The following is a 144,179-nucleotide window of genomic DNA, read 5'->3' as shown; positions in this document are numbered from 1 at the left end:
CACAACACGCACAACCTTGAGGCGGATGGGCTACAACAGCAGAAGACTCCACCGGGTACCACTCATCTCCACTACAAATAGGAAAAAGAGGCTACAATTTGCAAGAGCTCACCAAAATTGAACAGTTGAAGACTGGAAAAATGTTGCCTGGTCTGATGAGTCTCGATTTCTGTTGAGACATTCAGATGTTAGAGTCAGAATTTGGCGTAAACAGAATGAGAACATGGAACCATCATGCCTTGTTACCACTGTGCAGGCTGGTGGTGGTGGTGTAATGGTGTGGAGGATGTTTTCCTGGCACACTTTAGGCCCCTTAGTGCCAATTGGGCATCGTTTAAATGCCACGGCCTACCTGAGCATTGTTTCTGACCATGTCCATCCCTTTATGGCCACCATGTACCCATCCTCTGATGGCTACTTCCACCATGTCACAAAGCTCTAATCATTTCAAATTGGTTTCTTGAACATGACAATGAGTTCACTGTACTAAAATGGCCTCCACAGTCACCAGATCTCAACCCAATAGAGCATCTTTGGGATGTGGTGGAACGGGAGATTCGCATCATGGATGTGCAGCCGACAAATCTGCGGCAACTGTGTGATGCCATCATGTCAATATGGACCAAACTCCCTGAGGAATGCTTCCAGCACCTTGTTGAATCTATGCCACGAAGAATTGAGGCAGTTCTGAAGGCAAAAGGGGGTCCAACCCGTTACTAGCATGGGGTACCTAATAAAGTGGCCGGTGAGTGTATATTATATATATTGGAAGCTCTATATTATTTATTTTATAATAGTAGAACCTGCCTTTTTACCCTTACGAAAAAAAAAAATCTTGAATTTTCTCTCTCTTTTAGGGAGTTTCTGGCTGCTCTCCACAGCAGTCACCGATCTTGCGCGTCTCATTGGGTGTGTGCTTGTTCTGAAGGTCATCCAGACCGTTCTGTTGTTCCATTCCAGGGAACACATTAAGCACTGGAAGGAGTCTCTGCCAGCTCCTGTAGTCACAGACATGTTAACTTCGCTTGCGAAGGGCATTTGTGTTTCATTTCCTCTCGCCCTCTCCCTGGCATCAGCGATCGACGCAGCCTCCCGCTGAGAGGAAATTAAAATCGCGATTTATTGAAATTGTTTCTTTATATAGGAACAGTAATAAAGAATACACTCAAGTGTAAATCAATTTTAAACTTCTTTTTGGCAGTTTATACATGATTAACGAGCCATAACTGTTGTAATAGAAAACAAAATTTCAATGCAAACCAATGCGATTTAAATCATAGCGGTCCACTCTTGAGTTAATACTCTGACAAAGACATCCCTTTAACAACTTTAATCAAAATTAACATGTTGATCAAACATGACTGAGTAAATCTCAAATCTAGAAAGGGCTTGTCGCTGTAAATGATGCGAGGACTTGCAATGAAAGAGTCTTCAGCGGCATACTGTGTGCTCAGCTTCATGGACTCGAATGTGAAGTGTAATATGTCACAAAGCAATCTCACGCTGAATGGCTTGATCCGGACAGTATTTAATGGAGGTCGATTTCCCAGACTGCTTGCCGTTCTACACTCTAGTGGGCCACAATCACCTAACAGCTGTCAATAAATTACAGCAGCCAATACAGTGAGTTGGTCATTAATCTAAAGTGGCCGATATTTCATTCAGTCAATGTTTTGCTTGTGTGTTTCTGTGTTTCGTGCCATAAAGTTTGTTATTGCCTCTCTGTGCATTATCAGACTTTTCAGTGCAATATAGAACATTTCGGTAGACAGATTTTTTTTTTTTTTTTTTAAGCTGAACTGAATAAAGTGTTTTACTTTGTTCTATTCGGTTTAGGTAGCTTTCTTAGCAAAGCTGTTATGAACTGAGCCATAGTTGAAGGCCATTGGTCCTTTGTCCTTGTTCATATATTAGAACAGCACTGTAATGGTCGTCCATTGATTTACAGTCTCTCTGGGTTTATGAAACATATGTCAGAACAATCAGTATAACTGACTCCTGTCAATAAAAACTGATAGACGGAGAGGGGTGACATATGTTCTTTATAGGGGGCACTTGAAGGCATTATAAACCCTACATGAATTCGCACCTCCTGTTTACAGCTCTGAGCTTTGCTTGGTTTTCACACTGCCACTGCTTGCATTCACACACTCACACACACCTGGAACATGTTTGGTTTGCAAATCTGGAGGAATGGTTTTCTTTTAAATGGTTCGTAAATAAAAAAGAGATAAAAATTTGACCCCCCCCCCCCCCAAAAAAAAAAGTATTAGCTTTTAGCATGTAAAAGCAGTTCGGCTTCCTTCAGTTGAAGTCGTTTGTTGTTGTTGTTGTTGTTGAAGACGTCTGTCAACTTGTCTGATTGTTGTAGTGAAGTGGAAATGGTTTCGTCGGCTCTAATGTGTTGCGGCAAACATCTCTGAGCCAGAGTGTGTCGAGTGTAAGTTTTGAAGCTGAGAGTATGTGGCGAAGCGTCTGGGTTATAAGGTCAGCGTTCAGGATGAGTTATAAGAGCTGAAGTCGGGACCTCACCTCGTTAGTGTGATGTGAAGTCGAGATGTCACGACGTGACAGTCCACACCAAACATGGCCCAGCATTCTGCTGTGTCACGGCCTCTCGGATATAAATACTCATGTTTCCATCAGCCCACTTCACTCTTTCTCTTTATTTGCTCAGTGGTTGCTCTTTCCTATCTCTGGAGATTGAATAGACTTCTTTATAAAGTAGTTAAGTGTCAACTTAATTTTCATGTGTTTCTCCTAAACAGAAATAAAAATATAGAGCTATAAAAAGAAAATATACTGTATATGAACTCAAATATTTTGGTCTTGAATGAATGTGACAATAATAATATGTACCATATTTGAAATTTGCACACACATTTAAAAAAGATTATATATATAAAAAATGAATGAATGAATATGGTTAGATAGCATAGCTCGTGTTTTAATCTCAGAAGAATTTAATAAGAAATATTATATCGAACATTTGACCTCCATTATGTGTGTGTGTGTGTGTATATATATATACACTCACCTAAAGGATTATTAGGAACACCATACTAATACTGTGTTTGACCCCCTTTCGCCTTCAGAACTGCCTTAATTCTACGTGGCATTTATTCAACAAGGTGCTGAAAGCATTCTTTAGAAATGTTGGCCCATATTGATAGGATAGCATCTTGCAGTTGATGGAGATTTGTGGGATGCACATCCAGGGCACGAAGCTCCCGTTCCACCACATCCCAAAGATGCTCTATTGGGTTGAGATCTGGTGACTGTGGGGGCCATTTTAGTACAGTGAACTCATTGTCATGTTCAAGAAACCAATTTGAAATGATTCGAGCTTTGTGACATGGTGCATTTTCCTGCTGGAAGTAGCCATCAGAGGATGGGTACATGGTGGCCATAAAGGGATGGACATGGTCAGAAACAATGCTCAGGTAGGCCGTGGCATTTAAACAATGCCCAATTGGCACTAAGGGGCCTAAAGTGTGCCAAGAAAACATCCCCCACACCATTACACCACCACCACCAGCCTGCACAGTGGTAACAAGGCATGATGGATCCATGTTCTCATTCTGTTTACGCCAAATTCTGACTCTACCATCTGAATGTCTCAACAGAAATCGAGACTCATCAGTCCAGGCAACATTTTTCCAGTCTTCAACTGTCCAATTTTGGTGAGCTCTTGCAAATTGTAGCCTCTTTTTCCTATTTGTAGTGGAGATGAGTGGTACCCGGTGGGGTCTTCTGCTGTTGTAGCCCATCCGCCTCAAGGTTGTGCGTGTTGTGGCTTCACAAATGCTTTGCTGCATACCTCGGTTGTAACGAGTGGTTATTTCAGTCAAAGTTGCTCTTCTATCAGCTTGAATCAGTCGGACCATTTTCCTCTGACCTCCAGCATCAACAAGGCATTTTCGCCCACAGGACTGCCGCATACTGGATGTTTTTCCCTTTTCACACCATTCTTTGTAGACCCTAGAAATGGTTGTGCGTGAAAATCCCAGTAACTGATCAGATTGTGAAATACTCAGACCGGCCCGTCTGGCACCAAAAACCATGCCACGCTCAAAATTGCTTAAATCACCTTTCTTTCCCATTCTGACATTCAGTTTGGAGTTCAGGAGATTGTCTTGACCAGGACCACACCCCTAAATGCATTGAAGCAACTGCCATGTGATTGGTTGATTAGATAATTGCATTAATGAGAAATTGAACAGGTGTTCCTAATAATCCTTTAGGTGAGTGTATATATATATATGATGGAGGTCGAATGTTCGATATAATGATTTATTACATTCTTCTAAGATTAAAACACAAGCTATGCTATTTACATTCATATAGGTTTGTACTCTATTTTTATTTTCTATTCTTATTTTTTTATTCTTAAGCAAACTCTTCACTAGATCTCACTGCTGAGAGATATTACTTCTATCCTATGCAACTCTGTTTCAAGTCTCTTTTGTATGCAAGTCTTTCTCATTCTCACCTTTACCCATGTTCTTTCTTTCACCTTGTTTTTCGCTCTCTCCAACTCGTTTTCTCTTTCTTCTCATAAAAGAACACAAAATGTTTATGAATCCTGTTTTGACCTCTCTTTATTCATTTCTTAATTGCACCGACCAAGCTTGTTTTATAAAACCACACACCCTTAAAAATCACCATCCAGTCTCTGTCCAGCCAATTTATCCCTCTTTCTCTCTCCACACACACATCTGGTTCAAATTTCTAAACCTTCTATTATTTTCTACCTCCTCAGCAGCTCACAATGGCCTTTTATAAAAATGTCAACCCATTCTACTGTACTACCATTGATTAAATGTTTGCTTTAACGTAATGTGCTTCCAGAGATATCCACTCATCTGGCCGTACAATAATTCAAATCGTGTTTGACGTTGTTTTGATTGGTGTTTATTAGCGATACGTCCTCTCCGGGCCTCTGTGCGATGGTGAGTTGAGGAATGGCAAGTTAATATGCTTTTAAAATTTGCAAGCTTGTTGTCCATAATCATCAATCATATTGAATTTTGTTGTCTTAAAGTTGCATTACTAGGATAAAAGTGATAGATGATTCCTTTGGAAAGCCATATACCTCAGAACACCCTATTGGATCCGATAGCGACTAGGAATTTGTGTGATTGGTTGACATTTCATCCTTTTAAAAGCCAATAAATGCCTCACAGCACATACTATTCTGTTTCATTCTGACAGTAAGTGAGTTTAGTGTTTCTTCAATGGTTTAGACATGCATTGGGGTAAAAAATAATGCATCAATTCATGATAGAAGTGCTCTCCACAAGTAGCTCAGTCATTTCTCTGTGTTTACAGTCAATAAGCTCCGGGTGCTATTTCAACCCACAGGGCCAAAGGGCTCTGACCCCATTTTTCAATATCTCTAAGGTATGGAAGGATATTCTTTCTGTCTGTTTTTCCTCTTGTCTTGCCCGCTCGTTCCCAATCGCACACTCTTTTCGGCGTTCTCGCGCTCAGAGATCAATTAGCGAATCGAACTGGTTGCTGACCCTCCAGCTTTCCTGCCATTGGCTCGGAACATTCCAGAATTGCATGAGGCGTTGAGTAATAAGTCAGCAGCTTCTGAGGTCAGGGGTCAGAGGTCGCCCAACCTAAAGGATCCCCAGGGCTATTTAAGGGGTGATGACTTTGCCCGTTTAAAGGGTCACCTGTAAATGTCACCTGTAAGATGTGAAGGAACTGGAATACTTGAAGGATTAGATCCCAAAATGAAAATTTTGTCATTAGTTACTCACGCTCATGTCGTTCCAAACTCGTATGAGTTTCTTTGATGGAAGACAAAAGGAGAAATGTTTAATAATTGTACGTACACATTGCTTTTTTGGGATTTTCTTTCTTCTTTTTTTTTGCACTGATAGTCTTCCACTTCAGCGTTAAGCAAAGGCTCAAGAACCAAATGAGTCTGATTCATGAATGAATCATTCACTGTTTTTATGAACTGGATTAGCTGATTCATTGAAAAGATCTGACTCAAAACAATGACTTGTTTGTGAATCAGACATTGCTATACCTTGCTCGTGAGTCATGACCTCTCATGAACATGGTACGGTAAACAAGGATGGATTTCAAGATTTTCAGTAAAAATCAACTTAAATTTAGGGATGTTTTAAAAGTTTATTTTAAAAGTTGCATTAATATCGAAAAAAGTGATAGATGATTCATTATGCATGATTCCATTAGCAAACCACCTGATTACGACTTGAATTTGCATATATTTTTGTATTTCTGTTTTGAAGATTAAAGATAGAAGTAAGGGCTGAGAGTTTAAACATGTTTTTTGAGGGGAAAACTGTTCGTAAGCATATGTGGCTCTATATATTCCTCCCCGCCTCTGCGCTCTATCTTTCACCCTCCTAATGGAGTAAACTTTGAGAGTGGACTAGTGGTTTATTTAAGTAAAGCGCATATATAACTTTCACAAAGCCAAACCCACAAACCCACATCGATCACCCCCCCACTGCACTGTCTCCATATTTACCACAGTCATTTAAAATCGCTTTTTGAGGTATTTAATTGTTAAAATGTACTCGCCACCCAGGTAGTGTCTATAGATGTCATATACATTCCCTGTTTTCAAAGCAGAGGGGCAGTCGAGCTGTCAGCGGTGAACTCTCTGACCCTAATAACAGATCTGTCAGCTGCCTCTCTGTTCTTTAATGCAGCTCTGGGCTGGCATGAATTGCTCTGGCTGCATCGCTGCTGCTGCAACGCTGCTTTGTTGTGTGTGTGTGTCTCTGTGTGTTGTAGTCTGCCCGACTGCTGCAGCGTTCTATATTCAGCCACTGCATTGCTGCATCAGCCTGTTTACTGCAACAGCAGCGTCTCTGTATGTTTGTGTGTGCACTTTTCTCTGCCTCATATCATGCACCACATTTATTTGTGCATTCTGAGTCTGTCTGTATGATTAAATATTCAGCCCTGGATAGTTTGCAGTGTAACTTTGTTTTCTTCTCTGTAGACACTACTAGACAGTTTTGTTTATTTTCACTTTAATGCTTCACACATCTGATGTAAGTGTAGTGGAACTTGTCTATGGTTTTGAGCTACATTGCAACAATGTCACAGATGCACAAGTTTCTTCACAATAAGGTTGGCTAATATTATTCAATACAATACGTATCATGAACTAGCAATGAACATTTGCTTTTTTAACAAAATATTTATTAAACTTAATTAGGTTAATGTCCATTTTAAAAATTCCAAGGTGTATAAATGAATATTAATGTAGTATTGGCAAACTTGAAAAATAACAGATCAATGTTGTTAAAACATTGTTCATTGTTAGATTGATAATATTATGAATTAACTAATGCTGATTATTATTATTTGAAATGTATTGCATATAACTGAATCTTCGCTTTTAACTGAAGGGCAGATGTTGTACTGATGCCGAACTTAAATAATTATAAAACATTTGGGGGTTAAATTCCATGTAAATATATTATTGTGATATAACTACTGAAATTTTGGTCACGTCGCCCACCTGATGTGATAGTATACTGCAGATGGACATTGCTTATGTCTTAACATACATGCGAAATACAGTTACACAGTTGTTGTTTTTCCCTTTGCTTCCCCTTACTCTATAATTATTGGGAAACCACTGCCAGGACATAATACAGTTTTATTGAGTCTAAGCCCACACATGCTGGCCTGACTGCAGGTGCGTGAGTGAGTGATGGCAGCAGTTCATTAAGGGGACGGCCAGAAGTGGAGAAAGACCCTCAGGAGACACATACCGAATGTTATGATGGATGGTTGTATCAGTCACAACGGACCACTCACTTTTACTGTCAGAGGCTCCTGTTTTAATAGACCCGCTGCAACATATGATATTAGGGAGACAGAAAGGTAGAAGGGTGTAGGGTGAATTATTCATGAAGAAAAACTCTCAAATCGAACAGCCCCCAAATCTTGTAGAGATCATAATGACTCATAAAACGTGGAGAAAAGATCGAGACGAATTAAAAGAGACCGAGGCAGAGAGACAAGAGCTTGCAGAGTCAATATAAGTGTTGAGAGGCAGTCAAGCGTTGTTGTTGACACAAGATGACATTTCCTAATGAGCTGGTGGGACTGGCTCTAGAGGTACTTTGAGTGCTAAAATCACAGCCTCCTGTAAACACACACACATACACAGAGTTTCCATACAGTGACATTTTGTCCCTAACAGACACTTGAAGAGTCAGTAGAGCAGCACAAATGAGTGTTTTACTGAAGAAAATGCAAGAAGAAATGCCATGAGTGGAGATGTTTAGAATCTTAGTTTACAGATAGTTTGTTTCTCTATTGTTTATATAAAAATGTAGATGCAATGTAAAGTATTTGCTCTGACTCTTGTTTTAAATATTTTTTTTCTGTTATTATGCTTGTTGTTGTTGTCTGTTGACGTTGCACAAGCAGAATGTGGTAGTTGGTCGGTTTTGTATTTGTCCCGCCCCTCCTCCACTGTGATTGGACGGCTGGGTAAAAAGTGACAGTGGTGAGCTGAAATAGACTCTCAATGCCTCGTCACGCTGTTGGCATTTTAAAAACGCTGCGCTTTCATTGAAAACAATTGGAAAAATACGCTAGCCTCTGGGAAAAGAAAATGCTTTGGTGGACACACGGCCTTATTCTCATCAAGGCTTTAGTTATTTGATATTTGAAAAACAGTAACATAGTGAAATATTACAATAAAAAAAAAATCTATTTTAAAATATTTTAAGATGTAATTTATTCCTGTGATGACATTTCTTATTACTATCAATGTTGAAAACGGTTGCGGTGCTTAATATTTTTGTGGAAACCATGATACATTTTTTTTAGGATTCTTTAATGAATAGCAGGTTCAAAAGAACAGCATTTATTTTAAATATACATTTTTACAGCATTAAAAATGTCTTTGTCACCTTTGATAAATTGAATGCACTCTTGCTGAATAATTACTGGCCCCAGTTTTCGAATGGTAGTGCATTTTTCTTTTTCCAATGTTGGTTAGCATAAAAATCAGTAGAGATAAAACTGAAAAGGCAATTTGAATCTTTTCAGTGTGCATTTAATGCATTTTAAGGTGTGTGAACACCCTGTGGCTCGGGTTCCTACTTCAGTGCAAGTCTATTTTTCCCTTGTTCTATCATCTGCCTGGCAGAAACCATAATTTGTCTGATCACTTTCAGAATCAGAAGTGGTGGGATATAGGCTACTGTTTTCAAGCTATGAGCAGTACTAATGATGAATATGAATACGAATGAACGACAGGATTGACGGTTTTAAAATGCCGTCGATGTATAAATATTTATGCGTGTGCTCTTAAAGCGTGCTTGTGCATGTGTATACGCCAGTGATCGATAGACTGAAATGCCGCTAGCATGGCCGGGTAATGTGACAGGAAAAGAGGATTTATTCAAGTTCAGAGAACACAGGCCTGCTGCTCCATGAAGAAAAGGTCACAGTCTCATTAAAACGGCCTATATGTGCAAAACGATGTCCAATCCCACCCGTGCTTTCACACACAGATAAATGACAGTGTCAGTTGTTGGAAAACATGTCAGTGCGGGATGGATGAGCTTTTCGCAAAGCATCCATCGATCGTGCTCTTGTCTTATTGAGTGATGCGCATCTGATAGACGTCTCTGTTTGGCAATGTCGCGCTATTGATTAGTAAGCGATTCTGTGTTAAAACATGTATCACTGTATCGATCAGCTCAGGCCGGGGTCAAAGCAAGCCTCTTGGATACGAATGACCAATGGTAAATGTCAAGCAAGGTCAGATATACTCGCCAAAAGCGTATTTGTGAGTGTGTGTGCGGCACTTGACGCCGAAATCTGCATTCTCAGAGTTATTTCCCTCTCATTAGGAGTCGTGGTCTTGTTTGTACTCTATTCCCACAGTAAATAAACTCAATATGCTGGATTCTTGTCATCCCAGGCTTGGATTCGGTCCAGGGGGGGAAAGCGCTTGCGCTCATTCAAAAGTTCCATTCACTGCCATTAAAATGGAACTGTACCGAACCGCTGAATCCATCAAAAAGCGATGTTATTGTCTCCATAAGCACATAAACTGTCAAAGATGTGGTGAGCCTCGCATATCCCAAATAAACATTCTTGACGTCTCTGGAGCGGGATCTCACCCTGCTGCTCTGAAACAACAAATAAGAGCCAACGGAGAAACAACCAGAGAGAGAATGAATTCAGGGAGAGAGATCCAGACATGCAGAGCGAAAGCAGACGGGAGAATGTTACAGGAAATAGTTTTACGGGGGGCTGGTGGGGTGGAGAGAAGGTAGACAAAGTAGAAACAAGTGATATTTTAAAGCGATATACTACTAAAGTCATTCATTTCCTATATCCATTATGTGGGAGATCCAATCAGGAAGTGCATTTCCCTAAAGAGGGTCTGGGTCATGGGTTAATAATCTAATCTCCTTAAGGGTTATTGTTTCATTGTTTATCAAGATTTTATCGCGTTTGCTTAGGTCAGTACCTGATGGCCTCTGGCACGGGAGATCTGACAATCTGCTGTTATGAATTATGATCAGATACGTCTTCATAGATTTCATGGTGTTACTTACAGCATTTTATTGTTAACTAAAACTAAAGCTATTAATAAGGATTTTTGGTAATTGAAATACAGCTAAAAAATTAAATATAATAAAATGGAATGAAATAATAAAAAAAACTAATAATACTAATAACACTGATTTGATTATACCGCACGTCTGTTTTCGGGCTCAAAAAGTGTCTTGCGGCTATTGAAAATATTATGACAGTCATCATAAATCAACTGACCGCATCCTCGTGGGCTTTCAAGAAAACCCTGGCAGCTTTAAAGTCAGACTGCAGTGGAAGTCAAAGGGCTTGAGTGTTTCTCCCCGATGCGGTCTGACCTCGGAGAGAGTTCATGTTGTATTTAAGTCAAATTAATGTCCAGAGGTGTGACCTCTGCACCTGTGGACTGGAAGAGTATGGGCGTTGGAAGTGTATCTTTCTGTCTCCGTCTGTTTCTCTCTCTCTCTCTCTCTCTTCTCTCTCTCTCTCTCTCTCTCTCTCTCTCTCTCTCTCTCTCTCTCTCTCTCTCTCTCTCTCACACACACACACACACACACAACACACACACCTGCGGCGAGACTAGTAGAGGATGGCGGCGGATCACATGTCTATCTGGCTGTGTGGCAGTCAATTAAAATGAGGAGCAATTTCCTGAGCTCCAATTAGCAGAAAATTGGTCCTGTCTGTTTTCAGCTTCTCCCGCGAGCCCGGTTCAGAGAACGATGTGTGCGTACTGTGCCAGAGGAGTGTGAAGATAGGGAGAGAGAGAGAGAGAGAGAGAGAGAGAGAGAGAGAGAGAGAGAGAGAGAGAGAGAGAGAGAGAGAGAGAGAGAGAGAGAGAGAGAGAGAGAGAGAGAGAGAGAGAGAGAGAGAGGAGAGAGAGAGAGAGAGAGAGAGAGAGAGAGAGAGAGAGAGAGAGGAGAGAGAGAGAGAGAGAGAGAGAGAGAGAGAGAGAGAGAAGCAAAAACAGGGAAAATTGTGGCCAAAATTACAGCAGAAACAGTTTAGATGCAGCATTTAAAGATAGAGATGTGGGATAACCAGCTCAATGCTACAAAAATTATAATAAGAGGACATACACTAATCCTGTCCTCGTTATTGCAGTTGGAACAAATATATATATATATACAGTATATATATATATATATATATATATATATATTTAATCTATTAGTTCTTTAGTGGTTCAATCTGAATTAATTTGAGACATTGAGAAAGAAGACAAATGAAATGCTAAAAGACATTGAGGAAAAAAGCTATTGGGGAAATTGGATAGATATACCAGATAAACTGCAGCATTGGGTAATGAGCTGCATGTGCAGTTTTGTCTCGTATCAATTCGAACTGGAACGAATGGCTCATCAATGACATTGGCATGTCGGCTAATACAGGCTTCAGGGTTTAGGTCAATGTCGGGCTGGTTTTTATCGACGTGTGATCCTGGCTTTTAATGGAACCTGTGAAGCATTAAGTTCAGTCATGCAGAGGTCAAATGCATGAGGGACTCTGTGAGATTGAACGGACAATCTTCTTGCAGTCTTCACAGTCAGCACAAAAACGAAGTTCTTATATTGTCAAGTTGTCATGTCATGGTAAAATACTTCATATTATTTGATCAAAACTGCTAGAAAGCCCATTGGGTCCTTTATTGTATTGTCCACTCATCGGGCCCTTGAATTTAAGCGCTGACCCTGTGCGTTCTCGACAAACCGTGCCGTTATTGATCCGGTTCAAAGGCATCTGTTGTCAACAACACGCATTAGTTTGTGTTGTTAGGTTAGTCTGGCTGTGAATGGGGGGTTAATGCTATCAGACAGCCTGACTCTGTCAATAAAGCATCAGTGCTGTGACTGACAGCATGCTGTGATTGATTGAACTGGATACAGTCACGACTGTCATCACTCTATTATCTTCTCCATCACACACCCTGATAAGCAGCAACCTGTCCGCATGCAGCTCCTGTTTGTCTTTATCCTCCCCTCTCTTCCTGGCTCGGTTTCAGAAACGTACCTGTATTCTTTTTTGCCTTTATTTTTGTTCCCTTCCTCTTCTCCCCCCCTCCTCCATCACAATCTGTCCCTCTTATATGTTGATAAGCTTCGGCTTGTCCAAACGTTGGCTCTTTCAACTCTGTCTTTGGCTGCCATTGGCGCTGTGTGTTGTGATATGCCCCAGGCACAGCAAACATGACACTTTGACCCTCGTTCTCTTGCCCGTGTCCATTAAGGGACTTTGTGTTCAACTGGTGACCCCTGTTCAAACAGTGCCAAAGGGTTTGAGGGAGAATGTATTTTCAGTATGGCTGCTCTTCTCTTACTGAAATGTGGAATAATTGGCTGCTGGGAGCTTACACACTTAGAGTGCTTAGACATGGTTTGCAAACCTTTAAAGCCTCAGTATACTTGAAGCGAAAACGAAGAATGAACGTAATTTCGAACAAAATCAGGGCAAAATGAAGTTTGTTTCAGGAGTTTAAGGGGCCTTTCACACCTACCTTTTTTGGTCCGGACTTTCTGGCTTTTCAGTTTGGTCCGAATCAAAATTACAGGTGTGAAACCTCCCCTGGACCACGGTCCGGACCAAACAGATGAAATTTGGTCCGACGAAAAGAGGTAGTCTTGGTCCGGATCAAACTGAACAAAGGTTTGGTTCGTTTCTAGTGTGAAAGCATTTCTGTATGTTTCGGACTTTCAGACCTTTTACAGGAAGTCCCGGTGGTTCCCGCATAGCTGAAAAAACAGAAGGTGGGAAAATGAGCCGTGGCACATGGGGAGAGGACGACACGAGGTTTTTAATTGAAGTATGGTCTGATGACATAATGAGAAGTCAACTCGATAAAATGTTCGCACGACGAGGACGTTCATTTGGCGAATTTGAACTAGCCTTGTGTACAGTTGGTGCTGCAGGTAATTATGCCATAAAAATAACAATATAGTTGCAACGATATGCGTCTGTTCATTCATGTTGTCAAAGTTACCCGCCGAATTGACAACACGTTGACGTCAGACGCACATACATTTACAAACCAATCAATGTTAAGATGCAGCCCACATAGATGATGACGCACGTATGTAACGTAAAGTTCTTTAGTGCACTCGGCGCTCGCATAATAGCAGTGTGAAACCAAACCAAAACTTTCTGAAAGTATAAAATGTATCAAAACGTGAACTTTGGTTTCGGTCCTTGGTGCGGACTTTCAGGTGTGAAAACGCCCTAAAAGAGCTTGCTGAAATGTCAGCTGGTAAACACCTTTGAAGTACCATTGGTCCGCAGCGATTACATAATTGGTAGTTGTGCACTGAGGCTCCGCCTTTTTTGACATAGTAATCTTCTCCAGTTCAGTTCAGTCCATCGAGGTCAGACTTCCGTGAGGAAAAACATAAACACACTGGAGATCCGCTTTAGAAATTACAGTAAAGCTGCTGCTTTAAAGCAATCTATTGTATAAAGTGCTATATAAACAAATGTGACGTGACGTGACTTGACTGAAGTGCCAAACACGATATTTTACACCTTAACTCTACCTTGCCGTACCATAAAAGGTCAAATTATCTAATATTTTAAGAGACTTCATCGGTGTCTGCTGGGGTCCTCTCTATGATATCACTTCCTTTTTTATATTTTTTTGTTTTTCAAATATTAAATACAAATTTATACAAATATCAGTGTATAGCAAATAGCAAGAAGGTCCCCGGTTCAAGCCCCGGCTGAGCCAGGAGTTTGCATGTTCTCCCTGTGTCAGCGTGGGTTTGCTCCGGGTACTCCGGTTTCCCCCACATTCCAAAGACATGCAGTTTAGGTGAATTGGACAGTCAAAAATTTCCTGTGTGTGTGTGTGTGTGTTTGAGCCCTGTGATGGACTGGCCATCTGTCTAGGGTTCTTTCCCCTGCCTCTGGCCTAAGAAACTGGGATATGCTCCAGCCCTATGAATTAAAAAGGTGGTATAAGGAATAGAGAGAGAGAGAGAGAGAGAGTAGCTGCAGTATTATGTTTTGTATAATATATTTTAGTAGTTCATTTAGTTTATATTATAACTTAGTATTTAATGTAATAATAATAAAATGGCAAACTACTTAAGGATTTTATTATTATTATTATTATTATTAATGAGGCTTTTTCATTATAATATCAGGACAGTTGTATCACCTCTTTTGGACTTTATGCCCTCCAAACAGTATCAAAATGATTTTTAATACATGAATGGACTTCTTTTGTTTTTAATTTAAGTCAATATATGTAAAAATTGCATTTTTATGTAATTGTGAATATTTATAAGTAGGACAAAAATAGACTCAAAGGAAGTATTGACTTTAGTGGACTCAAACTTTTTGGATGCAACTGTATGTCTTGGCATTTGGTACTCTGGAATATCATCTATCAGTTTAGTACATGACCATATTAATAGTGTCCGTCTTTTTTGGTGACTTGGCGCCAACTTTATCCTCTGTGATGTATGGGAATGTCAATTGATCATCCAGTTGACATTCACACAGCCAGCCGTTGTTAACCTGGGGCTTGAGCCCTTGGGAAAGATGATTTTTAGGGGACACACAGTATTAGGCCGAAGAGTTGGAGAGTTGTTGAGGGAGCCGTGGCCCCCAAGACCCCCATGTGTGTCTGAGTGTGATGTATGACTCGCCGTCTGCAAGACTACAGAGAAACTTCAAAGAACAATAGAGTGTTTATGTGAGCGCTGCCTGATTTAGTATTTATTAATGTCAGACTCTCTACGTTTCCCCCCGACCACACAGGTTTCATCCACTCACACACTCAAGAACACACTCACATGCTTCAGCTCTTAGATTATTACCGAGGTGGGTTGCACTGGACTTCAGGCCAGACCACATTCCTGAAGTCATTTCCAATGTAAAAAGGTTAATTGATTAAATTACTCCCTACTGACTCCTTAGGAATTTAATTTGACGCTAAACAGAGCGGCATTATTGGCTAATTAGGAAATAGGTGCCAAGGGATTTAGACGTGCTGCTCGGAATTACTGTGAACTTAAAGGATTAGTTCATCCAAAAATAAAAATTCCATTATCATTTACTCACCCTCATGTGATCCCCAGAGTTAACTAAAACTTAAACTAAAATTAAAAATAAAAACACATTAGAAATGTTTATACATATTTTAATAGTATATAAATAATACTAAAATAACACTGGTGATCCCGAAGCCATATGAATCTTTATTTCGTGAAACATAAAAGGAGAACTTGCTAAGTATGTTCACACTGCTCTTTTTTCATGCAATGAAAGTGGATGGGGGGGGGGGGGGGGGGTAAACAGTACAAACAGTAAACAATAAACCATAATATAGATTTGTCTGAGGCACATATTTTATTTTATTTTATTAATTATTTTTTTATTGAAAATCAAGCTTGACAGTTTTGGTCGCTATTTCCTTTTATCGAAAATAGCAGCTTGGACATTATTTTAATATAAATGTTTTTGTTCCACAGAACATGTTTGGAAAGAAATTGGGGTAAGTAAATGATGACATTTCTTTTTTGGGGTGAATTATCCCTTTAAAGCCACCTTTCATGCATAAAGCAAGGAAAGTCTCAGCTGAGATAACATCAGAATCTCTGGAAGACTTCATATTTAGTCTGCTGTGCAGAAGAAGAAAAAAATCATTTGGGGAAGTAAATCGCCACCAAGTGTGTAATTCCTTGGATAACAGTTTGAGATTCAAATAAGCATGTTAACAAGTTGGATACAGTATTAAGGAGCACAAAAAGGCTTTAAGATGTGGTGTGAATTAGGGGTGTTTGCAGAGTTGGGGCTACCTCTCCGTGGGTGATCTCTCCACAGCCAGGGTCCGCACCTCGGAGGTTAACAGCTACACATCATTAGCTGTACCGCACTGGAACACTGCTATTACTGCCGTGGCGCAGTGTGCTTTTCTTCGGCAACCTCTGGCTCTCGGAACAGTAGCGCACAGAGAGAGAGTCAGTGGGAAAGAGACAGTTTGTTGACGGAAAATGAGAAGATTTAGGGGGAAGAATGTGGGCAAACGGGACAGAATAACAAAAAGTTCAAGAGGCAATGTAATGTGTTTTGTAGTCGAAGAAAAAAAAAGGACTGAAGTGGGTTGAGCAAGGAAAAGAAGTGAGAGTTGATGGGGAGAAAAAAGCATCAAGTGGCTTAGGCTGAAATAGTGGAAGGTGCCAGGAAAGAAAGAATGAGATTTAAGGGAGCAGAGAAGTGGAAAATCTGATGATACACCTGGAAGCTCTCAGACAGTCATTCAGCTGGAGGTCACAGAGACGGATTACACATTACACTGACTCAGATTACATAGTACACTGATTTCAAATACTGCATCCAGTGAGGTTTAGGTTTCATTTGAACATGGACAGGTTCTGTTGCTTCATATTGTCGGTCCGTCCCTGTTTAGCATGCCGGCACGGTCAAAGGGCTGTTGGTACACTCAGGCACGTTTTGTAAAGTAGGCCGGGACTGAAATAATCAAACACATTACCTTGATAGAGTGTTGCCTGAGTATATGACAGTTTTACACACATTATGGCCAGAGGGAAGAGGGTTAGCGCAGTCAAACACATTACAGTGATTGAAAGGGAGGGGGTGCGAGTGACATTTCTAAACACATTATGGCGGAAAGGAGATGGTGTGCTTAAACACTCAACGGTGATGGAGAGGAGGAGGAGAGGAAGGTCAAGTGAGACTCTGTTTTAACTCAGACTAGTTTAGCGAGCTAGCGTCGTGCCTCTTGAATCTTCAGCGCTGACTGAGTTTTGACACAGCCTTACCTTGTGCAAACAAACAAGTTATGCGCAGTTGATCGCTGTCTCCTTCAACTCTACAGTGTTCTTGTTCTTCCTGTTGGGGGATGTGCGAAAGTGCAAAGTCTTTGTGCGAATTTGGAAATAGCAGATTAGAGGGTGCTTGCTGAATTTGTTTTGAAAAATCATCATCAATTTTTGTAATATTTTGGATAAAACATTGAAATGTTATTGGATAAAATATGAAATAGACTTTTTAAGGATGGAAATCATATTGGTTTTCCTTCATCACAGTATGAGAAAAACAGAAATATTCCTGGTGGTTCTTTTTTTTCTTTTTCCCCCCCAAAATGTTTTAAACAGAGCATGTTTAACTAGATATATTATTGGAAAATGTCTTCAATGTCATTTTCCATCCCGTTGGATGGAAATATTAAGAACCACAACAGGTTTCAACATTGATAATAATAAGAAATGTTTCTTGAGCACCAAATCATCATATTGGAATGATTTCTGAAGGATCATGTGACTCTGAAGACTGGAGTAATGATGTTGAAAATTCAGCTTTGACTGCACTGAAATAAATTACATTTTAACATATATTAATAGAAAACAGCTTTTTTTTTATTGTAAAAATGTTTCATAGTGTTTGTGATTTGCAGCCATGATGAGCATAAGATACTGAAAACATTTAAAAATTCTTACCGACCCCAACATTTTGAACAGGATTGTATATGAATGTGTGTATGTATTATATACCAATTGCTGTTTATTTCCTTTCTTTTTCTTGCTATTGTGTAAATTAGTTATAGTTATAATTATTTATAATTAATAAAATTGACCTTGACCAAAGTATATTTCTGCAAGTCTGACATACCTTTTCAAGGCTTGATATTGCAACCATTTTAGTCATATATGCTCCCAAAATGTAATCTGTGCGACCTCAAAATATATTTGGTAGCATTTGTGTGAGTGCAAATAATTGTTGTGGTGCGACCTGTTTTCATTTCTCTACAAGGCGTTCGCTAATTACTGCACAGTATGTGCCTGCTGTGAGCTGACAGTGAGCTGTCCACCGTTACATAACCAATTAAACTTCATCTTTACATTCTTAACTTTAATGCAGATTTTAGATTGGTTAACATTAGCCGTCAATCACTCCTTTTCACTGCGCTCCGTTGTCACATGACTGGGAGCTAACTAGCGCACAAAATGGAAAGAGCTGAAGATGAAAAGCACACTGAGAGGTTTCTTCTTTTGTAAGCTGCCTAAAGTTGCAGATAATGTGGATCCACCAGTGGAAAAGAAGGCTTAGTGTTTTTCAGAGAGAGTGGCTGATAGACTTCGAGTGGCTCCAATATGAAAATGGCTCAATGCACTGCGTTCACTGTAAAGCCTGTGGTACAGAGGTTGCAGGTAACACTGCGTTCGCCACTGAATCCACACATTTTAAGCGCGAGAGCTGTATTAAAAATGGAGAGGGTGCCAAACAAAAATGCCATTACAAGTGTGTGGCAAAGAATTCAGGATCAGGTTTGATTGTTGAAGCTTTTAATCGTATGGATGCTGCAGGCCGTTCCGCTCAATTGGCAGAGCTGAACGTGAAATTTAACACCGCCTACACCATATTTAATATATGTTAAATCTTGTACAAATCTTGTAGACCTATATATATGGGTGCTCCTAAATTTTGGGGGGCTCCTAAAAAGTTGGGAGCACCAGTGCTACTGCTAACAAGTAAAAAAGCTAATTTCGAGCCATGCCTTTTTGTAGAATACTTAAATGAATTTAAATTGCAACCATATTCACTTTTTTAAAAGTTACCGAGTTCATATGGTGCTCCATAATAGGTATGACCCTAAGGCATGCAACAACAAAAAAAGTCTGAGACAATTTAGCAGAGTGCCTGCCATTCACAATAATAGCAGGAAGAGTAGGAATTGACCCTTTCTTCTTTTGTGGCACTACTTGAGTGGATCTTTTTCTTTCCTATTAGTCAGGTTGACTTTAGATGGTTAATTAAGTCCTCAGCTTGACAGGTTGTCAGACTTGTCCAAGCCTCTTATTGGAGGCTTAGCGCCGCAGGGCTGCAGTGACGAAGCTCTGCAAACCCAGACGGATTGGGTGCAGCTGGGACTGGATTAGCCGACGGGTCGGGGGCCTGGAGCTGGAGGGCCCTGGAGTGTTTTGCCTGCGCAGCTTGAGTTAATCTCTCACCCTCTGGGCCACCTCCCAACAAGACCCCTCCTGACTTAATCGAACATGTGGCCAGACCCTGAACATTCTGGATTATTGCGTGTGTAAGTTTATTTGCTTCTGTGACTCGTCAAGCATGCAAAAATAAAATCTCTGATTGTTATTAATGCAATGTGTTGCTACATGCATCAACTCATTCTCCATAACCACAAGTTTGTTGATACTGTAGATATTTTCGTTCAAATGAGTCATATCCCTTGATCTCATGTATGTCAGGTTGTCATGAAGAGATATTGACTCAGGGTGGTCTCCTTAAACGGAGCATTAGACAGGCAGGTGTGTGTATTCTGGAAGAGTATTGCATGAATTATGTTTTTTATGAGTCGATTGGCATTATTTGTGATCGCACGCTGACAGGAATGTATAGATGAAGGGCAAGTCTGCTCGTTGCACTGCTGACTGTATGACATATTTCCCTGACAAATGTTGTTTTAGGGTAAATCTTGCATGTATGTCGCAAAGCCTCGATAATCATAAAGGAATTAGCCAAAAAGGTGCAACGTTTACAAAAACGCTTTCTTTGGGTGGCTAAACCCTATTTAAGGGATTACAGTTGCAAGCCAACAAATGCAAAGGTCTGTCTGCGTTTTTCCAAATCTGACTGTTCAAGTTGTAACTTGAGAGACACATCAGGTTTTCTTTTTTTCTCTTTTTTACGAAAGATGTATGAGGGGAAAATGTTGTGTCATGCAGTTGAATTTATTTGTGAGTAACTGTTAAAGTATATTCCAAAATGTTGCCTTGTTCTCCGAGGCCTCATACATTTGCTTTAATGTGAGTATAAAGGAATTACATAAGATTTTACAAGTTTTAGATGACGTAACCACAATAGCTGGGAGTCAAATGACATTTTTCAAATGGCAGGTTCCCATAACTCTAAAGAGCCTCCCCGTCCAACACTAACAATGCTAACAGGGATTCTCTGATCTGGGTACGATAGAAGAGCAGGGTTCATTCAAAAGCTACCGAAACAACAGAGTCAGGGGCTAATCTCGCCAAAACCATCACTGGGCCAACAGATAATCGAAACAAAAAAATCAGAGACCGAGCATGATGGGCGCGCAAACTCACAAAGACAAACACAGAGCTGCTGAAGTGACAGATGGAGCTGTGAATGCCTGTTTGGTTTCGTTGCCCTAGGACACTGCTGAATCTCAGCTTGTTGTGTTGTGAGTGAAAAGAGGTGTGTTTTACCACATTGTCGAGTACAATGACAGGTAATGGATGAAAAGTTGGCCCGGATGCGGCTTTGCAAGTGACAGAGATGACCTGATGAATGCAGCACGCTCTTTGAAAGGGGCTGGTATGATATTTAGACTAAGTGATGAGACATAAGTTATGCATTCCTGCAGGTACAGTAAATGTTGCCAGTGCTAACTGAAAAGGTTATTGATGTGGCTTTCCCGCCACCTGCCCCCATGTCTAACTTTACAATCCGCACAGGAGTCACATTAAAGCGATGCTCACCCTAAAAGCCACATTTTATCCTGCATAACCATCTTTTTGTTTTTGGTAGATAGAATCATTATTGTTTACTAAAACCATTAAAAAAAAATGCATTACTTTAAATAAAACAAGCGTTAGTTGCCAAGGAAACATTTCTCATTTTCATTTAGTTTAAGTTGAAGTATTAAGAAAATAACTTCAATTAAAATCTAAAACTTCATAAAACTATGCAGACATATAAAAAAAAAACGTAAAACTTACAAAAACATCAAAAATCTAATTCAAAACATTCATTAACAAAACTCTAATAGTATATCAAAGATACTAAATTAACACTGGCTAGGGCTGAAAAAAATATATATATAACATATATATATATACTGAACATATAAAACATGCATCAGATGTTTTCCAAACGGGATGACGCTAAATGATCAATTATATTTAATAATTTGCTTAGATGCGCCAATACTGAACAAACAGCGCTATTTACCTACACACACATATACATTTTAATTCATTGGAAGCTTTTTTGAGAAAACATTTGTGTGTAGTTTGTGTGAAGTTGTTAAATCAGAGTTTTGAATTGATTAATTCAAATGGAGTTTGTGAGTAAGAAATTAATTGATTTTACCAACTCTAGTATTTTTGCTACTGAAGTAGTTTTAATTCAACAAATCACCCATCCCTACTACTAGTAGCTATATGTTCACACACACACACACACACACACACACACACAGCTGTTTTCAGTGACTTTATAAAAGAGCCTAGGCAGTATGCATGTGTGTGTATGTGGATCTGATGAGGTATAATTCACGGTCATTAGCTGATCCTTTAGCTCGTTTCCCACCAGCAGGACAAGGGGTTGTTTTCAAAGTGGAGCACGTCAGTTTTTTGAAGTGTCTCGCTGATGGGAGCGAGAGGATGATATTGTCTGGAAAGGAATGAATGAGACTGATCTTCTGCCAGGGAATTTCTACTGCGGATACATCCAGAAGAGCCATGGCCAACCGATAACTATTTCCAAAATATGTTGAACAGCACATTCTATGCAGAAGCGTTTATGAGATTGTCAGTTTTTGGTTATGCTTACGATTGTTATAAATGTGAGTTTTATGTATTTGATTAACTGTCCATCATCATGACAATAGTATACTTGTCGTATCAGCATGTATATTATTATCTCAAAGAGATGTCAGCTCCCAGCCAAGTCTTTATGTCTTGAGCCAAAAGTTATTGTCATGAACGCCAATGCCAACAGTTGAATAGCCCATTAGTGTTTCCCTAAAGCAACCACAGAATGCACACTAGACGTCTCTGATGGATGGCATGTCATAATGGAATGAGGACTGAAAGAAGGCTTATTTATGTACAAAGCCTGCAGACCCAGTGAAATGCATACCAAGGACAGAAAACATCTCATTGCAATTATGAATCTCAGTTAACTGAAGAATTCCCACAGCGTAAATCAATGCTGGCCTCATTCTAATCACTTGACCCTTTCTGCTGCGTGGAAGTGCCCAAAACATGCTTATTATTTGACAATAAAATATAATGTTTCAATTGTGGTAATAAATTGTAATATAAAAATTTTGTTTGTTCACATAATTTCATCAAAGTTCAATGAATGTCTGTCAAATTAAACTGAGAAAAAAAGAAAAAAAAAGATAATTTGAGCAACATGGATTGATCCATGGATGGTTTGCAACATTGAGGACTGAATTTAGAATGCCTTTTTACTGACAATTTGCTGACAGTGTGCACATTAAAGAACATGGAAGTAGGAAGTAGTAGGGATAGGAATAGTAGGGGAAAAAATACTATGGAAGTCAATGGCTACCGTCAACTAACTGGTTACCAACGTTCTTTAAAATATCTTCTTTTGTGTTCAACAGAAGAATGAAACTCATACAGGTTTGGAACAACTTGAGGGTGAGAAAATGATGACAAAGGTTTCATTTTCGGGGGAACTATCTCTTTAAGACATGCTTTTTTGGGCGTTAAATAATGGCACAAATACCAGTAAATTGACTAGCACAAAACTTAGTAAATCACCTTGCGCGATTCAAATACTCTCCCATAAATATTGCGTCTGAAGGGGAAACTCCTACAGATGCATATAGGATAAGGTCAGCCGCAAAAATAACTGTCTACGCTTTTTTAGCAAACATTTTTCACTGTGTGTCTTTAGTAAATCCTAACTAGTTTTTTAATGCCAAAAGAGGGTTTCGAAAGATGCTTGTAAAACTGGCCCTTGATTTTTCAGAATGCATTAGCTGTATTCAATTTCTTTGAATTGCGATTCAGTAAAATCCACTTCCTGTCATTCCAATTCAGAATCTAAGTGAACGTCATTTGGAGCCAGTTCAATTCAAATTCACACTCGTTCTTCAACCCAACCCTGATATGAACACAAAAGTGTTTTCCACGCGCTCCCATTGCTCAAATCTAGCAAGTGACTGATTTACTGGCTGGGGAAACACTATTTATTTTTTCTGAAATAAATTAGATATGCTGCTGGAATACATTTTCTATCTATGGCAGTCCCATAAAAAGAACCTGTCTTTGAAGTAAATGGCCACACCGAATTTTTTTAATGAAAGTTAAGCTCAAGTCACTTTTTTGAGGAGATCTGCATTGTATCTTGTGGGCCTGTCATTTGTGTTTGATGTACAATTACGTTGTGAAGCTTGGTTTTTTGAGAGCTCGATTGTTTTGGGGGGTGAGGAATGAAAGCAGGACAGTGGCGGTGTGGAGGAGCGTGTGCCAGCGTTTCATTTGCATGCGGAAATATCCCTTCATTATCCTAAATGGCAACCGAACAATTTGTCTTGCCCTCCATTATTTCCTGAATAGCTCTTGACTTGCCTTATTCAGTAATGTGTACGTAGCCCAATTGCGGGCAGCATTTAACAAAAGCATGTGTGCTTTCCAAAAGCGTGTCCCGCATTGCATATAAAGATTTCCTCTGGGTAACATGGAAATGTGTCCATTAGTCTGTTCCAACACAGGTGAAAACTATCACAGACTGTCAATCCTAGAAGAACATTTTAAAGCGGTAACTCTCACAAATTTTCTGTTATCATTTACTCCCCCCTCATGTCATTTCAAACCTGTATGACTTAATTTCTTCTGTGGAACACAAAAGAAGATATTGCGAATATTTTTTTAACAGTTTTTGTCCATATACAATTAAAGACAATTTGGTTCAAAACAACCCCATTGACTTTTATTGCATGGACACTTAAATATCAAAATCAGGTGAGACAATGACAAAAATATGTTCTAAAAACGTTTTGCTAATGTTCCCATTACGTTATGAATACTATTTTTTAACTTAAAAAATTTGTTTTAAAATTCTAGGTTATGCAAACATTAAGGGAACATTCCAATTGAATAATTTTGCAAACATTAAGGGAGCGTTACTATTGAATGTCCTCTGGACATTCTGAAACTATTTAGAAAACGTTTCTGAAAAAAAAAAAAAAAAATTCCATGGACGACGTTCAATTGTTCATAACTTTGAAAGAACCTTGCCATAATGTTAGATAAGTTCTGAGAACGTTCCTTGTTGGCTGGTAAAGGTGGGCTCACTGGGCTGCTAATCTGAACCTGTCCCAGAAGTCGTGTTGTGCGTCTTTGTCGTGAAAAACATGTTTTTCGCTCTTTGACACTCACAGCTGGATTTCATCACTAGCAGCAAACACTGTGACTCATCGCAACGCCACATTGCATTAACTGTGCTTTCACAGGAAACATTCAATGTCCAAGAGAAGCACCTAGGTTGAAGAGCATCCGGTTATTTGTGCAATCATCCACCCTCATGCTTCTGTCACAAAGGCCTTTTCCCCCGTTGGCACTGTCATGTTAATGTGTGATGTAAGAGTTTCAAGTTCATAGACAGTCACATAAGGTTACCAAGTCACAGACTGACTCATTATATTTTTTCTTAAACACACAAACGGTGCATAATAAAGCAAATCGAATTAAGCGCTACACCAAAAACACCCCATATAAATGGATTTTACCGCAGATCATCAGGTTTCAGCCGAAAGAGGATTACAGTTGCTGTTCTCTCTCTCTTTCTCTCTTTTACCCTGATATATTTTGGCAGTACTTCAGCTCCATATTAAATATGACTCCTCAGCTTGGCTGTAACGTGAGTGCTGGTGGTTAGCTTTTATTTGTTTCACAAGCGTGTAAATGTTTAATAGAGATGCAGGCTGGACTGCAATCTCATTGTGATAGTTTTCCCAAGCTGAAGAGCCCTGTGCCTGACAACGAGGATATCCAAGATCAGAGATTCAGGACATGCGGGACAGATTTATATACAGTAAGGCCCCCCCCCCCCCCCCAAAAAAAAGGATATGGGTTTTATTATTTTATTTATTTTTTATTTATTTTTAATGATGAGTATATAGTATTAGTATATGTACTGTAGGCCAAAAGGGCCGGCTTTAAAATTTTGGGATTGGGTATAGCATCAGTTTCAATGATATTTGTGTCAAAATGTATTTTCAGTCCAGGGATCAGCAGAATGGAACAGAGCACTGCAGTTTTGAGTCAACTATGAAAGTTTTAAAACTTTAATTGTTTTTAATTTGACACAACTTAAAAATGCTGTGTCCATGGTGCGAGGCACTGAAAATAGTAATGAGATGCGACGCAGTGGCCAAAGATCTCCATCTGGCTCTAACTTTCTGAACGGTTCGCTTAGAGTATGTTTGTTTGTATGTCTTTGGTTGATTTTTAAACTTTTGTGAACTTCGTGAAGCCCACTTACCATTTCCAAACAAGCGTGTCCTAATACAGTAATTGACTCCTGTAGCTGAAACTCTCCATTTGATTTGGTTACATTTTAATTCCTGCAGCCATGCAAAGAAGCTAATGCTCTTTCTGTGTCCTTCTTAACCCCAATTCACCTTGACTGGGGGTTGCAGGGGGGATTTTCTGCCGGCTTAAGCCTTCTGATTGGGTTAGACAAATGGAATAATGAGCGCTTTTCTGTTGTCTCAGCCGATCTGGAGTTAAGCTCTGCGGACCGAGCCATTCACTGACGCCACACAACATTTACATATACATGAGATTTAAAAAGACCTTTTGCCTCCTGGATTAGTTCAGCTTCCTCACAAACTTGACTAGGCCTTTCCACATCACTAGTGCTTTTTAGAAGCACTCCAACGGACAATAAACTCCTGTGATCCGGAGCGGAGACCTGCACATCCATTGAAAGCTGATTCAATATCTACCCTGGAACTAGTGTTGTTTGTTCTGATCTGAATAATTCAGTTTAATGGTGATTCTTTTTAGGTACTGAGTCTATTAAAGCAAGTAATAGGGCTATAAACTTTTCACTTGTACCAAAAACTTCATATGTTTTTTGGTAGGTACTATATCATGTGTATGTGTGTTCAGTAAGTGAGTCAGATGTTGATTCAGTAACCACTCTAAAGTATTCGTTTCAGTGAAAGATTCGTTAGACATCTTTTCAAACTATTATGCATTAAAACAATTGTTTGTTCAGACTATATTTGTTGCTCTGATTTTGTTTGACTAAAAATAACCATAAGAATAATTTGTTTAGGAATCAGACTCTTGGTTGTACAGTATGTTTTTGATTCACTAAAAAGGGACTGGTTCGTAAGAGTAATTCATTCAGGAATCAGACTACACTTTTTATGCTGTGTTTTTGATTCACTAGAAAGAACCGGTTCATAAGAGTCATTCTTTTGGGAATCAAACTGCACTGAATGCACTGTATGTTATGATTTACTAAAAACATCTGATTCATATGAGTCATTTGTTCAAGAATCAGTCTACACTGTTTGTTTGCACTGTATGTTTTTGATTCACTAAAAAGAACTGGTTCATAAGAGTCATTCGTTCAGGAATCAGACTTTGCATTGTATGTTTATGAGTCACTAAAATAACTGGTTCAGAAGAATCATTAATTGAACAATCAGACTTCGCTGGTTGCACTATATGTTTTTGATGCACTAAAAGCATTCAGTATCATGGTGTATAAACTAAAGTACCATGGTATTACCATCTGATACCATCACTCTATCATGGTACAACCACAGTAGCCTACTTTATTGTATTTTTTCAAACTACCTTTTCTCTTTTTTTAGCATGAGTATTTTACTTGGTTAACTGACAAATCACAAAATCTACAGTGAATGAGATCCAGGTGCACAAAGTCTTTCCATTTGCACTCATTTTAACTTGAGATTGTCCCACGCCAAACTACACGGTGATATATCTCCACCTCATCCTGCTGTCTGCCACTCACATTACATCACCTGTAAGACAAGTCCAGACACTGTCAGACTTTATGAATCAGATGAAAGTTTTTTTTCCCTCTTTCTTCCTCTGTTCTGCTTTGTAAATCACTTCTGAAATTCGAAGACCCCGTTGATGCACCGCTGGAACGGATGCATCTGTGGCGAAGACGCTGCGGGATGCTTCCTCCACTGTGATAGACGGGAACAAATTACTGATAAAAAAATATGTATAGTCAGCCCGGTTTCTCAACCCTGACGCTCTTTTATGTTTGTATGAGGGTGCCATTTCACTCATACATCATAATGTGGTTCGTCACTGTTTATTTAAATTCTGTTTACAAACAAAAAGATTTAATATCAAAAGCTTTCATGGGGGGGGAGGGTGTCAAGGCGGGGGCATGTGGAGGGTGGAACGGTAGATTATGAAACTTCTGTCGCTTGCATGGCAAGAACTGTGACCTCTTTTGTGAAATGAAGGCCGACCTCTGACCCTTGCACCTCCGATGAAGCAGAGGAAAGACCCTTATCCGAAATGGAAGTGGACAGGAGGTACTAAATGAGCCAAACACACCCTCAAGTTCTGAGGAAAACTGACAAATTCAGTGCAGCATCTGTGTGCTCCGTCATGAAGTTCACAGTGCTGTACTGAAACAAGTAGAAAAGGTTTTTAATATATTCCAAGTATAAAAGCGATTGTTTGCCTTTTTGCCTCTATTATAAAAAATGTTAAAAAGTCAGAGTTAACCCACAACGTCATCAGCGTTCACTCTCTCTCATCACCTCCTGTCTCCTCTGCCGGTGTAACACCTCTCTATTACATCGAGTAATAGAGTACATGTTCCAGGGGGCTTTGCTGTCCCAGCAGGAATCTCTGGTAAAGTGATTACGTTCTCAGCTCCCTTTCTTTTTGGAGTGTGATAAAGCCCTAGGGTTACTTGCATACTCTCTAGAGAGAGAGAGAGAGAGAGAGAGAGAGAGAGGGGCTTGTTTTTGGCCCTGTCTGCTTTGGCATTTCCACTTTATAGCTGTCATTGCATCTATCTATCTATCTATCTATCTATCTATCTATCTATCTATCTATCTATCTATCTATCTATCTATCTATCTATCTATCTATCTATCTATCTATCTATCTATCTATCTATCTATCTATCTATCTATCTATCTATCTCTATCTATCTATCTCTATCTATCTCTATCTATCTCTATCTATCTCTATCTATCTCTATCTATCTCTATCTATCTCTATCTATCTCTATCTATCTCTATCTATCTCTATCTATCTCTATCTATCTCTATCTATCTCTATCTATCTCTATCTATCTCTATCTATCTCTATCTCTCTCTATCTCTCTCTATCTCTCTCTATCTCTCTCTATCTCTCTATCTCTATCTATCTCTATCTATCCTACTATTTTCAGTGCCTATCTTGTTCGCTATGCAGAATTCCATTCTACAGGCTTGTTGTTCATGAGCAGATGTGATTTGTTTGTTTTTTTGTTTTTTTACTGCTCTCTCTCGTTCTCTCTCTGCTTCTCTCTCTTTCACTGGGCCATGTGTTGATTGAGCAGACCAAGGCGTCTGATCTGTCATCACTGCGAGTGGAGGATGTGGGTAGAGTGGAGACTGACATCTTATGCCACGCAAACATTACACCTCTCCTCTCTTTCTTTTTCCATCCATCCCTCCTCTCCTCCACTCACTCACCTAACCCAAAACTCCTTCAGGAGGGTAAGTGCGTGTGGTTTAGTAATATCTGCTGACTTGGTGTACATGGTTTGGAGAGACGTCACTGCTGTGTGTTACTCAGACAGGAAGTGTGACCTTTCAAACAGGAAGTTCCTTCCGGCAGAGTGGAACCTTGAACGTGGCCGGCAGTTATCGTAATAGTCATGACAATGACCTCTAAAGAACAAAATCCAGGAAGGGAACGGCTAGTTGAATGAGAGAGTGAAGGTAAAGAAGTGTTCACATACTTAAAACGAATACATTTTAACCAAAAAAAAACCATGACTATTTATATATAGACTTTATAAATATAATATCAAACTTTTAAATCTTGAATCTGTACATATCTAATATTTTATATAATTTTATTTCAGATTTAATATTTAACCTTTTATGCAGTGTGTGTGTGTGTAAATAGAATGTATTTATTTATATTGCAATCTCAATTAATCATTTTGATTAATCAATAAAAAATAAAAAAACCTTGTGTGGTATTTTGATGATCCTAGTTGATAATGTTGATCCTTCTCAAGTAAATTAACTGTGTTTCTAAGATTTTGGGATATTTTATTTGGAAAATCAGACAAAAAATGAATTTGTAGTCACCAACCATTGCTCATATCATCCTTAAAGGGTTACTAAACACTAAACCAACTTTTTTAAATTAATGATCTGTAAGACTGGGGCTTTATTAGTGCCGTTCATTGATTCGAGTAACTTTTTTGACATTTGGGTATAAAGTGTTTTAATTCTACAATATATGGTGTAAAAACGTCCGAGTGCTGCCCTACATCCTATTGGATGTTTGCGGTAGTTCGTGACGGTAGCGGTGAGAGCTGACGTAAGCAGGTTCCAGCTCACCACGCCCTTGGTACGAGCTACCACGTCCATGGCAGTATAAAAACCATCTTGTTTCGTCAAAACCACTGTAGCGAGTCAGGAGTTGGAATTGCGAGTATTGAAAACGATCAGGATAGAGTATCCGTTCATCCCCTCTTTCTCCGCTGGGCTCCGCCCACTTTTCCAGCATTTTTTTAAATATTGCCAGTGGGTGGAGTCAGGCTCTGACCAGGGGTTTAGTTACCCTTTAAAGGAATAGTTCACTTTAAAATGAAAATTAGCCCATGATTTACTCACTCTCAAGCCGTCCTAGGTGTATATGACTTTCTTCTCTCAGACGAATACAATCAGGGTTATATTAAAAAATATTGAAGCTCAAAAACATGCATCCATCCATCGTAAAAAAAAACTCCAAACGGCTTCTGTGGGTTAATAAAGGCATTCTGAAGCAAAACGATGAGTTTGTGTAAGAGATCTTTTCATATCTAACACGTTACAAAGTAAAATTTTAGCTTCCGGGCCAAACGGCCATACGCAGTCTACTTTTGAGCTTCAATCTGTTGGTTGCAATCCACTGCCATTATATAACTTGGAAGAGCCAGGATATTTTTTAATATAACTCCGATTGTATTCATCTGAGAGAAGAAAGTCATATACACCTTTGATGGCTTGAGGGTGAGTAAATCATGGGCTAATTTTCATTTGAAAGTGAACTACTCCTTTAAGAGGAACAAAAGAGTGGATGCAGGGAGACACCTACGTGTCATTGATTTTTGCATGCACATACTGTACACTCCAGCAATGTGAACATTTGCCTAAAGGCCTAGTCGTAAGTGACAGACAGATAATTATTTACATTTGTTATTTATACAGTAGATTGCACAAATCATTCCACACCAACAGGTGTCAAAGACCCATTGCATTTGCACCAATGATTACAGGAACACTTTACAAACGTATATATCCCAACACAAATGCCATATTTATCAAAGCCTCTCTGACTGACAGGATCCATTCCCTGTGTTTCGAGGAGGCCGCTCCTCTGTGGATCTCATGTTTCGGAGGCTATATTTACCACTTTGCTACTGACAGGCTTCTGGAAACTAGTTGTCAATGAGCTATCTCGTTTTAGTGCACTGCGAGTCACAATTCATTAAGACATCATTAGTCAAAGCGCCCTGACAAATCCCCTTCACATAGCTGTGTACGAGAGAGCGACGACCAGAGGAAAACCTCCACATGCCAGCGGATCCACCTGGGAGGATGCGGTCTCTGCTGTGGGTTGATGGAGACCAGGCTGCAGGTGTTTTTTTAGCCTTCTGATATAAGGAGGTATGGAGGTTGTAGGGTCTGTCCATCATCCCCACAAGTCTATGTGGTGTAAACACCTAAAGAGCATGTTTGATATAGTAAAGGCGATGAGATATTGGCATCATGAAAGCAGGAAACAGTCACACACCGACATGTTTAAGGCATTGAGAGATCTGTGTTTTTTTTTGTTTTGTTTTTTGCACATTTGCAAGGTTGTTAAATACCTTCACACACTCAGCTGGTGTTTGTGAGGCACTTTTGTCTTTAGCACTCAGGGGTGAAAAATCACACATTAACACTTCTGTCTATCGGAGGCTTTGTTGCAACAAGCAGAAAGTGAGTGAGAGAAGAATGCAGGTTAGTCTAGCTAGACTGGCTCGATGTTTCACTTTCTGATTTGTGGTCAGGATTATCAGTACGTCTGATTTACTTGCCTCACATTTTAGTAGAAAGGCTGAAGTTGGTTTGTGGACACCAAAGAGGAACACATTTCTCACAGTGGTAAAAAGAGAAACACCTTAAAATAGCAGAGGGTTTATTTATTCATTCATTTCTCAATTTTGAAATCTAGATATTTCTTTTAATTTTCATTTTTTAATACTCTATTCTATTAATATTGCAGAACAGACAGAAATATTGTGGAGGCTAGGAATGTGATGAAATATGAAGGTCTGTCAGAAAGCCAAAAAGGAGAGAGCAGCTGGGAAGACAATGCATTGAAGGTGCAGCGTATAAGCAATGCAGAAAAGAAGGACACAGACAGAGCAAGCAAACCTTTGCAGAAGAGTCTTTCGCATACCTCTCCTTTCAGCTCCGCTCCCTCGTTCAACCCCCTCCTCCCCCTTCAGCTGCTCCCCCTCCCTCTCCTCTCCTCCCCTCCTGCGCTCTGGTGGATGGTGTACTTCTCTCTCTCCCTCTCCTTCTCATTCAGGCTGAGCAGTGGACACAAGCAGAAGCAGTCTGTGAGAGTGTGTGTGAGAGTGTGTGTGCGCGAAGCCAGAGCGGAGAGAGGGTCTGCCGGATCCTCTACTGAAACTCTACCTCTCTCACAAACACAGAATCCCACTCTGCGGTCCTCCCCACCAGTGTCCGAGAACGCATCCCAGAGGAGTACACCTTTACCCCCACGACCGGTGAAACGCCCCCCACATGGAGCCATGTGAACCCCCGTCTCCTGTCTCGCTTGGGATCTGATTTCGGATTGCCTCCTTGGGGAGAAGCTCCAGGCGCTGGATCTTTTGAAGTAAGGAGGGACTCGGAAGATCTCGGCTATCCCAGAGGGAAGCCCTTTGCTCTGGGCACTGTGGGCTGCAAGCCCCCCTGGGCTGGAGGCCAGCGCTCCAGCACCATGGATTACCTAGTTGGGATTTTTCTGCTGTTGTGTGGGGTGGCTTTACCTGGAAGAGTTGCACCCCAGCACACCAAAGACAATGTGCCCAGACTCAAGCTCTCTTACAAGGGTAAGTTTTGCAACCAGACCCATCACCATTTCGTAATGCACACAAGCTTTATTCTTATACCCATCTTATACTTATGTGTACTCTCAAACTTGACTCTTTTTGTCATTATATGTCATTATTTATATATATATATTTGACTTTTTTCACTGTCACTGTTGTCTAATTCCTTTTTCTAGATTCTCTCTCACTTTATTGCATATGATATATTCAAATTTTGCACTGACAGATTGTTTCCATGTGGTGTTTCTGCATGTATTGGCTCTTCTACATAATTTTTTCCAGTGCACTATATAGCTCTAAACTCTGCACTGGTACCCTGTCTTATGGCTTGTGAACTCTGAATGAGGTATCGTGGGTAATGACTCTGCAGTTGCGGCCAGAAATCTAATTTATCTTGCCTCCAAATTGATTTTACAGCTATCCTTTAAAGAAATATTGTGGGTTCAGTACAAGTTAAACTCAGTCGACAGTATGTAGATTAGCACTAAAACATTATTTTGACCTACTCCTTGTTTTCTTTAAAGGAAAAAAAATAATAAAAATAAACCAAGGTTACACTTAAGCACTTACAATGTACTGTAAGTGTATGAGGCCAATTTTTGGAGGATTTTAAAGCAATAATGTAACGCTTCTAATTTTATAAAAGCACTAACATTAATTCTCCTGTATTATTTGAATTGTAAAGCTGTTAAAGTCATTTTGACAGTCATTTTAGGATTTATTGCATTCTATCGTCATGGCAACAAAGTTGTAAAATTAGATGCAACTACACAGAAAAAACTACTAAGTGTTTTTTTTTTCTCACTCAAATCATGTTAACGTGCATTGTTTATGTTTAGTGGTTATACTATTAAAACTGTTTTTGTTTTATTGCTTATAAAGCAATAAAACGGCCCCGTTTCTATTGTAAGTTGCTCATTGTAACCCAGATTTTTGGCTTTTTAAAAGAAAAGGAGGAACAAGTGGAACATTATTTGGTGTTAATAAGCATATGCCACAAATGTGTCACAAATGCGTTTACTAGCTTTGTCCTGATCTTCATTCTTATATTGGCATGTGGACACACTCCAGCAAGCATGCATACTCATACTCGCACACATTGTATATTTTGAAGCATGATTCTCTCTTACTGTACTCTATGTGTTGCATTTGAAGGCTCTGGTGATGCTGGCCGCTATGTGTGAATGGTGGTAACAGCAAACATGTTATTCTCCGGGCTGTGCTATTTTATAGGAGACAGCGGAGAGATCCAGACTATAGCAGCCTCTTTGTAACCCAGAGCTTTCATCTCTCACGGAAATAAGCGGCAACATTTTTGGCATATTTTGGGCTGTTTCCCTTTTTAATGTAAGCTTAGCGGGTCTGCTGTGGTTCTTTGTTCAGGAACATGACCAAAAGTATACGCATCAATGTGTGGCGGTGATCTCTCTCCCTCATTTGGTAAATATAGCCTTCTGTTCTGTCAGTGAATCTGTGTGTCGATTGTAAGGTCTGTGTGTGGCATGGGTTTACCCCACCAGGGTCCGTTTAATGCCCTCTCTTTTTTTTGTTTTTTTATAGAGACGGAGAATGAAAAAGACGATTTATTTTTGTCTGAGAATGTGTTGTTTAGAAAGAGAGAGCATGCAGAATGAAGAGAGAGAGAGGGTTTAAGAAACCAATTGTTGCTCTGACCATCAGCATCTGCTGTTTAACTTTAAGAGGAAAGGAGACTTTAATGTAAAAAAGATGCAAGTCCACCTGTGATCAATCACATGCTTCTTTGAGTTAATACTGTTGTGCTTGGATGGTCCAAAGCATTGTGGGAAAACAGTCTCACATTGCGTCACCACAATGCTTTCCAAACTTATGCCACCTGTCCACTTTATGGCTATGTTTACTCTGATTCATGTTAGAGTTTTTCATATGTCGTAATGGATTTGAATTTAGTTTGATTGACATATGCATTCAAAAAAACATAGAGGCTGCACAGCTAAGACATTATCATACACAAAATAAATTCGGAATGTCAAAATGGTCCCCATTGAATATTTTTACCACTGAATTCTGTTACGCTGCATCCTAACCAGACATTTCCAATGATTGCGAAAATTCTGCGTGACAATAGATGATAATTGATTTTTAATGAACACTTGTGGAACAGGATTTTGAACCAACTGATATTTCTATATGGGCAGGGCAGCTACCCAGTGCGACGCTACAGAAATCTGTGACTAATGTCCTGTCGCTTGTCGTTAGCTAAGGACAAAACAATAACTTTTATCGCTTGTCACTTTATCGCTTTATGCCTGGTTAGGAGACCGTGCGAGGTATTTCATTCTGGTGTGTTAACAATTTCTGTTTTTGGTTTTTGAGTAAATCTTGAGTAAAAATAAAAGGGTAACACTTTACAATAGTTGTATTAACTAACATGAACTAAGCATGAGTAATACATTTATTAATTTTTGTTAACGTTAGGTACAAATATAGATGTTCATTTTATGTTCATGTTACATCACTGCGCATTAACTAATGTTAACAAAAACTTTGGATTTTAATAATGTATTAGGAAATGTTGAAATTAACATTAATAAATGCTTTTGTGTGTGTGTGTGTGTGTGTGTGTTAGAAAGAAAATGTGTCGTCTGTGTTTCTGGCCAGAAAGATGTGTGAGAATGGAGGCAGGCTTAGATAATTAGACACCTGGCCATGGTGATAGAGCTGTGTGTGTGTGTGTGTGTGTAACAGAGAGACATAGTCCACAGGTGCTTGATGGCTCTTTTGATGCTCTGCAGTATGACAGATCGCTGTTCACACCCACACAGTGTCTGAGTGTTAAAACGAGAGAGAGGAAGAGAGGAAAGGATGGAGGAAGAGTGGCAAAGAGGGAGCGGGAAGGGAAGAGAGCGGCTGTTTTAATGAAGGCGGTGGGCAGACAGTAGTTGGCCAGGAGAGGATAGTCGTTAAGTGAAGTGTCATTCATTCTCACTCCCCCTGTGAATGCAGCATAGTAATTAAGCCAAATAAACGCGCAGACATGCTCTCCAGAGACGCACACTTGAACGAGCGCCGAGAAGGGGGGACGACATCGCTTTCTCACACACACAGATTTATCATGAGGCCAGTCGGATGATCACAGACAGAGAGATCCATCTTAGTTGTTAAATGATGGCCGAGTGATAGATTTTCCTCTTCGTTTCCCCTCCCTGTAATTATACCAGCGCTATGCCTTCTCTCTATTCCCCTCGTATGTTTTAAACTACCGTTGGTGAAAATTGCTCTTGTCAGGGCTATCAGCGGCCCCGTTCATCTGTCAGTGCTTGAGGAGGCTTGTGGGATAGGCCTTCACATGCTTGTCAGATGCTGTCGGGTTGCCTTTCGGATCTCAAACTTGTGGTTACGAGGTTGTGAATTCACACTATAGGATTAGCGGTGGGTTACAGGGCCCATGTGTGCCCATAACCCTGCATAAATACCATCTGAGATGCCAGATTAGGGTGGAGGTGGTCGGTGCATATGAAGACACTGCCCCCTGCAGGTGGCAACATGTGGACTCTCGCCTCTGATAGGGGGTCCCTTAATGAAAAAGGCCATCTCGCCGTCACACTCTGATAAAATGGTGCATCGGGACTTTAAAGTGCTTGTGAAACAACCTGATAATTACTCACTACCGCGTAATTACCAGGCTTCCCATTTCATTGCCATGCCCCATGGCCTCCTGGGATTGATTGGGATGGGCGACACTGGGACGACGAGAGACTGCGAGTCGTCGGAATTCAGCCTAAATCTTCCGAAATAGACACTCGCGCCCGACCGCACTGGACGCAGACTGGAGGCATCCTATAATAGCGGGCTGTTCGCTGGCTGCCGGGTGAAGTGCAAGCTGGCGTCGAGCCAGGATTTTGGGTTGGATGGGAATGATTATATGGAGAGGCTGGGAATGATGCTGGTTTCTCTTTCTCTCACGGCCTCATCTGCATCCGTCTCTTGCCTGTCTCTTTTAACCCTCTTCACCAGAAGGAGATCTCTCTCTTTTTCTCTCTCTCATTTTCACACGATGAAGCTTCTTTTAAACTGGAGTTTGTCAAGCTACTTAAGTTACAGTTAAACAATATAATTTTTTATTATATTATATTATGAACTGTATATAAATAGTTCCATTTACATTAAATACCATTTAAAAACAAACCATGAAAATCAAGATATCATGGCCATGAATTAAGAATTAGTTCCCACAATATATTATTTCCCTCATTTTAGTTAAATAGTGGTCACATTGTTCTAATTTGTTGCCTTGTTTTAGTTTCATTAAATGTAGTTAAATTTAGTGGCCATGAAATAACTACATGGAAATCAGAGAATGAATTAGTAGCCATGTGATTACAATTTAATGTCAATGTTCACAAAAATTAGGTACTAACAAATGAACGATATGTATTCCACGTCATGTGCGGACCTCCGCAATGAACAGCTGCATTTAACTTTTTATTCTTTTCTAACTTAAGTATTTCTAATTTATCTATTAACACTACCACACATCTATTTTTTAAACAATAGTTATAAATATTAGAATATTAATTTGTGAATTTGTGATTTTTTTTAAGTGAAACGTCCGAATGAACTGATTCACTAAAATTAACAGGACTTCCCAATATAAGAGAGAGACACATTTGAGCCAAACACATTTGATTATTACCTCAATTGTAAAAGTGAAAAAAAAAAACATTGCTATATCAATTTTGTTGTGCTCCACTGCTTGTTGGAAAAAGTAGCTTGTTACTGGAAAAGCTGCTATCTTTCTCTGATTCTGTTTTTCTTTTATAGTTCATGTCCTTCCTCTCATTCATTCTCTTGCTTTATTTGGCTCTTTCCTTCTGTCCCGACTGCTGTAAGGAACTTGAAGGTCACCTGAAGTCTTTCTACTGAATGAATTATTTACTCTGTGGCAGTAGAAGGGCTTCGTCCTTATTGACCTTTTTACGCATCACATCCTGTTGTGTTTAGTCTTCTGTTGGCCCTATTAGATGTTAGACTCCTTTAATGACTCTCAGCACCCACTTGGCTGAAGGATTTGCACATTTAGCTTCCTCTTCATAACACAGATGTATTAATAAGGAGTGTGTTTGAATATTCAGATGCAGTGTGTGTGATATGTTGTGTATTCGATTACTAACTATACTGAGTGTAGTGTGTTGGAAAGTGGTGCACCTGTTATTGAATTTCAATGATGTCTCCTTAGAGAAGCATTTCCAGACCAGTCAAATTGTGTGTGTGTGTGTGTGTGTGTGTGTGTGTGTGTGTGTGTGTGTGTGTGTGTGTGTGTGTGTGTGTGTGTGTGTGTGTGTGTGTTGCTTGTCAATGATCCAGACTATATACACTAAATATATATTTCTATCATGACCACTCTCTGAATATTTTTAGCATTGTAATGGATATGACAATGTTAATGTATTTGGCGGAATAGATCTGCTACGCTGCTGCTGCTGTTGCAACACATTCTCATCCTTTGGCGTCATATAGGTGACGCCATATGACATTTCGTCGAAATCTTACGCACATGGCATCCTTTTGCGTCAATATAACACGCACTGTTATGGGTAGGTTTTGGTCTGGGGTAGGGTACGGTTATGACGCCTTGGGATCTGCGTCTCATATTGACGCTAAAGGATGCCATGTGCGTAAGATTTCGACGAAATGTCCAAAGCGTCACATGTATGACGCCTTGGGATGAGAACGGGCTCGCTGTTGTTGATAATTGCTGCTGTACAGGAACTTGCTACTGTCAATACATATGCCGATACGCTGCTGTGAGTATGTATTGCTGCTGCACAAATAGCATATATCAATTACCCATAGCAGATCAATACAGGTGGAGCTGGGGATGGTGGGGGATTTAGACAAACTCTGAAAGCGCACTGCAAACTGCAGTAGTGATTGGTAACCAGCCATTTAAATGTTGAGCAGCAAGCTCATTGGCTGCAGATGCGACCTGAACCAATCAGATTGTGCCAAGGCTGTAAATATCATCAGCATGCGTTAAGGAGTTTCATGATAGTTCAGAAGTAGCCTATTGTAGTTTAACTTTAGCTTTAAATTTTTTACTTTTTTTTATACTCATTTTAACTTTTTTTAGTTGAATATAGTATAAATTTGCTCCAATTTTATGGTGTCAGACTAAGTTGTGCTACATATTTACATGTCACAATAACAACCAGTCTAAAGTTTAGTATATCACGGAAAATATTTCCGGATACTTTCGAATCGCAGTTCAGTGATGGAGTGAGTTGTAAACTAAGTTTGTAAAGAGTAAAGTAAAGAGTTTGAAGCTGTTACGAGAATAATTTTTTGATTGACTCATTAAAAAGAACCAGTTCATAAGAATCACTTGTTCGCAAATCGGACATCACGGCTCACGCTATGTTTTTTGTTGTTGTGAGCATGCAGGAAACACTGACACATTTAGACAAAACACAAAGCTTGACTGTCACCAATGGCAACTACATGTTAAAGTATTTTCACACATTTTTGTCGCATACTGTATGTGTCAATTTTAGTCGTGTAAGCCCTGCCTGGGATATTTCTGTCCGTTTCTGTTAATTGTTAGAATGAACCTATACAAATCGAGTAAGAATTTTATCATCTAAAAAATTACATCACCTCCAAGACGACTAAAAGTATATAAAAGATCAGTATAAAAGTTATCTTTCAGCACTTTACCTCGTGCTTTCCCTCCTGTCAAACTCCTCTCTCGGCTATTTATTTTAATGTCACATTGTCTTTGGCTGTCACTCTCGCTCTGTGTACATGCGCTGTGTTTTGTATGTCACCTGGAGCTGTGGAGAGTGGATTGTGCTTTCTCTGCACGGTCTGTGGCCGGAGGCCAGTTTTAAACAGACTCTGCGGTTCACCCGTCATGTCGCGAGCAGATTCAGGGGTAATTAAACGGTTCCACATACTCTCCCCTTGCTCTGTAGAACAGGGCAACACAGGAATCTCCTGCGGTCGCGCACAGTCTACAATGGAGATCAGCAAGGATGTTGGATTTTTTTGTAGCGTGCACAAACCGACTTTCAGCTTTAGATTGCAACAACTAAGAAAGCATGAACGTGCATAAACCACTGCCAATGTGACGTACATTTTTAGTGCTTTATGCTTATGTTTTTAAGCTCAAAATTCATTCAGTTTAATTAGACCTCTTGTATTTTGGAAGAGCTTATTTTTTATAAATTATAACCACAATATGTGGATAGTTTTAAAGGGACAGTTCACAGAAAAATGAACTTCATTAGTCATTATTATCTCAGCTTAATGTTGGTCCAGTCCTGTATGATTTTTTTTTTCTTTTGTGGAAGATAAATAGAGAGATTTTGAATAGAATAAGTTTTTTTTATTACATTTAAATAAAATTAAAGCTTTCAATTTTCAAAAATAGCACAAAAGCACAATAAAAGTGTTCTAAAAGTTATCCATATGATACTTACGCTTATTCCAAGTCTATGAACTATTTGAAGTCATACAAAAAACTTTGTGTAACGAACAAACCAAAATATAAGTCTTCCAAATCTTCCCCTCCAGTGGGCTGTTAAACACTGTGACTGGATCATTAAATCGGGGAGTGAATGAATCAGTGAGATGATTTTGTGAATCTGATAAATGAATGTAAAATGCATGAATTGGAAAGTCTCGTGAAGATTTTTTAGTGAAAACTCATGCAACGGTATCTTATGCCTTCTGAATTTCTTGTAGGAATCCCCTGCTTTTTGTCTTCCTCGAGATTGACAGTCCCAGTCCTCATTCACAAAGAAAAGAGTCGCCAGGAAATTCTTTAAAATTCTTTTGGTTTTGGAAGGACATGAGGTTGAGTAAATAAAGACACCTGGGTGAATTATTCCTTTTAAGCTAAACAAATTCATCTTTATAATTGCCACACGTGTCTTGCAAAAAAGCAGACATCCGTCTTTTCCTCACCGTTTGGCTTTGTTAATGGAAATTTGAGGCAGTTGGCCGTGACATAAAGCATCAGTTCGTACAGAGGCGTCTTTTATTAAAACTAATGTGCATAAAGAGATTTGACACAGTGATTATGTTTCCTGTTGGTGTCACAGGAATCAAATGTTGACCCGCGGGTGTCGGTCCGCTCTCGGCAGCCCTTCACTAGCTGTCAGTCGAGCAGACTGAGCTCTCATAGGCCAAGATCTAGCACGGTTACCGGGGAAACTTACCAAAACCTGCGACCGGATGCATGCGAGAGCAAGTTAAAATGAAGCGAAACTGCAGGCGTATTAAATCCCAGAGCTTAAAGCAATATGCGAAACAGCATGTTAAGCGAATCGCTGTTTCTAAAATCTAGGTTCTCTCAAGCAAAAAAACGACAAGACCGAACCACACACTCAGCCCATTGAGAGAACATAGAGAAGGAGAAATTTTGCCAAAACCGTGTCAAGATCGACGACGTGTCTTTTGAAGCACGCCATTGTTCTGGCTTAAATAAACAGGTAGCGCCCAAAACCATCTGCAGCACTCTTTCACTTTTTATTCCTTCTTTCCTCACTTCCCTCGCTCTCCTGGGGCGGCTGGTAGCCAGAGGCAGAGCTAAAGCACAGTGGCAGCAGCATGCACACACACACACATTTTCCCATCCCTCCAATACACTTACACACACCTACACACACAGATGCAGAGATGCATACACCCTCACCAAAGTCCAAAACTGGTTTATACCCTTTAGACTTTGTGTATTATTATTTTTCCACTCGTTTTCCACTCACCAACACAGGTTGGTTTTCTCTTAAGTCATATGTGTTATGTTGGACATGCTTCTCTTTTACATTTTTTGTCCTTTAAGCAACTGTTATTTTAGGGATGTGTAACCGTTTAAGTCTTTATAACATTTTTCTTTTAAATAAGCTCTATATTCTTTTAAATGAAAAGGTTCTTGGTCAGTTATTGAAATGCCTTATTTTAAAAAATGTCACTGATAAGAGTAAAATTTCAAACATAAAAATGCACATTTAAAAGAACAATTATAGAAAAATGTCAGATGGACTTTTTGCGTCTGCATATATATATATATACAAGTCCTTGTTTTTTGGAGCAGTTTGTCAAGTTAAAAATCTTTTATAAATGCAGTTTCTTTCCTTTGCTCTTTGTCTAGCTTGTTTTGAACGCAAGTTTTTAAAATGCATAGTTTTGCTCAACATTATTTTGTTGATGCATATAGTAGAGACTGGAAAGAAAAACAATTAATGGAAACGGGATGAAAAAAGCGAGCCATAGCCAAACTTAAACTCGCATCGCAGCTCAACATGTTTGATTACTTGCCACGGCTCCAAGCTGTACAGTTCCTAAGTTTTTTTAATCCAAAGTTGTTAGTTTTGCTTTGTAATGCTCTTTGGTTTTCATCTTATTTTGAGTTTTATTTGTTACATCATAAATCTGTTGGAAACAAACAAATGTTGCAGTGTATAAATAAATTGTATGACAGACTTTGCTATGATATATAAAGTGTTGACAGCCCACTTCTCAGTCTGCAGGGCAGAGAGAGACTGAGAAAGAGGGAGAAACATTTGTTAAGCTTCTTTCTCCTTAAAAACTCACACTTCATTTACTTTAAGCTCTTATTCAGGTTGATGTACCCCCAGATAAAGTGTGTGTGTGTGTCTGTGTGTATGTGTGTTCACGGATCATCAGATGACTACCTTTTGTGATGGTCTTGCCAAGGCAGGATTTTAGGGGGGAAAACGCCTTGTCTTCAGAGTTCATGCACCAGTCGCTCACTTTGAGCTGGGGAATAGTGAAACTGCCAGACGTGGCCGTCAGATCTTGAGCCAGAATGGCAGGAGAGTGAGGCTTTGGAGAACTTCACCTAACGGGAGTAATGGAGAGAGTGGCAGGGGAAAAGGAGGCTAAGAATAAGAATATTTGGCAGATGTAGAGATGCAAAGACTAGATGAGTTAGAATAATGAGCCAGGGGAGAGAAAAAGAAAGATGAGATGAATTCTCTTTCCAGGATGTCCTCTTATGTTCTCTCAGGCCTCCCCTGAAGTCTGGCAAGAGGAAATCAGTGTGGCTTTCTTTTATTTCCTGAATATGCACTATACTTTTGACTGTTAATATTTCTTATTGAATGTTTTAACCACTAGAGTCAACAGGTGGAATTGAAGAATTAGTTTTCAAACTGCTTTCTCAAATACTCTCCCATTTGACGTTAGTTGAAAAAAGACTGATTTAGAATTATGACAGTCTGATTTAAAATAATTATTTAAAGTTGTCTTTGCATATTGCTGTGACAGGAGAAAGCGTTCTGAACCTTTGGAGGTTAAAAAAGTTATTGCTGATACATTATTGGTTCTAAAGATCAGTTTAAAGTCAACATGAAATTACTTTTTTTTTACATCACGACTTTCTTTAATGCACCAGTGTAGATGGTTTTCTGAATAGGCAGTGTTTTGTATTTTACTGACCTATGAAGAATGCTTGGTATTAATTATTAAACAACTCTCTGGGATACTTGATTCTGATTGGTCAATTGCAGCATTCTGCTTTTAAATGTTTTTGTATACAGTTTTGCTACCTTTAGTACAGATTGTTGACCCAGAGAATTGATTTCTTTCTATAGTTTCAAATCTCTTGTATCACTCCCCTCTGTCTTCATCTCCATTTATTTATTTATTTTGAAAGTACAGAAGTTTGGGGTTGGTAAATGTATGCTTACCAAGGCTGCATTTATTTGATAAAAAAAATATAGATAAAAAAAAGCTGTTTTCTATTTTATTATATTTAAAAATGTAATTTATACCTTTGATGGCAAAGCTGAATTTTCAGCATCATTATTCCAGTCTTCAGTGTCACATGATACTTCTGAAATCATTACAATATGCTGATTTGGTGCTTAAGAAACATTCCTTATTATTATCAATGTTGAAAACATTTTGTGCTACTTAATATTTTTGTGGAAATATTGATAGATGTTTTCAGGATTCTTGAAATAGGCATTATTTAAAACAATAAAAAAATGTGTCACTTTTGATCAGTTTAATACATACTTGCTCAATACAAGTATTAATATCTTTCAACAACAAAAAATGACTGATCCCAAACTTTTGAATGGATCAATGAACTTTTTGCAAACATGGATTAGTGCTTTTATACAGACACATTTCTAAATAATTCATTATATATGTTATTGGTTTTAACATATATAATGAATTATATAGAAATGTGTCTGTATAAAAGCACTAATCCATGCTGGTATTTAGCAGCTCTTTTTTTTTTGCTTGTGTGATATTGCTGAAAGGAATAGTTCACCCAAATTGTCATAATTTACTCACCCTCAAGCTGTTCCAGACCTGTATGAGTTTCTTTCTTCTGTTGAACACAAAAGAATATATTTTAAAGATTGTTGGTAATCAAACAATTGACGGTGGCCATTGACTTTAGTAGGAAATAAAATACTATGGAAGTCAATGGCTACTGTCAACTGTCTGGTTACAAACATTCTTCAACATATCTTCTTTTGTGTTCAATCGAAGAAACAAACTCACACATGTTTGGAAAAACATGAGGGTGAGTAAATGATGACAGAAATGTCTTTTTTGTGTGATCCATCTCTTTAAACCCCTTCAGGGTGAAATAAAACCCCTCTGTATGTATATCCTTACATGAAAGAGAACACAATATTCTGTCTCAGCCGGAGTTTGTCAGACAGGCCTGGCATCTCTACATATATCTGGATATTACTTGTGATTGGTTAATGAAGCTCTCGTGTTAGAAGCAGAGACTGAATTCAGCAGGAACGGACGGACTGAACTGTGCCCGTTCTGCATTCGGTCCTGTGGGAATGCTGTTCCACATTTGATATGCAGTGTTATTGACACAGGCAAAGGATGGATGGTCTGTTTCTCCTTAACGCTTTTCCTTGCTCGCTCTCTTCCTCTCCCACAACCACACAGATGTCCAGAATCTTAGCGGGGAGAAACGCAGATGGCTACTATAGGAGCGGATTGATCTGGGCTCTGGAGAGGGGCTGCAGTCTTTGCATGTCACTGTTGATTATGATTCGTGTGCTTGTTGCAGAAACGTTGCAGAGATGTTGACCTCACCCTCTCCCATGAGCAGATGTTCTGGCCAGTGGCTCCTGCAAGCTCTTTTCCAAACTCATTTCTCTCTTTCACCTCTTCCTTATCATTCTCACTTCATCTCCTCTTCACTTGGATTTCCCCCTGTTCTGCCTTCCCTTACTTTTATCCGACCTTGTTTCATTGCTCACTGGGAGAGTGACAAATTTGGCAGATTTTGTGTCTCAGGTCATTGTATTTTCACAGTGTCTGGTCTAGTGCTGTTGAACAGATAGTTTCTTTGGCTGTGTCTATCAAGAGAACAGCCAAAACAAAAGCAGTTTTACTTGATTAGTTATTCCTCTGCCCTGAGTTATTAAAGATTCCAAATAAAGCGGTACTAATTTGCTTGCGCAATCTAACAAACTGTGTGTGGTCGTTTATGGGTGTATTGCGGATTTACTCAGAATAATTGTGCAAATAAGTCAGACACACCTGTATTTAAAGGAGACTTTTAGTGCTGGTGCTGAAAGACGTAGTTCTTGGCAAACTACGTTAGTCGATCGGATTCTTGTACTATGATGTTGCACAGTTTTTATACACACAAATTAGGCACTCTGTCTTAATATAGACTACAGATGTAGATAAAGTGCCAAATGCTAGAACTGTCCTGTTACCACCTTAAACCCAGTGCACACACACAAGTGCCATGTCTTAACCTCATATAAATGATTACGTGGTTCAGATTAGATCCTTGTGATTGTGTTTTCTTCAGCAATTTTCATGCTATGGTTGAAAAGATACAGATGTGGTCCACTAACCATTGAGGTGATTTTAAAGAAAGTGTAACTAAACACATGACTAGTGTTGTTTCTCAAAGATGCCGGAAGTGCTGCAAATAATTTTTAATGCAGGTGTACATTTTGTGACCTACTTGTTGAACTTTCGACTAAAATGACACATGCTGTTTACTGAAGGAAATATGAATGTAGCCTTTCTAGACTTACGTTTGCCTTCTTTTTCTTGTTCTCTCTTTCAGAAATGTTGGAATCCAGTAATCTAGTGACTTTCACCGGATTGGCAAACAGTTCAGGTTACGACACGTTCTTGATGGATGAGGAAAGAGGGAGATTACTGGTCGGAGCGGAGGATCATGTCTTCTCTTTTGACCTGGTCAACATCAACAGAGATGTCAAACAGGTGACACACAACTCTAGGTCACCTTAAAGTCCATATGAATGAATGTTATGTTCCTGGACTTATTGTGAATGGTTCATCTGGGCATGCTATTTCAACTAAAACAGTTTGTCTTCATAATCAAATGAATCAATCAAAATCTCCATCAAAACAATTTCCTTTTCCTTTTTAGAATAATGTTAAATAGTATTTATCATCTAAATTTCAGCTGTCTTTTAAATTCAGCCAGTTTTTTTTTAAAGCAAACTTGTATTCAGCTTGATATGGAAATGCCTGTTCACATAAACACAGTCAGTTTTATTTTAAGTGAACATAAACAGTTGAGAAAGAAAACGCATATGTAACGGCATGGATCCATGCTTTAGGTCTTAAAGTGACAGCAGCCTAATATACCTGCTGCCAAATTATGAGAAAATATTAAAAATATCTATATGGCAGTTTTATTTATGGTATCGATGTCAAAATTGTGGCCAGTGAGAATGCTGAGTGGCTAGTAACTTTGGAAAACCACCAGTGAGCAAAAAAGTTAATGTCAAGCTCAGGTTGGGAATCATAATTCATGCTGTTTCCTTCTGTCTACATTTAGCAAGAAAGATCGGTGAGGGATTTTATGGAGTGTGTCATTGAAACCCAGGGTCATCAGAGACGTCCATCTCACTCTTATTAACTGCACAACCCAGATCTGAGTTGACTTTCCCCCTCTTTCCATCTGCCCATTTGATCTCAGCCTGCCTCCCTCTGTTTTTCATTCCCAGATCATATCTGCAGCGTAATGCTTCTCTTTCTCTCTCTCTCTCAATCGCTCTTTGTTCCTCTCTCTGGATTCCATTACTTTGATTTACTCTTTCTTTCTCACGCTTTTATTCTTTCTTTGTCCTGGAGGCTGCAGACCATTTGCTTTATATTCAGTCCTCGTAAGGGTTAAAGCTGGCTTTTATTGAACACTCACACAAACATGCATACTTCAGCAGTGCCATCGTTTAAAGATAAGAACTTGGCAAATTATCTTAATTTATCAAATTACTTTCGCATACTGAATACCTTAGCAGATCTCAGAGGAAGATAAGGCAGGATAAAAAACTTTTTGTGTGCAGGCCTATGTATGTGTGAATGTGTCTCTCGTGCTCGCAGGATAAGGGGAATGGTAGTTTTTATCCTCTGTCTTCATCGTCGTCACAGATGGAGGTGGCAGAAGGACGGCAGGCAGCAGTCGTTGATTATTTTACAGCCAGGTTTCATGCCGAGCGCCTTAGTCAGTCATTTGCAGTTCATTGTGTTCGCTCAGCACACATTCTCACACCTTCTCTCTTTCACTGTTTTATAGATCGCCTGGCCTGCCACACCTTCCAAACGTGATGAATGCAAGTGGGCTGGAAAAGACCTTGTGGTAAGTGTGGGGCGACAACTTCCTTTTACCTCAAAACTACATCGAACCCCAATGAATGTGTGGGTGTCACTCACTAGGATGTCACTCACTTTTAAAAAATGTTTAAAAATACACTACCATTTAAAAGTTTGGGGTCAGGGATATGATTTATGTTACGAAAATATGTTATTTCAAATAAATTCGGTTCTTTTGAAAAGAATCCTAAATAAAAGTAAATTTCCAAGAAAATATCAAGCAGCACAAATGTTTTCAACATTGATAATAATTAGAAATGTTTTTTGAGTGTAAATGAAATCAGCATCGTATAAGGATCATGTGACACTGAACCATGGAGTAATGGCTGCTGAAAATAACAGGAATAAATATATATTTTTTAATATATTAACTCTTTCCCCGCTAGCATTTAAAAAAAAAAGTTGCAAGCCACCACCAGCATTTTTTACCATTTTCACAAAACTTTCATGACCACCAGTATTTTGCTGTATGAATATCCGAACATGCAATATATCAAAAGAACAGAGCCTCTGCTTTAAAAACAAAAAAAACTTTTATTCTAGCTTCATGCATTCCTTTTTAAGTTTCATAGAAAAAGTAACATTTTGAATAAAAAGCTGAGAAAATCATGTGTTTTCCCCCAAAGAATACAACATGCATAAGCAATACTTTTATTGCTTCTTTCTGCTCTTTTTTTGCCCGTGTTTTAATCCAGAGATTATTTACTCTTTTAGGAGTTGTGTAATTCCGCCACCTACTGCATAACAGGGAAAACACGGAAAGCCGGAAAATTCCGTCAATGGCGGGGAAGCGCTGTCTCGTAAATGACGGAAAATTCCATTATTAGTGGGGAAAGAGTTAAAAATATATATTTTAAATTGTTATAATGTTTGTAATGTTACTATTTTATTTGTATTTATATATTCTTTATTACTGTGAAAGTAACCTTTTTAAAAAACATTTAAAAGTCTTATCGACCCCATACTTTTGTATGGTAGTGTATAAATAAATGTTCATTCAGTTCTGTTGATGGAAAAATATTCTGAATTCTGCATTTTATTTTTTACCAAAATCTGCAGACAAAATGGATTTAAATTTTGTTGATTTTAACTAGGCCTACAGCTCGAATACACTGATTTGGAAAACCATTGTCAAGAACCTTTTATTAATCTCCAAAGCAACATGAACTTGACAAATGGTTCGTGATAAGAAGAACCTTCAGTGTATTTGCGCCTCATGACCTGCATTACTCAGGCCGGGTGTTGCGTGTGCGCTTTGGCTTGATTGATCACGGTTGCTGTTAGCAATGGAGTTTTGCTTGTGCACACGCTCTTTTGTTCCTCCTGAGAGTGTATATTCTGTGTTTGGCTCCAGCAACCCTTGGCCTTTCTATACAACAGAAATGGTTTATTTATCAACCCGGCTCTCGCTCCCTCTGTACGTGTGTGTGTTGTATCTGATGGTAATTTCACGGCTGGGTTCCCTCTGAGATGGGGGGCAGAAGGGGAGCGGGATTATTACAGATAACTCACCAGACCTACTTCTGAGACGTACACCCTTAAATAAAGTCACCTGATATTGCAATGAGGTGCAGGAATCACATGTTTACCACATGCATTCTGAAAGGATCTCAGCTTTTGGCACTGGCTGTGAGGGGTTTATTTGGCGTTACATACATCCAAATTCACCGGTTCAAAATAATGGCATTTGCGTGCTGTGAAATGTTTATTCTGGATACAGAGTTGTTGAAAGCTTGATTAGGGTATTACCAGTGCATTTCCCTCTCTGCAAACATAAAGCTCTTCATTCTCACATTTGGCTTGGCAAGACGAGGCAAAAACAAGCCCAGAACGGCAGCTGGTACAACTGCCTCGCTGCTCGGTCTAAACTCTTGCTGTGTTTCATGTGAGATGAGGGTTAAACATCTCAGCAGCTCATTTCATTGCTGTTCATTCAACTCTCAATACTATACATTTAAATACATAATTTGCAAGGAATTAGTGGGGTTGTGTTGTGTTTGATGTGATCAGATGACAAAGATACTGTACAAAAAAGTTTTTACTGTGAATTTACGGTATATTCCTGGCTACTAGTTGCTGGACTTTCATAGTAATTTCCCAGTAGTTGCTCTACTAATTAAAATAATTAAATGACGATTGAATACTATGTCTTCAGAGCAAACAGGACTGATATACAGTATGAACATTGTGCTGTAGAATCACAATGATTAGATACAGTAAGTTAAGTCAGTCTCTTTTGAATATTAATTGTCTACATTTGTTGTGTAATTATATCTTGATATCTTGAAATTTGCTTTGCCATTTACCAAACTGTATTGTTTGGAACTTGTGCATTTTGTAGTCTAAGTTCTTACTTTTAAATAAATACATTCAATATATTTATTCTGAATTCATTATAAAAGGTCCGAGCCAAAGGGAACACAAATCACTATAATCATCTCACAATGGAGCACAACATGTCTTTTTTTTTAATAGTCATCTGTTCTGTTTTAAAGAAAATAAAATAGCTCGCACTGATGTTATAATAAAGTCCTGAAATGTACTATAAAAAATTACTGATAAATTATGTATCCTGGCAATATTTCATTATGTTTGCCAGATTCACATGGGTGAATCAATCTGTACTTTTTAAAAACTGTGCATTAGTTTTGACATTGACAAGCTCTTTACTGTTATTATCTTTTCATGACTTCACTCATGTGTGAATGAAATTAGTCACTACTGTGTTGTTAGTATTGCATATAATTGCAGATGTGTCTAAATCATAATCTCCAACACTCTTCTCTTATCTGAAAGGGTATCATATATCTCTCACTCTTATAAAGGAACGCTCACTTCTCTGCGTCACAGCTTTGGCCGCTTCTTTATGGACCTTGAAGATAAAACAGCAGGGTTATATGTGTCTAATTACACAGTAGTTACACTGTAATTTCAGTACACCACCCAGTTATTACAACTTGAGGTTTGTATACATAGTAAACTGCAAAGAGTGCCAGATCAGCCACCTCTATCTCACGTCAATGCTGTACTTGGCTCTATCGGAGCAGGCGAGGGCCTTAAAAACAATAATGGCCATGGGAAACATTCCGCCCGGTGCAGGAAGAGATTAATTTTATAGCGCACATGGAATGATTATGTTAGGAATATACACATTTCCTTTAGCTTAGAAAAGCCATTACACTGAAACACTAAAGTTCCTTTGTGTGGGTTGACAGAGATGGGTCACACATATGTGCGAGGGAGTGATCTGATTGGCTGCCGTATGGAAGTTGCAGGTGAGGTAGGTCTTTGGTTTTATAAGAGAACCGAATGTGTTGCCACAAAATCTGCTGATGCAGAGTGCTATACAAGCATTTATTATGTGCTTTGAAAAGCCTGTACAAACTGAACTGAACTGGATGTAATCGAGGGAAACAGGCCTGCATTTATCTATTCTTCTGTTTTGCTTTCATCACACACACATGCGTACAGTGAATAAAAGTGTGGATGTGTCTTTTTGTGGTGAAAACACACACACACACACACACAGAGAGAGATGGCAACACCCTTTTCTGTGCTCTTTAATGACAACTCGCGTTCAGACGGAACACATCGGCCCGAGACCATCAGTGTTTACACAGATGGACCTGCTTTATTTTCTCAATAGCTGTGGAAAGGTGTGTGCGCACATAGGTGTGTGTTTGTGCGTGCACTATGTTTATAATGTTACGGTTTATTATTGTTGAACCTAGCCCTCGCATATTTTGCAATTGAAAGGGAATTAAAGAGCATTCATTCACATGAAACAATTCACTCATTGGCTCTCGCCAACTCACTAAGATGGGCCAAAGACATGTGCTATACATTTCCCTTTCATCAAAACCAGACACACACTAACACTTTCAGCACTAAAGAGAGTTGGCTGACAGGATATTGAGATGGATAAAACAGGTGGGATCGTCATCAGTCAACCAGCAGGAACTCAAAGGCATTTTAATGACATGAAAAGCTTAAATATTAGGCTTACATAGAATTTAAATCTCTCGTTAACCTATTTATTACAGATCTCGTGTCAATTTAGAAGCATTCTCAAAATGTACTTGCAGTATAATCTTTCATCATAAGTTATAAATGTAACATAACTGCATTAGAGGAGTTATAAAGAGCCAGAGAGTCTGAAAGTGAGAAATTATTATATTTGCAAAGTATTTTACAAGAAAACTTGTAACGTGGTATGTTGTGTGTGTATATGTATATATATATACAGTGTATATATATTATACTTCAATGTTGTATATTATATAGTATCTTTAGCAAAACAAATGTTTGTTTAGTGTCCGTTAATATTTTAATAGGAATGTTTTTTTAATATCTGGTTGGTTAACACATATTTTTTTTGTTATGTCTTTTTCAGAAAGAATGCACAAACTTTGTGCGTGTTCTGCAGTCGTATAACCAGACGCATATTTACATATGTGGCACTGGAGCCTTCCATCCTATCTGTTCTTACCTGGAGATGGGGAAAAGAGCAGAGGTACACAGCACACACACACACACACACACACACACACACAATCTCTACATCAATAATTTTCTTTTATTGAAATCAGCAAAGTAACAGCATTAAAACATACTCATGTGCTCATGTGCATACAGTACATCTCTCAAAGGCACATTCACCAAACTGTTTAAAGGAATGAAAAGGAAATTGATGATTTAACCTGTTAACAATTTCAGCCCAGTGAAGTAGAAAATGAGAGTGTCACAAAGCAGCGAGTGTGTTATTTAGAAGTGCCTCAACTGGGGGAAATGAGATGGCCTTTACATGGTGGAAAAATGTCATTGAATTTCACCATTTGATCCACACAAATTAATCATGGCCTAAGTGCACTGAACGCCTCGGTGTAACAGAGGATAAGTTGAGTGCTGTTCTTTTTTGCGTGAGTTTAGAGAGATTCAAATCTAAAGTAGGAGTTGAAGGATTTTGTGTTTTTCTTCAAAACCTGTAACTTTCTTTTTAATATTGAGAGACTTGTGTCTCCTGAACAAGATCCTAATGGCACTTTTTGACATTCACCTCTCCATTACCTCATACAATTACTATTCATGCCTTGCTGTGGTTGGTTAATTCATTATCCCTTTCCACAGGACAACATCTTTAGACTGGATGCCAGCTACTTTGATAATGGACGTGGGAAAAGTCCCTATGATCCAAAGATGCAGTCCTCATCCCTCCTGATTGGTGAGCCAGTCAGAGATGTTGTTGTTTTGTCTTTAAATGGTTAGAATCAGTTATCTGTGGTCTGATTGGAGATTTTATACTCTTATTTGTCAGATGGAGAACTGTATTCTGGAACATCAGCAGACTTCATGGGGCGAGACTTTGCCATTTTCCGAACACTTGGGTCACATCATCCAATCAGAACTGAGCAGCATGATTCCAGATGGCTGAATGGTAAATATTCTGACTGGACAATATTTTTGTTAGTTTTGTGATGTATAACGTTACTGTGATATGACTGTTTTAATGAGTAAGTATTAACTTGTTCAGAAATACTGATTCATTCGGGAACGAATCAAGTGACTGTCTTTGAGTGAGTCACTGAAATATTCATTCAACTGATTTGTTCAAAAATGCTGATGCATTCAGGAATGAATCAAGTGATTGTCTTTATGAGTGAGTCACTGAATTCGTCACGTTACCATTTTGTTCAACAACATTGATTCATTCAGGAGTGAAACAACATTGCTGTGTGCTGCTGTAAATCCACAACAGATAATTCGGCTTTGAATTCATACCATGATATGAAATACAGTATTAGACATGCCGTTCTCTTGTAACTGAGATACTGTTCAAACTTAAGTCAGTTTGTAAAGACACCGCATATACATGTGCTTGCATATATGTGTCTGTCTGTGCATTTTTATAGACTTTGATTTTTGTCCTAGCGCTCAATTTCTATCCATAGCTTGCTGCTGAAGTCATCACACCGTATATGTTACTTTGCTAAGCATGTGTCTGCCAAGGGCATATGTGTGAAATAAATGTAAAATTATGGGTTTTCTTTTGTGTGCATGAGTTTATGTCCCTGCACGTGAGTGTGTATGTGTGAGAGAAAGAAAGAAACTCTTTGTGAACGTCTGCAGGAGAGATTAGCTCGGCCGGGGTGTTGAGAGTTTCCTCTAACATCCCGCCTGCATTTTGCAGACTTATGGACACAAAAGGTCAATATCAAGATAGGAGAGCCGGTCAGGGTTTTCCCATGAAGTTAATCCTGTCTCAGCTGTTCCTGCGAGTGGCTCTCGTTTCACCCCTCATACAGGGTCAACGTCCACGCCATCAATACCCCCCTATATTCTCGAGGAAAGGTGCTTTTGAAAACGCTCATCTCACCTTAATCCTCGCTGTCTGTTACCACGGATACATTGGACGTTACTTCCATTTCGCCTGCACTGAAAGCTGTCTCTCTCGCACAAAAGAGCCAGTGTCGTTTAGAGGATTAGTCACATGGATATTCTATCAAGCCCTTATCAATAGAGACACGGGCCTCTTGCTATCCTCATACAATGTGGCCAATGGCTGTTGATGGTTATTCTTCCTGAACTTCAAAGAGGATCAGTCTTTATAGAGCAAACATTCGGTTAGAGAAAGTTTGGAAGGCTGGAACAAGTTGAATATCTTTGGGAAACAGTCAGTGTATCGAATGACATGGGTGGAACTGTATCATTGGCGTCTCTACGGACACATACACACTTACTGTGCATGAATGCAGTCGGTCTTCTGTAAATGTTTGTTCCGCTGTTTAAACTTCACATTCTGATGGGTCTGTTGCAATGTAATGCAGCACTGCATGTCGCCGTGTGCGTGTGCCGCCCGCGTGGGTGGGGGGCGTGTTACGTTTCATTTCTGAGAGCGAGTGAGCGGTCACAGCTGGGTAAGAGTGATCCCCCTGTAACTGGCCATACTGAGGTCTTGGCTCATTTTGGAAAAGCTAATGAAGTATGCAATCATTTCTGTGTGTTTGAACTTCCCTGATTTAAACAGCTCAATTCCTTCTGGATCTTCTTTCAGTACTATGAAACTGAAGTTCTGATGCATTGTGTGTGTGTGTGTGTATTCCAGACCCCAGGTTTCTAGGAATACACCTGATCCCAGAGAGCGATAATCCTGAAGATGACAAGATCTTCCTGTTCTTCAAAGAGAATGCCATGGATGGTGAACACACAGGCAAAGCTACTATCTCCAGGATAGGACAACTGTGTAAGGTATCATCACATACAGAAACATAAAACACGCACATGGATAAGCAAACTTTTCCAGTGCCTTTGTACACACAGTGTTATCATATACTAATGTTTGAAGCTTTTTTTAAGAACATGTGGCTAATCTGCTTGCATGTTTTCTAGAATGACATGGGTGGACACAGGAGTCTCGTGAACAAATGGACGACGTTCTTGAAAGCCAAGCTGACCTGCTCAGTGCCCGGTCTCAATGGCATAGACACACATTTTGATGAGCTGCGTAAGTATGTCTATGAACGTTGTAATGTCTAGCAATGTTGTGGGTAAATTACATGTAAAACACTTACAATGAAGTGAAGTGTGGCAAACTTAAAACAATTGGCACATACATTTCCATTGCTACATTCCAGATGCTGTCAGTAAAGTTTAAGGGACATTTTAATAACTCTATTTATTTTTTATTTAACTTCCAGAGGATGTGTTTCTGATGAGTGCTAAAGACCCAAAGAATCCAGTGATCTACGCTGTGTTTACTACATCTAGGTAATACAGACATACATTCAATTAACCTAAACAGATATTTCTTAAGAAGTTACATAGGATTTTCTTTCCTTTCCTACTTATTTCCTTTCCTTTTCTTCTTATTACCTTCTTTATTTTCTTAGCTTTTTTCCTTTCTTCCTTTCCTTATTTAATTCCATTGTTTTTTCCTTCCTTCCTTCCTTCCTTCCTCCCTTCCATCTTTCCCTCCTTTGTTTTTTCCCCTTTCTTTTCCTTCCTTTCTTTTTATTTTTCCTTTATTTTCCTTCCTTTACTTTTTCTCTTCCTTCCTTCCTTTGCTTTTTCCTTCATTTCATTTCTTTGCTTTTTTCTTCCTTCCCTTTCATTCCTTCCCTTCCTTCTTTCCTTCTTATTTTCTCTTCTCTTTTATGAGATGGCTGCGATTTTGTGATGCATGATATGTTTGGCGCTTTAGAAGCTTTGCAGTTCAGTAATCTGGTTAAACTCAGACAAACGCTTCACATCGCTGCACTCTGGAAGGGAATTTCCTTCTTATCCTGGTCTTTGCCCCCTCTTACCTGTTTCCCCATTCAGCTTAAGCTCAGTGGAAATATGATTTAGGTGGTAACCTGAATCTCACTCCCCAGCCAGCCACACTCTTCTCTGGGCCTGCTGGCGAGGAGCGGAGGGCTGGGGAGGGGTAACAGAAGCAGATAAACGATTTTCAAAAGAGGGGAAGACTTTTAAGATGATGGATGAGCACACTGTGTGTGTGTGTGTGTGTGTGTGTGTACGGAGGTGTGCGTGCATGTAAACATGAGATGAGGAAGAAGACAAACATATCACGATTAATCACTGTCAAAAAGCGAGAGAGGCAAAAGCGATCGTCCAAACCGTGCACATGCTGCTCATGTGTTCCCAACTCACTGATTTCCTAATGTATGCAGGGAACACAACACTCAAAAATTCAATTACGGGCTTTAAAGAATTAGACTGCTTTAATTGGTTTTCTAAGTGCCCTGTTTCTGAGATGAATAGAAGTGCATTCTAGGAACTTGCTTTTAATATTGCCACTTAATGAGGCCTGAACTCTGCGGTGATGGATCAGTATTTTATCTCTCGCTCTATCTTGGTGTGTATGTGTGTTAAGAGTGTGAAAGCACATGTATATGTGTGTGCGTTTTTATGTCTGGGACCCTGACTGAGTGATAGGGAATTCGTTTATTCATGTGCCCTGTGGTTAATTGATTTTCCCACTAATTAACATTTTACAAATGCTAAGGGCTGATCCACCACAGTGTGTTTGGTTTCATGGCTGTATAGGGGGAATAACAGCTTGGATACACCCATATACACTGCAATACAAATGCTAATTTTGTACATCAGCAAACGCACATCAAAGTATGCATGAAATCAGAATCAACCCTTTTTGGTCTTACTGTGCTCGATTTATTTTTGCTTATCGTCGCTGTCGGGCTTAAACCTTGTATGTCCAAAATTGCTACTTTTCATGAAATGGAAAAAACACTGTATTTTTTACATATTTAAACACTGTTGTCAAAGGTGATATTGAGGCTTCATATATGGTCAGACACTTGCATGTGTCATCATTAATATCATTAATGTTTTACCAAAATCAAGCTTAAATGGAGTTACAAGGTTTTTTGGTGCATGTTTTGTCCATCATTAGAACAACAGCATCTGATGCAGCAAGTGAATCGCATTACGTTTTCATCAACTTACAGGTTATAGAGTTTATTATACTGTAGCTATCTGGGTACTCAGTTTTTTCTGTCATTCGGCCAAAATCTCATGTTATAAGTGCTACGCATATTTAAGACTATATTTGCTATGACTCGACAACAACTAGACTAAGACACTCTTCTCCACTTCTCACATACATAAAACATTAGCCTTTACATAGTGTTTCTACTTGAGTAAAGAAAATTTCCGTTTGTTAAATATTTGCAAAATCCATAGACAGACATAAAGTGTGACCAATAGTAATGATTTATGAAAAAAGACAAAATCTGGAGATACAGTACAAGGTTTATGCCTGACATATTTTACATTTGTCTTTATGATCTTTCATCAAAATATTTTGAAAAAAACTTGCTTTTTCAGATGCCAAGCCCTCATATTTTTCATCTCCTCCTGAACAACCACCTGTCAGATAGAGACCACCTGTCATAAAGCTCCATTTTCAATTTTAATAAATAAAATCCATGCAAACATTGGTCCTTCCCAACATTTTTCTTGTTGAATTTAAATGGATCAATCACTTCTCATATACACGCTTCTGGAAATGTAAGCTTTTGTGTTAAATAAATTATTTAACCTCCATTTTCTCCCCTCTTCTTTCCTCAGTAATATCTTCCGTGGATCAGCTATATGCATGTATAGTATGGCAGACATCCGAAGGGTATTTCTAGGTCCATATGCCCACAGGGACGGGCCAAACTACCAGTGGGTTCCCTTCCAGGGCAGAGTTCCATACCCCCGTCCTGGCACAGTGAGTACTGGCCAAAATATTTGGCATTAAAAAAAAATTTTTTTCTTTTTTTCTGACAAATTACAGCTTTATATCTGTGCATTTTTGTCAAATAATAATACAAAATAATAATAAATAACTGGCCAAAATAATGTACTTTATTAGCCTATTTGGAAGCACATTTACCATAATTTATGTGATAATTAATTCTTGCAAAAATACTTTTCATACAATAAACACGTTTTTAATAACACTTCAAAAATAACTAAAACCACACTACATTATTCAGAATTCCACACTGAGACCTGAACCTCTGCATCAGTGAGAAAGTTTAACCCTTCATCTACCCTCTCTTACCCACTGTAGTGTCCAAGCAAAACGTTCGGAGGTTTTGACTCCACCAAAGACCTTCCCGATGATGTAATAACATTTGCACGCCTGCACCCAGCCATGTATAACCCTGTGCAACCGATGGGTGGGAAGCCCATAGTTGTGCGCACGAACGTGGAGTACCAGTTCACTCAGCTGGTAGTGGACCGTGTGGAAGCTGAGGACGGCCAGTACGAAGTCATGTTCATCGGCACAGGCTAGTAAAACCAACCAACACGTCGTCAATACAGAAATAAAACTTCTGAATAAACAAATCAAAGCCTTAATCCAACAAATCACTCAACTCTTGGGGGTTATTCACACGGAGCGCATATATGACACATTCCATCATATAATCCAGGTTTAACTAAAAGAAGGAATATCTTGATTTTGAATTGTTTTAGCTTATAGTGCAGTTTAGTTAGTAGTTTAATGTAGTGGTTGCATTGTCTGGTTTTAAAATATTTTAAGCAATTTTGATGTCCCCTTGAATGTTTGCTGAGCTCCCTTAGTTCACACAAAACTACAAATGTTTTTATATATATATATATATATATATATATATATATATATATATATATATATATATATATATATATATATATATTCATACTCATGTTGTTTCAGACCCATATGAAATAATTTTTTTCTGAGAAGAGAAAAAGTTACAATTACTAAGAGATATTGTATAAAACATGATAATATTCTATAAAAAAAAAAATTTAATCCCAAATCAGATTTAGGAACTGTGTTGAAGGTGGTGACCATTCCCAGGGAAAGCTGGCATGATCTGGAAGAAGTGGTGCTGGAAGAGATGACAGTGTTTAGGGTATGAGCTCCAACTGTTCATTACCCAGAGAGCTGTGCTTTTCAGCTTGTTATTGGAATTGTAATCCTCCAACTATAATTTTCACCTTAGTACATTGAATTGCTCTCCCATAAATCTGTCTGCACAGCCACAGCATGTCATCAAACAAATATTCTCGGATCTTAAAATGCTCTGTTTTCTCTTTTAGGAGCCAACACCTATTACCGCCATGGAGCTCTCCACTAAACAAGTACGTCTGCTTGAAATTACTCTTCACCAGCCATTAGCAGAGAGTAAACCGTGCCCTAATAGACTTATATGTTCATCTGTCAACAGCAACAGCTGTACCTCGGGTCAGATTTAGGGATTTCCCAGATGCCCCTGCACCGCTGTGAGGTCTACGGGAAGGCCTGTGCCGAGTGTTGCCTGGCAAGAGATCCATATTGTGCCTGGGACGGGACCGAATGCTCTCGATATTTTCCCACTGCTAAGAGGTAAGCACATATCGATGAATTTCTTCAATATTTTAGTGCTTTTATTTTAGAATCTGGATCAAATTACATGTTCTTAAAGGGACAGTTCACCCAAAAATAAAATATGTGTCATCATTTACTTACCCTTGTGTCATTCCAAACCAGTATGACTATCTTTCTTCTGTGGAACGCAAAATAAGAGATTTTGAATAACTGTTTTTGTCCATACAATGAAAGTCAATGGGGTCCAAAACAATCCCATTGAACTTTTTTGAGAATTTTTTAAAAATATTTAGGCGAGTAAATGACATAACATATTTTTTCGGTGAACTATCCCTTTAAGTCAATGACATTTTAGCACAAATTATGGCACCATATTCACTGTTCAGGTGTTAAGTGCACTGCAAATTCTGCATCTCAACACACAACGCACATGCATAGACAAGCACAAACACCTGGATCCAAGTATTCACACTGCTTTTAAACACACTATAAACACATGCTCACAATAAACCATGTACCACTGTTAATATATTTATAGTAAAACACACATACACTATCTGTGCCAGCTACACCTTCGCAGAGGAAGGAGAGGGCAATGGCTTTGGTCTCGACACACCCTCGTGGCACCAGGATGGTCCACGCCACTCCAAATATTTTCACTGTGCCTAAAATGCAAAACAGACGTCCTTACCGCACCTCCCGCACGTGCCGAGACAGCCAGAGTCAAGGAATGTGTGTGTGCACGCCTTAGCATAAAATGTTACAGAAACGAGGAGACAGAGCTATACACTGAAATACAAGAACAGATGAACAGAACAGGAAAAGAAAATGAAGAAGATCATGGGGAAATGACAACAAGGCTGTTTCAAACACGTTTTGCACACAATCTCAGCAGGTTTTCATATTTCACTTATCATTCTCCAAGATCTACTGCAGCTCAACCTCAGCCATAGGCAGCCTTCACACCAGATTCTGAATGTTTTCAGTTCGACACAGGAAATCTTCTCAGCCTTTCAGTACAGTTGTGAATGGATAAGAGTGTCCGCCTTGGCTCAGTCCCTGGCCCATGTTAGCATTTAAGAGGTGAAGGTTCTCTCTTAAAGTAGCTGTAAATGCTATAATGGAGAATGAAAGACTCTTTTAGATGAGAATGATGTGCAGAGCTGTTGTTACAATAATTTGAAGAACATATATTTGAACATTTATGAAATATCTCTCCATGAATCAGACTAGGGCACCAACACATCAAGCGCATGTCCTTCCTTCATGCACCTAAATTTCTGTCATGGAACCACATGGATTTGCAAGTTTTCCCCAAACACTTTCCCCATCTGCCTTTGTGATGATGACAAACCGATTGGATTGAATGAATCAGTTTTGCCGTGTTGGCCAATGTTGGAGGAACATTGTTTACACAAATAGATCAATTATTGTCTCTGTGCATTAATCTGGAATAGTATAAAGTATTTTACCATCTAAAAAAAATCACACATCATGTTGAAGTCTAGAGGGCAATATGGGACAATGTCGGTGTTTGAAACAACAGTGCACTCTAGTGGCCTGAGTGTAGTAGTGTTGCAAATGATAAACACTAGGTTTAATTGTTGTGTTTTAGAAGGTACAAACCCAGCCAACAGGGAAAGTTCTCAGAACTTCCCTAATCTGTAATATTAACAAAATGTTCGTTCAAAGTTCAGCGAACATTCAAAAGTAACAATCCCATTATGTTTATAGAATGTTAAATGGAATGTTTTCTTAATGTTTGTGTGACCAAGAAACATCTATGTTATTTTTGAACGTTCAGAGAACATTCAGAAACAAGGTTTTGATTTTGAACTTAATGGGTATGTTAGCAAAACGATCTTAGAGCATATTTTTGTTAGCTGGGAAGATCTACATCACATCACATGTGTCTTATTCAATCATTTTTATTTAACAGGAGAACAAGACGTCAGGACATCAGAAATGGGGATCCTCTTTCCCAGTGCTCTGATCTGCAACACAATGGTAAGAATAAACACAGTACATGACATGTACTACATAGCAGTGGCATCTCTGGCTATTTATTCCTGATCATGCATAATCAATCATTTGCCTAAAACAACGTGAGGAAATGCACAAATGTCACAAATTCAAGAAAAAACATAAACAACGTTCATCGATTCGCCTAAGATAGGTGCATTTAATCTTACACATCTTTTATAATCTAATGTACTGAATATTGTTACCTACTACAATTGTTCCTAAAAAGCCACTTTCAATAATTCAATGAAATGAATTGTACACTTTAATACAGGTGATCAACAACACATTAGAATTAAATCTGAACAATGAAGGTCGCTTGAGAAGAATTTATGCACTATAATCTTTCATTTGTGCAGATGCCACTGATACATTCTTCTATTTCAGTACTCTGGGCATTACTGAACATTACCTCCTCGTGTGTCTGTGTGTGTGTTAGATGATCTGGAAGGTTACAGCAGTGTGGAGGAGAGAAGTGTGTATGGTGTAGAGAACAGCAGTATGTTTCTGGAATGCAGCCCAAAGTCTCAGAGAGCTCTAATCTACTGGCAGCTACAGAGACCCAACGACGAGCGGAAACATGAGGTACATGCATATACACTTAATAACAAGAACATAAGCCTTAACACTTAAATGATGTGTTATCATTGTAATCTAATAATGTCTAGTTTGTAAATATATATTTGAACCGTTTTTCTCAGTTTATCTGGCTCTGGTCAGTTTCCAGATTCTTCACATATTACATTACAAGCTCCCTGATATTGGCAGTCTAACAGTTTTAACAGTATAACGCTGCTTGTTGGATTAATTTAAAGGTTATTGCTATATTCTGTCTAGTCTATCTAATGCAGCAGTCATTATTTATGAATACCAAAATATTATTTTTTAATTTTCATTGTAAAAAAAATGCATTTTAAAGATCATTTCTGTGTCAAAAGCTTTGGCAAATGGAATCACTTAGGTCTGCCATTGCTTGGCCAAATGGAAAAATGGAAAACTCCGCCCCTTCAACTCACGCCATTGGTTGAGTCATTGTTGTGTTATGATCTCACCAAGGCTGCATTTATTTGATCAAAATAACTGTTTTCTATTTTAATATATTTTAAAATGTAAATTCCTGTAGTGGCAAAGCTGAATTTTCAGCATCCATTTCTTCAGTCGATGATGATTTGCTGCTCAAAAAACTTTTCTTTTTTTTATTAACAATGTTGAAAACAGTAAGGGCTGCCTAATATTTTTGTGTAACCATAATATATTTTTTCAGGATTCTTTGATGAATAGAAAGTTCAAAAGAACAGCATTTTATTTCAAAATAGAAATATTTATTCTTTGCTGTCACTTTTGATCAATTTAAAGTCCCTGCTGAATAAAAGTATTAATTTCTTTTTTATATACATCTTACTGACCACAACATTTTTAATTATCATTAAGTAAAATGTTGCTGTTTTACAAAGGTTAAAGGGAATGTTGCGACTAGTAAAGTAAGGGATTTTAATGAACAGGATATGACATAATGACCCTCCTTCCCTCCCTTACCACCCAACACCACACATACACCAGCTGTGTTTCTCTTTCAGATATGATCAGGCAAAAAATAGCGCTAAAGTAACACCTCACCCCAGACGGCCATCATGTTAATATAATAACGGTCAAATTTCAGCCTTCCTGCTGTGTAAGAAAATCCCCAAACTGTGCTGTAGTTTATGCTTGCACCCCATATGTGACCCTTAGCATTTAAGTCCTGGTCTGAGACCATTTTTAAAAAAAAAAACAGCAGTCCTAACTCAATCTCTTTTTCTCCATGTCAGATTGTGATTGATGAAAGGGTGAGTCTCACGGTCCAAGGTTTACTGATCCGAAGTCTAACCCAGGCCGATTCAGGAGTGTACCTCTGCCACGCCGTAGAGCACGGCTTCATCCAGCCCTTGAGGCGTATCAATCTCCAGGTCATCCCATCTCAGCGCGTGGGTGAGCTGCTTCTCCGGGCGGGAGCCAATGATAAGGATCCCTCCCCAAAACACAAACTCTGGTACCGGGATTTCATGAGCCTGCTGGAGCACCCAGATCTCAACAGCGTGGACGAGTTCTGCGAGCGGGTTTGGAAGCGAGAGAAGAAGCCAAAGGGTAAAAAAGCCCCCAAAGCCAATACCGGAGCAGGTGTCGGAATAAAAACAGAGAAAACCTCTCAAATTACGACTCAAAACTCACAAAACCCAACGCAGAGAGCCAAAAACACACCCAAAGTGCCGAACAACCCGAGTGTTCAGATTCTTCCCAAGTCCACCGGCTTGCAGAGAAGTCAAGTCCCGGGAAGTACTATGAGCACAGAGATCCAAAGCACCAAACCGGACACTCAGAGCGCGCAGAAGGTCCAGAGTGCTCCCGAGAGCCAAAGAGCACAGCTGAACCACGGGAAAAGAGGAACCCAGACCCCTCAGAGAGGACCTCCTAACACAGCCAAGTGGAAACAGCTCCAGGAGAACAAGAGGGGGCGCAACCGCAGGACCCACGAACAGCAGAGACCACCACGCAGCGTGTGAGACACACACGCACACGCAGTCGACGACATACACTTGTAAACATCTGCATCAGTCACTCATACAACAGACATGCGTGCAGTGCGGCCATAATCGATAGCACAAAACTCAAAAACGGTGAACTCAACTGGAATCCTGCTCATGTCACCCGTTCACCAGGGAAAGCACATTCTCTTTGTTGTTGTGATGTGACAGCAAAGACCTTTTACACTACTAGTGTCACAGATCCGACGTCATACACGTGATGGTTTTCATCAAAGCACGCATTTCTAAGACAGTCGTTTGCCAAAAACCCTTTGTGATTAAAAGGGATAGTGCCAACGGGAAAAGAAGATGCATTTGGTGTCAAAGGAAACTTATTTGTCGATGTGACAAAATACGGTCTGTGATTGTGGAAAAGCCGTGGTGGAGCGAATTTGGCACCTGGAAAACTGGAAGCCAGTTGCTCTGATTTGTAAAGACTGTAATATATGAGCAAGCATTGTACTGTACATAGAACAACACTAAGTAATTATGGACACAGTTGGTCAAAGGTGAAAATAAGGCATGTCTTAGTAACAGCTTGTCTAACCTCTGATCCTCAGAAGCGTTTTGATGTTCGTGTTAATTGTTTCAGATAATCAAGTGGGCCTGACTGACTAAAAAAAGGTCTAACTGTGGTGACCATTTCTCCCAAAATTTAGGTTTCAAAAACAACGTGCATGAGTTGAATGAATAAGCTCTTCCAAACCAGTTGCATAGTCAAACTATCTGCGGATTACAGCCGTATAGATGATCGTTCTAAATGTCGGTTGCGTAAAAATGAAAGAACATCTTTTTAGATATTTCCATAATGTCTGTAGTGTATTTCTAAATTATTATTACTCATATTTCATACGTTTACGTCGTTCATTTGCCAATTCAGTCTATGTTAGGCTGAATGCTGAGTGACCCTAGTATATGTACATATATACAGCGGAACACCACTTGATTATTTATTGCTGGTTATTGTTTATTGTTCAAAGGGTTGCATTTATTTTTGATATTTTTTTCTATTCGGTTGTAAACGTGGCTGACGGGCCGCAGTACCATAGACGGACCAATTATTTGTTTTTAGGCTAAGATTCTTGTTACGTGTTACTAGCAGATGGGGCTTTTTCAGATCTCTTCTGTATCCTTTTATCTCAGTTTTACTTTTCTTTTCTTTTTTTTCGGTCTCTTAAGGTTATCTTTAGGTCTTTCTTTTATTAACTTCATTCATTGTGCAAAACTAACAAGAAATAATAAATCATGTCCAATGATTAGCTGTGAATCTCCCTAAAAAAATGTGTGGGTTCGGTCAGATTAGATGCCGTGGAGAACACACTGCATGTGAATTCTGCCTTTGTGCATCTTTATTTTTATTGTCGGTGTGTGTCGTGCGAGAGGTCATTTCTGTGCCATGCAAGATGTACGAGATGTGAATAATATTTTTGCCGTTTGCAAAGATTACACCATCTACACATACTCTGTCCCTTTTTATGTATTATAGGTCCATAGTCTTTTCACTCATACAGGTTTCCCCCAACTTTTCTGCAATTGTCATTTCAATGCGATACAGAGGTATATCCACCAGATGGCTCTCCCGTCCACTCCCTGCCCCAGATGGAGTTGATTTGGAGCTGGCTGGTGAAGCAAGGGAGGAGAAGGGAGCTGTCAGTTATGTAAAATTGGTGTTTCTGGCATGCATTTGGTTGTCTAAATAAATATTTCCTCTATAATTTCAGGGTGGTCGTGGGTGGATTATTTGTATATTTCTGTGATGTGTTTTTGGCAGTATTTGGAGGACACATGTAGCCCATATCTGTGAATGTTGTTGACTCTCGTATTGTGTTTGATGAGAGGTGAGGTTATCACATCATGTAGTTCACGGTCTCATTTTTTAAATAATCACAATAATTACGCGAGTTGCCAATTTTGGTACATTCCAGTTGCTTTAAATTTTTAGATCATAGGCCTACATTTGTTAGTTATTTAGTAAGATTTTTGCACACACAAAAAAAAACCTATTGCCTGATGGAAGCTACAATAACCCAGGCTGGACTTGGAGCGTCTCAGATAGGCTATGCCCAAAATGATGGAAAATGTAATACATATAAATAACCAATGTATGCCAACATAAAATTACTAATTTACTTATTTTAAAAGTGAGTATCTCATCTCTCTCTGTATGTCTATGATAAAAAGTGACTTGGAACTATCTGTACATTAAACGGTTGTATTGCACACTTTCCAGCCAATCAGAATCGAGTATTCAGACAGACCATGCATAAATAAAAATAAAACATGGCTGTTTCGAAGATTCGGAAAGCTTAGTTTATCTCATCCAAATAAGTTTTGCGTCCGAAATAGCCCCCTAAACTAGTTTCCTGCCATTTTGTGTTGGAATACTGGAAATAACAAATGAGTGAAAGATTCGGGATGCGTCTGTTTGCAACAAAAGTCTTGATGCCATATTAGGAGAAGTAGGCGGGGCGAAAGAAAACATGCTCAAATTTAATTTGTTCTCGCGCAGCTCATGACGCGCCAGGTTTAAACATATACGGAAGCTGGACGAAAGAAGCTGATGTTTTTTTGCAAATAAAGACTTAAGTTTCAGCCTGTTCCTAACACAAAGCTATCATATGACTTTAGAAGACCTTAAATACAGCGTACTACTTTTATGACACGTTTGTGGAGCATGCAGCGAGCCGCAGAAGAGCTTGGACGTGCGCTTTTGGAGTGACATGAGGGTGAGACGGAACATAACAGACATTTCACCTTACTCTGTGTAGTTCCTAAATGTTCATTTTAATGTCCCATTTAGATGAGATGTTTAGCTTTTTTTCCACTGTGTATAATACATTGTGACTGTTAGGAAATAACAATAGGCTAATACAGCACATTAATACAAACTTAATAGGCGTTGATAATTTTGTTTTGTAAATATGCCTTGCAGAATACAGATAAGACAACCTGTTGAGACAAATATCGTGTTCATAAAGTCATAAGCTGACTATTTGTTTTATATATATATATATATATATATATATATATATATATATATATACACTCACCTAAAGGATTATTAGGAACACCTGTTCAATTTCTCATTAATGCAATTATCTAATCAACCAATCACATGGCAGTTGCTTCAATGCATTTAGGGGTGTGGTCCTGGTCAAGACAATCTCCTGAACTCCAAACTGAATGTCAGAATGGGAAAGAAAGGTGATTTAAGCAATTTTGAGCGTGGCATGGTTGTTGTTGCCAGACGGGCCGGTCTGAGTATTTCACAATCTGCTCAGTTACTGGGATTTTCACGCACAACCATTTCTAGGGTTTACAAAGAATGGTGTGAAAAGGGAAAAACATCCAGTATGCGGCAGTCCTGTGGGCGAAAATGCCTCGTTGATGCTAGAGGTCAGAGGAGAATGGGCCGACTTATTCAAGCTGATAGAAGAGCAACTTTGACTGAAATAACCACTCGTTACAACCGAGGTATGCAGCAAAGCATTTGTGAAGCCACAAAACGCACAACCTTGAGGCGGATGGGCTACAACAGCAGAAGACCCCACCGGGTACCACTCATCTCCACTACAAATAGGAAAAAGAGGCTACAATTTGCAAGAGCTCACCAAAATTGGACAGTTGAAGACTGGAAAAATGTTGCCTGGTCTGATGAGTCTCGATTTCTGTTGAGACATTCAGATGGTAGAGTCAGAATTTGGCGTAAACAGAATGAGAACATGGATCCATCATGCCTTGTTACCACTGTGCAGGCTGGTGGTGGTGGTGTAATGGTGTGGGGGATGTTTTCTTGGCACACTTTAGGCCCCTTAGTGGCAATTGGGCATCGTTTAAATGTCACGGCCTACCTGAGCATTGTTTCTGACCATGTCCATCCCTTTATGGCCACCATGTACCCATCCTCTGATGGCTACTTCCAGCAGGATAATGCACCATGTCACAAAGCTCGAATCATTTCAAATTGGTTTCTTGAACATGACAATGAGTTCTCTGTAGTAAAATGCCCCCCACAGTCACCAGATCTCAACCCAATAGAGCATCTTTGGGATGTGGTGGAACGGGAGCTTCGTGCCCTGGATGTGCATCCCACAAATCTCCATCAACTGCCAGATGCTATCCTATCAATATGGGCCAACATTTCTAAAGAATGCTTTCAGCATCTTGTTGAATCAATGAATGCCACGTAGAATTAAGGCAGTTCTGAAGGCGAAAGGGGGTCAAACATGGTATTAGTATGGTGTTCCTAATAATCCTTTAGGTGAGTGTATAGATGTTTTGTTGCATGTATGATTCATTACGCATTTTTAACTTAAACCACACCAAGAAAAAGGCATTTGAAAACATTTTTGTTTGCATTTCTTATCTCCTTATGTCGCCAGTAACCACACTCAATGTATTTTTTTTTTTTCAACACATCCCATCATTTTTTAAATATCACCCTACCAAATGGTTGATATGTCACTTAAAGTAAAAAAAAAAGAAAAAAAAGTACCGGAATCAGAAAATATGAACTATAATACTGATTTATTTAAAAACATAATCAAAATAGAATATTTTTGTATATTGAATCTTTTTTATGTATTGAAGTATGCCATTAAATATTTCAGGTTTTCATTTTAACACAGGAAATCATGTTTCCTTGTTTTTTAACAATAAACAAAAATAAATAACACAAATAACTAAAAGTAAGAAAAGTTCTTTCTGCATTAAAAAACAAAACAAAAAAAGAAGCAAAAGATAGTAATATAATGGCATTTTAGGCTTTTATGTTTCAAGAAAAACGCCGTCAAGTGTGGTAGAGCAACAGGATTTATTTTTCTTTGCCCATCATTATTTATGATCAAAACCTTTTCTAATCTTGACAAAATATTGTCAGAAAGGTCTGAGTCTCAAAGTTCCATATGTTGGGACAGAAGTGATATTTGGACAGAAATGTATTAATTTGTCACGTTTGAATGCATACAATTAAATTCAATGGAATGTATGTCACCCGGTGGCTATTTTTGGTATTACGCCTTAACAAAATCTCATGGGAACTTCAATTTTTGTGATATCAACCTCAAATTTGGAACACAACTTGGTTAGATATATGGCTTTGCTTTTATAGTAATTTTATAGTAAAATATATATTTTATATAAAAGAAAAAATATTAAGTACAGTATATTTGATTTACTGTAAATTTAAACTTCCATACTTTTTCATACTTTAATTTTTTGAAGTGCTTTCACTTCAGCAATAATCTGCTGATTGTTTTCTTTAAAACAAGACCTTAGGTCTATATTCAAAGCATTCTTGAATTACAACCATTTATGTTTGAATAGTGCATTTTAATGTCCATTCTCAAAAAGGGGGGTTGACAGTTAACCTTTATGTGCCAAATAAAATTATTAAAAACATACTAAAGTTTTTTCATGGCACCAAGTAAGATAATTTTGTAAAGTTAGGGCTCTTAAAGTGTAATATGTCAAAAAAAATATGCTTACCTTGCAAAATTTTACCAAAAACAGTTCGCACGGCAGGAGTGATTTATTTGTTTCTGACATCCATGTTAGAAGAAGTGTTGTGACAAGTGCTGTTGATTGACAGTGTGACATCTAGTGGATTTTGTTGGCATAACATACCTCAACTAGATGGTAGAGATGGTTCAATCAGTTTGTGTTAAGTTAGGTACTCCTCTCAATAAAATATAGTGACTTAAAAATTAATAACCATTTGGTCGCGCAGGCAGTTAAAGTTAAAGCTGCTTTGCCATCTGCATAATGTAGCTATTAAGGTCACAGTTTGTACGTATTACCACTAGATGGCGTGCTACCTCTTTTTTTCCAAAACTCACCATTAATTCTCAATGAATCAGGAATGTTTGTTTTTTTAAATGTGAACTGCAAGATATTCTAACATATTGCTCTATATCTTATGGTTCCTTTACTTCAAAATCTCTATGATGAAGAGAGAAAAATTGCTTTAATAGCAAAGCACTAAGCACTGTCCATTTATTCTGTGCCCAAGGTTTGACCTGAAATGAGTGTGCGCATGTAAGTGTTTGTGAGAACAGCAACAGAAATGAAGCTGCCCTCGACACATCCATCATCTCCGCCACATCAAAAGTGTCCTCAGAAAGCAAGTGTGTCACTCTGTATCCTGGAGATTTGTGCGTGTGTGAGTTTGTGTGTCATAAGCACACATTTATGAGCGCACAAGGCGTGTGCGCAAGTGTTTGCCTACTCATGAATCAGAGGTCTCTTCACATTGTCTGACTCACACACATACACCACAGCCCTGAGGATTGTGGGTAGAAAGCAGATTCAGGTCAGAGCCAAGGCAAAAAGTCTCTCTTGCTCTCTGTAAGTAAATGTAATTACTAGCACACATTATTCTTCGCACATGTGCAAACATTTACCTAGAGTTGTCTGAATCAGTATTATTAAGATCAATTCAAACTAAAACTATTCAAAATTGTTTTCAGTAATTGAAATAAAGCTGAGATAAAATATAAAGGTCCGTTAATAACTATAAAAAGCTTAAACTAAAATTAGAAATGTTGTCTTGGAAACTAACTGAGATACGTTTCATTTGAAATACAAAAGTCAATCTTCAACTGAAATAAAAATAAATTAAGGGTATGTTTACATGCATTTTCAACTAAAAACAAAACTTTTAATGCATTTTGGCCATTCGTTTACATGACAGCGGCGTTTTGGGGGCCTGTGAAAACTCAAACATTTGAAACCTTGTTTCAAAGTGCAGGTTTTTGAAAATTATATCGTTATCATCTCAGTGTAAACTACAAAAACACAAATTTGTGTGTAAACGGTGACGTCACACACATGCAAATTACATGTTCAGTCTATAGGCGCGTAGTGTTTCTTTACAAAGTGACATCACCAGCAACTACTGGCCTGGCTTTTTAGTTGTTTTCGTAGATCTGTGTGAACAGGGAACGTTTTGACAACATTGTCGGCTGTGTGCAACAAACGCAAAGGAAAACTTTTCCGTTTTTAGTACATGCTGTCATGTAAACGGCTTAAGCTACATACAAACATTAAACAAAACTGATAAAATGACAGAAGCATTTTATCAGATGCTGACAAGAAGGTAGGCCTACATCTTTATTTTTACTACATAATAAAAAAGACTCCTACTGCCTCGGTCCATTTATATTTAGCATCACAGCAAGTGATGAAGTCAGCAGTCAGTCACCAGGCACAACCCCCCTTAGCCCCTAATCTCAGGCTCATTATGGAGTTAAAATGAGCTCTGCCCTTGATGAGAATGGTACACTTCACCACACCTAATGAATTTCCCTCTCCTCCTCCCCCTCCTTCCTTCCTTCACCCGCTCTTTCCATCCCTTCCTTCCTCCTTACATCCTTCTCTATCACTCTCGTTTACAGTTTGGAGGCATAACCCTTGGAGCATGATAGATGCGATATCATCTACAATTTGCATTCGTTAGAATATGATGCCTTTTTACTTTTCAACAGCCTGAATAATTTTCACTTCCACACAATATCATGGTTCCATTTGTTAGAAACCTTTGGTCACAGATTTGGTTTTTCATTTCAAGTATCAAAAAAAGAAAAAGGAAGCTTTATTTTCTTGCCCACAGTTTTGATATCATATATGACTTTCTTTTTTCCATGGTCCATAAAAGCAGACATTTTTAGAAATGTTTATGCTGCTCATTTCTATACAGTGAACTTGCATACAGTAACTAGGGACTAGACAATTTGCAGCATAATTAATTAATTGTGTGCATGAAACAGACCAAAATTACAATCATTCACTTCAAATCTCATTGGGGCATATGCACATTCAATAGTGCACTCTGTGACGTTCTTCAAGACATCTTTTGTGTTTCACAGAAGAAAGAAAGTCATACAGGTTTGGAATGACATAAGGGTGAGCAGATAATTCTAATATATATATATTTTTTTGGTGAACTATTCCTTTATTAGACAATCTTAGGGAACCTTTTATTAAACCGGTGGGAAGTTCTTAGGGAAGTGAGCTGAATAGCACTGGCAGACATGAGCATCTGCATCTCAGAAACAACCTGAAGATCCCAGTAAAAGAGAAAGCGACAATATGTCCTTCACAAACAATAGTCTTTAACCTCAATCTGACCCTGGACTGAAGAAAACACCCTCCCCACTCATACACAGGGAATAAGAGCTACTCTGAGCCTTATTATGTAATGATTTGGCAAAGCTGTGTTGTTAAACTTAACCTTAAGCCTAGAGAAGTTAAACTGGCATTGATCATGTCTTTTAACATGGTCAATTTATGCAACAATTTTAACAATTTATGCTGACAAATGTAATAACATGACGGTATTGGTTTTACAGGAGTTCAGATTTTCCTTGCCAGCTGTACAGCAACGCATGACTTGTTTCAAGGTAAGACTTTTATAGAAATATTCCCTGCACAAAACAGTAATTCTTATTTGATTTGTATACTGTAATACAAATACATTTTTTAAAATTGAAATCAGCATCAATGAATGAGTGTACAACAAATACTGACATTATATATAATTATATCATATTAAAATCATGTTTATTATTATTTATTTATTTGTATTGTAGTAATGAGAATTGGGCAAAATGTTAATGAAAGTAATGGCACAATCTTAACGGTTCTACGATAATCAAAAGTAAAAAACAGAAATTATATTTTGCAATAAGAAAATTAATCATATCGGATATGCTTAATTATAATTTTCTTAATGCAATATATGATTTCAGTTTTTTCCCTTTTGTTTGTTTGTGTGTGGGTGTGGGTGTGCGTGTGCGCGTGTGTGTGTGTGCACGCAGCACGCGTGTGTGTGTGTTTATGCAGTGGGGTCCAAAAGTCTGAGACCAACAGTGAAAACTTTTTTTCAGATATTTGAATACACACCTTTCCAATGTTGTAAATGAAACAAAGATTATTAGAGTACATTTTACGAGAAAATACAATTTCAGTTTGTCTATTCAAAATTTGTTTCTTTGACATTTTAATTTTAAATTGAAAGTTATATTATCATCATTCATCATAATTTCAGACCTATAAATATTGAAATCTTCAATTTTTCCTTATTCATTTTACTTAATAATGTGTCTTCTGTCCATCTTTAAATTATATTTAGGTTCACAGAGTTTCAATGTGGCTTTGACCCCAGTTTATACACGTGTGCTTGTTGTAAGTGCATGTTCCCGTGACTTATTCTGTGAGTGTGTCTTATCCCAGACCCTGTGATTGGCCGATGGCTCGTAAGAAAGCTGATTAGAGGTGTGTGTAAATTAAAGGGGGTGTGCTTACTGCCGAGGCAGATGCAGGGTGCAGCCAGAGAGGGGAAAGACACCGTCCCTTTAAGAGTGTATTTTTAGCCAGGCATTTATTAGTTCTCATTGGGAGGGAAAACGGGGTGTTAAGGGTGGAATTAGGGACATGCACACTGTCTAAGAAGGATGTGGAGATCAGGAAGGCTAAAATACCACAAATGAAACGTCATCCCCAAGGAAGAAGTGCACAAGGACCTGTCCAACTCACGAGTACTGCAGCCAACAACAGACAGTCAGCTTGTAGTGCAGGTATGTGACCCTTTGCTCTCTTCTGGATCCAATTTTTAAATCTTTGTCACTCTTTATTACTTCCTCTTGCAACTCAGCAGCACTTATAAACTCTTGCCACCTTTCTAAGTGTTTTTAAGTGAGTGTATATACATATATATATGCACTGTATATCGTCTAGACAGGAATAGTATTGAGTTCATAGGTAGAAATTATTGTGCATGTATGCATTTAAAACTACAATGTCATGTTTTGTAGATTAGTCATGGTTCATATGAAGCTCATAACCTGTGTGTGTATCTTTTATTGGCGATGTTTTATCGATCTTATATTCATCAGAAGGGTCATGCCAGGTATATTTTCTGTAAACCCATATTCAATTTTAATGAGCCACGCACTGTGTGTGATTAGGTTTCAGGCTTCAGTTACACTTTTCTGCTTCTCTGTGCGCTGTAAGTCACCCATACACACCGGCAAAAATGACAGACACTTACACATTGTAAAGCATAATCGATGCCTTCAGTGTTTGCATATGAGTGTGCATGTGTATTCATAATAGAGACAGGGCTACAGGAAGTCAAAAACAGGTGGGTGAGCATATGTGGCTATAGAATATATGCATTACTGTTCAAAAGTTTGAGTAAATGAAAGCATTTATTCAACAAGGAAGCATTCAATTGATCAAAAGTAACAGTAAAGACATTTATAAAGTTGCTAAGGATTTCTATTTCAAATACATGCTGTTATTTTGAACTTTTCTATTCTATAAATAAATATAACAGTTTCATTATTAACATTGATAATAATACAAATGTTTCCTGAGCACCAAATCAGCATATTAGAATGATTTCTGAAGGATCGTGTGACACTGAAGACTGGAGTAATGATTCTGAAAATTCAGCTTTGCCATCATAGAAATAATTTACCTTTGAAAATATATTAACCATTGAAAATGGTTATTTAAAACATTAAACAATACAATGTTTTATTGTATTTTTGATCAAATAAATGTAGCCTTGTTACATTTAAACATAAAAAAAACCCCTTTTGAATAGCACTGTATATTTATAGTTTGGCCAGGTTTCATAGCTATATTTACAGGACTGTGTGGTGTATGTGTGTGTACTTCCGCTTCAGAGCGTTGAGGTCATTAGAGTACGCTCCAGTGATCAGCCCTGTGTGGGAAAGGCTATCTGTTCTGGGCCGCCGTTCATCACTGCAGACAAGAGGAACAGAAAAAGAGGGAATAAGGGCAGGACTACCCCATAACAACAATAATCATAATCTGTCATTGTAGTTATCCTGATTGTGGTGCCAACAGCAGATAGTCGTGATAGAGAGCTTAACGTACCGCTAATTCTCTTTGATCTCATTAATTGATGTGTGGAGATCGTTAGAGCATCTGTGGATCTTGATAAGAGTCCATCTCCTCGATATAGCCCAGGGACAACAGCTGGTTGCACAGAGGACGAATTCGCCCCAGAGCTCTGGACTGGGCTGAATAAGCCCCCCTGTCACATCATGCAGTCTTCACTCTGATGTTAAACAGGGTGGAGGAGAGGATAACACGTAAACGGTTATACGGAAGCATTGAAGGTATCTGATATCCTTATAGGACTGAGATGCACAGCATGACTGATTCTGTGTCTGAGAGTTGAATGATAATGCCAAATTTTGAAGGAGTGTGTGCTGCTTTAGTTTCATTATTATTGATGCATGTGGAAGTGGGGTACCACTGTGTGTGTGTGTGTGTGTGTGTGTGTGTGTTTTTACTACAACTAATATAAAGTTAAACTTATAGGCCTGTTTTCACAGACAGGTCGTGGAATAGGCCATTAGGCCTAAGTTTAAGTTTAGTAGCTTTTATAAATGTGCCTTAGAAAAAAAAACATTACTGTATGCATCTTGAGACAAAACAATATCACTGACATATTTTAAGATATGTCAGTGCAAGTTGCTTTCAGGTAAAACAGCTCAAACATGCATCAGGACTAGGCTTAAGTCTTGTCTGTGAAACCTGGGGATATAGTATTAATTTTTATTGTTCATGCCCTAGCAACATTAGAAATAAAATAAGTTGAAATTGAAGTACTAAAATTACTAAAAACTAAAATAAATATAAATTAAAGCTAAATAGGTATATTAAAAAATAACAAAAGCACAAAAATGACTAAATATTAAATTAAAATGAAATGTTAAAATATAAAAATAAATATATACAATTATATTGTATTAATAAATACTAAAATAACACTTTGGGGTACAGTCTGTGACTAAGCGTGTTGGTTGGTTGGTTGGTTGGTTGGTTGGTTGGTTGGTTGGTTGGTTGGTTGGTTGGTTGGTTGGTTGGTTGGTTGGTTGGTTGGTTGGTTGAACCCTGTGAATGAACAAATTATAGGTCTGAATTTTACAGGAAGTGTTCATTTTCTTTGCCTAATCAGTTTCAGCCATGGAGATGATGTATTGTTTAAACCATAGCTGAAGATAAATCGATGCTCCTGGAGATCTTCCTTCCTGCTGCGTTTAGTTCCAACCCTGCTGTTACACACCTGTCTATGATTTTCAAGAGATCCGGAAGACCTTAATTAGCTGGTACAGGGTTTTCCCTGTGGTCTTTTTGTCAAAGTGGTATAAGCACTTAAAATGATTAGGAGAAGAGGGGGCGACCTCTTCATCAGGAAATCACTGTGGCCCAAAACGTCAGTTGCATGTCTGCTAACTGCTAGACCATGGTTCAGACAGTGTTTGAAATACATCTGGTTTAAATTTCAGCAGTGATTATAGGGTTATCAAATCTCCATATCAGATTGAGCAAATGGATGCTTCCTGTAAAATATGATCTGTTTTTGGACTCTTCACAAGTTCAGAATGACTCGCTATATGTGTTTCTGCATTTAATTTGGCTGCTGCTGCTTCAAGCTTAATTGCAGTATTTGATATGAACAGTTTAAGAACTGTAACTTTAGGAAATGCATGTATGCAGCCCTGGATAACACCCTAACGTTTTATCTCATAGTGTTTTGTTCAGGATTGGTTCAGTGCTGTGTTGATCTGGTTACACTGGTGAGAGTGATCCTGCAGTCAGCTTCATCTCTGCACGCAAGTGGGAATCAATAAAGGTTGCTAATGGAGACAGGATTTTCTTCCGTCACTCCTCAAGGCTGCTCAGACTTATACTAATATTAAGTTGCACGTCTGGGGCTTTCTGGGTTTCAATTCATAGAACATGCAGTGCAAAATGAAAATCCTAAATCTGCCGTTTGATTTTGAGAACAAATGGCACTGACACGACATACAGCCCCTATAAGTGTGCAGTGTGTTCCTGTAGATTCTCCCTCTGACACTGTCAAAGTCACTGCTGACAAGCTCCTTCAGTGTCTCCTTCTGTTTTCAGGCCCTTGGCAAAGCTATGAGCCAAAGACATATTGATGACTTATGGACATATTGATGCAGTGACTCATTATTCCTATTCAGCAGGAGCTCTGTGAGCAGGATGAATGTGAATGGATGTGTTTGTGAGTGTGTGATCTATGCAGTGGTTGGATGGCTAAATCTTCCTAAAGTAAATTTACTAAAGTAAAGTAATTTACTCTTGCACAATATTAATGAAAGGTAAAGCACTGTTTCAACTTTATTTTAAAATTTTAAAGTGTACTAGCTACAATATCAAATACAGTGCTGATAATTAGAAAGTGACAAAGTAAAGACTCATTATAGGCCATAACATGTTAGCCACCGGTATTCTGATCTGATTGGTTATTTATTTCCTTGTAGTTTGTGCCTGTTTTTCACTTTGTTGTCACAATGGAAACAACCTTGGCTTTTCAGAAAAAAAATCAACAGTAAGACAATAATGAAACAAAACAATTCATGAAACTGCTTAGAAAATTTGGTGTTAATTTGACTCAAAATCTTAAAGGGTAATGAGGCCTTTGTGACAATTAGCCCTAGTTTTCCTTTTCTATAGATAAAAAAAATCTTAATATAAATAAAAAAAAGTTTATGGACATGTAATCTGTCAACCACTCAATTAAAATGATTTAGAAATAAACAGATCAGTGTGTAACATGCTTCATGTAATGTGAAGTGGTACCACGTTTTGTTACTACAGTTGCTCTCCACCAAATCAGTTAATTAGGCTCGACTTGAGAGCAAAATAAACAGGATAATTATGAGAAGATTTGGCGCTTTGTCCCTTTAATTCCGTTTTTTTCATACGGCGACGTCTTATGATCACCTGTGAGGGGCGGGACATGCGCGTTGGATGGATGGAGGAGGGAGGCGCACAACTCTAGACCTACACCCGCACGGAGAGGCTCTGCTCTCGGGATGTGCGTTAACGCTACAGAGACCCTCGAATAAAATGGAAAAATAAAACGCCATGCATCCAAAACAACCGCGGATACCGACGCTGTCGCCTTATTCAGTACATTAAGACCCGTATCGCCGCGTAATTAGCTGGAGGGAGGGGGATTAAAAAGAAAAGGGGGTCGATCATGGGGAACGAAGCGAGCCTGGAAGGCGGTGAAGGGGCGCTCACTGGATTACCAGCGGGACTCGCACCTGACGGAAAGGGTGGCTTCATCCAGATGCCCGCAGGGGTGGAGGCAGACCTCAGCAATCTGTCTGAGGATGAAAGAAAGAAGCTTGTGGCCGCTATGGCCAAAGCGCAGTCCAGGCAAGTTGAAGTGTCTATAAATGTATGCTCGTACTGATGATGATCTCCATCCCTCCAGTGACCGAGCGCTTGTGTTGATGGGTATGATGGGCATGATGGGCTTGTGTTTTGATCAGGGCACTGCAGGTTGGCACATCACGACAGCATCACCGATGCAAAATATGATCACACCCATTCACGCTCTTGCTTCATGTTTACGGTCGTTTTATAGCGAGATATTTATTCCTGCCCAATTTTCAGACATGCATATGATTGCAATTCAACACCTACTTGGTGCACTTCTGTTTTACAGCTATACGTATATAGAGAAAATTACAGCCGCTTTGCACAAAACGTTTTTTTTTTTTCATAATTGGTATCATCATCGTTAATATGGTGGGTCACTATGTGTATGTGTGCACAGTTGATGTGCATAGTGTTTTGATGAATGTTTTCATTAAACCGTTTTATTCAATCCATGAGAGACACCAGGGTTATAGACTTTTCTTAAAAATAAAAAACATCTTGAAAAATATGAATGATCCTCTCATAAACATTCGTCCTCCGTGTATCCACATCGACGTTGCGTTCTCTGTGCTCCATCTTCCTCCTATGGGCTGTGTAGGTGATGTCATGAGCTGGTTTGGAAAACACTGCCTGCTGAGAATAACACAAGTCTGTGAAAATTCGATCACTTGAAAGCACACGATCGACATCCTCTTTGACATGATCTCATTCGTAAACTAATTGAACTGTGTCTTTAAAGTTGCTTAGGCATAAATGTGTTATTTTTACCCAAGCGCAAATGGGGGGGGGGGGGGGGCATAAATATGAATATGACTAAATATAGCACCGCAAGCATAAATGCTATCATGCTCATTGATTGCTTTGCTTATTTTGGGGAGTGTGCGGGTATATTACACCTGAGAACCAGCAGGACCGCGTTTCAGTTTAAGCGATTATTATATTTGGTCCACTGTCCATGGTGCTGAAACGCGCACAGCAAAGAGCGCCACTCGATCAGAAACAAAACGCATCTTGGACGTGGCGTGATGATCTTCTTTGGGTGACTGAATGACAGAACACCTAAATATATGTAAAATAACGCCCACGAAAACAACCAGCAGTTCAGGCTGCTGTGCTGAACAGCCACTGGGTTAATAGTAGTGATGCACTGAATGAAATGAAATGATTGTGACAATGTGCCAAAAACGAAAAACGTGTCTTTTAAATTAGTTTTTATTTGGAATAAATAGTTTAATATGATCATATTTTTCTAAAATGATTACACTTAGCATTTAGGCTAGAGAAACATAATATTGTATAATATTTTTTAAACTTTGAAAGGAAAAATAGTGGGAAAATTCTAATTATTAATGCACTGGGAAACTTATAACTTATAAACTTAGAAACTTATAACAATATAATTTGGGTTTTTGGCTTCTTCTTCTTCTTTTTTGGTGGCCTGCCCTGAAAGTTAGTTATTTAGCAGTTTAAATTATCTTCTTTCACATTAAAAATTGTAGAAAAACAATTACTTTTTTTTACTAGTTTTGTGTATTTTGTTGCTGTTGTTTTCAGATTAGAAGGAATCATTTATATAGGGTTGTGACATGGAAGAATTATACAATTTGTATTTTGTATTGGTTTTTTTGTGTGTGTTTTTTTTAAGGAAAAAACCCCCAATAAATACATGTTCAAAAGAAGGAATAATTAACATTATTTACTGACATCAATAATAAAATATATGTTAACATCAGTGTCGTTCTTTTTTGGCTAATAGTGGGACCGTGGTGCCCTTTTAGATGTACTTTTTTCTGCTGTATAAATTTTGATTTTGCTTTTATTGATTGATTGTCTGAATAATTTGCAACGCCCCTTTTAATGTAGTTCTGAAATTTACCCAGAATAGCTATTAAGTATATAAAGCACCTATCTGTTAATCTGTTATAAAAATATATATTTAATTGAGACTAATGAATGAGAAGTTGACCTTATGTCTGTTCACTCCACAGGCCACCAGAGACTCAAGCTGGTGGCACCAGAGTTTCAGCTGGTCTCAGTAAGAGTAGGACTGTAGATGCATTTGGAGAGGGGCCACCTCCCAAGCCAAAGCCTGGACGGAGCCCCTCATCCCTCAGCCTCCTTGAGTCACGTTTCCGGCAGGAGCCAAAAGACCCAGAACAACCACGAACCGGCATGTTCTCGTCTGGCTTCCTGAGTGGGACCAACCCCCTGAGTGCAGTCTCTTCTGCTGTCTCCTCTGCCAGCATCCCAAAGTTTAGTTTGTTTGGTGATGATGAGGAGCAGCAGCCTGCAAAGCAGGATGGAAAGCCTCCTGGACCACAGAGTGCAGCGGGGAAGGGTCCTCCGCAGCAAGGGGTTAAGCCACCTCAGCAAGGTCCCCCTAAAGGACAGGGACCTACTCAGCAAAAACAGGGGCCTGAAAGCAAGCCTGGAGGTCCTGGTCCCCAACCACAAGGACCCCAACAGGGACCCAGGCCTGGGGGACCAGGACCTCAACAACAAGGGCCTAAACCTGGAGGACCAGGACCTCAACAGCAAGGGCCTAAACCTGGAGGAGCTGGACCTCAACAGAAACCTGGAGGACCTGGACCTCAACAGCAAGGGCCTAAACCTGGAGGACCTGGACCTCAACAGCAAGGGCCTAAACCTGGAGGACAAGGACCTCAGCAGCAAGGGCCTAAACCTGGAGGACCAGGAGCCCAACAGCAGGGACCTAAACCTGGTGGACCAGGACCTCAGCAGCAAGGGCCTAAACCTGGAGGACCGGGACCTCAACAGCAAGGACCCAAACCTGGAGGACCAGGCCCCCAGCCACAAGGGCCTGTGAAACCCGGCCCAGGAGTTGCAGGAAAACCCAGTGGACCTCAACAGCAGGGCAAACCTGGGCCGGGGGCTCAATCAGAAGGACCTGGTAAAACTGGGCCTGCTCAGGGGAAAGCAATGTGTCCTCTTTGTAAGTCTACAGAGCTGAATGTTAAAGTCAAAGACCAGCCACCCAACTACAACACCTGCACTCAGTGTAAACAGCAGGTGTGCAGTCTGTGCGGCTTCAGTCCACCAGATTCAGCGGTAAGAGACAAATATGCTCCCCTTAGTACATCAGTGACATAGATTTTACACTGGTCTAAATTATTATCCAGATATAGATAAGAGGAATGCCATGTGATGAGACATTTTTTCATGTGTGAAGACTTAATTCAGTTCATACGTGTTATTTAAAGCTGTGCAGGGTTTGTTTTAATAACTCTTATTTGGTTCTGCTTGAGAGTCACCCTGCTTTAATTCCTTTCATCCTGAGTTTAGGAAAAAAGTATTTGCACAGTAGGTGGAAGATTATCAAGGTTACTTACGTCGCCCAGACAGGAAGTGGAGGAAGTTGTTTTTCACTGTGTTTAGAAACTACATTCATGAGTTATAAAGGCAGTGATTATACATACATTTGGCATTATTCCTGGTCTATGTTAGAGGGAATAACACTATTAGTCACATAATGTTGAGTGTACAGTGTTTTTATGAAGGTTAAATCATAGTGTAATTAAATCATAAAGTCGTGGCTTTCAGGGCTTACTAATAAATCCAATAAGTATGAAAAGGTTTTAATAACAGCAAGTTAGCTGCAAATGAAAATGTTTTATACTAGGTGTTTCTGTTCAATGGCCGGCTATATAGACGAATATATTTTGAGGTATTTTTATGTACAATGAGCTTCAGGAAATCACAATTGCAAATCAATACTCTTACAGAAATAAAATTATGCTTATGTGCCTTGACTTTCTCTGCTTGTTTCCACAGGGTAAGGAATGGTTGTGTCTGAACTGTCAGATGCAGCGGGCGGTGGGGGGAATGGAGCCTCCTGGACCTCCAATGATGAAACAGCCAGCCAAGCAGGGCTCTGCACCTCCTTCCCCACAAAGGATAGAGCCCCCTTCTGGGTCTCCCTTAAAGGTTGAGCCAGGGAAGAAGCCCCCAATGCTGACTAAACAACAGAGTATTGCTGATACAGGGAAAGGAAGTACACCTCCAGCAACACCAAAACCAGGACCACATCAGGGACCTCACCCTGATCAACTAGGGGCCAAGCGTGTGCAGCCTCCTCCTCTTCAAAAACCTTCACAGAGCCCAAAAGGTAGTCCCCAGCCTTCTCCAGCAAAAACTACCCCAAAACAGGATGGTGGGGGCTTTTTTGGGGGATTTGGTCTTGGAGGTTTGACAGAGGTGACAAAACCTTCTGCAGGTGCCCAGGCTACAGAGTCAGTCACAGGGAAACTCTTTAGTGGTTTTGGTGGGTCGTCCAAACCTCAGGCTGGCTCTGCAGGACAGGCTAGCGAGTCGGTCACCGGAAAACTTTTTAGTGGGTTCAGTGGGCTCACTGACTCAGCAAAGCCTCCGGCAGCAACTTCTCAGGCTGCCGAGGGTGTTTCTGGAAAGATGTTTGGTTTTGGCTCATCCATCCTGAGCTCTGCCACTAATCTCATCTCTGGGGAGGAATCAAAGTCTCCCCCCGAATCTCCTTTGGGATCGCCCCCTGATTCCCCTATTGTGTCCGACGTAGACTCCCCTCCTGGATCCCTCCCTGACTCAGGCTCAGATTCACCTCCTGACACGCCACCTGCTTATTCCAAAGACCCAGTATCTCCAAAACCAACTGCTGAAGGAAAAGCATCAGCGGACACATCCCCTCCAAAATCTAAAGTAGAGGAGCCTCCAATTCAAGATTCAGGCTCTGACACCCAGTCCTGCTGTCCACTCTGTAAAGTGAAGCTGAATGTAGGATCAGGAGAATCGCCCAACTACAGCATGTGTACAGAGTGCCAGAAGACTGTGTGCAACCTGTGTGGATTTAACCCTACTCCACATCTCTCAGAGGTAAGAGTTCTGCTGCAACTCCTTGTTAAAGTCTTTCAGTTAATTTTATTTGCTATTGAAACAGGAAGTTGGGGCGGAACACCTCAAAGATATTGTTCTGTTTTTAGCTGGCAGGAGCTTTTAGTTTTTCCTCACTGCCTGCAACACTAAAAGACTACTTTTGCTACTTTCTTTTGCTTGCTGTAGGCAGGTGGTATTTATAATTTAGGAGGACGGGACATTCTGATTCTAGAGGGCATTTTATTGGACAAGAATATGCTGTATGTGCCTCTGAACAAGATGAGATCAGTTTTTTTGGTCATTTTTCAAGGAAGAGAATGTCTGAGAGAAAGTGTGTAAATGTACTAAAGTAGGATTTTTGTCAACTACTTGAAGTAAATATAGGCATATAGACAGCATCAAAGCTAACAGCTAACTCATTTTTTTAGATCACCTCTGGTGATCAGAGGTGTGCTTTAAAATGAATTTGGGTGAGCTACAGTTCATGTATTTCTCTGGAGAATGGCCTTTTGCTCTTGCGCTTTGAACATTGATTGTTCTGTTGCATTATATACAAGTCTCATCATTCTTGTCCCGGTTTACTTGACTGTGTAATCAAATGCGCTCTGAGCCTCTTTGAGTGAATTTTTTTAGGAATGTGTGTGCACTAAGGACAGGGAGAGTCATAGTCTGATCCCATCTCAGATGACTCACAAACTCGCTTCCTGTATGGAAATTAGCCTTTGCTTTATAGTGAACATAGTTGGGAGGTAAAAAAAAAAACTTATTTGTGAATCACTCTGTATTTTTACTACACTGGAATGTTTTTTTTTTTAAATGAGAAAGGGGATATATTTAAAGGGATAGTTCACCACTTTATGTTCCATCATGTTAACATTAGTTAGCCTCGTGAGACCATCCTGATCTCGCGAGCTTTCAAGGTTTCACTCGCAGATCAGTCTGGATACTTTCCGTTAAAGAAAATTTGGGAGCAGTTCACCAAACGAACGTCCAATCAGCGTTGGCTTTGAGGCGGGTTGAGGTGTGACGCAACGAGAAGCGCGTCAGTTCAGTCTAAAGAACATGTCGGCTTCAGCGGATGAAACTAGCATCAGCGTGGCTATCGAGCAAGTTTTATCGGAATTACAGAGTATTTCTTCACTGAAAGAAGAGCAAAACACTGCTCTGGAGGCTTTTCTCAGAGGAAAAGATACGCTCTGTTAGTACGTCATATGCTTCGTTGATCTGATTGGTTGATTTGGCCCGTCTATCACCAACATAGGCCAATCAGCTAACCAGTATTTTCGCCCCTTACCAAAACTACTTCAACGGAAGGTTTCCAGATGGATATGCGGAGCAAATCCATCTGGCGGAGTCAGGTTAAACATTAGTTGCCTAGATGAAGGATCTAGACCTCTGGGACTTTTGTTGATTAATGGTTTCTATATTTAGCTACTATATAATCTAAAATTAACTTCTGAATTATATTATACAATAGCTAATTACAGTAGCTAATTACAGGATCCCCACATTCATCGAATGCCTGGAAATAAATGAGAGTTTTGAAAATAAATAAAAAATCCCAGACCTGGTAAAGTAAAAAAAAAATGCTTAGTCTCTTTGTGATTTGATTGTGTAGAATAACACTTGCAAGCAAACCAGTGTGTCAACATCAGTCTGTCCGGTGAGGGTAACTGCTTGTGTGACTCAAAGCTAATAATTGTCTCCTAAGGGACACACATGTGTCTTCCTCGAGCTGCATGTATCAAATCTCACAATGCTTTTTTTTTTTTTGTCTTATTGGAGGCATTTCTACACTTAAGTTATATCTTTAAATGAATACAAACTGACATACCAACTTTTCCAGATGGAAAAAAGCCACTAAATTGATCTGGTAACCAAATCAATTGTTGCATAATAAGGCTTATCAGGTATATTCTGTTACATTTTGTTGTTGTTATTCTATTCATTATTCATTTTATTATACTCAGTGCATGGTTTCTTTTGTGTGAAATAAAATTTTCTCCATACTGTGGTAAATAATTACAAAATTTTACTAAAATAAAACAATTATAATTGGTATTCCAAGTGAGAGAGCATATATCAACAAACCCTAACATTACTCCAAGGAAATTCACGTGTTCCTCTGTCCGTATGAACAGGTAATGCTAAACTGACATGCTCTGACCTGCGCACCACGGCATTTGATGGCTCTCACGTGTAAACCACCCTGTGTGTTTGATCGTGTGTCGTGGATCTGCACACCAGGTTGCTCAAACTCTCTGTAATCCCGTGAGACTATTTCAGGTTTTCCAAACAGATTAGCCAGAGCATGTGTGTCCGGTTCCACCTCACATGGTACAGCTAATGACTTCACTCATCATTATTCCGTCAAGAGTACCCTACCAAGATGGCTGACAACACTGATCCCAGTTTAGCTGAGACTGAAAGCAAAGACAGTCCTATCGTTTTTATCTGTAGACTGGCCTTATTATTGTAGACATTAATGCGTGTGACTACATGCCTTTGCTGTGTGTTGTTTATTCGCCAGATTGTCCTGATCAAAACGGCTCAAGGCTGTAGAAAATTGCTTTATCAGGATCAGTGCTGAAGGGCTTCCATTTGAGTAACATCCTCACTTGAGATTAGATTTAGTCTCTCTCTCTTCCTGCGAGGTTTCAACACTTCTTTTGCTACTGTGACAACGTTGGGCGTGTGTGCATATGAGAGTTTGTGTGCAAGTGTGTGTAGTAACCTGTTTTTGCTAACAAGATTTAAAGGGCAACAGTTGTGTTTTTTCTGAAGGCCACTTAAGGGCCATATTTTAAAATCTCTCAATATGTACAAGATTTTAATTTGGCCTTCAAAGATTATCTCTGTTTTTGTTCATTATTTGTCTTTCCTCTGTCTCTCCAATGGAAACACACCTTCTCCATCGGGCTTTTCACTTATTCATGCGACTGGAATTCCTTGTGGCGCTGCTCCTCTGCCTCATTCCACCCTCCTCTATAGATTTATATGACTTGCATTAGAATCTCCCATAACTCCCATTTCATCTCTCTTCTTTCTTCTTTCTTGCTGGTTGTTTTGAAGAAGGTTGGAAATGTTCCCCTGGCACCACAGTCTATAATATAAAACACAAAAAGCATTTATGAATCTACTCAGAATCTAACATGCTTTATTTAACTAAACTACCATTTTGCTTATGTCTTTCAGTAATATTACAGGTTCAATGCAAGTTGAAACCCACCGATAACACTTGTGGCATAATGTTGATTACCTCTGAAGTAATTTTTGATTTGTCTGAAAAAAAGCGTATAACTGGGTCATATTGAGGCACAGTGGAAGTAAATGTGGTCAATCCATTGACATTAAAATACTGATTGTTGCAATACCATAACCAATGTAAACAATATGCATCTTAACATAATTTAGTGAAAAAAAGCTTTTGTGTCCAGTTTTACAACTTTAAACACCTTAAACCCTAAAACAGTGATAAAATGATAAGAACAATTTGTAGCTGAAATAATGCAGAAGAATTAATGTAAGTGCTTTAAAAAAATATTTTAGGATTTTATTTTGGGGATTTTAAATCCTCAAAAAAACTGGCCCCCTTTTTCTTTTTTTTAAGAAAATGAGGGACATCTCAAATTATATTTGTGGAAACCAACATTATACTACAAATGCTTTCAATTTAGCTTAATTTGTTTTGAACCTGAAATACTATTTTAACTTGATGGTATTTAACCCGGTGTACCCACTTACAGTATATAGATTATGTTGTCTAGACTAAATATTATATATCAATGTTTTTAGTCGCCCAAACTCGTAATTGGCAGATCTGTGCATAGTTGCACATGTCCTGTTAGCTAACGAGCTATATAAAATTGTCCTTTTATGGCTAATGACGTATTATTGGACAAATCAGCTGTGATGCTTTTTCCATGTGGCACAGTGTTGACCATTTCACAACGGTCCAACAGAGAACTGGACCAAGGATTAGATATCACACTCTTGGGTGTGTTTTTTTTTTTTCGTTGGTTGGTTGGTTGGTTTTTTTTTTGGTCGGCCATCTGCCTTAGGCTTTGAGTCAGTTGCCAGCCACCTGATGTATCGTCCCTTCTCACAGTGCGCCCCCACCTCAAAGATAACCCATTCATTCCATGCATACAGTCACAAACAGCCCTGTGTAACATTACAATCAAGTGCATGTTGTTTGTCTGAGATCGTGTAAGGTTTTGCCATGCCTCTATCCTCCAGGGCTCCCACACGCTCACGCTTACTGTGACCCATCCACCTCCCACTCCACCAGCCTAAAAGATTTAGCTGACTCCCCTTCCTCAGTATTTCCACCCCGGGGTCAGATATAGCACTGTGTGGCCTACCTCAGAGCAGAACTCCAGTTTTACATAATCCACCACCTCCCTGAATCTGAGCATCCAACAGCAGCACTGCTTTAAGCTTTTGTGATGTCTCTCTATAGCTGTAGAGCAGGCGAGATTGCATTCTGCATTTGACCTGATTTGAATCAGGCTTGATAAAAAAGGATGCATTTAAGTTTCAGTAGAGAATAATATTGCCAATACACATCTTAAAATATGCATTTCTTTAGTTCACATCTGACCGGATTGCTTTCGTTGTGTAAACGCTCACCTACTCTCCGCCTGCTGAACTAATGCGCAAACATTATGGAACTAGCTAGCCAGACGGAATTTTAACTTTGTTGGCTGAAGTAGCAAATTTGGTTTGAAGACGAAAAACATACCAAGCACAATGTTCTTTCACCATACCTGATTTCTAACACACACTCACAGTGTTCGGCGTGGTCTTGCGTCTATCAGAGCAGAAACGAAAGCTAATGCTCTCCGTGTGTTTTTCTGTTGTCTCCGGGCGCCTTCATATGTAAATTGCACAAGCTTATTTTGTCCATTAGATCAAAAGATCTAGAAATAAAACATACATTTACCCGCCCATAGACCCTCCCCTCGAAGAAATCAGGACAGAAGTGATTGAAAGTGGACAAAATAGATGGATTAAAACGCCAGGTGTAAACAGGTATGTGTCTGCCTCGTCTACTTGTGATCCGATCGACCAAAATGCATCTTAATACCAGGTGTAAACGAGGCCATTGAGAGTATCAGATGGATGAACAAGCTCCTCCCAAACTTTCATTTAGAATGTCGTCTTGTAGACATACAATTTTCTGTTTACATTGACATAAATGTTTACATTATATTTTTGTCTAGAAATGAGAAGTTAAACATCTTGCCTTGCAAGACTTCATATGCAGCCTTCCTCTATCTGCTTGTTCTGTTCCCATAGCTACAGAGCCTTCTCCCTATCTGTCTATTTGATCACTTTATATAATGTGTACAGACGTGTGTGTCTGTGTGCCTTCCATCACCATGGAGATCTGTCCGCTTGTCTGTTTGATTATGATGTTTGCTTTGTTTATCTTTAGCTATCTTCTGATTTCTAGCATGCATTTCTAGCAGATATTCTGGGTCTTTTAATCTACACATGAATGTAGATGAGCTGTCACTGAGGGACCAAATATTTGTTCACTTCATTTCTATCTGGAGTTTTTGATATTAATTATTTATTCTTGGTTTAATCATACTGTGCGACTTAAATTGCATGTTTTCTCAGTCCTATCTATCTGTCCGTTATTCCACTTGTCTGTCTGTCTCACAGACAAAGCTGTGCCTCTCTATACATTAAGGCAAAAATAGCCAGAGTGGCAAAAGAGTGGTAGAGGCAGAACCAAGAATGACTGCAGAGCATTATGGGAGATGGTCCTCTTTGTGGCAGCAAGTTTTTATTGCCGTGTATGTGACTGTGTGTGTTTTCCTTTGAGCTTGAAAGGCTCGTTTTAGGCCAGATGCATTCCTCCAGTGTCCACCACGTGCCATCCTCTCCCTGATGATTTAAAAGGAGTCGTATTTTTAGATGTGAAGGTGTTTTGTGTGTGCTTGCATGGCGGAGAGACAGCCACTAGGCACTCTGTCCATTAAACCAAGCTCTTGGTGTACAAAGACAGCAATGTTGCCATTGAGAAATACATTTATGTTCCATCTGTCATGCTGGCCCTTTAAAACAGGTGTGTGCATAGAAGTGACTGTCTGCATTTTATTTTATTATTTTATTTTATCCAGAAAGAGAGGCACAAATTTGAATGTGTATATCTCCTTAAACTTAATGTTACTTTATTTATTTATTTTACCTTTTTAGGACTACACTAGCATTAAATTGACTTCCAAACTAATTGATATAAAACTTTATTTTTTCTTTATTTAATGGGGACTTTAACAATCACCTTGTAGTCCACAGATACAGTGAGTTATCTAGAGTCTAGTCTCAGCCTCAAGACGTCACGCCCACGGACCGTTGGCTGAACATCTGATGCATAAGTCACACAAAATTGGAAGCACTTCAGGAGTTTCGAAGTCGGGGAGATGCGTGTCGCGTTCCATAACGATCTGCCTGGAAACAAAGCCGTTGTGATGACAAACCCCCTCATAGAGGAAGAAAGCCGTCATGTTTACAAGTGTGACAATGAGCTCTTATCAGGATCGACTAAATGATGGATTTTCAAAAGTATGTGAAGTTTGCAGCATAGACTTTTTAAAAAAAAATATGTCCAAGAGTTTTACCAAAGTCCCCTTCAAAAAAAGTCTTTTCACTCTGTGGGCATATTTGCAACGCCTCTAGGCAGCTTTTTCGGAAATCCAAGACCAAGTCCTGCTATCTATTTTAATGGGAGAATCCTGAAATCTCAAAAACTGCTTGCCGAACTTGCAATTAAATAACATTTCAAATCAGCAACAAAATCTGACTTGAACGGTCAAATGTTGTTTCTTATGCTCAAATAGCATTAAAAACGCTTAGTTTTCAGGCTAGACCATCCAATGCGCATGTGCAGTCCTAAGCGCAAGTTTCAGGTTTCTTCTAACGGCAGCTGCAGTGATGCAATGACTTTACCAATCAGCAATTGGCTCTCCCATTCGTAAGTAATAGGAGTGAACCGTCTTTCTATTTAAATAGTCTTTGGTTTCACACCCAGGTCTGTTATTGTAAGGAGATCGACATTATATTTTCACGCCCCTAAACATGATGCTGAACGAAACTGTGATTGGTTGCTTTACGTGTAAGCCAGTGACCACTTTGGTGGCCCCTTGGCCAATAAAAGCAGCGATGAAGTCCAGACCTACTGCCGTCAGTCTGAAGGTATTCCTATGCAAGACTATCTAGATTGTGTCTTTTATTTATTTTATTATGTGTTAAGGTGTTAGTCTCAATATGCATCAGATGCTTAGTATAATGATTTCTGTCAGGACAACTATCGTCAAATACGATCGACATTATCATACAGTTTGGATAGGCGGTATGGTTCCGTTCTGGGCGAGAACTCCCTTCGCATCCATGCAACCTAGCATGGATAAGAGCAGCAATAACCCCCCTTAGGGTAAACAGAACAGAACCAACATGAATGTATTGCAGATATCATTAATTCAAGATTTTAAAGTACAACATGATTCGAGAATTTATTCTGATTCAGGGGGAATCAGAATGCCATACTGACTGGATGAGAGGAGGAGCTGGGGATGGTGGAGGGTAATTAGCTCCTAAAAAACGCCATAGCTGCTGATAATACTGAAAGAGCTTATATATGTATACAGTGATAGGCGTTGTATTCCTATTGGTAGACGTGGATCAGCTGAGAGTCAGCTGATGCGAGCTTGACTAACGTGACCTGCCAGAACTGACGCTACGCTTGTTAACTGGCACATTTTACCCATGCAGACAGCACCAAGAAATCAGTATGATGCCAACACAGAGTCTAACAGGATGTATGAACCTCACACACAGACCTACTGTAGCTAATAAGGAGAGGAAGAGGGGTAGCGGATGTGAGAGGAGGAGAGAAAGAAAGAGAGTTGAGAGTGAGAGAGGAGGCGGCGAATGATATTAGACTTTGGAGGAGGAAGTGTGTGGAAAGGTTATTGAGAAAATATGACTTCATATCTGTTTGCTTTTTCTGTGTGTACAACAGAACAAATTGACTTGAATACTTAATTTGGTCACATTCAAGTCAAGTCAAGTCACATTTATTTATATAGCGCTTTTCACAATACAGATTGCATCAAAGCAGCTTCACAGTGATAACATGAAAGTAGTACAACACAGTTCAATAATATTGTTGAATATTAAATATCCCCAACTAAGCAAGCCAAAAGCAAGGCGACAGTGGCAAGGAACCAAAACTCCATCAGATTGGATGGAGAAAAAAACCTTGGGAGAACCCAGGCTAGTCAGGGGCCAGTTCTCCTCTGGCTAACAATCATAGGGTTTCAAAGAAGCTTTACAGTAAGTGCATATCAGAAAGTACCTGGAAAAAATACATTTAGTTAATCATGTAATATTAAGGGGATAGCATAACGCCGGCGTTGAGTCGTCTCTTCGCAGGCGTTGAGTCGTCTCTTCACAGGCGTTGGTCTTCTCATCACAGGCGTTGGGGCATCCGAAATCCCCGTGAGAGGCAGGATACAAAACTGGAGCCTACGAACGCCATTTTTCTCGGGACAAGCGTCCCGAGATAACAGCAGAAAGGCAGATGGGAAATAATTAGCATAGCTGATGTTCATAATGATTTCCATTACACGGGAGTAGGTGTTAGAAAACCATAATCTCACAACTCTCCGCAACCCAAACTCTCCGCAACCCAACCGCAACCATACGGACCGACCCGTTTGTCTATAAGGCTGTCGAGCCCCACTGGTGCGTTAAGCAGTTTCAGTGGCAAACGGTTCCGTATGGCATAGCAGAGGACTAAAAGGTAAGCATTATGTGAATGCTTGACTAAAGAGACACGTCTTTAGTCTAGTTTTAAACTGTGTCAGCGAGTCAGAGCATCGGACCGTATCGGGAAGGCTATTCCAGAGTTTTGGAGCTAAATGCGAGAATGCCCTCCCTCCTTTCGTGGACTTCGATATCCTAGGAATGACCAGAAGCCTTGAATTTAGTGATCTTAGAGAACGCGGTGGATTGTAGGGCGAAAGAAGGTCCGTTAAGTACATAGGAGCTAAACCATTAAGGGCTTTATAGGTCAGTAGTAGTACTTTGTAATTGATACGGAACTTAATAGGTAACCAGTGCAGAGATGATAAAATCGGTGTTATATGATCATATTTTCTTGATCTAGTAAGAACTCTAGCGGCTGCATTTTGGACTAACTGTAGCTTGTTTATTGAAGATGCAGGACAACCAGCTAATAAAGCATTACAGTAATCTAGTCTCGAGGTCATGAATGCATGAACTAACTTTTCTGCATCAGAAACAGATACCATGTTACGTAATTTAGCAATGTTTCTAAGGTGGAAAAAGGCTGTTCTTGTAACATATGAAATATGATTTTCGAAAGACAAGTTGCGGTCTAGTATAACACCCAGGTCTTTTACTGTAGTGGAAAAAGTAACAGGACATCCTTCTATATTAAAGTCGTATTGTAAGAGGTTTTGTGTGTAGTTTTTTGGACCAATAAGTAATACCTCCGTTTTATCTGAATTTAATAGCAGGAAATTACGCGTCATCCAGCATTTTATATCTTTGAGACATTCTGTCAATTTAGATGAGGTAATGTTTTCATCTGGTCGTGATGAAATATATAATTGAGTGTCGTCAGCATAACAGTGGAAATTAATTCCATGTTTTCTTATAATATTACCAAGTGGCAGCATATATATTGAGAATAGCAGAGGGCCTAGCACCGATCCTTGCGGTACTCCGTAGTCTACTGACGTTAACTTTGATTTTCCCCCGTGTAAAGAGACAAAATGATAACGGTCAGATAAGTACGATCTAAACCAGCTTAATGCCTGTCCCTGAACACCAGTGTAGTTTTGTAGTCGATCCAAGAGTATTTTATGATCTATAGTGTCGAACGCGGCGCTAAGATCAAGTAGGACTAGTATTGAGATACAGCCTTGGTCAGAAGCTAAGAGTAGATCATTTGTAATTTTAACTAGCGCAGTTTCTGTACTATGATGCGGTCTGAATCCTGACTGGAATTTTTCATAGATATCATTTTCTTGCAAAAAAGAGCACAGTTGAGCGGATACAACTTTTTCTAGTATTTTGGACATAAATGGAAGATTTGAAATGGGTCTGTAATTTGCTAGGTTATTTGGATCTAATTGCGGTTTCTTAATGAGAGGTTTTATTACTGCCAACTTGAATATTCTTGGAACATGACCTAAGAATAAAGACGAGTTAATAATATTGAGAAGAGGCTCTTCCACTACAGGTAACACTTCTTTCAGTAGTTTAGTGGGTATTGGATCTAATAAACATGTTGTTGGTTTAGATGCAATAATAAGTTTATTTAGCTCTTCCTGTCCTATCGTTGCAAAGCGGTGTAGTTGTTCTAGAGGGGCCATAATTGAGGTTGAAGCATAAGAGACCATAGAGGATTGTACATTTACAATTGTGTTTCGAATGCTTTCTATTTTCTCATTGAAATAATTCATAAAATCATTACTACTAAACTGTAACGGTATATTTTGCTCTGGTGATGTCTGTTTATTTGTTAGTCTAGCCACGGTGTTAAATAAGAACCTTGGATTATTTTGGTTATTTTCTATTAGTTTGCGGAGATGCTCAGCCCTGGCTGTTTTTAGAGCCTTTTTATAACGTGACATACTGTCTTTCCACGCGATTCTAAAGACCTCTAAATTAGTTTGTTTCCATTTACGCTCTAGGTTACGAGTTTCTCTCTTGATATCATGCGTAACACTGTTGTACCAGGGTGCTTTAGTTTTCTCTTTAACCTTTTTTAATCTAATTGGTGCAACAATATCTAATGTACTAGTGAAAATGGTGCTCAAACTGCTAGTCATTTCCTCTAGTTCATCTGTTTGTTTGGGTTCACTAAGCAGCTGAGATAGATCAGGTAAGCTATTTGAGAATCTATCTATAGTGATTGGAAGGATTGTTCTGCCTGGTCTATAACGTGGCGCAACATGACATATTTCAGCAGTACGTATTATGCACGTTACCATGTAATGATCAGTGACATCATCACTTTGCGGTATAATATCTATATCAGTTGGATTGGTTCCATATGATATAATTAAATCTAGTGTATGATTTAGACGATGAGTGGGACCACGGACGTTTTGCTTGACCCCAAAGGAGTTTAATAAATCTGTAAACGCAGCCCCTAACGCATCATTTTTATTGTCTACGTGTATGTTAAAATCTCCAACAATTATTGCTTTATCGACATTGACCAATAGATCCGAGAGAAAGTCTGCAAACTCTTTTAGAAATTCAGCATATGGCCCTGGAGGTCTATATACAGTAGCCAAGGCTAGAGATAATATGGATTTCTTTCTTACATCTAAGAGCGTAACATTTAGCATAAGTACTTCAAACGAATTAAATCTGTGACCTGTTTTCTGAGAAACATTAAGAATATCTTTATAGATTGTTGCAACACCGCCGCCACGACCGATCAGACGGGGCTCATGCTTATAACAGTATCTTGGCGGAGTAGACTCATTTAGACCGAAATACTCATTTGGTTTCAGCCAGTCAAAAATATATAAATTAAGAAAGGCTAATTCCGTTTATCCAAGTCTAGATATACTTACAGTACAACTGGAGTATCTATGTTTTGTGTGTACTGATAACTGATCATTTAGATAATTCTACATGGTAACCACCGATTCCACCAAAACGCTGTTATTGTCACGGCAGTAAAACTGTGGTAAATTTGTATTAGGGCCACTGGCATCAAAAAATTATTTAAATTGACAAAGATTTGGAAAGCATTTTATACTGATTAAATGCTTATACTGAGGGTATTACTTTTAATATTCTTTTTACAGTTGTAAAAAGTAACTGTAAAGAACAATTTTTGACAGACACTATAATTGACATGCTACATTTTGTAAGGGAGTGTATTACATTAGCAAAATAAGCTTGTCGTACTCTTTGGGCTTTTATTAAATTTAGCTCTGTTTCACACCTTTATCAACGGATTTCACACATTCACAAATTCTGGCTTTGAGAGTGAGCACACCCACCTCTCGTGTGCTCATTGGATAAGGATTTTCAAGCACAGTTTTCTTGAATTAGTCAGGTTTCTTGTGCCATAGAAGGAATAGCCCAATTTTATGTGGGAAAACCTTTTTTGCAGCTTTTGTAATTAAGCAGTTAAAATCCCTGTTGAAGTGGCATCACATTACAAAAGAGAGATGGATTTCTTCGAAAGAATAGGATGGTTTTTTTTTGTCTTACGCTACTTTTTGGAATTTTTATTTTCATGAATACGGCTCTATTGTAGTAGTTATTTTATCAAATTGGTCTGTGCTGTGATTGCATTTTTTTATTCAAACTTCATGGGATATAATTACACTTTTTAAAAAATTATAAAATTATGATGTGCCATTGCATTAACCTGCATTTTTCTTCCATACCCATTTTTCTCTGCTGTACATCCAATGTGGTAAATATCCCTTCCAAATAACCTGTAATAAATCTGAGACACAATCCCTTATCAGCAGCCTGAGGTGCTCCAAAGAAGTCTGAAATATATTATATAGATCCTCATAAAAACTTCATTTAGCTGTGTCTAATATCCCTGTCTGCAAACTCAGCAAATATGAAAGAATGAGTGGTGAGGAGACAAGCAGTGTTTTCAGCCCAAGCCACAAATCATGTGACTGCCTAAACTCTCATTATTTTGCATCAGTCACATTCTCTTCACCTCTAAGGCTGCTGGATTTAATGCCTCAGTTTGTGAGGCTAGTAAAACACATGATGAGTATGCTAGCCAGATCATGCAGAGGTGTTTAGTGGCCAGAGATTAAACTAAATGACTCAAAATTGATGTTTCATAATTGAAGTCTGTGACCTGCAAGTCAAACAGATGTGTTTCCGTTCAGGCTACAGTACATTGCCTCCATTTGATCTGTAATTTGTAATTTATTTGGCACATGGGCAGATTGCTTTGTTGCTGATGAATTACATGAATAGGAGTTGAGTACAACCTTTTTTTTGCAATTTTCTTGTCCATGTTTTATTTTCAAGCTGCATAAGAAGCGAGAGCAGACATCTGTTTTTGCTCATCATTTTTATGACTGGTAATGATGCGATTCAGGGAATATTAATGCAGTGTTGACCTGACTGTTTGAAAGTCTTTTAAAAAATGTTTTGTTTGTTTTCTTCACCATCAGAAGTAAAAAAAAAAAATGTAACTTAACATTTCGTCTTCTTGCTCTTTAATTGTTGGTCATGTTTCCTTAGATAGGATAAGAATAATATTTCCTTCGCTTCTGATGTATCTTACCACATAATGCTGAAATACAAGTTACAATCACATCTATCTTTCATCTTATATGGTTTCATTAGGATTGTGTTTTTGTCCTTGAACTGTCTTTGTACACAACATACAGTATTAAGCATTGCCATTGTGTGTGGAATGAAATATCCTTTTCTCAGAGTGTCTTTGCCCTCGCATGGCACAGAGATCCCAGACCTCCTCTAGAATTAGACTGAACCCTGCAGCTAAGCCATTGAAGCGCCACAACGTAGCTAAGCATGCCTCAGCACTGAAGCCTAACATAGATCGCTCTGGATTTACGTCAGCCAGTGGGGCATGATTCCTCATGAGAGGACTGCCTGCATGTGGCATCTACATCCCCCACGAACATGTAATATTCATCTCTGACGTTACCATTTGTGGTGCATCCAGTGTTAAGGAGTGCTCTTCTTGACGTCACAAGGTTCAGTGTTTTTTTTTTAGAAAATATATCTTTGAAATCTTCTAAATAAATTCCTGTGGGCTGCAATCATTTTGGGGAAACAGACATTATAAACAGTTGTTTAGTTTTAATTGAGCTGTGTTCAAATCACACTCATGGCTTGAGTGGGGGATGGATTTTTTTCCCATGTGGTCTCTCAAAGTAAATTAAGCTGAAAGGATGCTAGTTTCCAGAAACAACTATAGACCGCATTTCCTTTATTATATTTTCAAATGTGTTTTCTAGAAGATTTAATTAGCTTCAAATAGACACATTTGCTGTAAATCTTTTCCATCAGAAACATCAACTTTGTCAATCCTAAATTTGAGAATTACCATATATCCCCATAGCACTGGCTAAACCTGCTTAATCTTTTAGCTTGTTTTACTCCACAATATCAATGGACATTCGTCTAAACAGAAAGACAAATACACCCACCTCCACACATACAAATGTATATGTGTTCACCCCACACATATATTGGCATATTTAAACTGTAGTTCAGGTGCAGTTTTTTGCTGAACAAGTTTCTTCTGACATTGAGCTGATAAAGCTTCATCCCATTACTATTAATAATAAATGAACAATCTCTTAAGTTACATAAATTTAAAAAGCACACCAGAAATAGAATGAGTTATCCTTCTGCTGTAGCATTACAGGTTTTATTAGTTAACTGTGTTGGTCAACATGGAAAAATCACTGAATCAGAGGATGGAAATAGCAATTCATCTTCAATACTTCATCTCAAATATGCTGTTATTCCTTCTTTTTTTACAGAAAGAATGGCTCTGCCTAAACTGCCAGACACAAAGGGCTCTCTCTGGGCAACTTGGGGATATGCCACCTCCACCTTCTCCATCCAAGCTACCAGCCAAACATGAACCCACTCCTCCCTCCTCCCCAGCCCGTGCCGTATCCTCCATGCCTTCCTCTCCTGCACCCACTGCCACCCCTGCCAAAGGGCTAACACGGATGCCCAGCATTACTCAGGCCCTGGATGACAAGTCTGAGCCAGTCTCAGCCAAAGTTGATGCTAAAGATGTCAAAAACACAGATACAGAACAAGGGGTTACAGCAGAGCCAATACCGAAGAGTACACAGGTAGTACCAGAAGAGAGCAAAAAACAAGCACCTGGCACCCTGACTGAAAATGCAGAGGGCATAACGACTCCACCTGAGCAAATAGTTAGGGAAGATGCCCCTCCTTTACATTATGTTTCAGAAGAGACAGCAGATGTTAAAGGGGCAAATGTAGAACAGGCTGAAACTGTACAACAAATTGAGGCCCCTGCAGAGGTACAGAAAGCAGAGAAAAGTGAGCCAGAACATTGCCAGGTCCAAGAGCCAGAATACGCTAACAGAGTTGAAACGGAACCTGAAAACAGTCAGGAAGTCCCTATATTTAATAATGTTACTCAGACCCTTCTGGTTAGTGACATGGAAGCTATTCCAGAGAAAGACATAGAGACACAATCCATTGAGACATCAGAGACAGCCCCACAGATTGAAATGACAGAGCCCAATGCATGCTCTCCTATAAGCAAGGAACCACACAGTCAGACTGGAGAGAAACAATCTGAAGAGCTCACACTACCCTCAAATGTAGATGCAGTAGATAACATGTCTGTAAAGGAAAGCTCTATCAAAACAGCAACTACTGATCCTGATCAAAGTAGCATAGGGAATGTGCCAGAGAGGAAACCTGAGCCCTCTGTACAAATTGAGGCACCAAGGATTGAGTGCAGTGATGATCACCTATCCCATAACTTTACCAATCAAGAAGAATCTGCAGAGCCGAAAAATAAAGCAGATCAACTTAAAAATTTGGAACATGTGGTCATAGAGGAGGCCAATTTAGAAAACAAATTAACAGCAGAGCAGTTTAAAGACCATACAGAGTTAACCCCCCAAAACAATTTAAATGTATGTGACACAGAAGAGCTTATTGTACAAATGCAAGAGATAAAAGACCCATTCAAGAAGTCAGAAGTCACTAGCAAAGATTCTAATCTTATGGAAAATTATACTTCTGTAGATAAAAATGATGAAATCTCTGAAAAAAGTATAATAGAAGATAAGATAAAGGTAGAGGACACATCACAGATACAGTTAGGTATGCCCTCACCATCTCCAGTTACTGAGCTCAACTTCACAGAAAAAATATTGGCAAATGGATTTGTAAATGTTATAAAATGTAATCCAAAGGAGCAGTGCACTAAAGAGCTATTTGCAGAAAAAGAGGATAAGCCACTGGAAAAGGAACAGATGAGCACAGATAAAACAAAGCTGGAAAAACGTATGCCAGATCAAGCAGGTGGAGATTTAGAGATGATCGAGAACGCAGAACAGAAAGTCACTATCCAGACTGTTTCTGACAACAACATTTTTGAATTTGGTCCTGAAAGCACTTTCTCTGAACAAGGTATTAGTTCAGATACAAACAGAGAAGATAAAAATATGGGGGATACATGCTCTCCAGCCTTTCAAGAGGCTGATCCCAAACCAGACAAAAAAACATCAGAAAGAGATAAAGTCTATGAGGAAAAAACAGAGTCAGATGCTGTTATTACAGAGAATAAGAAAGAATGTATAGTCATTAGAGATGAACTGTCCTCTGTTAATAATAAAAATGTTTCAGAGATGGTAGAACAATTATTGCCTGAAGAGAAGGAAATTAAGCAGATTTCATACACTGTGATAAAAAAGGCTATAGAACAGTCTACCATATCAAGTGGTCTTACTGACCAAAAAAAAGAAGTCCCCTTATCCCCTGTGGTTAGTAAGAGTGAAGATGCACAAGCAGTAATTGAGATTAAGCCTGAAGAGATGCAGTCTGCACAACAAACCCAAACTCCTTCTGTAACTGAGGTGGTAGAAAGAGTATTGCCAGAACAGAAGGATAATGGGCAAATTCCAGACTCTATGACTGAAAAGGCTCTAGAACAGTCTGCCATACCAAAGGGTTTTACTGACCAGAAAATAGTCCTTTCATCCCCTGTGTTTAGTAAGAAGGAAGACATAAAAGCAGTAATTGAAATTAAGTCTGAAGAGATGCAGTCTACACAACAAGCCCAAACCCCTGCTGTAACATTTACCATATCTAGAGAGAAAGATAAATTACCCAGTGAGGAGCTGATGGAAAAAGCACTGGTTGTAACTGACCAGAATATTACCAAAATAACGGAACTTGAATTTACAGCTGAATGTGTGCCCCATAGTCTAGACCATGATGTAGAACTAGCCTCCCCATCCTCTACATTTAGCCAACAGGAAAGAAACAAATCAGAGGAGGGGAAGTTGACTTCTGAAGCACAAGAGAAACAGGATGATGTGCTACAGCCATTGATAAAGCCTATTAAAATTGATGAATCTGGAGAGGTAACTGTACATGTAGCTGTAGAGGTATTTCTTGTACGTACATATTGTAGGATCACTGTCTAGATAGTATCCCAAAGTTTATTTTAATGTAGTTATTTTTCATTTCTCATTTTTATGAATGTATGTTTTTATTATGCCTTGAAAACAGCTCAGATTCTAATTAATTTTCTGTTTTGTAGAAAAAAGAAGAGGCTGCTGTCTCAATAAAAGACAATGAGCTACTGAAGGAGCCTAACGAGAAAGATAGAGAAAGCAGCCCCATGAGTCCTTCAGATCTGGCCAAGTTGGAAAGTACTGTCCTTCCAATCCTAGAGGCTCAGACATCATCTAAAGAGGAATCACAAACTGAAACTCCAAAGGTCAAGCGTCGACTGGAGGTGTTGCCAATGTCTCCAGTGTCACCCAGCTCGGAGGATGACCAACATGAAGAAACTAAAGAGCAAAGGAACGATGCACCAAAAAAAGAGCGGAAAAAGCTTCTGGTTCCAACTGATATTCAAGGTGATTCTTTTGAGGAAAGTAGTGAGGGAGAACCTTCCCCTAAACTACAAGGCAAAAATACTTCTGGAGATAAGGAAGTAGAAATGGAGAGTCCAATGGATGAAGAAGATTTTATCAGGAAGCAGATCATAGAGATGAGCGCAGATGAAGATGCATCACCGTCTGATGAAGAAAGCCTTACCAGACGTAAAATCAAAGATCAAGAGAAGAAGCAAATGGAACAGAATGCACAAAAAGATGTAAAGGACAAAAGTGAATCGGGCAAGGCCAGACGTCTTCTCAAAAAGAGTAGTTTCAGTCCAGAAGATGAGCCTGAACAAAAGAGTATTATCTCTGTAACTAAAATTGAGGAACTAGCTAAAGGAGAACAACCTTCAGTAGACAGTGGAGCTGGCATACGGCATTTCAAAACAATTGAGCTTAACAGTACAGCAACTGTACGTCAGACATCAGATGACGGTGAGCTAGAAAGCCTAACAGACTCTCCTGATGACAGGTCAAGAGGTGAAGGCTCTTCCAGTTTACATGCATCCAGTTTTACCCCAGGAACATCTCCAACATCTTTGTCTTCTCTTGATGAAGACAGTGACAGCAGCAGCCCAAGTCATGTTCGGTCTAGTGGTGAGGGCAAGCAGCAGAGAAAAGCAAAGCACCGGCAGCCAGGTCAGACGCTTCCTACCATTGAGGATTCATCAGAGGAAGAGGAGCTGCGAGAAGAGGAGGAGCTTCTGAGAGAACAGGAGAAGCAAAAGGGCACAGGAAAAAAGTCAAAGAAAGACAAAGAAGAGATACGGGCACAGAGAAGAAGAGAAAGGCCCAAAACTCCACCAAGCAACCTCTCCCCTATTGAGGATGCTTCTCCCACAGAAGAGCTACGACAGGAAGCAGAGATGGAGGAAATCCGCAGGTCTTCCTGCTCAGACCTCTCCCCAAGCATGGAGTCAGAACCAGAGAGCTTTGAGATACTCCCAGAGAAGATTGTTGCTGTCCAAAAAGTGTATCAGTTACCAACTTCAGTTTCGCTGTATTCTCCAACAGATGAGCAACATGTTGATAATCAGTTCAAAGGAAGGGGAAAGCATTCATTAAAAAGTGCAGATGAGGTATATGAAGAGATAATGCTCAAAGCCAAATCTCCAACTAACGAGGGAAACAAACCCCCACCCGGTAAAAAATCTCTTTATGGAGGCATGTTGATAGAAGATTATGCGTATGAGTCTCTTGTTGATAATGCATCCTGTGAGCAAGAACCAGACAAGCTTTTTGTGTCAGAGAAACCCCCCAAAAAACTGAGATCACCTGATGAGGTTTATGAGGACATGATGCAAAGAAAGAAAGACATAATGCTTAAAGAACAGGAGCAAACACACAATAAGCCAGAAGAAGATTTTTCTAAACCAGAAACTGTGTTCCCCGATACTGACTCAAGCAAAGACACTATGTCATCAAGCAACACAGGCCAGTCTAGGAAGGATGGAAGACCATTATTAGATGCAGAGGCAGCCTATGAAGAACTTCTGAAGAAGCAAAGAGCAGTGCTGACTCCAGGAACCAGTCCAACTCAAGCAGGTCCTGATCTGACTGGCATGGCACAAGGGTCAACAGTAGCCCAAGTTGAGAAAACTGAGACAACACCCCTACGAAGAATACTGCCTATACCTGATCTGAGAGTGACACAGTGTTCATCAGGTGAAGAGGAATCTGGCGAAGAGAGCATTTCTGATCAAACACAGGACTCTAAGAAAGTTACAGTTTCAGCTACAAAGACTGAACCACAACCACTTGTGGATGAGGCTTTCCAGAAAAAATCAGTCACAGAGACAGTTGTAGATGATCTGTCACTACAAAGAGAAGTAGCATTGCCTGCCATATCAAGTGACTCACAGGATGCCACAGATAAAGATGTAGAAATTGATCAGACAGGTGTTGTTGACTTGTCCAAGTCACCAGTCCCTACTCAAATTGACTCTGTTACAGCACCAGTTCCTAGTGTAATTTCAAGACAGTCAGCCCCAGTAGTTGTAAGTGTATCACCCTTGTCCACTGTACCACAATATATAGTATCTACTATACCTGGTGTCGTATCAACTGCTCCACCAGTTCCTCCCAAACCCATAGTACTGCGCAGGGCTGCGTCTCTGGAACAAGCAGACATCCCAGTTCCTCCTCCCCTCCCTCCTCCAACACTGCCCAAACCCTCTGTGTATCCCAAAAAGACTCCACCTCAGGTCCCCCCAAGAACTACTCCAGTTGGCATGCCAATCACAGGGGACAGTGTACCAGTTAGACAGCCGCTTGCTCCAGCCTTCAAGCCCCATGTTCCTCCTCCTGTACCACCAAAGCCATCCTCCATCCCTGCAGGCCTAACTTTTAGTCACAAACCAGGAGAGACTATTAAACCTCCCATAGCTCCTAAACCCATAGCTGGTGTTCAGCCACCCTTTACAGTTCACACCCCTTCAAGACCTACCATACTGAGTACAAGCAGTGCAGACAGTGTCCTTAATCTGAGTCCTTCTGCAGAGAGTAGGATGGGAACCACATCTCCCCTCAAGTCCCCTACATCACCCAGGTTTGGAAAGGTTTTACGTGACACTTATGTTGTTATTACTTTGCCATCTCAGCCCGGTTCACCAACAGAAAGTATCACAACTCAAGCCTCAATAAGTCCTAGCCAAGAATCCCCTGAGAAACTGCCTCCTACACCACCTCAACCACCTCCACAGTCACAAACAACAAGAGTACCTTTGGCATTCACACGAATTACTGAATCTATTGAAAGTCAAGAAATATGTGGTCCAGAGAAGGTAGTTTCTAGCATGAGTCACGTATACGAGGCTATTTCAGCCTCAACGCAGCCTCAATCAATTACTCCAAATGTTGGTGTTCAGGTAGTTACCACTGAAGTCCAAAGAACCACAGTGTCTGTTGTGCATGAAAGAACACCCCCTCCACATCCCATTCCAAGAGCCACTGGCATCTCTGTTGTTCAAGAAAACACAAAACCCGAACCAGTTCAAGCGCAGAATGGCCATGCCTATCATCCTGGTGAGGTTGTGGATCTTCGAACCCCAAAGATAGATGTAGAGACATCCATGAAAGGTGTGGATCTGTCTTCCTCTGAGTCAAGACGACAGTCCATTGCTATTGATGGTGGTGGACGTCAGCAAAGTGCTGTGCAGTCATCTGTAGTAAACCTAAGCACTGATGCTTCCTCAGTCTCAGTGGTTACTGACAACATCACCATCCTCACATGCACAGCCACTGTAGCTTATGGTAGTGATGCATCTCTGTCTACATCAATGCCTCTCCAACTTACAACAGCTAAATCCTTTGAGCCTGTGACTCAAATTATTTACAGGCCTGTGGATTCTCAACCAGAAAAACCCATAAATCTCTCTACAACGATGGGTAAAACTCACTCTGTTCCTGTAACAATAGCTCCTACAATTGCAAACAATAGCATTGGTGCAACTTTACCTCCTCGCCTAGAAACAGGCTTATCAGGTGCAGTTGATCTCACCACAGTAAAACCTGCACAGACCATGGTTGCAATGAATGGATCCACTGCAGAGGTGGTCACTGCTGTAATTACAGAGGAAGATGGAAAACCAGTTGATCTTACTGCTGGAAGAAGAGCAGTCTGCTGTGATGTAGTCTATAAGCTTCCTTTTGCAAGTAGCTGTACAACTCAGCAGCCTTCAGCTCCTTTACCAGAGGATCGTTTTGGCTACAGAGATGACCATTATCAATACGATCGTACTCCTTATGGTATGAGAGGTCTTGGTGGCATTAAACCCTCTATGTCTGACACCAACTTGGCTGAGGCTGGTCTCTTCCTATATAAAAGTAAGCATAGCTTTGATTACAAGGAGGCCATTGAAGGTGCTGTAGACCTGACATCTGGAAAAATGTTAGTGACAGGTCAGTACGAGATTGAAGATCTTTCTTCTCAATTTAATTTTGAGTTACCTCTACTTATTCCCAGCTGATGTTTTTGTATGCCTGTTTTTTTCTCTCTCTTGTTTTGGGAAGAAATTTTGCATGCTCCTCTCTTTTTTTTTTTTTTGGTTGTGTCTGCATGTTGCTGCATGCTTTTCAATATACATTTTGCTGTTTTAATTTTTCATCCCAGGATGGTGCATGGATGCCTTGATGCTGTTACCATTGCACTATTTTTATGTGCTGAGCTTTAATCTAACAAAATGAACTTTTAACAGGTGAAGCTGTGGACTATTCAAGCAAATCAACAGGAGTGTGCACTGGAATGACAGTTCCACAGTACACACAAGCCAGGATTACTTCAGCAGTTGGAACCCACTATGGGATTTCTAGTGTCCTAAGATCTTCCAATGGCATTGTTTATTCTTCTGTAGCAGCACCAGTTCCTTCTACATATGCCATAACCACCCAGCCTGGTTCTATCTTCAGCACATCCTACAATTCTCTATCAGGCATGCACACAAGTGATACTATGCCATCATTGTCAACTCTACAGAATCAACCTCTTACTAGATCACACAGCTTTCTTTCAACCATTGCTGTAACCACAGCAGAAGAACAAAGCAACTTACCCTTAAATCTGGAGACTGGTGTTTCAAAGGCTGGCCTTTCCACAACTCTCTCAGATGTAGTTTCTACAGTCACCACAGTGGCAGCACTGGACACCTACACAAATGCTTCACTTGAGGCAATTGCAGCCTCTTTAGAAGCTCTGTCTTCACCTGTTGTTCCAGGAGATGGACAGTACCAGATGGAACGTGAGCTTCTTGAGCTAGAGAAGATGAAGCAGCAGCGCTTGGCTGAAGAACTTGAGTGGGAGAGGAATGAGATACAGCGGTTCCGTGAGCAGGAACAGCTTCTTGTGCAGAAGGAGCTGGAAGAACTCCAGGCCATGAAACAGCAAATACTATGTCAGCAAGAAGAGGAGAGACAGGCCCACCTGATGATGCAAAAGGAGACTTATGCTCAGCAACAGGAGCAGTTAGAGCAGATCCAAAGACTCCAAGAACAGCTCAGACAGCAGTTGGAGGAACAGAAGTTCAGGCAAATGTATCCAAGTGAAGTCCTGCCAGAGGCTCTTGTGTTGGTGGGAGAAAGAAAGATGGATAGTGGCTGTCAGACTGATGAAGAGGATAACACTGAAAAGGCCTACACTGCAGGAAGGAAGAAGAAAAGTACAAAGAAAAGTGTTGACAGCTGTGTACAGACAGATGATGAAGACCAGGATGATTGGGAAGTTCCTACTCGAGGCAGGCGCAGTAGACCACGTGGTGGTAAAAATGGCATAGGTGAAAGAGGAGCTGTTTCAGTTCAGGCCCTTACTGAAATCTCTGTACAAACAGACTCCTCTGGAACACTAAGGGGACACTCTGTGCAGGTAGATGCTAGAGTAGATTATCCTGACTCTGATAGAACTTCCTCTCCAAAGAGACGCCCCACTCCACTTGATATAAGCCAGTCCCCTCACCTCAAAGCAGATGCCTCCACTCTCCAGGTTGTTCCAGGTCCTCCCAAATCCCCAAAAGTTCTGTACTCTCCGATTTCCCCTTGTGTATCCCCTAGCAAATCCCTTGAGTATTTGTCCTATGAGAAATCCCTTGGAGACACAAGCCCACAGAGAATACGCTCTGCCACAGATCTATCCAAAGGTCCACCAACAAGTCCTAGGGCACCCAAGGTCATACAAAGGTCAATGTCTGACCCCAAACCCTTGAGCCCAACTGCAGAAGAGAGGGCAGCAGCAAATTTCCAGTTTTCTGAGGGTTATTCTGTGAGTATACATGATTTTATAAGTTTTTTAATGATTCATCTCTGCTTCATCTCAACTCTGAAAAATGCTGCAATTCCATTGAATATTTGCTTGCTTTTTTAAGTAATTCTTTCTCAGTGTATGGTTTCAAATTTTGAATGCCATGAAGCAGTTTGATAAATTGTATATCTTTCTATTATTCAGTTCTCAATTGATTTTGATTTATTGTTTTATTGGGTCCCACTTTATATTAAGTGGCTTTAAGTACTATGTGCTTACATCGAAAAATAAGTTCAATGTACTTATTGTGTTCATGTTGTATTGTAAAACACTTTTGCTGCTATTGAGGTGTGATATGGGTAAGGTTAGGGACAGGTGTGCTGGTATGGGTCGGTTTAAGGGTTTAAGGGTGGGTTAAGGTGTAAGGGAAGGGTCAACTGTGTAATTACAAATGTAATTACATAAATTTATTACAGCTGTAATTACATGCTGGTATTTTTAAAATATAAGTACAATGTAAAAACATGTATGTACTCAATAAGTCCATTGTATCAAATTATTAATTTCAATGTAAGTACATAGTACTTAAAGCCACTTAATATAAAGTGGGAGATTTTATTGCCCTATTGTCAGGCCTGATTGTCATTGACATGCTAGCTGTCTTGTTTAATATTTTCAGTGTTTATTGAATGCCCTTTAAAGGCATTGCAGCATTCTCAGTCAAACTGGAAAACACAAGTGTTGTGTGGTTACTTGTTTTTATAGTGCTTCTATGAAACAATCTTTAAGGCATTTAATGCATTATATTTATTCCTTTGAACAATTCAGCTTAAAGATAAGTTAGTCTGAAAAAAACTGTTTTGTCATTTAACATTATTTTTATTTGTCCTCCAAAGGCAAAGGTATCTCCAAGTGGAACTCCATCTGGCACCCAAAAGAAAGTTAAAAGAACCCTTCCTAACCCACCGTCTGAGGAAGAAGCTGTCAATGCTGGACAAACAGCCTACACCACTGGCTCAGCTCGTCGGCGTCTCTGCCGGAGCACAAACATGGCACGAGCGAAAATTCTGCAGGACATTGACCGCGAGCTTGACCTGGTTGAGAGAGAGTCCTCCAAACTGCGTAAAAAGCAAGCTGAACTGGATGAGGAAGAAAAGGAGATTGATGCCAAGCTGCGATACCTGGAGATGGGCATTAACCGACGAAAGGATGCATTGCTCAAAGAAAGGGAGAAGAGGGAAAGGGCTTATCTGCAGAGTGTTGCAGAGGACCGTGACTACATGTCTGACAGTGAGGTGAGTAACATTCGTGAGACGAGAAGTGGAGAGGAGGCCAGCGGACATGGGCTTGAGAGACCACGTACTGCACCACAGTCAGAACTTGATGAGTTTGTTCCTCCACAGACCAAGCACGACCAGTACGGAAAGTATTCCCAGTACCAGTACCCACAGTACCAGCAGTCCCTGTACCAGCCTCAGTCGCCATACCAATCCCAGTCCATCTACTCTTCTGTTCCTTCTCTGACTGCCTCACAACAACAGAGCTACCACCAAATGCTATTGCTCCAGCAGAAAGCCAGACAACAAGCTGCTCTCCTCTCTGAATTAGATTCTACCAAGATTGCCGCCAACTATGACACCTCATCTTACTTGGGAGGAAAATATGGCAACCACCTTGACATGCATAGCTTAGAAGAGCGTGCTGACAGCATGGCAGTCAGTCCAATGTCCAATGTATCTGCTGACTCCTTCTATGCGGACTTAGATCCACATCAAACACCAAGGAGCTACATGCTTTTAGAAGATGCAGAAGAACTTGCAAAGAGCACTGGCAGCCTTTCATCCACCAGCTATGGCATAGCTGAGAGGGAGCTGGCTAAAGCAGAGCGTCTTCTGAGACATGCTGCTGCAGATGTTGGTACAGACTACTTGGGCAGCTCCTCCAGACTTCATTCCTATGGTAAGGCCCAGGATGAAGAGGACCCAATGGAAGAGCCATTTGAACTGAAGCTTTTAAAACAGCAACTGAAGCAGGAATTCAGGAGAAGCACAGGGGGCACTGAAAGCTTAGAGCAGCTTGCTGGACTCTCACATCACTATACCCCCAGCACTGGAGTGTCTAGTGGAGGCTACAGGGCCTACCCTAAAACTGAGAAGTACAGCATCAGTAGACTGACTTTAGAAAAACAGGCTGCTAAGCAACTCCCAACATCTATGCTCTACCAGAAACACAAAAACACCAGCAACATTGGCAAGTATTCCTCAATCCAGGATAGCAGGGGTCTAGAAGCAGACTATAGTAGCTACTTGGGGTCCAGTAGTGCTTCTCCCAGGTCAAGCAGACTTCTACAGGATGAGATCACCTTTGGGCTTCGCAAGAATATTGCTGAACAGCAGAAATACCTGGGCTCCACACTTGGAGCTAATTTGGCAGGTTCACTTAATTTGGGCCAAAGCCTGAATCTGAGCCCAGGCATGAGGTCCTCTTTGGGTGAAGACTCTGCTTACCCCAGTGGAAGCAGGTCACGGCCTTCTTCTAGACCCTCCTCTGTTTATGGCCTTGACCTGTCCATTAAAAGGGACATCTCAAGTTCTTCTCTGAGGCTCAAAGCAGAAGGTGACCCCTCCTCAGAGACCTCAGCTTTCCAGACTCCATCAGGGAGGACAAAACCTACAAGCCTGCCCATTGTACAAAGTGGGCGTGGACGCATCCCTATTGTGGCACAGAACTCAGAGGAAGAGAGCCCATTGAGCCCGGTGGGTCAGCCAATGGGTATGGCACGGGCATCTGCAGGTCCGCTCCCACCCATATCTGCCGACTCCCGTGATCAATTTGGGTCATGTATGTCCCTCCAAGACCCTCAACAGCAACATCTCAGAGAAGATACTTCAAGAGGACGTGGCTATGTGCTAATGGATGATCTGCAGGGCACCATGTCTGATAGTGAAGGTAATTTGTTTGTCCACAGACTGTCCACTTGGAGTGACTCTTCATACACTGTTCCAGCTTTTTATTTTTCTGTCTCATCCTGTAAGTGCCCATTCCTGTCTATATGAAGGCATCAATTCTCTACATATGTATGTTTTTCTGTCTTGTTCAAGCTTCATTGCCCTATGCTTAATTAATGAAAGAATCACAATTTCCCAGTTGGCTTTCTATAGTAAAATTTCTATGGTTTAGTAACAGTTGAAGTAAACATTTTGCATGTGATTTCTTCAAAGACTGACTTTTTGTCTCTGTGTGAATACTTATAGTGCATGCTTTCAGTCTCTGCAAGTTCAGTTTATATGTACATGTGCTGTCTGAGTGGGATAAATGAGAAAAAAAATACCTATTATAAATCTCTCTTTTCAGTAGCAGAGGAATAGCCTTATGACCCTCAACATTTCTAGTTAAGCTGCTTGTTAACAATTGAGCTGCATATGTTTATGATTTAGTCATCTTTTTAGTTATCTTAAAGTGCCTTCTAGCAAAATCTTCTTAGCATTATTCATAATGTAACTACACAGAATCTCTTTTCCTCTTGGTTGCTTTATAGATATGTCAAATTTTATTTAAAACTTCAACCACAAAATACTATTGATACTATTGATGAGATATTTTATTTTGCTCTGTATAATGTCAGGCATTCATTTTTAAATTTATTTTAAAAAGTTTTAGTTTCCTTCCATAGTGAAAATGTTATAGCCAAAGCCTATATACAAAATGTCATAGCTCATACATCTATTTCTCCACGATAGATGATACTCTTCTTGCATGTTGCTAGCATTTCCTGGAGTAATTATCATGCCAGTTTGTGTTTGCATGTTTGATGTTCATTTAATAAATAGCACAAGTGATTTGCATGTCTCTTCCTGTCTGGTTTTAAATAAACTTGTTCACTTTTCTGCACGTTGATCTGCTTTCTTTTGCTCTCCAGGAACTAATAAATGCCTTCAAATAGACAGGGCTATGCTTTTTCTCAGCTTTGTGTTAATATTTGTTTTTTTTTTATTTCTGCCTATAATGACATTTAAAGTATTTTTAAGACTGATGAGATCAAAATATAGTAGTTGATATGCATTGCATGCCCCTTCCCCTCATTAACTGCTAAATGGATGAAATTACATGAACTTAACTGTACTGTACGTTGCGAAAAAACACGAATATTGTAATTCATACACAATATATGGTTTAACAATCACATAACCACAAAACTGAAGCTCATACTGAAAATACTCACCAATTTTATAGTGTTTTTTTTTTTCTTCATTTATCTATGTAGTAACTAACCCCAAACATGTAACAGCATATGATGTGTTCATCATATGTGCCATCTGGAAGTAAATGCATTTGCCTTGGTTGCAGCACTAAGTGAATCCCTGGTGGGTTTGTGCAGAGACGATCCAGGAAACTCACATGAGAATGTCACAAACGGTAGAGTATAACCACCTTAGACTCCTGCACGTCTCCCGTCTCCCCCACACCCCTGCTACCATGACCACCCACCTGCCAATCACCCATGAGCTGTTAGGCAACCAAATTGACCACAAATTCATCTCCATAACAACATGTTGCTGGAAGTTTGACGAATTTGCACAATAACTTAATGCTGTGTTAGTGAATACAGCTCTTGCATCTGTGATTAAATTGGAATTTCACACTCCTTTCTCTCCAAAAATAACAGTTTCCCAGTTTAAGCTGCTGCAATTTCACCAATTTGGTGAACAAAAAATCATTCATGTAATACTAGTAATAGTTTGCATATCAAAGTATTAACTTCCTGATAAAACTGGTCGCGCTCATAAAGCAAAATGACCACAGATACTGTATACTGTACACAATAATAGAATTCCGCGTTAGTGAGTGTTTTATCATGTAACAGGATCTACATCTGTCATGTCATTTACATCTGAATGTCAGGTCTGTAAACACCAGAATTGTCTTCTGTTAAATGTTGATTCCTCTTGCAAACTTGAGGTCAGTTATTTACTTATCCATGACAAAATACATCTAATATTGCCTTTGAATGTTCCCAAGAAATGAATACTCCCTATAACCCCCTAAAAGACCCAAGATAGTATGGCAAAATATTTCCTAGTACCCCCGTCTGTCTTTAACCCCTATTCATGAAAACTTAAGATGTTTAGGGCTAGGTACAGCAGCAAGCAGACTTGCTCTAAATCTTTTTACAGAATTCTTATGGTGAATTATGTATAGGAAAAAAAACTGAAGAACTGTGTCCTCCGGGTTTGTTTTAGTTTTAGGTTTGCATGCAAAAATAACTGCTCTACTTTGTATAACCATTTCCTTTTTTGCCCCAGATGGCTCTATATTGTTAAAATTTGAGACCGCATACGTACCTTAGCTGTCTCTAGTACCTGATATTACCTGTCTTTAGTGGTTTGTTGTAACAGACTGGCAAGCAAGACTTTAACGTTATAATCTCCATCTGTTTATCTGAAGCGTACCACCTGCGACGGGAGGAAACTGACTGGTTTGATAAACCACGAGATGGACGCACAGAAAATGGACAAGGGGTGGACAGAAGACAGGTATCTTCTATCACAGTATTTTAGAAACATATCCTTGCATGTTAGAGTGTTCCGAAAATGAATTCTGATTGTGCTTATCTTATGTCCCTTTAGGGAAAGTCAGCACACTACCCATTTCCTCATACCAGAATAAAGCTACAGAGGGATCCCAAAGATCGTAGTGTATCAGGTAAGACGTGCAACCTCTCAAATACTTAATGCTTTTCTGCTTGGCTTCCTGACATACTCCAACAATGTAAACAGACGTTTAGGACAGCTGCCCCTGGTAAAAGAGGATCTGTTCGCTTACCAGGCCATCATGGAGAGATGCCCGAGGCTTATGTCTATGCAAACATTAGTTTCTCCATGCTGAGATTGCCTTGGCACAGTTTTATTTGATGCCTACTACTAAACAACACATTATCTCTCCTCTAATTTCCCTTTAGCGTCCTCTTGTGGTGCTCTATTTTGCCACATCATTGCACACAAAATGTCAACAGACAAAACCGCTGAGCAAAAGCACATCAGCGGTCTAGCCCCTCCTCGTGCTTTGGCATGTCACATAGGTTTGGTTGATTCTCCTCGATCTCCTGTGTCACTGTTCCTTTAAGTATTAGAAAAGGGAAGACATTACGCATCAATGTGGCAGCTTGGCATCCCTCCAGTTTCGTCAGTCATCAAAGCTCAAAATGGCGTGTAATACCCAAATTGGATTATCTTCTTAATTAGAAACTGATGAACAAACAAGCGACTTAAAAAAGACAATGAATAAGGCTATAGCGAGTGTACTGTGGTGTGACTGGTGGATTTGCGTGTACATTGGTAGTTAGTTAGTCTGATGATGAAAGGGTCTGTGATTCTGAATACGGGATGTACGTCACACAACAAATGCTGTCCTGCTGGAAAGAATGGAAATTTAAGGAAATGTAAAAGTGGGAGTTGCAATGCAATCTTAAACACCATAACTCACATCATAACCATGATTTGAAGTGTGGGTTTTATTTTACTGACTTTTTTACCCAACAGATATAGCAGAATGTAATGATATTGGTAATTTAGTTTGATTTGATTTACAATAATTATTTTACACTCTAAAAATCAGAGGTTCTTTATTGGCATCTATGGTTCCTAGAAGATCCTTTAGCATCCCTGGAACCTTTCCATTGTACAAAAGGTTTGTAGAGGAAAAATCAATCTTCAGAAGGTCTTCAGATTATTAAAATGTTCTTCACACTAAGAAATCTTTTTGTCTTTTTCTTTTTTTTTTCACTGAATCATTCTTAGGGGAACCCAAAATGTTTTGTCTATGGCATTGCTGTGAAACCCCCCTTTCAAACCTTTATTTTTAGGAGTGTAATATAAAAGGGTTTTCAACTGAGGAGAGGGTCTGGAAAACTTCAATATGCAAATGCAAAAATTGCAAACAATTTGCAATATGCACACATTTTTAAGTCACGTTACTGGGATATAGCCTGTGTGACAGCTAGCCCCATTCCAAAGATTGGTTTTTATTAGATTAAATTTTAATAAAATGAGCCAGGCTTGTGATCCTTTAGTGTTGGTGTTTGTGCCACCTCATGTTAATACAAAACTCTTTCCTCACAGGAAACGGACTGGGCATCCGTGTGGTTGGAGGAAAAGAGGTCCCGGGAAGCAATGGGGACATTGGTGCGTATGTTGCCAAAGTGTTACCAGGAGGAGCTGCAGAACAGACGGGGAAGATTGTGGAAGGTAGGCACAGTTACTGCTTTAAGACCTGTCTCTGAGTGGGTTCACTGGTTTGGTTAAGCTGAAGAGGTGTATCAATGTTCACTGTCTCTTAGAGCAGGGAGAGAAGCACATCTGTTGACGTTAAAGGGCACAAAGTGACGCGATAGGAGACAGGAAAAACAAATGATGCTAATCTGCACGGTTCTTCGCCTCCAAGCTCCAAGAATGACTCATTCTTGATGTGAGAGATAAAGAAAAGAAGAAAATGAAGTTGAAGTTTCAGGTTCATGACTGTGTTTCCTCTGCGTTGTACCGGCGGCGTAGGTGTTGTGCAGATCAAATGAGAGTTGAATGTTAAATTTATATCGAAACTTTGACTGAGATGTCTCTGGAGAGTTCAACTGAAACAAGTTTGAGGTTTTACTGCTTTAGCACTGTTTTTTTTACAATGCAGTTATGTAAATGTGCACTTTACACAGTAAGAATTGACCTCATTGTGACAGATTTGCCCAATGATTGCTGAAGGCTAGAGTTTCACGTTGACTTGGAAGAATCCTCACAGACTTTTGGAATAAAACCCAGAGTGAAATCAGAATATTATGACTGCTTTGGACTGTCTTGATGGACTATTTCAGCCAATTTGATGGAGCTGAATTTTACCAGCTCTATTGATCTCAGTTGTGACTGAGACGTTAATGCTTTCTCTTTCTCCAGGGATGAGGGTGAGCACGGAACATTGTAAATTAGGTCTGCTTGGGCTCCGGCTTTTGTGCAGCTTTCTCGCGGTCATAATTTACGAGGGGCCAGAATAGGTGGTGAGGGGGAAAGTGAAGCCGGAGGGAGTGGATCTGTCTGTGCACAGGCTTATTTATGAGGCTATATACAACAGCTGGGCCTTGTGAAAGAACATTCTAAGCTTTGACTGGGACTGACACTTCACATCTGTCTTCTTCCTCCTCCTTCTCTCACACTCGATCAAATATAACTTTGTATTTAGACATCTGATTCCTTAGCTGTAACCGCTGTGACCTCTTCTTCTCTTCTCTTCTCTTCTCTTCTCTTCTCTTCTCTTCTCTTCTCTTCTCTTCTCTTCTCTTCTCTTCTCTTCTCTTCTTGTATCTACTCTCTCTTTTTATCTTAACATGTCTCTACTTCTTGTTTTGTCTCATCTCACCTTTTCTTTAATCTTGTCTTTTCTCGTCGCTTTTGATCTTGTCTTTCATATCTACTCTTATCTCATCAAATTTAGTTTCTTCTAGTATCATTTTCTCTCTTCTCATCTCTCCTCTTCTGATCTTATTTCTTCTTGTCTCTACTCTCATTTTCTGTTTTCTTCTCTTCTCTATGCTTTTTTGTCTCATCTCAGCTCACTTTTTCTCTTCTCTTTCCGTCTTATCTCTTCTCATATCAACTCTTGTCTCATTTCATTTAGTCTCATCTAATTTCTTCTGATCTTCTTTATTCCTGTATCTACTCTTTCATTCCATATTATCATGTCTCTACTCTTTTCTTTTTTTCATCTAACATTTTCTCTTCTCATCTGTTCGGGTGTCATAGTCTCATCTTGTTTTGTCTCGTCTCATCTTGTCTCTTCTTCTCTTCTCGTATTGTATCGTATTGTCTCTTTCCCACATAATGACCCACTAGCAGATGAAGCTTCTTAAGGGAGAAATGTCAAATGTTTCTACTTGGCGTAAGTGTGATTATGAATGCGGTCGGCATGGTTACAAAAGCAATGTGAAAGCACATGTAGTAACACCAACAGAACATGCTGGTGTTAAGCAGTGAAGTAATGCGAGTCTGCTGTTCAGCCTCTCACATTACAGTAAAAAATCTGTGAGTGTGTACATATACAGTACATGACATTATTGAGCACACATTCACCTCCAGGGACCCCAAGCATCCACCGTAAAGTGGGAACTTCAAAACGCCCAAAGAGGGCATACCTGGCTTACCTGAAGACACGCTTTCATCTGTGTAAGTGCACCAACAGAGTGGTTTCAGTTTGCTGTGACTTGGAGTGAACTCTACTGCATGTGTTCCTCTCCTTTCTCACAGGGTTTCTACAGCACGGTTCGTTTAATTGAAATAGATCACGTGTGCCATTGCAGTGCTGTTTACAGCGTATTTGATCTCTCAGATAGTGAATAAAATGTATCCAGTGGCTGATTTTGTGTGTGTTTTTTCATAGGAATGCAAGTTCTGGAGTGGAACAGCGTTTGCTTGACTGGTAAGACGTACGAGGAAGTGCAGGGTCTGGTTGGTCACCAGGTTGGAGAGGCGGAGTTATGTATCAGACTGTGAGTGCCAGATTTGCATAGCTACTAATTATTTAAAATTTTATTTAGGTAATTTTTACTTTTACTATCTATCTAAGAAAGATGTACAATTATTAGTATTACACTAATAATTGTACACATTTTTAGTATTAGTACAATAATTAGAACAATTATTAGTACTTGTTTGAAAAATTTGTACCAATGTTATTGTCATTGTTATAAGTCAACATGAAACACATTTCTTAACCCATTTTATTTCTGTATTCTGAGTGAAACATGATATTTAATAAGAAGCTAAGAAAAAGATTAGAAGAAGACATTAATTGTATAAAAAAATGTGGTTATATATCAGAATGGAGCCTGATGGTTAGAGGGAACGGGGTTGAAAAACTAGGAAGGGTTTGTGACTTCAACCAAATAGGAGAGACAAAAAAGTACATTATTTTTCAAGGGAACATTAAGGCCAGGAACGTACATTAAGCGAGCAAATGGGGTACATTTCGATTCCATGCTGGCTTAACTGAACTTTTTGTCCTTTGACCATAATTTATCTCTTTGTCATTTTCAGAGACCTAAATATGCTGTCTGATTCTGAAAGCTCCCACCTAGACCTTCAAGACCAGAACAAAGGTGGGAACCATCAGTCAGTGGAGAAGACAATCAAATGATAATGTCCTAATTAACCTCAAAGACACTTGACCACTAACTTGCACTTATAAATATTCAGGAGACAGACCTCCGCGGTCACCAGGTGTAGACCCTAAGCAGTTGGCTGCGGAGCTGCAGAAAGTGTCCCAGCAGCAGCTGCCGTCCTCCTCTGCGTCAACACTGGATAAAGCCTCAGCGTCCGCTGGCTCCAGTGCAGTTCCCAGCCCTGGCCAGCCTGGTTCACCCTCTGTCAGCAAGAAACGCCACAGCAAGGTATGTGTATGCCATGCACACACACACACACTATTATTTTGTGTACAAAGAGTCAAATGCAAAACTATGTCTTTTCTTACTGCTGATGTTTTGTTTCTTAGACCTCTGAGGCTGCAAAAACTCAGTCCCACCCAGTGTCAGGAGAGATCCAGGTAGATTTCAGCTCTCATTAACTCAGCTATATGAGTAGCTTACCCAGGCCACAGAAAACCTGGAAACCAGGGCATTTTAAAATTGCGATTTACAGAACTGCAAATGTGGAAATTTCCATAGTCAGAATGAACTTTTGTAATTATGCTCTAAAATATTTCATCAGCTAGAAATTGCTCTTTATAAGTGCGATCTCTATAAAAAGATAGCAAACTGGCAAAATCGTGTGAATCGTGTCAAAACCCTTGTATAAATTGTATTTATGCCATATTCATTCACCTTTTCAGTAGTAGAAAGTAGAACAACCATTTCTTTCTTGCTTCAATTTTGCAGCTTCAAATAAATTACGACAAACAGCTGGGAAATCTCATCGTCCATGTTCTTCAAGCTCGAAATCTGGCACCCCGGGACAATAACGGCTACTCGGATCCATTCGTTAAAGTTTACTTGCTGCCGGGTAGAGGGTAAGTAGCTTGTAAAACTCAACTAACTGGAACTGAGTTGTCTCTCATGGATTCAGCCTCAGTGTGAACCATTAGGCGCTGATCCCGTGGGTGCTCGGGGGCTCGAAATGGTAGAGAACCTAAGAAAAAACACAAGATTACATATAAATATAAATAAATTCTCAGTTTATTTTAAACAATTAAAAAATCAATTGAGATTTGAGAACCTCTCTGATTGGTGGATCTCACATCGTGTCCCAGCGGGTCGTAATACACACAATTCTACCGTTATATTTAGCCTTGCAACATAACAACCTGACAGAAAAGCTTGTGCTTTCTGTTTGTTTTTTTGCACAATGATAAATTGAGTTTAAATAATTTACTCAATAATTATCAGCAGTTATTGCTAATGAGCGCACATGCTCAAACTTTGTCATGCGCACTCGCAAATCTCTACGTGCTCTTTCTCTAGAATTATCTTCTCTCCTTTGATTTAATGATGCCAGAAGACTTCCAAGACGGACTTTTGAAATATTTTAAATTGTAAAGAAATTAAGGATCCATCTTTGTATGTTGAATAATTCCATGTAATTCTTCAGTTCTCTAGTTATTTATTTTGTTATTTAATAGTTATTTGAGTTAAGTGCTTATTGTAAAATGGCATTTATTAAATTATTTTATTTAGTGAACCGCTACTGATCATCAGGTATATCAGCAAGAGAGCGACTCGCGACAACACTCATTGAAAGAATAAGTGTTTTTGTTTGGTTGGTAATGTATTTGCAATCCATTTGTTTCGAGACATGAATGACTTTTGTGTAACGAATTCATTAAGCGCAACTTTTAACGGAGAAAAAGACAGTAGCTACTCTTGAAAAACTAACACACAACTGTAGTTTGTCATTCAGTCTGCCTGCCTAAATAGCTACAGTATGTGAGACTACAGAAAGTGTTAATTTAATATCTGGATTCTTGACTTAAACAAGATAAATCCACCTGTTTCACCCTTTGCACTGGAAATTAAGACTCCCGGAGCTGTTTTTCAATCCTAGCTGCTACTTTCAAAGAGTTAACGAAACAGAAAATCACTTATCCAGCTGTAATTAGCACCAGGTCCATGGGAAAGACCTGGAAAGGATTATGCATATTCTGTAAGCCCTAGTTTTTAGCTGTTTTTAAAAAAATGAAGTTGTGTGTGTGCGTGCGGGCGTATGTGCATGTGTGTGTGTTTGTCAACGCATTTATGAATGCAGTAAGTGACTCAGCAAAAGAGGAAAATCAATGACAGCTCAATTTGTGTGTAAAATGATAGCGCTGATTGATGTTTGTAGGTTGGTGTGTGTGTGCATCGGATCATTTCTGGCTCTCATCTGATCATGCAGTACTTGGATTGAACCTACAGAAACAGGAGCTCTCCATTTCTCTGCTCCATATGGGCATGAATGCATGAGCTACTACAAAAACAAACAAACACACACACTTTTGCAATCTCCCACTCATCACTGATTGTTGTCTGTTTTTGCTGCATGCTGGATCTTCACAGTCAGGTCATGGTTGTGCAGAATGCCAGGTATGTGATTCTTTCCTACAGCACATTATACAAGACTTGGCCATGCTTGGACATGAATGGCTTAATAATGTAGGGTTTTGCTCTTTTTACATTTTTATCATTGTTGCTCATTTGATCATTTTCTCAATGTAGTATGTGGTCAAAGCAGCAACACAAGTTGACCTATACTAGATGTCCTCCATTGTGCAAACCATTTACCACCAGTGTGGGTTGTTTCATGTTTCGGTCACTGATGGTTTGTGCCACACTGATCTAACTGTACCTCATGGTGACCACTTGTGGTATGTTATCTAATTGTAGTGCTGAAAACAAAAGAAGGTCCAAACACGTTCAGAAGACTTTGAACCCAGAGTGGAACCAGACTGTCATCTACAAAAATATCCTCCTGGAACAGGTGAACTACAAACTCAAGCATTTGCATACATCTAGGTTGCATTTCAGATGTCTGAAAAATCTAATTTTACTTTAATGGAATATGCCATGTCAGTTTTGAAGTTTCAATTATATGAAAGCTTTTCAGAGAGAATCTCAGGCTTTAGGTGCAAACAGCGAAAAGTCTGTTGTCTCCCAGAAGTACTTTAGTCTAATTAAGACCAAAGAGCTTCTTGAGTTTGTTGAGCTCTCTGAGGCAGCTGCTGACAGATGTGATTGATATGTTTTTACTGGACTATTGAAGCGAGGCAAACAGCTCTTAATTGAGAAAGAAAGGAAGAATGTAGAGAGGTGAGGCTTGTATTGAAAACCATCTGGATTAAAGTGCTGCATATCGGGTTTGATGCGTTTGCTGGTTTAACAGAAAAGAGATATTTTATTAATCAGTATTTTTGTCTTGCTTTCTAGTAAAAATATCTAAAAACAAAATACATTTACTTCAGAAGCAAAGTTCAGTTTATTTTTCTGAACTAACTGACTTTGTTTGTATGAAAGGTGGTTAAATCCATACCTAAAACAAGTGAATATGTTATGAATTGTATATATTTTAATATACTACCATGCAAAAGATTGAGGTCTGTAAGATTTTTGTATCTTTTTGAAAGAAGTTTCTTATGCCGACCAAGGCTGCATTTATCTAATCAAACATACAGTCAAAACAGTGGAATACGTTTGGGTTTTCTATTTTCATAATTATATTTAAAAATGGTAAAGCTGAATTTTCAGTCTTCAGTGTCACATGATTCTTCAGAAATCTTTCTAATATGCTGATTTGGTGCTCAAGAAACATTACTTTGTCAGATGCAAAACCTTCTGCTGCTTAATATTTTTGTGGAAACCATGATCCATTTTACTTGAATTAATAGAAAGCTTAAACGTACAGCATTTATTTAAAATAGATTTGTTTTTTGTAAGATTATAAATGTCTTTACTGTCAAATTTGTTTAATTTAATAATCCTTGCTGAATAAAAGTATCTATTTATTTAAAAAAGAAAAATCGTATTGACCCCACGTTAAAATGAAATATTGGTGTATCTTGTTTAAGGATCTTGAAAATATGTTTTTACTGGAAAACAAGGCAAAATACTAATGTAGAAAATATATTTGGAGTGTTAATGAGGTGTTTCCTTCCCCTAATCTAGAGATCAATGGGAAAAATATTTAAGTTACGGAGTTCCATAGAATGACAACATTAAAATAATGTATAGTGATAGAGTCACAAAATAAATCATCTTGGCACTGAATCTGCTCAATCTAATCTTCTACTCTGTGTTTATGTGGTGTGTGTTTAGCTAAGAAAGAAGACACTGGAGGTCAGTGTGTGGGACTACGACAAGAGCTCTGCCAATGACTTCCTGGGAGAGGTGAGGAGCTACAAGTTCTTTAAATACACTTAGAAAAATTAAACACCAGGTTCAGTGTGTCTAAACGATACATAACTATATATATATATACTGTTAGAAACACTGTATATTCAGGTATCTGAACTCAAAAAAAAATGTTTCAGGTGTAAAGATCTGGTGCAAAAAATAAATAAATAATGAAATGATGCTTGTATGGGGCTAGGTACTAATCGACCTGTCCACAACGGCTCAACTGGACAACGTCCCACGCTGGCTGCCTCTAAAGGAGCAGAGTGAGGGCGAGCATCACCGGCGTTCTCACTCGGGACAGGGCCGCCAGCACTCGCCCAAACCCCACGGAGGACACGGGACCCAGCATTCCCCAAAAACCTCCGGCCACAGCAAGGAGGACTCACCCAAATCCTCGGTCATCAAAAGCCGTAGTCACGGAATATTCCCTGACCCTGCCAAGGGTAGGACCGCAAGTCGCATGCCACTTCTGCCACTTCTTTCACATTTTCAGTCGTGATGTCTTCCTCTTTTCCATTCTTCTATTGCTGTCACTTCTATACATTCTGTCTTCTCTTCCTCTCTCTGTATTGTTCTTGCTTTCACTTGATCTTTCCATCCTGAATTTCTCGAGCTTCCTAGCTTTGGCTTCTTGCTCTCCATATATGTGTGTTCAGTTCACAATGGCGCTGAGCTCACCAGCGCTTCACTCCAGCCACCTCACGCAGGGTGTGACAGGGCCGCTCAGACAGGAAGCAGCCTGCTTAGATGCTAACTAGGGCACAATAGTTGGACCTTAAGTATCACATAAGTTGTGTCAGAAGGACACAAGTAACCTAACAAAATAATAATTGTAGTTTATGTAGAATTTAAAAAAGAATGGGTTTTTGGAGAATTAAAATGAATAAATAGGCAAAAGTAGGGAATGAAATGGTAATTTGGTTCTGGTTGTTTTAGACACGCAGGTCCCCACTATTGAGAAATCTCACAGTAGCCCCAGCACGTCGAAGCCGTCCCTCTCTGAGGGCCAATCCCGCCCCCACGGAGGCCCTCGGGCTCATGGCAAAAGTGGCACGGCCCGGGCACACCTTGACGATGCCTCATCAACGGCCGAAGCTGCCGGCCAGCAGCCCCGTCTCCAACCAAGTAAACGACGCAAATAAAACCTCCACAGCATGGCTGCCTTCGCTCTCATCTGTTCCTCCTCCTGTTCTTTTTTCACTGCCCTCTTTTGTTTTTTGTTTTCTTCCCGTTGTTGTTTTCTGGTTTCTCCCGTTTTTATTTTTCTGGTCACCTTGTGGTCACAGTCTGTCACTTCACTTCCTCACCTGTGTTCTCACCAGTGTGTTGAGAACATGTCACGTCGTACACACACATATAGGAACAGTATTATTCTTAGTGTTTTAAATAATAAATAAAGGTATATCAGTATATAATCATTTGAAGTAACAGAGCTAAACTATAAACCATCTATTGGTAAATATAAGTGAAATAAAAAAAATCTGATTTTTTTTTCTATAGCATCCTTAAAATGGATGCTTTAAACCTTGAAAGTGTTCCTGCAGTGCAGCTAGCATGGTGCTAGCCAAGGTCTTGTTTGATTGCCAGGAAACACAATATGCATTTTCATAAAATAATGTAGAGTCCAGCTTAAAAAAGTGAAGGAACAAAAACAGCCTTCCACAGGATGCTAACTAAGATTACAAAGACCTGTCAATCACTGTGAGGAGATCTGACTGCACACGTCAGGCACCTAGTCATGCAGACCTGTCCATTTACCCCACAGGGACATGCTAGAACCTTGCTTCTGAGTTTATTTTAGGTAAAACTGACTTAACCTGCCACTTTATTCAAGTTAGAGAGCAAATAATCATCCCTGATCAACACATAGCACCATGTTTTGCCCACTTGAGCCCTTCACGGCAGCCCAACAACCTTTCTTTTAACTCCTCTTTTATTTTTCCCATTGAGTTGTTTTCTGTCCCAGACAGCCGGCTTTTCAGCAGCTACCCCAGTCCACCAAGATGGCCGTGCATGTGGCCGCCCGCTCCTTAAAGCACCATCCCACCCTGCCTCCACTCTCTCTGCGTCTCTCGCTGGCCTACACTGCACCTCAGTCGACGCTGTAAGCCCGAGCCGGGCCGTGCGCACTGTGGCTGCATGTGACTATGACCTACAGTAAAAGCTGGTGGTGTCCATGTTGTGACGAGTTCATACTCTGAGTCTCCATCTCGCCCCCCTTCTCCCCTCTTCAAACCTCCCCTCCTTCTTGCCCCCCACCCCGTGGCTGATATATGGCCCCAGCCCAAAATGGCCGCCTCAACCCGAGGCACCACCGGCACAGCGTAGTTGGTGTGCTCACCATTCAGAGAGCCCCGTCCGAGTCGCCGGCCAATGAGATCCCTGAAGGCCGACACCTGACCCTCAGGAAAGCCATGTCTGAAGAGAGGCCACAGCCGGACGGAGGTGAGAGTTGTCTCGTATGATTGCCAATAACAGGAAGAGAGAGAGAGAGCGAGAGGATGTTGAGTTACTAACGCACATCTAACGAGAGAAACTAGCTGAGGACACTGAAAATTGAAAAGGGCGTAGCCTATTTGCGCCAACAAAAGGCACTGCGGGAAGGAAACGCTATCCGAAGGGTCGTTCCGAACGAAAGTGAGCAGCTGGATCCCTTTACACAACACCGTTACAGAAGACGGGCAAGAAACTAAATTTGCAGTTTATGATAATGTGAACCTTGGTGGTGCATCTTCACGATTTATTTTAAAACCCTCAGTTGCTCTCAGACACCCCAGTACTACATTTTTCTTTACATATTTAAGTAGAAGTTTTATAGCACACAAGTTGAAAATATACATTTGAATTAAAGACACAAAGCAACAATATTTTGAGGTTGTATCAGCAATCTTAACAGACATTAGCATTTTTTTTATCAAGTTAAAACCCTATTCACACCAAGATGGAATGCTGCGTTCAATAAATCTGGTCAGATCGTCATGAACATTTTTATGCAGAGGTGTTCTGATCCCTTTTCATTTGCACTTTGAAGAAAATTGCCCAACCAATAAAAGTTACAATTTTGTCATGTGCTTGGAGATGCTGCTGTAAATAGCAGTGGAAGAATCCGGAACCGGCTCTCTTTACTTTTGTATTTGGTGTGGTTTATAAACATCATAGCTCATACAAAATCTGAACGGCTGTTTAAAAACATGTAACTGCTGTTTGACTTGTTTCTTCTCTGTGACAAATGGGTGTCAGAAATGAAAAGTTGCAAATAACAAATCAAATACTGAGACAAACAAAAGAAGTGAGGTGCTCTAAGTGATGTTGCTCTAAGTGAGGTGCTCTAGAGGTGCTCTAAGTGATGTTGGGTGACGTCACTTCTTGTTGACGTTCGAGGTATCGTCAAACAAAAGAGTGGCTAGCTAGACCCTCCCTCCTCCTCATCCGCGCACTACTGTTTGTTATGTTTCGTGGTGCGGGTTGGCCCAGTTTGTTTTTATTACCGTTTGTCGAGCCTGAGGTGTCTACAGAGACCGTGTTTTTTTACAGTGTGTTCAGGGGACAGGCACCTAGCGGATAGTGAGGAGATGTTTGCTGTATGTGACAAAAAATGTTTTGGCCTAAAAAACGTGTGACATCGCTTAGAGCACCTTTAATAGAAAAGCTTTTCCGTAAGCGTCATCTACTGCCAGAGAGTGAAATTGCACTTTCATTCAGCCTGTCTGCCGTTTATTTTTTTATTTTTTTTCCGTATTTTTTGAAACCAGGTTTGCCAGGTCTGTGCAACAAAAGTAGCCCAATGGCCAGTCAAAAGTAGCCCAAAAATTGCCCAATGCGATTTTCTTTGTCAGGAGGCCGAATTCTCCACTGAATATGTACGTCTGTGGGGACGTACTAAAATCATACGTACGGGGGTGGAAATCAACCCACTGAAAAAAATTTACCCATTACAAGAACTTAAAAGTAGCCCAATTCTGTGGGAAAAGTCTCAGGTTACTACTGTAACCATAGTTCCCTGAGAAAGGGAACGAGACGATGCGTCACTTGACGCTTTGGGAACGCCCCCAGCGTGCATGCGTCTGAGCATCAATGTCAACTTGTCCAATGGAAAGAGTGAGCGTCACGGGCGGGTGACGTCATGACCAGGAAGGGATAAAGGCTCACCCGGTGAAACGCGGCATTAGCTTCAAAAAGTCGAAGCAAGCCGATCACAGGGAAGCAGGAAGTATGGCAGGGTGACGCATCGTCTCGTTCCCTTTCTCAGGGAACTATGGTTACAGTAGTAACCTGAGACGTTCCCTTTCGAGGGAACTCGCGATGCGTCACTTGACGCTTTGGGAACGAGAATACCCAAAACGCCAGAATTCCAAGTACCTGAGTGTCAGTCTGTTGGAACTAAGCACTAAGCACCTGAGAACCTGGGGCAGCATCCAGGTCCAAACTGTAAAACCTGACGAATGTGAGCGGTGAGGACCAGCCTGCCGCATCACAAACGTCTTGGAGGGAAACCCCAAATAACAAGGCTTTAGAGGCCGCCATACCCCTCGTTGAGTGAGCTCTGACCACCAAGGGACACGGATGGTCAGAGTACTCGTATGCAAGTGAAATAGCCTCGACTATCCACTTACTAACCGTCTGTTTAGAAGCAGGAAGACCCTTCTTAGGTGATCCAAAGCAAATAAATAACTGGTCGGACTTCCTCATAGAAGATGTCCGATGAACATAAGTATCCAGTGCTCGCACTGGACACAAGAGGTTCAGCCTTTCCTGGTCCGCAGATGTAAAAGGAGGAGGACAGAAAGCCTGCAGCACGATAGGCCTCGGAATCAAGGTCGGCACCTTAGGGACGTATCCCTGTTTTGGATATAAGAATGCCTTGACCATCCCCGGTGCAAACTCAAGGCAAGTGGGGGAAACCGAAAGGGCCTGAAGGTCTCCAACTCTCTTAAGGGATGAAATAGCTAGCAGAAAGATAGTCTTAAGGGTAAGAAATTTCTCTGAAACCGAATCTAAGGGCTCGAATGGAGCCCTAGACAGGCCTTCTAGTACTATTGCCAAATCCCAAGCTGGCACCCTAGTGCGAGTTGCAGGCCTCAGCCTCAATGTGCCACGAAGGAAACGTGTAATCAGGGGGTCTCGACCCAACGATGTACCCCCAACCAGGGCGTGGTAAGCCGCAATGGCCGCCACGTAAACCTTAAGTGTGGAAGGACATAAACCTGACGTAAAGCGCTCCTGCAAGAACTCGAGTACTGTGTTCACAGAACAGTTAACCGGATCCCACTGATGTCGGTGACACCATACAGAAAAAACTTTCCATTTCAGCGCATATAGTTTCCTAGTAGCTGGAGCTCTGGAGCTTAGGATGGTCTCAGCAGCCTCAGCTGAGAGACCACTCTCTATGAGTTGGGCCCCCTCAGAGGCCAAACCCACAGGTTCCAAATCTCTGGTCGAGGGTGAAATATTGTGCCCCCGGCCTGAGACAGAAGGTCTCTCCTGATCGGGATCTCCAAGGGAGGACCGTCTAAGAGATGGATCAGGTCCGCAAACCAGATCCGACTCGGCCAGCGTGGTGCTACAAGCAGTAGGCTTATTCCCTACTGGCGGACTCGTTCCAGAACTCCTGGGAGCAGAGCAACAGGGGGAAATGCGTACAGACGTAGCCTCGGCCACGTCTGCACCATAGCATCCAGCCCCAGGGGGGCTGGGTGAGTAAGGGAGAACCAAAGTGGACAGTGCGTCGTGTGCTGAGACGCAAACAGATCCACCTCTGCTTGGCCGTAAAACTCCCAAATTTTCTCCACCGCCTCGGGGTGGAGTTTCCAGTCCCCTGGCCTCAGCTCCTGCCTCGACAGGATGTCTGCCCCCACATTCTGGTCCCCAGGAATATACACTGCCCTCAGGGAGAGTACCTTCCCCAGAGACCACAGGAGGATCTGGTGCGCCAGTTTGCAGAGCGGACGCGACCGCAGACCCCCCTGACGGTTCAGATAAGAGACCACTGATGTGTTGTCTGTTCGTACAAGCACATGATGGCCCCTCAGGTCTGGGAGAAACTGTCTCAACGCATTGAAGACAGCCATCATCTCCAGGCAATTGATGTGCCACGAAAGATGATGACTTTTCCACAGACCCTGAACCGAGCGGCCTTCCATTACCGCTCCCCAGCCGGTGAGGGAAGCATCTGTCGAGATCGTAACACGATGGCAAAGAGCTCCCAATACCGGACCCTGGGTTAAGAACCAATGTTTCCTCCATATAATTAAGGCACGAAGGCACCGCCGCGTGACCTTGATCATACGAAGTGGGTTTCCCCTCGGGGAGAACCCTCTGGTCCTTAGCCACCACTGTAAAGGTCTCATGTACAGCAGGCCAAAAGGAATCACGTTGGACGCTGCCGCCAAGAGACCCAACAGTCTCTCGAACTGTTTCACAGTGCGTGACTGGCCTAGCTTTAGCTCTTTGGTGGCTGTCAGGATAGCAGCTACACGAACGGGCGATAGAGTGGCCCGCATCGTCACTGAATCCCATACCACACCAAGGAAAGTGGTTCTCTGTACTGGAGAAAGAACACTCTTCTTGGCGTTGAGCCTCAACCCCAACATCTGCATATGGGCGAGAACGACACCTCGGTGCCGAACCGCCAACTGCTCTGATTCCGCCAGAATCAGCCAGTCGTCGATGTAGTTCAGAATACGTATGCCCTGAAGCCTGAGAGGGGCTAGAGCTGCATCCACGCATTTCGTGAACGTGCGGGGTGATAAAGCTAGACCGAAAGGAAGAACCCGATATTGGTATTCTTTGCCCCCGAAAGAAAACCTTAGGAACTTCCTGTGCTGAGGGAGGATGGAGATATGGAAGTAGGCGTCCTTCAGATCTATCGTGACAAACCAGTCCTCGGATCTGATTTGAGTCACGATCTGTTTGAGTGTCAGCATCTTGAACTTGAGTTTCTGTACTGAACGATTCAACAGACGAAGATCTAAAATGGGACGCAACCCCCCATCCTTTTTTGGAACAATGAAATAACGGCTGTAAAAACCCGACTCTCTGTCGGGTGAGTACACCTGTTCTATAGCTTCCTTTGCTAACAGGGCCTTTACCTCTTGCTCCATTACCAGAGCCTGCTCGGGATGCACCACTGTGGGCAGCACCCCGTTGGAACGAGGAGGACGAGAACCAAACTGGATTCTGTATCCTTTCTCTACAATCTGCAGGACCCAATGAGAAATATTCGGCAGAAGCTTCCACGCTGCCAGAAAATTTACTAAGGGAACCAGCCTCTCGAGGCTGGTCTCTGGTGTTATCGAGACAGCCAATTCCGGAGCCTGAAACATAATGGCAGGAACTACCTGAACTGGCCGCTCTAAGGCCCCCCTCAGAGGGCGCGAAACCGATGCTGTGCCGCAGCATAGCATCAGCGACTCGCTGGAGACCGCTGCGCCCTGAAGCACCAAGGGTGGCAGGGTTGGCAGAACGGTCTCGTGAGGACCCCGAAATGGAACGGGCACCGTATAATGAGGTGTACACCGCTCCACTTCGGTCGGGGCTGTCCTCACAGGCCTGATGCATGAACATCAGGACCTTTTTTTTTCTGAACCGAAGTCTTCTTCGCCTGAAGAACGGTCCTCAGATCCGGCTTCGACTTAGAAGACTTCGGTTGAGAGGGTTGCGTCCGTCTCCAGTCTCTACGTGGAGGTGCACGAGACGCAACACTCTCTTTCTGATGCACACGATATGATGAGCTCGACGGCTGGGGCTGCTCACGCCCAGCAGTCCCAGGGGGCTGGACCCGGCAAGGGATAAACTTTTTAAAAAAGTCCGCTTGTTTCTTTGACTCCTGAAATCTCTCGACGACCGCGTGGACTGCGTCGCCGAAGAGACCAGAAGGTTCAAGCGGAGCATCTAATAAAAAAGCTCGATCTTTTTCTTTAATTTCAGACAGATTTAACCATAAATGTCTCTCAGTAGCTACCAAGGCTGCCATAGACCGCCCAATTGCTCTGGCGGTCTCCTTAGTAGCCCTGAGAGAAAGATCGGTAGCCCGACGAAGTTCACGAATATCGTCATGACTGACTCCCTCACTACTATCCAGATCCCCCAGCAGGTCAGCTTGATAAGCCTGGAGCACTGCCATAGTATGCAGACATGCTCCAGCTTGACCTGCTGCCGTATAAGCTTTGCCCACTAACACCGAAGTGGCTTTAAGCGGTCTAGTGGGCAAAGCCGAGGCTTTCAGAGACGATGCGGGACCAGGGGAAAGATAACTGGCTAAATTCTCTTCCGCCTGGGGCATCGCCTCATAACCATACTCTTTCAGCCCTCTTATTCTCGAATAAGTGTTAACATGAGGGCTGAAAAGACGTGATGAATATGGTTTATTCCACGATTTAGAAATTTCATTGTGCAAATCGGGAAAAAATGGAAGCCCTCGTGGTGGAGATAATGTGGTGGAAGATAAAAAGCGCTCATCTAATTTGCTTTTAGGACGAGCGCCCTTCTTCTCAGATGGCCATTCAATATTTAATTTCTCTACAGCCCGCGACATAACATCCACCAGCTCATCATATGCTGGGGAAATAAATTGTGAATCTCTTTCCCCCATGTGTGTGCTTACACTCTCCACACTCATCGCATCAACCTCCTCGGAGGAAGAGCAATAAAGTAATGGAGGGCTCTCTCCCCGGGCAGAAGAAACCGCAGAGCGTGATTCCGACACCGGGGAGAGAGCACTGGATCTCTCGGGTAAGGAAGGAGAAAGAGCCCTCGGACCCGTCTCCAACCCCTCCGAAAGATCCTTTTGCGATCCCCAGGAATGCATTCTCCGCGCTGCCTCAGCAGACGCGGGTCCTGATCCCTGTGGATCGCGAGCCTGCCCACTCTCTTTATCAAAGAGTGACAGGCGAGAGCGGAGCATGCGAAGCGGTAACATCTCACAATGCTGGCACTCAGCCCCCTCGAAGGCTGAGACCGCATGCTCCACTCCCAAACAAACGACACAAAGCTCGTGTGTATCCCCACCCGTTAAATAACGCGGGCAGGGAGAAGCACACTGTTTGTACACTTGTTTAGTTTCCATCCTTTTCCGCAACAGACAACAGTAAATAGACAGAGACAAAATGACACAGATCGCTTGCTGAGACGCAGAAGCTAATGCCGCGTTTCACCGGGTGAGCCTTTATCCCTTCCTGGTCATGACGTCACCCGCCCGTGACGCTCATTCTTTCCATTGGACTAGTTGACATTGATGCTCAGACGCATGCACGCTGGGGGCGTTCCCAAAGCGTCAAGTGACGCATCGCGAGTTCCCTCGAAAGGGAACCACGGACTTGGCAACACTGGTCTAAACAGACAAATCGCATGTGAAAATCTGACCAACTTTTTGTACCAAACATTTCTGTTGGTGTGAACAGGCCTTAACTTTGATGAGTAGAGTAGCAGTGACACATATTGCTCAAAATCCATGCAACATTCAAAGTGCTTAGTTTTTCAGAGTGAGTAGGGCCTAGTTATGCTCACTTCCGACTGGAATTCGCCCTTTGCCACTTCACAGGAAATTCATGCAGCGAGTCTCAGTCTCATTCAACAGTCCAGCAACGTGCTTCCCTGAAACCAGGGGACAAAACAGTAGCGTTTGACTGTGATAGGAAACTCTAGAAAGGAGCACTGACCACCTGACCATCCCAAAAGAGTCTCGTAAGATGCCTAGTGTTAGCGTTACCGTTGCTGAATCTGTTTGAAAAAGACTGTGTGCATGAATTACGTGCCAAAATCATGCATCCCACGTCACACCATCGCCATCACTCTCAGTCAAACACTCTGAAATGCAACAACATTAAAATAATCTAATTTGATTAAATGTAAGTAACTATTAAAATAAACTTAGCATAACGCTAACAGAATTAGCATAATGTAATTACTCAGGCAAAACTCAAACACACAGTTTACTAATGAACAGTTTAATTTGTTCTGTCTGTGCTTTTGCTTCTGTCATCTGATGTCTGCTTAGCATATCTGTGTCTGTGATATTTCCTTTCATTTATGGAGTGCTGTCATGCTTTCTTTAAATGTTGCCAGCAGTGCCAGTATATATTTGTGTGTATGTGTTGTGTGTGTATGTGTTGGGAGTGGATATGTGGACATCTACCCCATAACTGATAGTTGCCAGTCGTAAGTAGTGTATGTGACTTGTGCAACTCACATAGTCCACTTCAAAAACAGCGTCCCGCAGCCATAGATCTGGTGATGCTCCTGTTACTGCAGCCTCATTGGACAGCGGTCTGAGTGGCAGTGCCTTTAGCCTATTGGATGAAGAGGGCGGGACCAATGCGGTGGATAGCGCTATCTTCCAGGTCCCTAGATTGTGAGTGCTTTTTTGTATATGATATGATATAATATATACATTTTAATATATATATATATTTTTTTTAAATCTTGGCACTCCATGTGTATTATGACCTGATGTTGTTTATTATTTAGTGGAAAGATTCCAAATGGCACAGAAGCTGGGAAATCTGCTCATGGAGATACAGAGGGTAATGTTTGCATGGGATGTTGTGTGTTTTGGGGATTATTTGTGCATGTTTGTGTCAATAGCAGTGTATTTGAGCCTATAATACTGCAGCAAAGAAATTGAATTACTTCTATATTATATATAATATAATAATAATTATATATATATAATATATATATATATATATATATATTATATATATTGTTTTAAATCATATTATATTATAGTTTTATGTAAACAAGGGTTGGGGTCTTTGCTTTTTTTTTTTTTTATGTTTTTGAAAGAAGCCTCTTATGCGCACCAAGGCTGTATTTTATTATTTATTTAATCAAAATCTTAAATGATCTCTCAAAAATTATCTGTTTTCTATTTTAATATATTTTAAAATGTAGTTTATTACTGTGATGAGAACAGAACTTTTTAGATAAAATCTTTTGTAACATTATAAATGCTTTACTGACACTTTTGATCAATTTATTGGATCATTGCTGAACAAAAGTATTAATTTATTAATTTAAATGTAGAAAAAAATCTTACTGGCCCCAAACTTTTGAATGATATTATATTATATTATATATTATATTATTATTTTATCTATGCCTTATCTAAGTGTAGAATAATATAGTTCCTCGTGGCTTAATCTATTTCCTGTGCCGTGTTATTTATGCTCCTCATGCGGGTCAGAGATTCACAAAATGTGGAAAGAAAGGATACAGAGATAAGAAAAGGGAAGAAGAACTGAGATATTGACGTGTCTGTGTATGTGTGCGCTTAGGTAAGACTCAGGTGATGGGGGAAATAAAGATCGCCCTGAAGAAGGAGATGAAGACAGAGGGAGAACACCTGGTGCTTGAGATCCTTCAGTGCAGAAACATCACCTACAAATTTAAGTCTCCCGACCACCTCCCGGGTAACAAGACACATGACAGCAAACACGTTCACTCGCGCTTATTATAACATGAGTCGATTTGATATACAGTTTATAAACACATTTCTTCATTGATATAAACTTGAAATAAACTAAACTTGGCTTTAGTTTACACCATAGCCCGGCAAAAACTAGATTTGCTACTTGCTATTGCTTATCGATGGCAGGTGGTATTAGGGGGAGGGACTGACTAACCCTAGCGAGCATTTGATTGGACAAAAACTTGTCAACGCCTGTGGGTGTGCAACATGAGTCATTAGTATGTTTGGCCCATTTTCCCTGTGCATATTTACATAATATTTTTTTTATTGGGGAATAGACTAGCATGATGCTACATAATAGCATTAGCCTCGAAAGCTAACAGGCAGGAATTTAATTTCTGTCAGAATTAACCCAATTTCTGAAGGTTTGAGTAAATTTTGGATGCAGATTTTAATGCAGTCCTGCAGGCATTTGTTTAATCTCAAAGTATCATTTACTTGATTATACAGTACAATTAACTGTTTCTTATATTTTGGGTTGAAAATGTTTGAACTTTTCCTTTACGTTCTAAAGGACAGCTTCCCTTGCACTTCCAGAGATGTCACAACGCATTATGATTATAAATTACCACTTTATAATAAAGAAATAAGCATTCATAGATGTAATGAAAAGCTCAGTACTTACTGTTGATGTTCTTTAACAGACATGTATGTGAAACTCTATGTGGTGAATGTGGCCACTCAGAAAAGAATCATCAAGAAGAAGACCAGAGTGTGTCGCCATGATCGCGAACCGTCTTTCAACGAAACTTTCCGCTTCTGCATGAACCCCACAGGTCACTCCATTCAGGTACGGCATCGATGCACCCTGTGCACATGCATAAAATTTGATCCAACTTAAAGGAGTGATTCATATTTATTCCCATCCTTGCAGCTTTTTCTTGTTTCAAACGGAGGCAAGTTTGTAAAGAAGACCCTAATTGGCGAAGCCTACGTGTGGCTGGATAAGGTAGACCTGCGGAAACGGGTGGTGAGCTGGCACAAGCTGCTGGCCAGCACAGCTCAGATACACTCCTAAAGACGGCGGTCAGATGAGGCGCGAGGACAGAACAGGCAGTGGAGTCGCACATCTCTGCCGCACTCTTTGGGACTAAACTGAGCTGAATTTGGAGGGCCTACCCACAGGGAGCTTCCTGATTGCACTGGCACGTGTGATTGTGTTAACCCAAGCCAAGGAGAAACAGGTGTATAATGGTGTTTACAGGAAAGATCTGACCTTTAGTGACAAGATGCAGATCTCTACGTTGGGAAAAGCTTACAAAATTGAGCAGGAGATTGACACAATGTTCATACGTGTATGTGTACATGCACTTTCACAATCACTCACACATATTTATACTGGTGTATGTATAATAATATGTGTACATTGGTCCACAACAGACAGTTAGATGATAGAGTGAACATTTCCAGTAACTTGTAACTTTCCCGTTTGTGCATTATTCATATGAGAACATTATGATTATTTACAGATAGATATCATATACATTATTTTTGTATGATAGAGACAAATTCAGTTTAGATATTTATCGTTATTTTACATTCCCTCCCAGATGTTATAATGTGTTGAAAGAACTGATATTTAAAGCATATTATCGATGGATTAGAAGAGTATTTTATGGTATAATATAGACAGAATGAAATGAATGAAATAGGATTTATTGGGTGTTGTGATGACTCGTTGTGTCAGTACGGTTATTTCCACTCACAGAAGTAACACTTTTGTCTTTCGCTGTGCGATACTGAATTCAGAAATACAGTTTCAGAGCCCTAAGACTCTATGAATAAAAAAGTGGATTATAACAAAGAATTTAAATGTTTAGGAAAACTGCCGGTCTCTTATGACTCACACAGAAATTAATAGAAAGTCTTTGCTGATTTTTATGATTTGCTCATTTGATGAATGTTTCAAGACGAAATATCACCAATATGCAGCAGCATCAGTTGAAAATGTCAAATCCAGCACTGTTATATGATTTGCACTTTGTGTCTAGCATTTTACGAATGTAGGTTGATAGTTTTTTCTGAGTTTTCGTCAAAAAAGCGGAACATCCTGCCATTTACAACAGTCAACACTGTCAACCCCCCACACAAACACGTACGCATCGGTCTCTCTTGATTACTCGAGGATTAGAGTTTGAATGGGTCAATGTCTGTCCAGATGTTGAAGTCATCATATTGCTGATACAATGCTGATATAATGTTTTATTTTAAAGTTTTTGGTTTTTTTTAACTCCTAAACACTCAGGTTTTTGATGAAAAAGCCTTGCTTAAATGTTATTGGCTGATCTTTGATCAAGTAGGTTCAGCTTAAGGCGATAACAATGAGGATCAGGGTGATGACATCACAATGTTTTCATTTTTAATTTTACTGATCATTTTGGCTTACTGCAATTATCTTCACGGTTTACATCTAAAAGGAGACATTGAGATGCTGAGTGCACCATCTCGTACTTTCAGAAAAGTGTGGCCACCTCGCAATGCAGACACTTAAATCAAATGCCATTAGTGTTATTTATATGTTGTTTTTTATGTTTTTATGCCTTGAAACTTAGGATATGTGGATACAACCTTTACAACACATAACCCAGCCATTTTACAGGTCGAGCACTTACAGATATTTCACTCAAACGTCCAGCGTTAAGGGTTAAGTCGACCTTTAACCTGTGCCAAACTACCAAAATCCGCAGGTTCTGTGTATGTTATTCTATGCAACTGAAAATGCATCTGGTGTACTTATTGTTTAGTGGTCAGAGGACAGATAAAGCATTACGAATGAGGACTTTTTTATTTTTGTATGTTTTTTTTCACATGGTAAATATGTTTGCTTATATATAATAATAATAATATATTGGTTGTGTCTTTTGCTTGATGCTTGTTTTTATTTTATTTTTTATGCTATTTTGAGGTCATGTAACAATGAGTTTGCAGAAACGTAGGGTAGTTATCCTACTCAACTATTTAACTGCTAGTTATGTACATTACAAGATCATAGCAGACTGGTTCGTCATTCTGGTCCTTTCAAACACAGTGTCTGGAAACACAACTATCTCACTGCACTCAGCTTTATATACAATGCTCAGCTTTCATTATATATTCTGATCTCCCAGAATGTGTGTGTTTTTTTAATATATGCTTACAAATTAGATGAGGAAAAAAAGCATCATATAACAAATTGTCACATGAATTCATGCAGCCTCCTTTGAATAATTCGTGCATGCTCCAATTTCACTTCGCCACACTAACTCTTTCACCTCTGCAAAACAAAGAAAAATAATAAAAAAGAAGCCATGTAAATAAAAATAATAATTTTCTTTTTGTACAAATATGATCTTGTATTAGTTTTCTGGTTCAACGAAGAGCATGTGTGAGGGAAAGAAGCAGAGCGATTGTGTTTTGATCTGTGTGTTACATGTTGTACATGCACTAGGGTAAAAGCTTTCCCCATGCTTGCCTCTGATGGACTGGACTTGACCTGCACAACAGACACCAGTTTAACCCTGTATTATAAAGAACAGATGTTGACCTTACTGACTCAAAAGTAGAATCAGGAAACGTATGGTGTTTTCACTTTGGATGTTGCATGTTTTGTTGGTGGTTTGTTCATACTATTTTTGTGTCCAGATTCTATTTACAAAAAGAGAAAAAGATTATGAAAAATTAATCAAATCTAAATATGTATGCTGACTGTACAAAGATATGCTTGTATAATCCGTCTGGTTTTCCACTTAATGTAAACTGATGAAAAAAAATCAAACTGTCATGGTTTTTGTGGTTGTACACAAACGGTATTGATAAATTATGCAAATTGTGCTGTAATAAAAGGCTAATGCCCCAAGTCAAAATATTAAATAATATATGTACAAATTTCCCTGGAGGTGAATTCATTTGTAAGCCACTTTCACACATTTTTTTATCTTTCGATCACATCTATCTGTCTGTCTGTCTCTATCTGTCTGTCTGTTTATCTATCTATAGATGGCTGTCTGTATCTATCTATCTATCTATCTATCTATCTATCTATCTATCTATCTATCTATCTATCTATCTATCTATCTATCTGTCTGTCTGTCTATCTGCCTGTCTGTCTGTCTGTCTGTCTGTCTGTCTATCTATAGCATCACAACATCATTTTTTTCTTGTTTTATGAGATCTCTGCGAATATTGTATTTTACAAAGATAAAATCAATATTTTAAAATATACTAATAAAGGGACTTTTATTTTGAAGAGAATTTTCGTCTCTTTTAACCGACCGACCACGCAGTAATCACACTGGGGGTCTGTTGTTATCATTTCACTAGTAGGCTAATGCATGACTCTTGTGTGTATTTTTAACCTTTAAAATCTGTTTAATAGGATTTTATTGAGCCAAATGGAGGAAGAAAGCACATTTAAACACTTAATCAAAGCAATTCAACATGGAGAGCTGTGCACAGTTAAACAGCAACTCAATGAGCACGTAAACAAGCAGTCTGTCACCTGTACTCATTTTGGAAAATCTGGAGATACTTTACTGCACTATGCTGCCAGACATGGACACATGGACATTTTGCGATATTTAGTAGAGGAGCTGAACATGGACATTGATGTGTACAACAGCGACTACAAGAGAGCTTTGCATGAGGCTTCTTCCATGGGTCATTGTGAGTGTGTGCGGTATCTCATTGCCAGGGGAGCGAAAATAGACAGTTTGAAGAAAGCAGACTGGTACGTCAAAAAACTGCTCGAATTTGTATGGAGGAATGAAAATGTGATAGCCAATCGGGCACCTCTGTAGTTCTTAAAGGCCATGGTGCAGGTTTTTTTTTTTTTTTTTTTTGCCAGTTTTCTAGTTGGTAATAAACATTTAAACAGTTATCCTTTGTATTTTATGTTGTAGGGGATTACAAAAAAGAAATATAATACGGAAAAGTCGGTGATGTGTTAGCATTTACCACTAGCCTAGCGAGGATTCTAATTTCTCCCACAATGCATTGCATGACGTCACATGAGGTACTCGCTGTTGGACAACAGACGAAAGCCCGCGAGTAGTAACTTAGCTAACGGTAGCTAGTGAAAGAGTGACAGTGTCAGATAAGTAAATATATCGAGATAGATAGATAGATATCATAAGCATAACATAGATAGATAGTGAGAGATAGCATAGCATAACAGCTTAGAGATAGAGAAGAGTAAGCTAGATAATAAGTAGACAAAATGGTTTATTACTGTGTTTGTGGCGGGTGCAAAAACTTTATCAAAACTGGACATGGGGTCCATTGTTTCCCCAAGGACAAAGGGAGCTTCCGAAGCTGGGTGCAATTTGTCAAGATTAGGCGAGCAGATTTTTCAGCTAAATTAGCTCTGTCGCCGCCTACTCGAGAATATGCAGCGCGCATTTCAAAGAGGAGGATTAATTTACCACGCAGGGGATGCCAAGATGGTCTCACTTAGTTTGAAGAGTGAGAGGATGGCTAAGTTACTTCCTACCGCCGTGCCGTCTGTGAATGCATTGCAAACCTCTCTGCTTGCCCTGTCCCGAGGTCGAGAGACACCGTCTGCCGCAAGCGAGATATTGCCACGGTAAGTTCATTCTAACGTTAATGTTTACAAGCTGCGTGTTAGCTAGCTCTGTGTGTATTTTGTATAGCTACCGTGTTCCCTTTGACACAGCCTCCACTACAAGCACGATCACTCTGACATTAGAAGAGCATTTTTCGTGATTCACGAATTTGAGCCTAAACAAAATTGCCCTGAAGTAAATGTCCATATCGTCATGAAAGCTTCATGGCTAGTGTTTGGATCAGTGGTGATGATCATCAAGCGGCTTTCGCAATCGTGTGTTTGCTTTTTGTGTTAGACTGCTACGGTTCTCTTTCACATTTGACCGTGACCGTGTCGCCAGGGCTGTAGTGGAGGCTAAACGCAGTTTACCCACCGCTGAAATTATGTCAGAAACAGTTTATCCACTTCTCACTTCAGAGTTTAGCTACCTCTCAGTAAATTCACTACCTCATAGAGTTTATGTAACTTTACCACATGTATTACCACTAGTATTGGTGTAAACATTTAATTGTAACATTCAAATCATCAAATATGTTCTGAATTTCTTTTATGTATTTTTTAAAACATTTAGTAGCGCATATCAGGGTCCACTGTACTGTAATCTCCCTGGCAATCTCGTAACATTCTGTTTACTGTTTATGTTTGCTATAATTCATATGCAGGACGATTTCATGTGTTTCCATTAGTGGCAATGATCTTTATACAGTATTATTATTATGTCTGCAGGTTATGCAACATCATTAATGAAGGCCCTTCGGGAAAGCTACACCAATTCACCTGCAGCTCTTCGAGAGGTTAGCGCCAGTTTGTCCTGATGCACTCGCCCCCATCGCCACATCCTTCAAACAGGTTCCTGAGGAGGCCGTCAGCCTCTACCTAGCCCGGCAGTCACGCTACAAGAACCTAATTTCACATTATTTTCTTTCCACAGACAAGTCCAATGATTTAGTTGTAAGTATTCATTTAGTGGTGGTTTCCTGCATTCTGCATGTTTTTTTTTTCTTTGTGTGCTGTTGCTTTGGTTTTACTTTAAACAAAATCATTACTTTTTTTCTTAGGCTATTGATTCCCGTGATCTTGCTTATAAATTCCGATTCAGCCATTAGCCTACCTTCGTGATCACGCAAAGAGTTCTGGAGAGGCGGTCCGTTCAGAATTACAACCAACATAAAATATAAGTGTGCATGTACAAATTTGCAGTAATGTTTGGTAAATATAAACTATATACACACACACACAATTCATTTATTTAAATGGGTTAGGGTTATGTGTGTATACATGCATAGGCGTACAAACATACATACATGCATATGCTATGCATATATATTATAAATAATATAATATATACTTCAGGTTACCAGAAGTTAGCGAACTTTAATGAAGAGTTGGTCATGTGAGCTATAGCTAGCTGCAAGTAACCCATTATCTTCCAATAAGCATTAACTAAAACTGGCTACATAAAATATACTGACTAGATTCACGAGAGGTCGGCTAATGTGTGTAAAAGTAAAAAAAATACAGTAATTTCATTATTTTACCAGCGAGCGTACTTCGGAAGCACTGAAAATGAATGGGGTTCAATGCTGGAACTATCAGTGTTTGGAACTATTGGCCGCTCCACGACACGCTTTACTTGCGCATTTTTAAGTTCCTATGGCGGTCTATGGGAGTGTCGCAACTCTCTCTCTCTATGGCTCTGGACCACACTATTGCAGGCAAAAGAAACAATGTGCAAACGTTTCAGGTCTAGCCCTACATCAGTGGGCTTTTTTTTATATAGATTTGTTTACTTGCAACCTGTGTCTTTGTTCAGTAATCTTTGTCCTTGTTCAGTAAATGTTTAGTAACCATTACAAGCAATGCCAATAAACAGTTTTTTTTTTCTTATAGAAATTCATGTGTTCTGTGTACTTTATAACATTTTGAGGGCAAATTGGGCGATCACAACAGAATAAGCAATTATTATTTTTATATATTTTCATCCAAACGAGGTGATTGAAAGCCCTGATAGGTCTGGTCACGACTTTGGAATTGTTGTCTGATGGTTGAAACCACACGAGAGGCTTCTTATACTCCTGCCTAAAACTCCAAGCCCAGGCCGGCGTATAGCCTGCCTGTACTCAGTGTACCGGTATTGCCTAGGGATAAGTAGGAAAGATTCTTAAGTTTTAAACTCTGTAAGTAGGTTGGAAACGTCTCTGATGCATGTTTATTGTGTATGCAACACATCTCCTGTCACCTATAGCTGTTGTTCAAAGGACTCAGTGTAAAAAATAAAAAGATAAAGTAAACATAAACCATGAACATACTCGTGCGTGCTGGCTTGAAGGGGACCATTATCCTGCATGAAGTGTGAGTATGCTATGTGTAGCACAATTGGATTCAGGCATTATGCCTCATATCCAGGATGCTGCGTTAGGCACGTTACAACTGCTGGCCGCGGGGTGAGGTCCTCGACCAGCGACCAAAACGCGCTCACCTCCCTACAACACAAGCTCTCCACCACAGTTTCCATGGGACGACACCGCCCGCAACTCACTCCCTCTCCCGGTAAGCCTGACGGTGTCATTGACAGTCACGAGGAAAACTAGTTAGCATTATCAACAATAATCACACTGACTGAAGACATGACCAGCCTACTTGTCGTCAGCTACGTTTGCAAACAACATTTTCACTGGAGATAGAGGTGAAAGCAGGACACTCGGCCTGGCAAACAGATACTCAAATTATACTCGAAATTTACTCAATGATGCCTTATTAATTTCAGTATATTTAAAGTAGCCTATGCCTCCTCTGTAGAAAATGGTTATATTACAAGACACAAATTCAGATAGCCTTCTCAGAGCCTGTTTTATTAAAGGTTTGAATGAATGAAATGTCTCTTGTATTAGAAAAATAAATATATAATTATTACAGGTTTGAATGAATGAAATAATGTCTCTTCTGTATTAGAAAAATAAATATATAAATAAGAAATAACTAAAAGAAATACCTCCAAATTTAACAAAAATAGCTCTCACAAGCTTACAAAAACAAACTAACAAAATGTATCTTTAGTCTTCCTCTTTATCCTGTTTTTCTTCCTCATTCTCCTTGTTTGCCCATCTATGTTTTGCTTTAGAGCTGATCTTTCCCAGAAGTTTTGAAAACCAGGACATTTTCATAATTAAAAAAAAAACCCCAGCCAGGACAGGACGTGAAAACAGGACTGTTGGTCACCCTAACCTAGTCTAAAGTCTAGGTCTAGCGCGTACATTCAGATGCTATTTTAAGCGCGCATGCTTGGCCATAATACAGAATGAACAACGCGCATACACTGTAGATGATTCTCTCATCTACACAGATGCATTTTACTTTTTGCAAATGATACATTATTATAAGGAAAACTATTTAAACACGAGTGAAATCATTGTTGTGTTCATGACGATAGGAAAAATAGGCATAAAGCGTACACATTTACCCAAATTATTATGTGCATGTTTAACCGAAGCTAATTTGGGTGGGTTTGTCCCATCCCCGGCCCAATGTCACTTCTCTTTATTTTACGGCCCTGACGAGAACATCGATCTCCTCGGCTGTGAACCATCAGAACTGTAACTAAACCAAGCGCGCCGCTGCCTGCGTCTACCTCATGTGACGTCATCGCCGAGTCGCGTAAAAAAATAACCGTTACTAACCAAAAACGTCAAAAACTGGACTTTAACACAATTTTGGAGACATTTCTAACTTTATATACATATCTTAACTGCTTTATGTACCCATTAATCGATAGTAGTGTTTAACCTGCACCATGGCCTTTAACGCCTTCGATAGCTCAGTTGGTAGAGCGGAGGACTGTAGAGGTTTGCTGCCATCCTTAGGTCGCTGGTTCGAATCCGGCTCGAAGGAAATGTTTTTATCCTTATACGAAATACACACGCCTGTCGCAGTTTATATACATTTATGTGTCATTTAATAATACCGTTGCTGTTATTAAGGAATGTGTCATTTTTATATTAAAAACATAGCTAAAATGTGTCCAAAAATGAAAAGTAAATAAATAAATGAGTTATAATAACTGTTTTTGTAAATGTGCGTATAAGTATAAATTGTTTAGAGCACATATATTTATGGGAAGTGAAGTCTATTTTTGAGTGATTATTTTCATACTCTTTACATGTACATCAGTATTATTTTAGTATTATTTATATACTATTATAGTATTTATTTATATATTGAATTAGCTTTTAGTTTTATATTTTCCGTTTTTATATTTTAAATTTGAGAAGTTTCTATCTAGTTTTTATCTAATATGTATTATTTTATTTTATTTCAGCTTAATTTCAACTAACGAAAAAGTATTTTTTGTAAAAAATAGTTTTAGTTTTAATTTTAGTTAACAATAACAACATTGCTCTTTGTTCTTGTTAAGCTTTACTGAGTTTGAACAAAACTGACTTTTAACCTCTCTAGGACCCCTCTTATGATGGCCTGTACCCGACGAAACCTTGAGGTCGTCCTGGAGCTGCTGGATCACGGTGCTGACCCAATGCTGCAGAACAAGGATGGATGGAACTCATTCCACATCGCATGCAGAGAAGGAGATCCAGCCATCATACACCGCCTCCTACTGGCCAAACCTGAGGTCTGGAAGACAAAGAGCAAGACTGGCAGGACGCCCCTCCACACGGCTGGTATGGAAGCACAGGATTTAATGTGTTTTCAAATTGTCATATGATGCATTTATGTATCTTTTTTCCTTGCCATTTTCTCACCCAAGCTATGCATGGCTGTGAGGATGCAGTGAAGATTCTGCTTAAAAGGTAACATTGAGTATGAATGTCTTATGAAGCACAGGTCCTTATTATATACTGTAGCTTACATGGTTTACATGTTAATTCAGTTGTTGCTATGAGCCTGATGGGAAGGACAGTTGTGGAGTCACACCATTTATGGATGCCATAAGGAATGGACACATAGCTATTGCTAAATTGCTCCTTGAGAATCACCAGGTATGCACATCTGCACATATCATTAACTCATGTCGGTTTTCTTTTATTAGATGTGAGCATGTTTATGTACACGTTTATCTGGTTTAGGCATGTCCCTCAGCAGTAGATATTCTCGGAGCGCAGCCCCTGCACCAGGCCTCTGTTACTGCTCAAGAAGAAGCACTTTCTTTCCTCGTGCGCCACCTTGGTATCGATATAAACTCAAGAGCCACAAAACTGGATCTGACTGCTTTGCACTATGCTGCTAAGGTTTTATCGGTTGCATTAAACATGAAGCACAGTTAAGATAACATTCTCAGCTTCCTCTTCTGATCTGGCTTCAATCTCGATGTTTATTTTTCAGGAAGGTCACACAAGCACCATAAAAACACTGCTTTCCCTGGGCGCTGATCTTCATGCAAGAGACACAAAAGGAAGATCAGGTAGGAGTACACTTTACAGTGTATTTCACTGCATGCCACCTTAAGGAGATCTTTTTAATTAGACGGCAAAGTGAAAATATCTTTTAATGGTTTGCAGCTCTACATATGGCCTGCATTGGCCAGCATGCGGACGCCGTTAAGACACTACTGCAGCTGGGACTCAGAGATACTGAAGACAACACAGGCAATACAGCAAGACAGTATGCCATAAAAACTAACATTAAAGAAGTGTTTGAAAGTCTTGAAATGTAATCGCTGTGTCAAATTAATAAATAATTGCTTTGATTGAATATTAAGCAAAAGTGGAGATACAAAGTTACAAAATAAATGCTTTTTATGAAAGTCATTTATTTATTTATTTTAAAAAGGGACAGTGTACATTAATCTATATAAAAAGAAAAAAAGACAAGGTATTGTTATGGGTTAAATAAAATGTTCTTACATGGAATTATGCAATCCACTCTAGTTGCACCTCTAGTTACTCTGTTTTCTATAGATTTAAAATGAATAAAATCAGCCAGAGGAGGAGGAGCTAAACCATACATAATCTTATGAACTAAACAAACATTTTTAAACTTAATGAGGTTTTCTCAGCTAAGCAAGTTATTCTTATTTAAAGTGTTTAAGTGCTTGTTTGTATAATAATCCCAATTGTTTTAGAACTATGAAATGTGTATAAGACCAGGAGCTGCTGGATCACGGTTTTGTCAAACAATGTGAAATGAGAAAGAATAGAGTAAAAATATACAGGTCCTTCTCAAAAAATTAGCATATTGTGATAAAGTTCATTATTTTCCATAATGTAATGATAAAAATTAAACTTTCATATATTTTAGAATCATTGCACACCAACTGAAATAGTTCAGGTCTTTTATTGTTTTAATACTGATGATTTTGGCATACAGATCATGAAAACCCAAAATTCCTATCTCAAAAAATTTGCATATTTCATCCGACCAATAAAAAGTGTTTTTAATACAAAAAAAAAAGTCAACCTTCAAATAATTATGTTCAGTTATGCACTCAATACTTGGTCGGGAATCCTTTTGCAGAAATGACTGCTTCAATGCGGCGTGGCATGGAGGCAATCAGCCTGTGGCACTGCTGAGGTGTTATGGAG

General features: G+C 39.8%; 3 protein-coding genes and 1 non-coding gene across 16 annotated transcripts; all 4 read left to right on the top strand.

The window, feature by feature from the left end:
* Window positions 1-32,100: 32,100 nt before the first annotated feature.
* Window positions 32,101-65,446, top strand: sema3aa (sema domain, immunoglobulin domain (Ig), short basic domain, secreted, (semaphorin) 3Aa). Its single transcript, XM_056257539.1, has 17 exons — window positions 32,101-32,643; window positions 45,719-45,879; window positions 47,201-47,263; window positions 51,671-51,790; window positions 52,405-52,498; window positions 52,592-52,711; window positions 54,380-54,522; window positions 54,664-54,778; window positions 54,972-55,041; window positions 57,367-57,511; window positions 57,857-58,076; window positions 58,597-58,688; window positions 58,876-58,917; window positions 59,004-59,161; window positions 61,083-61,150; window positions 61,605-61,750; window positions 62,974-65,446. The coding sequence occupies exons 1-17, from the start codon at window positions 32,532-32,534 to the stop codon at window positions 63,703-63,705; spliced, it is 2,601 nt and encodes an 866-aa protein (XP_056113514.1). The 5' UTR covers window positions 32,101-32,531; the 3' UTR covers window positions 63,706-65,446.
* A 12,117-nt stretch (window positions 65,447-77,563) lies between these two features.
* On the top strand, window positions 77,564-135,085 carry pcloa (piccolo presynaptic cytomatrix protein a). 13 transcript variants are annotated; one of them, XM_056257522.1, is made up of 28 exons: window positions 77,565-77,958; window positions 79,953-81,033; window positions 81,757-82,830; window positions 97,392-97,715; window positions 100,172-104,417; window positions 104,714-106,266; window positions 107,142-107,540; window positions 107,649-109,194; window positions 110,593-110,661; window positions 111,691-111,779; window positions 111,873-111,948; window positions 113,364-113,489; window positions 115,660-115,768; window positions 116,316-116,377; window positions 116,475-116,668; window positions 116,770-116,820; window positions 117,152-117,282; window positions 118,805-118,831; window positions 119,132-119,225; window positions 120,557-120,628; window positions 120,831-121,080; window positions 121,574-121,762; window positions 122,921-123,082; window positions 130,844-130,985; window positions 131,102-131,157; window positions 131,911-132,045; window positions 132,749-132,894; window positions 132,979-135,085. In XM_056257522.1, exons 1-28 carry the CDS (start codon window positions 77,777-77,779, stop codon window positions 133,120-133,122), a joined length of 12,729 nt encoding a protein of 4,242 aa, XP_056113497.1. In that variant the 5' UTR covers window positions 77,565-77,776; the 3' UTR covers window positions 133,123-135,085. The 13 variants fall into 13 exon arrangements, with proteins under 13 accessions (XP_056113504.1, XP_056113497.1, XP_056113495.1 ...); XM_056257520.1 differs by having other exon boundaries at window positions 107,142-109,194; window positions 130,886-130,985; XM_056257518.1 differs by having other exon boundaries at window positions 107,142-109,194.
* A 1,307-nt stretch (window positions 135,086-136,392) lies between these two features.
* ankrd16 (ankyrin repeat domain 16) lies at window positions 136,393-143,405 on the top strand. Its single transcript, XM_056257536.1, has 7 exons — window positions 136,393-136,809; window positions 142,099-142,319; window positions 142,406-142,448; window positions 142,529-142,637; window positions 142,725-142,886; window positions 142,981-143,059; window positions 143,157-143,405. Exons 1-7 carry the CDS (start codon window positions 136,475-136,477, stop codon window positions 143,309-143,311), a joined length of 1,104 nt encoding a protein of 367 aa, XP_056113511.1. The 5' UTR covers window positions 136,393-136,474; the 3' UTR covers window positions 143,312-143,405.
* Window positions 141,450-141,534, top strand: trnay-gua (transfer RNA tyrosine (anticodon GUA)). The gene is given in 2 exon segments: window positions 141,450-141,486; window positions 141,499-141,534. It is a non-coding gene; the product is annotated as a tRNA-Tyr (tRNA).
* Window positions 143,406-144,179: the final 774 nt, after the last annotated feature.

The sequence above is a fragment of the Rhinichthys klamathensis genome, unplaced genomic scaffold (assembly GCF_029890125.1).
Source record: "Rhinichthys klamathensis goyatoka isolate OS25496 unplaced genomic scaffold, OSU_Roscu_1.1 h1tg000139l_1, whole genome shotgun sequence".
Taxonomy (NCBI): Eukaryota; Metazoa; Chordata; class Actinopteri; order Cypriniformes; family Leuciscidae; genus Rhinichthys; species Rhinichthys klamathensis.
This window is presented reverse-complemented; position numbering and strand designations above follow the sequence as displayed.

Coding starts and splice junctions, on each gene's coding strand:
- sema3aa (XM_056257539.1), top strand. CDS start 32,532: ATGGATTACCTAGTTGGGATTTTTCTGCTGTTGTGTGGGGTGGCTTTA. Junction 45,880..47,200: donor TCAACAGAGATGTCAAACAG/GTGACACACAAC, acceptor ACTGTTTTATAG/ATCGCCTGGCCTGCCACACC. Junction 61,751..62,973: donor ACGACGAGCGGAAACATGAG/GTACATGCATAT, acceptor TCTCCATGTCAG/ATTGTGATTGATGAAAGGGT.
- pcloa (XM_056257518.1), top strand. CDS start 77,777: ATGGGGAACGAAGCGAGCCTGGAAGGCGGTGAAGGGGCGCTCACTGGA. Junction 115,769..116,315: donor GCGGAGTTATGTATCAGACT/GTGAGTGCCAGA, acceptor TGTCATTTTCAG/AGACCTAAATATGCTGTCTG. Junction 131,158..131,910: donor TGCTCATGGAGATACAGAGG/GTAATGTTTGCA, acceptor GTGTGCGCTTAG/GTAAGACTCAGGTGATGGGG.
- ankrd16 (XM_056257536.1), top strand. CDS start 136,475: ATGGAGGAAGAAAGCACATTTAAACACTTAATCAAAGCAATTCAACAT. Junction 142,320..142,405: donor GACGCCCCTCCACACGGCTG/GTATGGAAGCAC, acceptor TTCTCACCCAAG/CTATGCATGGCTGTGAGGAT. Junction 143,060..143,156: donor AGACACAAAAGGAAGATCAG/GTAGGAGTACAC, acceptor AATGGTTTGCAG/CTCTACATATGGCCTGCATT.